Genomic DNA, 144,179 nt, shown 5'->3' on the forward strand with positions numbered 1-144,179 from the left:
ACATGAATACATTTTCAAACATGATTTAGAAAATGAGAATAATGTAGAAGAGCCAGTATTTCCTGACAAACAAGCTTTCTGCATACCTCACGGGCTTGACTATACCTGTAGAACACCAGAGTACAGTAGGTAACACTGAGAAAGTCTTTACCAGCAGCAAATGTATTAAAAATTATACATTTTTTTTTTGTCCCTATCTCAGTTAGAAAAATGAGTTTTCCAACCCTTCTCATTTTAAGTAGCCTACTCTTCTAGATTCTTGGTTACAAGGGACAAATTTGCTTTCAAAGATGTTGTTCATCGTATGTATGAGTATTACTGTGGCTGGTACAACTTGCCTATACATATTTATTGTTCAAAATTATCAGAATATCTCTATGTCTCATCTTCAAGTGATTGAAGAACTCACTGGACTTGTTATTTCAGCTTTGGTTTTGACTAAATGCATGCAGTAGCTCCTGGGATCTCACTGTCGCTCCATGACTTTTGCACTCTTCTTTACACTGAAGATATTCACACTTCTGAATTCAGACATGCTGTTTTCTCACAAAGGAAAAAAACTCTATTTCCTAAGATATGTCTGTGTGATGGCAAGGTGAAAGGAGCTAATGCAAAGATGCTGTAAGTCAGCTGTCAGTCTCACTGAGCACAGGTTTTCCTGGGGTAGTCAGCTGAGCACAATGCACTCCTGCTTGAGCTGCTGCTCCTCATCCATCCTTACTCTCCACACAGTTACCAATCTCTATCACCAAAGCTGGTAGATACAAAAGAAGAAGCTGCATGAGCTACCTTCAAGAAGACCCAGACAGCCTTGCACCCCTGGTCTGAGAAGGATTACGAGTGGCAGCACAAGCAGGGAATGAAAAAAGCAAAGGAAATGAAAAGCAGGCCATTTAACCAACTCCTTCCCAAGCAGGCAAAACAAAATGGGTGCCACGCAGCACAATGGACTTCCTACACACCCTGAACATTGTTCAGAACAGCACTGGTGATGTTGGAGATGAGGCCTCTTCCTGATTCCTTCTCTTCTTCAAGAATAAGTAAATGCCCTCCAACCACGTTATGGCCAAAGCCCAGAGTGGAGTAAGTGCTGCCTGCTAATGAGACTGTCTGGTCTGAAGTGAAGGCATATTTGAGGGACCTCAAAAAAAGAAGGTTTTGGGGTTTTTTGGTTTGGCTTTTCCCTTCCTCCCCCAAATATAAAAGCACAGTGGTTGCATTTATAACTAACAGACTGAGTTCTTCCTTCCAATAACACATGCCATCCATAATACCCACCCTCTACAGTCTCTAATCCAGAGTGATTCAGCATTGGCTGATGTAAATGGAATGGTTCTACTTTAAAGGAAAAAAAATTTTTGGCTGTCCGTTAAATGTCACAGGAAATCCATGGCATGTAGGAAAATAACTGTGTACAGTACTGTAGAGCCAGGAGTGTCTAACACATGTTGTATTTATTATAGTCTAAGCATAATAACAACATTTTAAATGAGCAGAAAGCAGGAAAAGCCTTATCTGCCTGTGAATGTGGAGGCATTATTATTACTGAACGACTTGTTCCCTCCTTCTGATTTCTGACATGTGCTCAGGCTGTGGTCTGTAATATTATCTTAGTGCTCTGATCCTGCACACATGTAGAAGGCCTCAGCATCAGGAAAATAGTTATCAGCAACTGATTTGTTCCTGTTTCCAGAACCAAGGTCATGTCTGAAACTCCTGGGAGAATCAGTCACTTCTGAAAGCAAGGAACTACAGCCCTGGCTCTTGTGACACATCCGTCCAAAGCTCTGTGTTGTTTTCAGATGTCAGCTCTGGCCCAGGGAGGGAAGCACAATGCAGCAGCTCTGGGGTCGCCTGAAATCAGGAGAAAGTTTTCTCAAGTCGGGATCTTACTACAGTGTCACCAGAAAAAAAAAAAAAAAAAGATGTTACTTAATATCTTTCTGTGCTTCCTTTCCTAAAACGTGTAGGAGATACTTCTTTATCTCACAAGGTGCCTGCCCCAGAAAGGCAGGAAGCTACATGCTTTCTATTAGGTGGAGCTTTTGAGCTTCCTGGGTAGTGAGACTTAATTTCAGTTAACTTGCTTTCAAGGGAGAGTGGCCTAATTGTTCCACAATAGACACATCTTGTGTTTTCTTAATTTATTTCTTTTTTAACCTGAAATGCTATGTGGGGAAAAAAAAAAAAAAAAAGAGATCTGCAACAGAGTCCTCAGTATCTTACTCACTTTCAGCAGGAGAAATCTTCGTAACTGACATTTACTGCCCAAATCTCAATTAAGTGTAACCTTTACAAGAAGCTAAACCCAGGGCGTTTCACAAAAAACAAATACTCTTCATTTTCTAAACATACAAATTAAAAAAAAAAAAAAAAAAGAAAAAAAACAGGGGGCACAGGGTTTTTAAAAGCTGTTGTGGAATCAATCAGAGGATGATTCAGGCAGGAGGGGACCTCAGGAAGTCCCTTGTCAAACCTCCTCCTCAGGGCTGGGTCAGCTCTGAGCTCAGTTTAACCCAGATGAGTTTGGAAAGCATCCGAAGGTGGAGATGGCACAATCTCTCTGGGCAATCTGTGCCTGCCTCCCTAGGTGACAAAAGAGTCTGTAAACCCACTCCAGTCCTCTCGTTCCATCCTGTCCCTGCCGTCTCACCCTCCAGCCGTGCACGGCAACGGAGACCATGGTCCCACCTGACCAATATCCCTTGCAGCCCGAGGGTGTTCTTTTATCCCTGCCATGGCTGCAGTTGTCACGCTCCTCCACCCTCCTCGCAGGGAGGTCTCCAGCATGATCCGTCCTGGAGCCCTCTGCTGAGCTCGCTCCAGCTTCTCCAAGTCCTTCCTGCCCTGGGGACCCAAACCTGGGGCCGTGTGTTACACTAGATGTGGTCTAGCGAGCGCCGAGTAGGGGAGGAACGACAACAACAAAAATAAATAAAAACAAAAGCTTTCTTTCAGCCTTCTCCGGCATGGGGGGGGCTGAGATTTTCCAAGCAGCGAGGCAGGGGCACTCAAATTACACAGGATTATAAGGGATTCCGTCCGGTCCTTGAGGACCCCATCTTGAAATCACACGTGGAGTGAAAATCGGGCTCCCACGGCGCTCGGCACCCTGCGGACACGGCCGCCCCCGCCCTGCGCGGTCCCTTATCCCTTCAGCGCCAGGCAGCGGCGGATGCACCCTCCCCGGGCGGGTCCCGGCCCCGGCCCCGCTGTGGGGGAGGCGGCGGGGCCGCCCCGGGGGCGCGGGCGGGCGGCGCTCGGCGCGGCCCTTCCCCCGGCCATGGCGGCGAGGGCGGGCCGGCGCCCGGAAGGGGAGCCGCCGCCACCGCCCGCCTGACTTCCCCGGCTGTCGGGCGGGGAGGGAGCAGGGGCAGGAGGGCGCCATGCTGCAGTTCTTGGTAAGGCTCCGCGGGGCGGCGGCGCCGCCGCCATTTCGCGGCGGGGCGGGGCGGGGCGAGGAGGGCGGCGGCGGGGCCGCTGCCCGGGCGGGGGAGGGAAGCGCTGTGTTCGGTCACCGTGTGTTCGGTCACCGTGGTGTGACCCGGCTCCGTGTCAGCCTGGCGGCCGCGCCCAATTTTAGCTTCCCGGCAGCGCAGCATCCTTGGGCGTTTTTCCTTCTCCTTCTCCTTCTCCTTTCCACCCGCCCCGGCCCCGCTGTTCGGTACCCGCCGTGCGCAGCCGGACCGGACCCCCTTGTTCTCGCAGAACTGCTCTGCAAATGGGAGTCCCTGCCTTGTTTTTCCTCCAAGCCGTGCCCTTAATTTGCCTTGGAGATTCAGCAGATTCTGCTTGCTCACGGTGATGCTCCGCTTTCTGCTCAAATTTCTTTGTGTAAGCATAATACCTCCCTCCTTTGGTGAGAGCAGGAGTGTAGGCCCTTTGCCATTTTGTGCACCCTTAAAAATTCATCGCCGGAGATGAGGATTTTTATATATAGAAGTTAGGGCAAGGGATCGTATTTCATTGCTGCCTTTCATTACACCCCCAGCAGAATTAATAGACCGAATGTTTTTTTTTATTTTTTTCATTTCAACACCCCTGATCCCCTAAACTCCTCTGGGTGCTTGAAGTTAGATGCCTGAAGTTAGACTGCTCTCATTCAATACTTGATCGATGCTGGTATTTACTGCCGGATGTGGAAATAAATTCCCTGACCAATAACGTTCTTGTTTGTGCTGTTGCAAAGCATGGAAACAGCTTCCTATTTTTCATTCTAGGGATGTGAGGGGTGCCCTAGGGTTTTAGTTGTGTTCTGATATGTCCCAGTAAATACAAACAATAAGTGATATTCTTTCATCTTTTGTTGGGGGAAGATAACTCAGCTGGCTCATAAGTTTCATACCAGACATTGATACAGAGGAAGAAGAGATGGCCTGTTGTAAGTTGGGAGAGCCTTGCCTGTTTTTTATAATGAATAAATAAGGCCTATTTCTTATCCCAACTTCATAATAACAAAGATGAAAGCCTCAGTCATTACTGTAGCTGTTTATAATCCCTCTCCACTCCAGTGAAAACAGTAAGGCTGAATATGGTTAGCCACTCTCAAAGTTTTTGTGTTTATCAACTCTACTGCTTGCTGCTAATGGTTTTTTGTTGCTAGATACAAATATGACTTCTTGATTAGTGTGTGAAAGTTAGAAAAAAGATATACTTATTCTGGGTTTTTTCCCTGCTTGGGTGTAAATTGGGTGTTTGACTCTTGCTCTCCCTTGTAAGGGCTGTAGCAGGGAGATAAAGGGATAATCTCACAAACCTTGTGTTTTTGCTGTCCAGAGTTAATCGTTAAAGAAGCATTTGCCAGTGATGCAACTTGAAATGCTTGGTAGAAATTGGAAGACCCTAAACTCTCATCAGCCCTGTTTGTATTCAACATGAACATTTTAATTGGCTATATGTTTTGCTTTCCATATAATTTAAGTCTGAGTAGTGAATTTTTTTCCCATTGCTTGAATTGTCAACTCTAAAAACAAATGTTACAGGTGGATTGCTCTTCAGTGCAGTGCTAGACTTTTCAAATAAGGAGACACTTAAAGGGAGTACTGATCTCAGAACTGTCTGTACTGGATAAGATTTATCTCACAACAGAATGAGACATATATTGGAAATGTTCTAGGGTAAAAGCCTAGAAAACTGCTGATAAACAAGGACCTGGTTTGTGTTTTCAAGTGGCTTCCCAGGCACTGCTAAGGATACAAGAAATTCTCCTCTGCTAGAGTGATGTTCTGCATTAAGAGGAATCAGAAGTCTTGTTTACATCAGTGCAGTATTTGTTAGTATCTCCTGGAGTACCTCTTTAGCTGATAATTGGAACTATAAGAGCATTTGATAACCAGCGCAGTATACACACACAAAAAAGACTCTACTTGTTCTTAAATTGTTAAAGCCAAGCTCCTTAAAAAGTAATAATAAACAAGGAATAAGACCAAAAATCTGTTTAAGAAAATACTGAGGTAACTTGCGGTCATAATTCATTTGGCACCTCTCAGCAAATTTTAGTTTTCTATAGATAGATTTTCACCAGTGATGTTTACAGAGTCTGAATCACTGAGAAGATGAGCTGTGCTCTATGCTGCTTCTGGCATGGAAAAAATGTCTGGTCAGTATGAGATGGCAAAGTTGTTTTGTGGACAGTGGGTTTATTTTTCTCAAAATAGTCTTAATTTGACAGCAGTGACCATGAGCAATAACAATTTTCTTAAATAGAACTGGCCTCAGCTGTCACAGGGAATGATTCGTTTGCTGACAGTGAACAAAAGCACAGTGTTAGTAGTGTCACGTTTCAAAACAGTTAAATGAGCTTTTGTAGTATAGGACATACTTATTTTGGAATGTAACAATAAAAAATGTAGGATATTGGTGAATGAAAATTTTATCACCTGTCTTTGAAGAGAGGAGTTTCACTGTGGAACTGTTCTTATGCTTGAGGATTTTCCTGAGCTGGCAAACAGGGTTTGGGCCAGAAACTGCTTCTCTTTTGCTTTTGCCCCTCTTCCCAGGTGCAATTTTATGGACAACCTTCATCAACTACAAGTTTGCATAGTTGTCAAAAGAAGTTGTGTTTCCAACCAACAGTATTTTCCTACCTCAGAGGAGCCCCTCAATCAGAGTGGATTTGGCTGTGAACTAAAGGCTTAGGATCAGAAGGGTCTGTCTGGAAGATGGGCAGCTGTTATTGCAGAAGAGAAGTAGCAGGTTTACACCAGTTTAAGTTGATGTACCCTTAGACCTTTTGAGACTGTGATCATTGTGCAATCAGAGCCTCTGTTCTGACCTTCAAGCTTGCGAACCTTTTTTTTGCTTTATACAAAGACATAACACAGTAATATATGTATGTCCTTTTCCAGCACTGAGCATCATTTTAGTGGGGTGTTGCTTTAGGCTTTCCCATCATGAACCAAAAGTTTTGTGGTATCTCCCCCATTTTTGTAGGAGGTAGTGCCTTTGTGGGTATGCAGAGAACCTTACAAAGGGGATCATAGCTTCATTCAAATAGTCTTAGAGATGTGTATTAAAAAACACAACTGTGCACAGTGTTTTGGAAATGATGGCAAGGTTTTCCTGGTGAGGGAGATGGGTAAAACTGGACCCCTCTGGATGAAAGATGAGAAATCAGGTAGGAGTGGAGTTGAAACTCTTTAATCTTTACATGACTTGCAATATTCCTTTCTCTTTATTTTAACCAAATATGCTTTTAATGAAAGAATGTTAACTCTTCTCCCTTTCTTCCTTTTTAGCTTGGTTTTACTCTTGGCAATGTGGTTGGGATGTATATTGCTCAGAACTATGATGTGAGTATCCGTGTATTCTCAGAGTTAAACCTATTCTGAACTGAAAATATAAGACTGTCTTCCCTCATTTGGAACTAAATCGGTTTTTATTTTGGGTTATTTTATTTAAACAGAATGCAGATCTTACTGACTTCAGTTACAAGAGCAACTCAAACTTTTTCAGGAAGAATTTCTTCACTGTAGTCAGGCTTGGGAACGGGCTGTCCAGAGAAGTGGTGGAACCACCATCCCTGGAGGTGTTCAAGAAATGACTGGGTGTGGCACTTAGCGCTTTGGTCTAGTTGACAAGGTGATGTTTGATCAAAGGTTGGACTTGGTGATTTTGGAGGTCTTTTCCAACCTTAATAGCAAAAAAAACAAAACAAAAAAGTGGAACCAAAACATTTACCTCTCTGGCATCTTCTCTGTGACATTGTAATTCTTAAAGCCTTTACTGCTGTTCAGGCATCTACATAGATAGAGAAAGGAGAAATGGAAAAGATTTAGCAATTGTTCATGGGTTTTACCTGCACTAAAATACTGGTTTCCTGACTCTGATAGCCTGTCTGTTTGTTAATTAAAAATCCTCAGAGTATGTGAAATGTCTGTCTTCTGTACCAATAGTGAAAATAAATTCTACCAGCTTTTTTTGAAAATTCAGCACCTGCTCCTACTTCAAAAAGTGTATTGGCCTGCAATCTATCTTTCCTTCTTTTTTCATGGTGAGAAAAGAAAGGGAATTTTCTTTCCTCAGTTCTCACAGTTAACAGAGTTTTCAGTGTGAAGGGGCAGAAGGTTTCAAGCTGAGTCTTCAATATATGCTTTTAAACTTCTGTAAAGTCAGCAGGATTCTTTGGAAGAGCAGCGCCACTTAGTTGACAGACTAGAGGAGTTAATAACATTTAACATTTCTTTTTTTTCTTTTTTTAATTCTTGTGCAATCTGTATTAGCCTAATAAAAAAAAATAAAAAAAAATCAAAACAAAAACGAGTTGTTGAGGCTCTGATGGCGTTTATCTTTTGCTTTCTTCTCATCTTCAGTATCGAAGTCATCTTGCTTAAAAAAGTTGATACATTTTGCTCCTTGTTTATGCACGTGATGTCTCCTGTCAGTCACTCCAGTGAGAGTACTAGTGAAAGGCTAGTGTTTCTTTCTAGTATGTGCTTTAAAGTGTTACGAAAATGTAGTCATAAGAATATGGATGTATCAATATGTATCATAAACATGGTATAGTGCTTTTCTGGCAGCACTAATAAAGTATTGCCACAAGAGGGGGACTCAGGCTTTTAGTTTGCAGGAAATGGTTCCCTGGGAATGTAACACTGACTTGCAGGATGAACATGGTAATTTTATTGGTGGTATTGAAGATGGCTTGTTTTTGATGACATCTGAGATAAACTTGTGCTAATTCTGCAGCTGTACACACGTGTGCTCAGTTGTAAGCACAGGGAGGTTGGGGTGACAGCTGTGGAGTTCTCTTGGTTTAGTTTAAATGTCAGGCTGGGCTCTTAATTTTTAAAAGGAAGGCAAGAGCAACTTATGTTACTGGTACTGTCAGCCTCAGATCATCCAATAGGAGAACTGCAGTCTGTTTGGATTAACTTCTGCTCTGTGGTCAGGTTACATATGAAGTAAAAGCCCTTGATTTTTTTTTTTTTTCACAACTACTTGTGGAAACTTGTCTTAAATTTAATTTTAATCAGCTAGCTTGTAAAATCCTGCATTGTCACTTCCCAGTTTTAGCTAGAGTCATGAGATAATCTATTCCTCGCCCTTAAAAGTTGCAGCTTTTTTTTTCAAGTTACCAAAATTTACTGTTGGATTATTTGATCAATTCTCTTATTTGCAAGAGAAAGCTGAAGTTTTGAAGCTTACAAGCAGTAAATTGAATTTTCATTCAAGTGTAAAACTGCAAAAGGTTGCCAATTTGCAATGCAGTAGAATTTTGTTCTACTGTGGGATTTTGTTCCCCATAGTGTGGGATTTTGTTTCCCACAAGACAAACCAGGAGTATTTCTTAATAAATTTCTTGAGAACATATTGATGCTCTTGAACATCTCTTTTCTCTCAGGTTGTGACCACTATAGTGCAATCTAATTTCCCCTTCAAAAGTCTGTGCATCAGTGTTTAAATCTGCTTGTTCTTGGCAGTACCTCCTCTCTCAGTGAGGAAACCAGACTGGTCTTACTAAATTTCCTGTACAGTGGTCTTTTTTCCTTTCTCCTGTTCCCATCACCACTGGCTGACTTCTAACCTTAACAACCTAAAATATTTCCTGAAGCCTCCTGTGAGGTGCTTTCATCTGCTTTTTGTTTGATATTGCTTTGATTTTAACCTCTGTGCAAGGCAACAGATACTGGAAGTATCTTCTAGAAACCATAGAATTTAGAAATCCTAGAATTTCTTGCTGTGTTTTTGGTATTGTCTTTCCTGATGAGACTTATGTAGCTCAGTATTTTGTTAATTTGTGTAGGTTTTGATGAGTGTTTTTTCTTTTGTCTTTAAAGATTCCTAACATTGCGAAGAAGCTTGAAGATTTTAAGAAGGATGTGGAGGCTAAGAAGAAACCTCCCAGTGACAAGTCCTGAAAGAGCAGTGTTCCCCAGGTCACCTCTGTGTGTGCATCAAGGATGCAATTTACCTTTCAGGCAAAAAGGGTCAAGTAGAGGGTTGGCATGGGAGGTTCCTCCACTCTTAGTCTCCTAGAACTGGAATGTCCTTCTTTTGAGAGAGCAGCCGTGAACTTTACCTGGGACTGATTTTCAAGGGTTTCAGAATTTCGATTTGCAGCTGATGTGTGACTGGATAAGTTTGTATTTTTCATTATTTCTTTTCCTAATATTTTGTAACCCATTTTTACCTGATCCAACTGGAGTTGTTAGCCCTGTTACTATGTGTACCTCACACTTTGTAGTGCCCTAGTCCTTAGAACTTCACAAAAGAAATTAAATGCATCTAGAAGGAACTTTCAGGTTTCTTGTCGTTTGTTGTGAGCAGCGGTACTTCACTGTCTTTAAGATCCAATTCCATTGTTGGAGATGCCAAACTTCATTTGTCAAGGTATGAATCTGTGGAAGGGGGGGAGCTCCTGCTTTTCCCCTTATGTTGAATGATCACTTCCAGCAGCACAGACTTTGTACAAACAGCTGATTTCAAAAAATGTAAAAGGCCTTCGACTCTGCTGCTCCTTCCTTCTCAGGGGGAGGGCTCCTTGTATTCTTTCCCTGCTCCAGAGTGGGTCTCGGTAAAAGGTCACAGATCTGGGTCACAGGTTATGGGTCATGTCAAAGGGAACAGACCCGGGTCATACTTTCAAGGAGTATTCTGTTATCCAGGTAAAGGAAACAGAACGCACCTTGCGTCTCAGTGCCAGGCTCCAGCACTTTCCTGGTGTAAGTGGTGCCAGTCTCATTTCCATGTGCTGTTGAGCTCTGGTCTGCATTGGAGCCCGTGGTGAGGGAAGAGTGCAGATCCCACATTCTATGCTAGTCCCAGGGCAGTCGTGGCTTAACCCCAGCTGGCAACTCAGCCCCACGCAGCTGCTGACTCGCTGCTGCCTGTGGGGTGGGGAGAGAATTGGAAGAGTAAAAGCGAGAAATCTCATGGGTTGAGACAAAGACAGCTCAACAGGTAAAGCAAAAGCCACATGCTAGTAAAGCAAAACAAGGAATTCATTCATCACTTCCCATTGGCAGGCAGATGTTCAGCTATGCCTGGAAAAGCAGGGCTCCAACACGTGTAATGGTGATGTGGGAAGACAAAACGCCATCACTTTGAACATCTCCCCCTTCCTTCTTCCACAGCTTTAGGTGCTGAGCATGTCACCGTGGAGTACCACTGGAGTCAGTTGGGAGCAGCTGTCCCAGCTGTGTCCCTTCCCAACTTCTTGTGCCCCTCCAGCCTCCTCAGACCCGGATGCTGGGGTGAGGTGAGATGCAGAAAAGGCCTCGACTCTGTGTAAGCTCTGCTTAGCAAGAACCAAGACATCCCTGAATTATCCACACTGTTCCCAGCACAAACCCAAAACACAGCCCCATACCAGCCAGCTATTGTGAAGAAGATTAACTCTGCCCCAGCCAACACCAGCACCAGCACACTCTCCACCCCTACAGGGCGGAGAACGCCAGGTGCCCACCAAAGCTGCTCTGTCACTCCTGTCTTCAGCTGGATAGGGGAAAGAATAGAAAGAGAGGTTCGTGGGTCAAGATGAGGACAGGGAAAGATCACTCATCAATTACTGTCACAGGCAAAACTAGCTTGACTTGGAGAAATTAATTGAGTTTATTACCAATCAAATCAGAGTAGGATAATGAAAAATAAAACTGTCTCTTAAAACACCTTCCCCCTACCCTCTCCTTCTTTCCTGAGTTCTCTACCTCCTGCCCCTGAGTGGTTTAGAGAGACAGCAAATGGCAGCTTTAGTCAGTTCATCACACATTTGACTTTAACTTACATTTCAAATGCACTGTTTCTTCCATTGTGTCTTGTTTCTTATACTGTCTCTTCCCCTTCTTTTCTTCCTGCTTGGTTGCTTGACGATGTCTCTGGATTGCTGTGGAGGATGGGAGAGAGAAGAACTATCTTCCATAAATGGTGGGCAGGTGGAGATCAGCAGTTATGCTGTGAATCCAAACCATTCCTTTTGTGTACTTAATGGTCCAGTTTGTGTGTAGTTGTTCTAAGTATGCTTTTTTTTACTGCTTCTTCGTGTGGAACAAGGGCCAGAGCTCAGTATTTCTCTCAGGTATGTCTGGTATTCTCATTAATTCCTCATTTGTGTGTATGGTCTTTAGCCCATTGCCTTAGGTTCTGTTGTCTACCATGTATTTTCTTAGGACTAGAACTAGTTATCTGCTGTCCCCATTATTGTTTGTCTGGTATGCTACTTTTCACCCACTGCAGCCACTAAAAACCCTGGTGTGTGAGAAAATACACATCTTACTGTAGCACTTCTGTTTGAAACCGTAACTTTGCACAAATTCTGTTGTAAATTCTGAATAAAAATTTGCAATAATTTGAATAGATGTGAATCTTATTAATGCAACAATCTGCCAAATAAAATTTATTTCATTTTTTCCTGTAAAATAGAAGAGTTCTATCAGCTCTGTGAGGTGGCTTAAATCGCTGAGTCCACTTGACAGTCTTTAGCAGGATATGAAGGACAAAGAAAAGTGCCAGAAAGACATCCTCCTTGCTTTTATTAGGAATACCTAGTGATAGGCTGGTATGGACAAGTAGGAGGAACAAGCATAGTGAATGACCTCTGTTAGTTCAGGCTCTTGATTAAAGCATACCTGGAGTGTTTCTCCATTAGTGTTTTAGTTAGGATAAAGATTGTGCCTTCTGAGTGAATTGTCCTTTTATCATGCTTTTGTTCTCATCACAGGAAATCTGTAGTGCACATGGACTGGATTCCTCTTAGAAGAGACTAAATCAGAAGATGTGCTTTGATCTCTAATGGGTGTTTAGTCCATTAGACAGGCCTGGAGACATTCAGAAGGAAAATATCCCAAGGTTTGGGCACTAACTGTTTTGCTCTATTAGTGGATCCAGTGGAGTGCACTGTTTGGTATAAACATAGCATGAAAGCTTTGAAGTACAGGACTCTCTATGTACCGATTGTAATTTTCAGGCTCGACCCCAAAGCCTTTAATTTGAATATATCTGAGTGGATTCCAAGTTCAAGAGTTCTCGCTAATCATTAAAGACAAATTTACAGAATACCATACATCAAACTTCTGCATCTTTTGCCAAAGTTTGGTGATGACAGAGTTCTTCCACAATGCAGTCATGCAACAGAGGAAAGTATTCCTCATGTAAGTATTCTCCTTAAGGAATATAAGTATATATAAAGAATATTTCACTTGCAATTTTCTATCCTTCCTTTCACCTCTTCCCTGAAACATGTAGCTCACATAAAAGCTTTCAGTCTTTGCAAAGAGTTATTTGACAAGTTTAAAAGCCACCTCAAGTCAGACAATCTTAGTAATGATGCTACCAACTCTCCCTCAAAAAACACTCAAAAAAACTCAAACAGAGAGAAGTGGTTTTACCAACTAGCATTAGCTATCAGAAACCTTGTAGTAGTAGTATGTGTTGAGATACCCAGAATGTGCTTGGTGAAGGCAGTTCACAAATAAAGTTCAGTGAGGTTTAGATTTACTGAAGTAGTACTGTACACTCTGGTTCTTGAGCAAGGTTTCCATTACCTTTCATAGACTTCAGATCTGACTGAAAGAATTTTCTCCCGTGCACAAAAGCTTTTCCGTAGAGTGAGATAGCACTGCACAGCTGTTCTGATGCTTTCATAGATAGGATGAACTTAGTTTCCCTAAACTTCCTCCCCACCCTCCCACATCTTTCTTTCCTATTCTTGAACAGACCGTTGAAAAATACTGACTCTAACCCATTTTTATTTCTTTGCTTACCATAAAAAATCATGTTACTGTTTAAAATTACATTATTTCTTTCCTCAAACATGCTTTATGTTCTTCCCTTTCTTTACATGAGAATGAGAAGGGAAATAATATTCAAAATGTCTGTATTTGTTGCCAAACAGGCCAGTGTTACTCTTAAAAGTGTAATTTGGAGCTCTTTTGAGCTGAGTATTCCAAGCAGATGTTAGGGTTTGTTTGTTTTTTTCCTATCATATTAGGAAGTGAATGAGCTACAGCTGTAACGCTGTAGAAACAATATATGCTCATTAATATTAAAGACAGGACTTCTGAAGTGTTTCACACTGTTTTCAACACTTTCCATTTTAGCTCAAGCTGGGTTTTTGTTGCCCACATAGTAAGCTGCAAATCCGCAAAACATTGTAACACAGTTCCTGTCAACTTTGCAACTACCATATAACATTTTACCTCACCTGAGGTTATCCTAGGTGATACTAAAGTTTATCTTTCAGAGGGCAGAGGGTATGCACAAATCATGACTGCTTTGATGCAGATCTTGCGTCTGGGGGCTCAGAGTGCTTTGGATGCAGTGGGTGTCATAGCAGGGTGCAAAGGATGGATGTGCTGTGAAGATAGGTAGGAGCAAGTTTCCCACTTAACATGGGTCCTGTGAATTTCTGCCCATTTCAAATGCCTGTGTGGATAGCTGAGATTGCCAGCTAAAATATACAGTCTTCCCTCCTTTGCTAAAAACAATTGTATTCATTTTTTTGTATTGATTCTTTCGAGACATGTCCTAGGAGCTGAAAGTTCAAGGCAAAATGGGAGGAAAGGAATATATGAGCTACTAACAGACTTTTAAAATATTTACTGTGGATTGAGACTATTGTCCTGTGATGGAAAATGCTGCCCTAAGGCTCCTCTAAGACCATCTTCCATTGAACACAGTAAAGGGTCAGTACTGAAAATATACAACACTCCAGGTAGCAAAGCTAATTATTAGCTTACTGGGTACCAGAATTCAAGTAAAGGTGGTGGATATACCTCACAAAACTTCAGTAACATGGGTGTTCAGTGGTTCTGTTTCATGCAGAACCACAGCCCCTTGTGCCCTGATGTGTGCTTCATCCCTGGTGAAACTAAAACATTGAAAAGAAAGAAATTGGAATTTTCAGTATTACTAAGGTGTTGATTTCATAAGCCTAGGTTATTGCAGAAATAAAATTGTGCATTGATATTTGTATGTAAAAATCAATATCAATATTCTGTAAGGGATGCAGAATTACTTTGAATATTAAGAAGTGATGGTGGATATGGGAGTGTGTATATTACTGATAAAATCCAGAGGAAGTTTCCTATACGATTCTATTTATTTTTGCCTCAGAGGGACAAAGAAAGAGATATACAATTTTATTTGTTAAACTTCTTGATGGTATATGTTAACATTTATTTTAAAAAGTCCCAAGCCAAGGTAATTTTTATTGAATTTGCACTGTCATAAAATAATTGTGGAGGTTATCTGCTTTTTTACCTGAAACATGCATTAATCACAGATGATCAATTTTATTTTCTTGAAAAATAAAACAAGTTTCATAAATTGCCTTCCAAAGTCAATTCTGGCTTGCCTTTAATACATCTGGAAAGTACCTAAATGCCTCAGTCCTGTAAACCACTGGCTCAAACCATAACTACACTAGTAACTTTCCTACCCCGTGAGCCCAAATGCTGAAGTGGAACATTCTGTTGGTTTTCTTTGTGAAAACAGGGATGCTGCAACATTTAGTTACACAGATTAGAGCCTTTCTCTGTCATCTTCACCTTTTGGGCCCAAAGATGCAATCTAAGGAATAAGATATTAATCAACATATATATTTTTTTAAAAAAAAACAATATAAGGGCCTGTTTTAAATTCTATTATTCACATTTTCTGCAATCCAGAGAGAACTGAACAGCCCATGTATAAGTATTAGGTACAGCTATCATGCTCTGCTTTTTTCTCTGAGAAATAAAACACTATCGGCTACAGAATGAATAATTCTTCTGTGTAAATCACCTCAATTTACTTCAGTTAAATTGTTCAGGTTTTATATTACTGTGAAAAAAAAATGTATGTAGCCTTAATAGAGTTCTAGTAAAAGGTAATATAAAAATATAAAAATAGCCTACTGCTACTAGTCAATGTGGTTCTACTTTTTGGACAGGAATCTTAAATTCTGGGCTGAAAGCAGAACTTTTGTTTTTAAGGCTCAATGTATGTGCTGAATCTTGAAAAATGAATCTTGAAAGCATCTGGAAATTGCTTAATTTGAAATCAGGCTTGCCTCCCTTCTTAAGAAAATACTTCTGCTTTGGTTATTGGTAGAGGCAAATTTGAAGTCAAGTGACAGTGCACTATAAATTACCTGTGAAAATTTCCCACTTCTTTGTCTGCTTGCCATTTATTATAATTAAAAAAAAAATAAATAAATAAAAGCCAAGCAGCAATCAGCAGCCATTGCTGTCACGCTATGACCTATGCAACTTGCCCAATCCTAAACTTCTTCACCTGCTGCTATGTATACTCATATGTCTAAGGGTGGCATCTGGGCATGCACTGACTGATCTGATATGGAAAAAAGGACCAATACAGCACACTGCCTTCCTGCAACTGCCTGATGGGACACGGCAGTGACAAGTGCCAGCAGCTGTGAACATGGAAATGTGCCAAGAGCACCAAAAGAGGAGAAACAGTCTGTTGGGGAAATTCATTGCCTGAGTCCACACCAAATTCTCTGCACCAATCCCGCGAGACACAAACTATGCCAGTGCCTCATGGAAATGTTTCTGAAGAAATATTGCTTGAGATGTGCAACACAGCACCAAGCAGTTTCCATTTACTACTGATATTGCTGTTATTACTGAAGAGTGTTGCAGGACACTCTGTTTGATTTGTGAGTAATTCCAGATCTCCCTAAAGCTGACTGGTGTGCCAGCTGCTCATCTCTTGCAAATGAGAATATCCTGTGTTCATATCCCCTGGGAAAGGTCTGGGATAGTGTGATGGGAGCTGAGCAGAGCCGAGAAATTAGTATTAGGAGGGTAGAAAGTGATTTGTTGCTGAGCAGTGAGGCAATTTGAAGGTGCTGGTGGATGAAGCGTGAAGTGAAAAGGATTAGAAGATGAGTGCACAGTAAAAGGTGCAGAGCAGCTAAAGCCTTAGGAAGAAAGCAAGCCAGGAAGAGTTTCTTGGCAGGGGGAGAAGGGTTGAAAGTAACTTTAGGCACTGTGAACAGAGAGATGTTCTGCTTGTTGTGTGTGGGGACAGGACTGCTGGTATTGCCCGAGCTGCTGAAGTGCTTGTTCACAGAGAAACATGCCCAGGTTGGTGAACAGGCATTGCACCCCTCTACCTCCTGTTCCAGTGGCTTCAGGGTGGAGCTTGTGCTGGGGGAGGCCAGAGTGCCTCTGCTTTGAGCTCTGTGTTGGGGTCTGTGTTGATCAGCCTCTTGCTGGGGATCAGGAAAATAACAAGGGAGTGGAGCTGAAGTGGTGGGGAGGATCCGGATCCCGGAGGCAGGTATAAGCTTTGTATGCTGGAGTGCAACAGAGCAGCAGGCTCAGGAGAGAGGGAACAAAGGAACTGGTGAGTTAAGAAGAGTTGAAAAAGTGAGGCCAAGGTTTTATTTCATGGATTAGGAGGGCATGGGGATGCACTGAGCCACTGATGCACAAGCCCCTTGCTTTTCAAAATGAAATGTACAGAATCTACTAGGAATAGCAGTTGTTTTGCTAACAGATGCTGCCTGCTGCTTTTGGTAGAAGGGCTAAGACATGCTTTTGTAATTTCCCCACTTTGCTCCCCCTCTGCCATCCTATGACCTCGTAGTGTATCTGTTTATTTCCAAGACAAGTCTGTGGGATCCCTCTGTTTTGACAGAAGCAGTAAACCAACACCTCTTGCTGTCTCAACACTACTTCCCTAAGGGCTTGGTGGGTTATGAGGGGAAATATATCCTATTTATATTCTCACGAAGCACTTGAATGTGCAGTAGTGAATAATTTATTTTATTGACATTTTATTTTTGCAGAATAGACATTCACACTATCAACTGGAGAGCTTAGATTATAAACGGAAAGCATAAACATTCATTAAAGTGTATGTCTGAAGAGTGTGATTACATGAGATCCAATCATCCTAATATAGAGCATAAATGTATTGACATTAAAGAAATTATGAAAACCAGGACATAATACATGAAATTTTCTGAATATCACAAGGATCCAGTCAGAAAAGCAGGGCATTCACTTTGCTGATGGTAAAGAGAGTGGGCTTTTGGTTTGGTAGTTATCTGCTCTATGTCAGATTTTCCTACATTTGAAGTTCTGTTCTCTGGGCTGGTAGAGAGCAGGTGGGCATGATGTTTAAGTGAATGCACGGGATGAGGAGATACACCAGCACCACTCCAGCCCTCTCCCTTCTTACTCATGGAGCAGCACCAAGTGCCATCTCGGATGAGACTGTCCTTTCTCTATCAGGGGAATTGTAACTGCATGTTGAAACAGCAGCCAAAGAGAGAGGAGAGCTGTGAGTGTCTTGGCCTGGTAAGGTTTTGCTGGTTATAGCTTTTCCTGCTGAAAGAACTCCCACTTCAACAATGATAAAAAAAGGCATTGAACAAAGCTTTCTGTTTCTGAAACTCTTCCTTTCAAAGCAGAGATTGCAAGTACTGCAATATTGGAAATTTATACTGGTGCTGTGGGAAAAAAAAAAAAATCTGCTTCTAAGGAGAATTCTCCTTCCTCTCTGGAGGTTTCTGTTATCCCTTTGAAGAGCTGTAGTTGGTAGTTGTATTTTGGTCCAGGTCATATGAGTTAGATGGGAAAATGGATTTTTACACCACAGTGATGGGTCACCTCAAAAGAAGAAGAATAATTTGCCTTTAAAGAAGTAGGCTTATAAAACCTTGTGTTTGGGAGTAAGGCCTCCCCTGCATTCACTGTAGAAGTCAATTGTAGGACTGAGTATCCCACTGCTGAGTACACCAGTGCATGTGTACTTGTCTTCCACTATTTGAGTCCTGTATACAAGTCCTGCATAATTGTTCTAAGGTATGAAAAAGCTGTAGGCAGATAATTCGAAGGAGGTGATTTTTTTTCCAAGTTATGGTATCCCAGGGAAAGCAACGACAGAGCAAAGCTAATCTCTCCTTTTAAGTCACACTGATTTTCAGAACTGAACAGTCTTTGCAGAAGACATCCCTGTGGATTTTCTTCATGGTTTTCCTATGGATCCCGGTTCTATGTTTACACAAGTTTTTTCTTTCTTTCATATGTGCAATGTAGGTTTAATATTTCGTCCCAACTCACTTTGGTCTTGCACTTTTTGTTTTTTCTTTTTTCCTTTTTTTTTTTTTAATTGAAGATTATGTTTGGCTAGTGATGTTACTGATCGCTGCCCATTCTGGAAAGGAATTCAGCTGGAAGAGTCTAATTCCCCAGGTGTTGATTGCCACCATGACAACAGCCAGGCCAATCAGATTTACACCCAGGCCAGCTTTCACCTGCAAAAGCAAAATGCATCAGAGCACAATGACAACTTAATCAAAACCAGTTAACATAGAAAAAAAAATCAGTAGGGTCTATACTGACATATCTAGTCTGGTAAGTTCTGATATCTAGAGCCAAAAAAACCCCCAATGAATACTATGTATCAGGGTATAGATTGTGGGAGTATTCAGGAGTGATAGTCTGAGATGGACTGTTGGAAAGTTCATTGGAAAACTGCTCAGTTTGTCACTTGAACTTCTCAATCAGATAATCAGAGTGGGGAGTTATACCACATGTAGCAAGGTGATACATGACTTACTGCGGAGCTATGTGATAATCATTTCTCCTGCTTTCTTTGCTTGTCTTAACAGGTCAATGCAATTTAGGATTGCATACTCCCAAAGCTCTTTAGACCATTACATTCATTAAAAAAATAAAGATGATAAACGCATGTATTCTACAGCAGATTTTTGGATGTATTTAACCTGCCCAGTTGCACTGGGCTCAGTTGCACTGCAGATCAATATTGTTTTATATTAGCACCAGTATAATTATTATTGTTGTTGGCTGGTGTTGAAGTTGCATGAAGCATGGGAGGATATACCCAGTCTCAAGACTCACCATATCTTTAATCTGGCAGTGCCCATAACTGAAGACAATGGCATTTGGAGGATTACCCACTGGCAGCATCACCGCAAATGAGATACACATGGTGACAGGAATCAGGGTGTATAAAGGGTTGATAAGCAGGGTTTCTGACTGAAAGAAGAGAGAAAGACAGGTGTTTCACCTAACCAATAAAAGCCCCTCCTGACAACTAGGATGAAGGGAACCTCTTTGCCAAGATTGTATGAATCTCATCTCCCTAGTTTCTAAACTTAAGTGTGAAACTATCTTTACTTGGTTGCTTTTCTTTTTTTTTAGAGAAATGCTGTAATTTGGAGCTGGTCATGGTCCAGGGATCTCTCTTGGAACATTTCACACTGAGACGGGATGGAATTTGCTACTAATAGGCAACCTTTGTTCTTCCACTTGCTCTCTGTGTCATTCAGTATTGTGTCTTATGGATCTAACACTTCAGTCTTCATCTAACATCAAGAACTTACTTCTTTCAGTTGCTGAATATACTGGGACTATTCTGTAAAGTCCTCCTGACTAGTGGTTAGAAAAACTAATTGTTCATGGCCCAAACTTGTGTGATGTGAAGGCAGTGATGATGGAAGGTTCTTTACAGTGGGCTGAAAGAATTTTTCTGCTGCTGCAGTCTTCAGCAGTGGTGAAACTTTTGCATTTTTGTTTACACTGATTTGGCCTAGTTTTATGTCAGAGGAAAAGGGAAGGGTATTTGCAAAGCCAACATCATTTCTGGGAGGGAAGTGTTCCTAGGTTACTTTTGCAATCAAAAAAGAGAGGCTGCCATAAGATGGCAGTTCAGACTACTATAAGTAGATTACTGGTATAAACTTTTCTTTAGGAGAGTCTCTTTCTGCATGGAGCAGAAGTAAATCTGAACTCCTAAGCCACACAAACATAATTACTTATTTTCATCTCACCATATCTTTATATTATCTCAGAGCTGTTCACATGCTTTGGAACAGTCTCCTAAACTTGTTCTGATATGGAAAGATGGTTAACGACCTGACTTCTTTGTAAGAAAAGCTTCACATTACATAAATGAAAAGAAATAAGATGGTTTTCTGTAACTGTTATTCCAGTATAAAATGAAATTAATGTCCCTTTCCTCTGCTTTTGTCAACAGTATCCAGACTTTTTTTGAACAAGACATTTAAAATAATCTTGATAAAAGTATCTCAAGTTTTATGTGAAATTCACCTATCTTGATTGCATCATCACCTTTTCTTGTGAACCCCTTAGTGCAGGAGCTAAGTTTTCACTTTTTCTGAGAGGTATTAAATAAATTCCTTGGTGCTAAAATATGCTTTTGGCTGCCCAAGTTTATTATTTTTCCTAATCCAAAGACTACAGGACAGTAGCTTGGGAACTGGGGCTGAGTTTCATGTGAAAAGAGTGTCGACACCCTGGCATCCTGAAACATTCCCACAAGCCTCTCAGGAACAACAGATTAAAATGTCGTTGTTTTTACTCACCATGCTGCATAAAATAGGCAGAAAGATGGTTATAGTTGCTGGATTACTAACAAACTCTGTTACCAGGGATACCAAAATGCAAGCCAGCAGGGTTACAGCCCAGTAGGGAAGGCTGCTCAGGGAGAGCATTTGACGTCCAATCCACGTAGAGAGGCCAGAGGTCTGGGGAAAGGACAGAGGCACAAGAATTGCTGAATACTTGGTATGTTTGTAAAACAGATTCTTCTCTTTGTCGCAGTTTACATCAGAGAATCCCTCCAACAAATAAACCAAGTTAAGGTCAATGCTTTCTGTATTTGCTTTTGTTCAGTAATCTGGATTTCACTTCAGCACCTAATAGATAGTAAGAAAGAGATACATCTGGCAGTTAATAACAATTAAAATGTACCAAGGCTGATCTTCTCTTTTTCTTTGGCATGTGAACTGGAGTATAGAAAATTGGTGGTGAAGGATTGCACATTCTGGGTAGAATTAATTTTGAAATTAATACGCATACTTGTAGTTGTTTACATGTAGGAGTCTATAGGAGAGTTAAATGTGTATTTATGAATTATACTCAGTGTAGATATAGTCAGGAGGACCTAAAGTATGATTTGTCCATTCAGCACTAGGAGCTTCACTCAGTTGCCTAAAGAGGAGCACCCAGTGAGAGCTGAGATGTTCCCCCTCTCTCTGGTTAGCTGCTAGTTGAGAAAGTGTGAGGTGTTCCTCAGATCCTGTGTCATGCCTGCTGGTCCTGCAGACATGACATGAATATCTAGATATTCTGAAGCACCTGAAATGGTGGATGCCTACACAAATGATTTGAGCTCTAACCAGCTTTTTGTTAGCTAGATATAAGCTGTCCACTAAGTGCAGGGAGTAGGCACTAGGTTAAATATAAACTTGGAATTATCCGCATCGTAAATCCAAACTAGGGAGCATGCAAAGGGATAAAAGTCCAGGCTGATGATTCTTTTAGGAAGGAGGATAAAAATCTAAATCAGTACCTTGCATCCAGCTGCTAAGGCATAACCTCCTCCAACCAACACTACAATCTCCCAGGGCATGGTCTTCTGGAAGTCCTTCCAGGTAATGATGGGATCCAGTGTATTAATGTCTGTTGACTTTTCACCGTCTCCTATATCAAATAAAGCAAATGTGTGACCAGTATTATACTGCCCTTTTTCTAAGATCTTGACATTTTTCACACTTGTAGGAATAATTGAATGTGCATGGGAGTTATCTTGAGAACTATCTGAGAGAAAGGCAAAGAAGCAGTGCATAGCCTATTTCTCTGATTAGCCTGGCCTCAGAAAACACAGCATATTAATTTCAAATGTCCCGACTTCCTCATCTACTCTGTTGATGTGAATAGTTATAAACCCTTGTGCTTCATTTCATAGATTTTTGAGGGACTGTGGGCTCTAGGCTCTATTGTACATATGTATGTACATATATCTGTAGACTACAAAGGTGGTGTTACAATGGAATTATATTATAAAAGAAGGGCTATGAAGTAGGTCATGAAGCCTGATAAAGTGCATTTATGTCCCTAGATTTTACCTGAGAACATTATTTTTTTAGATGCCTGCGTATTTTCTTGAAGGAGGAGTTAGAGTGTAATTTTTTTCCTAAAACCTGTATAATATATGAAAGTATAAAAGAATATATATTTATATACATTTGTAATGTCTACATAAGACACTAACAGACAATTCTATTTTCATAGAAAAATAGTGCTTCAGTGCTGCTGAAAACCTGGCACATCAAGCTGATCAATACCAGAATGCTACCCAAATGTGAATGTGAAATAACAATCATTATTATTATCAAGAAGACTATGAGAGAAGCGTTGGACAAAACTGGAACATTGTATGGCACCTTCTGACCTCTTTTATGTTTTATCTTATGGCATTATCAGTGATTTCTGATGTATAAGTGATGACCAATATTTTTACCAGGGCTTTATCTTCAGGTGATTTTGCATTATAGTTCTTTAATATAAAACTCCATCTAAACCGTTCCTAAAGCTCAGTCCTAAATTTTAATAATTCCACTAGCACAGAATAGGTGGCAATCTCAGATACAAAACTTGTTTGTCATCCTCTGAACGAGATAATATGCATTACAGCAAAGGAAAAGGAGATCTGACGTAGGAAGGGCTGATGTCAGAGGAGAAACTGAACCCTGACTTACCAATATAAAAGTCTCTTCTTAGAAATCTTTATAGAAAACATAAAGTGCCATTAAAGACACTGGAAAATCTACCAGCTTTCTTTCTTGCTGGATCCTCCTCACCTTTTTCCCTTTTTCCAAAACACGGCTTTTTTGCTGGAATCAGGAAAAGGAGAAAACCAAGAAATAGAGAGACAGTGGCATCAGTGCGGTAACCTTTCCTAGGAAGGAAACAGTGAGGTTATTATGAAAACACATTAACAGAAACATTTCTAAACAAGATACATAGCTCCAAGCAAATTTTTGCAGGTGCAGTTTCATTTCCACATCTGAAGTCATACTAACAGCCCACCAGAAAAATATGTCTGCATATCAAGGATACAAATTGGATTTTTTTCCCCATTTATTAAACTGACTCTTGTAGCCAACTTCAATTACTGCTCAACAATTTTTAACATTCAGGTGGGGAAAAGGAAAAAAATAAATTCCTTTTGGTTTACAAATCTATTAACTTGGAGCTGCAGAAAAATAGTGTTCTTACTAGAAGCAAGAAATACATTCTAGGGAAAAGTCAAATCCAAGTGATCTTTTAGAAATGGACTGTAGATGGATTTGAAATTAAATGTCTAAAATTCTTTCTGAAAAAGTATTTTGAGGAGTGCCTAACTCTAGTGAACTTCAGAAAATCTCAGTATTAGAAATTGGGTTTTTGTCAAAATTAGATTGGGAAGTTAATTTTATACAGTAAAAATATAAAGAAAATTTAAGTTCAAATCACTTGTTCTTTTGTATGCAATGTGTGTTATAGTAACTTTTAATGTAAATTGTTTCAATATTATTTAAAATAAAAGAAAAATTATTTACTTAGTCACCATTCTCTGTACTATTTAATTTCATGGAGGTTTTCTTGATAAGCACTTTTTGTCAAATATTTCAATTTTAATTATAGTTTAATCTATTCCAGTGAAACTTCTCTATGAATGCACTAAAATGTTTTAAGCTCAAAATCCAACCCTCTTATTCTTTTACACTTGAAATGTGTTTAATTTACTTCCTCTATTTAATTCACTCTGTATAGCACGAAAGGATACAATTTGCCCCATATGAACAGATGTAGTTTGAAAAGCAAGAATCCTAATTTTTGAATAAAGACTTCATTTTTCACCACCTTGTTAAAAGTGGCTGATGATGTCTTAAGGTCAAAAATTATTGTAGATAGTCAGAAGCAAAGCCATATTCCTGTGCAGCTGTTTAGGGAATTTTACTCACTTCTCAAAAAAAGATGACCATCCTGGTACAAAGCCAGGCTCACGAGTAAACCAAAGCAAGGTCATCAGGATGAAGAAGAATCCAGTCACCATCTCAGGATAGCTAGAAATAAAAGAAAAAAAAAAACAACAACAAACAAACTAGGAATTAAATCCAAGGTCTGTCTGAAAACCCAAGGACAAGTTCCAGAAGAAGTAGGAAAGCAGAAACTGGCTTCAAAAAAGGATAAAAAAAATATGGAAAATAGTAAGGAAGATTAGTTTGAATTAAATAATTCTAGATTTGGCTCCCAACTGGGAATCATTTAAACCCAGTAAAAAACAGGCTAAAAATATCCATCTATATTTGCAACTCCATCATTCATGGGCAAGACCTGGAGGAAAATATTTCTAAGTGCTTGTTTTGTATTTGCATTATTATCTGATTAAATGTGTTCACAAGGTAAAGCTCATATTAGCATTCCACTGTAAACACATTCTCTGCATTTTTTACAAGTGTAGAAAGCCTAAGAGCAAATGACAATGTAAATTAGCACAGATGGTGCACACAAGGTGGCTTGAGGATACTTGAGGTGACATGAGGATTTTTAATTTAGCATAGATTTAAATTAAGTATGATTTCATATTTAGGAACAGTCTGAACAATTGTCTGGTTTCAGAGTCGATGTATCCAGCCAGTTTACCTGCCAATATTTCATTTGAACAGCGCAGAAATGTTTTGGGAAGAAGGGATTTTATGATGGATTATCCCTTTTAAAAAATGAAACTCTTGTGAAATAATCTTTTCAAGAGACATTTCTTGCCATCATGCATAAAGATTACGGGCAGATGTGAGGGCTGGACAACTCATGGCATGGGGTAAAGCCTTTGCTGAACTTCTATGCACCAAAATAAGTATGTGCCCAAATTGAGAACAGGGGGTCCTTTAATGACTTAGTTCAAAAGCAGAGACAAACCTTGACTGAGATGGCCTTTAAATCCTGGTATAAACTTGAATCTTTCCTTTTATTTCCTTTTTCATCAGAAATAAATAAACTATTAAATATACCTATGCTTGTAACAAAGTCTTTGATTTTGGTTCATTTTTGCATTTAGCTCCTTTCCTGGAAGTAAAGAAAACTGGTTGATAGTTTTAGAATAAGCTACATGAGCCAAACGCAACATGGAGGGCAGTAATTAAGGATGGTTCTGCCTAGAGAGGCAAATTCCTGAGGAAGGCAGGTCTAGTTTACCTAACATTTCCCAGTTTCTTATATTCTTCTTGAATTCTTCTCTCTGACATTTCTTCCCGTTTGGTCTTCTTCTTTTTGCTCACAGAACAGGTCTCCTTAAAACTGAAGCACATTGCACAATAAAATTAGACAAGGGCATAAAGGGGCAAAAAAAAAAAAAAGTAATTAAAAAAAAGCAGCAATGAGGGTAAACTGAAAATTCTGGCACCAGAGATGGTTGGGAGTCAAGACTGAGGCAAGGCCTGATGCCAATGTGAAGGAAAATTATTGTATGTGATCTTTGATTATTCTGGTTTTAAGTTCTTCTGAGATTCAATTCTAGACATAGCTGGAAGGTCCCCAGAGGGCTCTGACTAATACTGGCTGGTATCACTGAGCCTTCTTGAGCCATGGCTGGACTCCCTTTGTGGAGGTTTCCTCGAAGAGCTGGTGGTGGCCAGATATTTCTGGTGCCAGAAACCTCCAAGCCATGGCTGATTTCTATCATCACATGGAAAGACTGTGACAGAGGCCAGCTATCAACAGAAATTTTTCACGGGGTAACTGTGCTTTCCAGTTGGATCAGGGGTATCCAACATATCTGGGGTCTGGTCTGGCTTTTGAGATCATATTTGACTTGAATATTCAGGATTCACAGTAAATAATGAGGGAAAGCTGTGCTTAGGATTCCATTGCCTTCCATGACCTGTGTGCTTCAGCTAGTACTAGCTGTTTCTAAACCAGGCACAGCCAGATAAGGATCATATTGCCTCTGCCACAGAGGCTAAGGCAGTCAGGCTGGTGTTTTGTCCTGGTAAAAAATGCCTGTGGTTCTGACAGAGACATAAAAACACAAGCACATTTCATAACTGGATATATTCATCCTGCTGTACATTTGTATGAATGTTAGTTTATTCAGCTTGCCTTCATCCTATAACAAAGCATGGACATTCCTAATCGAAATTAAGATGCTTGCAAGCTCACTTTAACACTGTCCTTTTATTCATTCCAATAGCATTACTTAGCTGTGCTTTGAGCCACAAATCTTTGGTCACACAGAGGTGTGTGGGGGTCTAAACCAGTCTAAAAGAAACAACAGCAGTAGGTACTTCAGTGTTTGAAGTACCATGGGAACACAACTTTTATAATTCTTTTAGATGCTTAATAGTTGCTTTTATAGTTCATGCTATTTTAATATCTTTTTTGGTACCCCACTAGAGACCCAAGCTGTAGCAGTGGCCAAATCATGGACTACAATCTCTCTCCACGTAGCTGGTTAAGGTCAGATGCTCAAAGGAATTTGCATAGCTCAAGCTCCAGACAGGCCCTGTCTGTTTAACAAAAAGACTTAACCAAGTTTTTTGTTTCACATGGGCACTTTTTTTAAGCTCAGTTATCAGTGCCCTGTACCTATAAGTACTTTAAATTTCCTTGCAAACCTTGCTGTTAGACTCCAGTAAAATCCATCAGCAGTAATGTGGTGACTGAAAGAGAAGAGCTGGTTTATAGTGGCCAGATCTATAGCAATGATTTTACCCTTAGCTCTGCTTTGTTGGTACAAATGGGTCCATTCTCTTTCACTTTTGACCTAGCCTAGATCTTTAAAAGCAAATCTGACATGTTTTTCCAGCTGGACCGAGTAAGATTGATAGCACTGAGCTTCCTAGGAAAATAACATGAAAATTACAGGAATTGATTAAACATTTATGCACAAGCATTAGGCAGCTGTTTCAACATGTTCCAAGTGTTTCCAGGCTTAGGAGGATGTGAAGGCACAGTATTGTAGCCCAGCTTCTAACATAATATGTTCTTTAATGAACTGCAGTGAATAGCAGTCAGAGATTAAGGAGGCTTGGAATCAACTAGTACTTCTCAAAAAGTCGATAATACTTCAGTCTCTGGTATTATTTAGAACAACATTAATCAGCATGAGGTCTTGGATGCAATGTGGAATTTCAATTATACTTTTTAAAAAAAAAAACTAAAGTAATTGAGGGTCATGTTAGGGCCTGTTTCTTCTCAGGATTAAAAAAAGGGGGGAGGACTATTATTAGCCTTTTAATTTGGAACTACAGGACTCAGGAGACTGACTGAAAGGGGCATGGAGCCATTCACCTCTAAATTACTTCTTAAATCTAGTCAAGGTCAGCAACAAGCAGAAGTCATTATCAATTTATTCATTGTCTTAGGTGAAATAGTTATGTCAGTTCAGTTTACTTTTAAGAGTAAACTAAATCAAATTAAGGTCACTTTAATTCTGAGTAAGTGTGTCTACATCACAATTTAATGCTGATTAACTAATCCACTTTACATGCACACACTTAGGCAATTTTCATTAACTTTGCTGAGTACCTCTGTAAAGACAATGTGTGGTACAAATGAACTTGATGAATGAGCCTTTTTCTTCTTCTGGGGCTGAGGGACTTATTAGTATTAAATGTTTTTGTCTCTTAGTCTGTGAGTCCTTTCCGCTTTAAAGAGAAACATATATGGAGTATATTTACATTTCATTTAAACTGGTCTTACATTAATTTCATTGATCTGGGGACAGATCTGAAAAGTAGCTTGCTCAATTGCAGTTGTTTTTCTATCCATCTTTTAAGCTGTGCTTTTCCAAAAGGACTCTTAACAAGATTTTTGGTCCACAAGGGAATCATCATCGTCATAAGAGTAAAAAAAAACCACCACCAGTTGAATGCTTAATAAGGATTTCTATCAGCAGTACCCAGGTACTTCACTCTCAAGCAGCAATACTCTACACTGCTGTCTAAGCAGCACAGCTAAGCAGTGAGATTTCCTCTTGTAATTGTTCTGTCAAGAAGAAGGAGATTGAGCCTTAAATTTTGTCATTTGCCAGTCAAAGCAACTTTATGAGATATGTTCTAGAGGAGCTGCAGGTGTCCCGCTTTCATAGTCCTTGCATCTTGAACAAACTTCACTCACTTGCAACCCAAGAACAGCCAATGCATCCAGAACCAAGTCAGCACCAACATGATGAGGGAGATGGGGAAACTGAACAAAAACCAGGTTCCAAAATTCACCACTTCAGCATTTGGGTATTGACTGTAGAGAAAAAAAGAGGATGTATAAGAAGTTAGAATACTAAAAGAATCTCTAATGTGCATAGTTACACTCACACATATACGTATTTATATTTGTCATGGCATGATAGAAAGATTCCATCAGTATGCATTTGCAACAGCTGCATTGCATATGCATAGTGAAAACAATTGCCAAAAAATGTCAACCTCCCCTGATCAACAGATGAGCCATAGAGCACTTCAAACCTTCAATACTAGATGGTCTGGATTGTCTAGTACAACTACCAGCAGTGAAATTCTGTCCCTACCTATGGTTTATATCAAAGCTCATTTCAGTGTTAGCAGTCTTTAGAATGATTACACGTGGAATCTCTTGTGTATGTCCCATCATGGACCACACAAATGGTGACTGCATTCTGCTGGGCTCTGACAAAGATGTTTGATGTGTGCATTTGATGCAACTGTCATAAAAGTAAGATATTTGGAAACTCTGTAAAATCCAAATCCTTGCATTAAGCATGACTTCTGAACTTTACTACCACCATTTCAGAGAGAGAAATGAAGGATATCATGCCAGTAGAGGCAGCAGCAGATGATCAGAATCAGGTCTGATCAGTCTCCTTGGATGCAGATTGGTCCATGGATAGAAGTACCACCAGACTTCTGACAGAAAAACATTCATGTTTCTGACATTGAAACATTCATGTCTTTGAGAGTCCTGGGCATATGATAAAGGAAATACTTAGATATTCAGAGAGCTGCTTCCCATCTTCTCTGAAGCAAATGCATAAGTCCAAATTTCTGAGTTGCTTTAGTTTTGCACTACATGTTGAGCAGCCCAAGTACCACTAGTGACACCTTTAGAATCACAGTAAGAACTCACTTTCTGAGAACCCAAAGAACAACTCAAAGCTGATTATACGACATTTCTTCTTTTGTGAGTATTTCTTTATCTTCCTTGCTATGTCTTCATGGCTTTAGTGTTTACTTTTCCAGAGTGCCTGCTGCCTTCATGATAATCAGTTTGTCAAATCAAAAGAAGTTGCAGGAAAAACTTACATGTTACCACATGCTGAGGGATTTTTATTTTGCATGGGAGAAAGACACGGATATGTGTTAAGTTAAACTCCCGCTTTCAAACATTAACCATTAGTAATAGCATTACAGTAGAGGAGGTAGCAAATTTTCCTTCAGAGAGACTTGAGGTTCCTTGAGGTATGGGGAAAGCCACAGAGATGATAATGGCTCACCCACCATTCTCAGAAAATCACAGTATCACTTACTTGTTGAAGTGCTCTAAGAATATGAGGCTGGTGGAGGTCCCAATGATGGTTGTCAGTCCTCCAATGGTTGCTGCGTAGGAAATGCTCAGTGAGAGGCACTTACAGACCATGTGGTCATGTCTGGTTTGATACCGGTACTTAGTAGTCAGGCCTAGATCCAAGGGCTCAGGAGGCAGGACCAGTATCTGAGTCTGGGAGGGGATACATTCAACAAAGATAGTAGATGATCAGAGCAGCAGCACAACTTGTGCTAATGCCATAATGATACAGATCCCAGAGAAACAACAGGTTTGTATAAGAGAAGGCAGGTTTTTCTTCACAAGGATTAAGTGGGATCAGACCTGGAAACATGTCCAGGGACCTGAAATTGCCTGGTCTATGGCAGAAATGTAGGACAAACAGTAATCGGACTTCTGGCTAAGGTTTGGGTCAACTCCAGCTCTGACTGGAATATCAGTGGGATACAAAAAGCCTTTAAATGCTGCAGGCATGGGATGCCAGCACTGCAGGAGTAGGAATCCATAATCCTTGAGGCTTATGAGGAGCCACCAGACAAAGGCTTGGTGAACTTTTTGCACTTACAAGCTCAGGGTTTCTAATTAGGAATGGAGTGCTAGGGATCTCAAAGGCATGAAAAAGGCTGAGTAATAAGAATGTGGAAGAAAAAGATGCCAAAAACGTTTTGCTCCAGAAAAAGCTGTCTCATCAGTGACAGGAAACTATGTTGGTAAATTAAGTTGTTGCACTGGGAAGGAAGGTACAGTACTTCAAGGCACTTCACATGCAAGCCAGGGCTGTAATTTAGGGATGAGGAAGAAGGCAGAAAGTGGTTCAGATAGATTTTTATTTTGGCTTATCTAGTAAAATCAGTCATGCTATAGGTTCATCCTCATCGCGAGGATAAAAATGACTAAAATCCTGTAGGTTAAGAGTGAAGTGAGTATATTAGTTAAAAATAACCATTGAATGCTTATTAATATGGGCGTAAGAGAAAATTAAATATCGGGACCAGTGCATTAGTCTCTTTTGGAAACATGCACTTAGATTCTTTTGAACTGTGAATGCAAATCCATGTGTTGATTTTAGTCTATTCATTCATGGACATCAATTTATGCCATTAAGATACTGATAAGACTAAGATACAAATTGGCATCCAAACAGCAATCTCTTCTTGGATCCACTCAAGAGAAGTAGAAATACTGTAATGGACTGATTTAATGAAGGATTTTGAGGGTGGATCTATTGGAAGACAAAAAGGAGGTGGATACTAAGACTACCTTACAAACTGGCTGAATAGATTAATGGTCCATTCCTGCTGCTGTTTTTGTTTTGAGTAGAATTTTATGTGTCAGGAATTGTTATTTTTGAGTTTGGCTATTTTCCAAGGAGGATTTGCAGAAACAAAGTGGATAGTACAGTCAAATAATAAGGGAAACTCGGGATCACATTACTGAATGTAAAGTTAAATTAATTGTCCCAGCTATTGGGGGAGAGTCTTCTGAACATATCTGTGCCTAGTAAGAACTAGCAAAGGGCCAAGCCAGGTCTGAGGAAAGATGATGGGAATGATTCCATGTAACACAATTTACAAGGAATAAATATGAAGCAGTGGGGAGCAGGAGACAGTCACATCAGGTCTAACACTTCCTTACCTGGGGTAGGTGCTGCCCATTGCTCTGAGAATTCATTGTTCCAATAGGGTTGGCTATCATATGCACACCATTCATACTCTGTAAGGAGACAAATACCTTTGGATTAGCCTTTCTTATGTTCCTTGGGGCACTTAGAAAAGAATTTATGATGCTTCCTAAAGGTCATGGTGAGTAGGCTTTGGAGAAAAAAAGAAATAATTCGAAACTACGACAACAAAATCCAACCCACTAAAAGATCAGCTGTAAATTCTACACTGGAAAAAAACCAAACCAAAACAAAAAAAGCCCCAAACCTTTTTTTATTTTAAAATGATCTTAAAGTCAGATTATAATGAGATTGGGTCTTCCTCTGTCATGTAGGAGAATCTAACAGGTTCCTTGCTAGAGGCTATGACTTTCTGATATATGTAGTCAGTTCTAGTAACTGAGATGTCTCAGCTGATAAAGTTAGAAACACCTGGACAATAAAAGATCATATCTGAATTTGTTAGAAAACATATGGAATTGTTAGTTTACTGACTGGATCTCAGGATCTCCAGCAGTAAGTACGACAAACTTACATTTTTATGTACTTATGTTGTTGTTGTTATGGAGCTAATGTTCCCCAACTTGATTAGTGCAAGCAGGCTGATAGGTAACATACAAAGCAGGACTTTCTGCAATATGTACTCTCTGCCAATAACCATCACTTATTTGAAATAAAGGAAACAGTAGTTTTTTTCAGAGCTGTGGGGATTCTGCTCTGATGGTTCCTGCATTAGAAGACAATGTAGCTCAGAAGATACTACCTATCACAATACCTTTGAGTGCATCAAGGAGCTGAAGTCAGTAGTAGTAGCACTAAAAACAAAGAAAGGAAAATATACTTTATAAATGCCTGTTCACCCAGCTCCTTCAAAAGGCACACATCATGGGTAGGAGGGGCAACCTCTGCAGGAGAACTAATGCCTATTTAATGGTGAATACCATTTATTAGAACCTCTTATGTGGTCTCTTGACCAGATAATATCAGTCATCATTATGTTTCACAGCTCTATCTCTAGCTGTGTAGCAATGGGGTTCCACCTCCATGCAAGAAAATATTTGTGTTCTTTGTAGTATATACCCCATTCTAGGAGAGGACTCCATTCACAGTGGAGTTAATCACCAGGCAACCCAGCACTACTGCTGTCTATTCTAGTCAAGTTCTTCCACTGCCAACTTTTCAGCACGTGGACCATGCAAACAACCCAGTGAACTTAATTCCAGAAGATGTGCTACTTCTCCTGCCAAATTTCAAGCTCTTTTTCAAGTAATACTGTTTTAACAATGGTTCTGTATGAACCATTGTATGTACTCTTCAACAGGGCTTAAAGGGATTAATGGCACAATGCCAAACTGAAAATTTGGTTCTATATTGTACAGAAAATGTGGCTGGGATATAAAAGAGATAACAGAGGGAATATTGGAGAACCCAATAGTCTCTAGAGTAATGAGATGAATATTTAGATCTTGCAAGTTAACTTAAATATTCAACCTATGCTGTTTGAATTATAATATTTATTTTAAAATAAATTAAAATTTAAAAGAAATTAAAATTAAAAGAAAGAAGAACTTGCTTCTCTTTTATTACAAACAGCTGTGAATAATATAGAAGGACCTCCAGAAGGGGCTGTGCAATTTATTCTCACACTTCATAAGAAGATGGTCCTCAGGCTTTAGCCTATAATACAGTCCTAGGACATTAGCTTTGTGTATTCCCTTGTGTATCTTGAACTGATGGTTAATTTGATAATTTGGCAAAGAAATTAGTCCATTGCTTGATTTACCCTTTTCATCTTACTAGATTCTACCTCAAATAGAGACCTGGTTGAAACTGTTAGTGTTTCAAACCTCCGAAGAAATTTGTCTATATTTAAAGAAATCTTTTACAACTTTTTGGAGAGGAGGGGTGTTTTTCTGTTGGTTCTCCCTCCTGCCATCCCCCCACCTCCCTCCCCTTCTGCTCTCATCTCTCTCTTAAATGAGGACAGTTCAGACTTTCTTCAGGAATGCTCTGTAAGTGATTTCACTCTGGATATGTCCTGTGGGCACTCCATATGTACTTGAATCCTCTTCATCACTGTTCATTAAGGGGAACAGAAATAAAAGTCTGTGGATAGCACTCTCTTACACAGCATAAACACAGACTTCAAAAGAGCTTTCAAATCCTGAGAAACATTTTCCTTCTCCCTAAAATGTTCATGGTGTTAAAAAAATTGATGAATACTGCAAAGCTTTAGTGAGATCCAGAGCATTACATTAATCCCATTTATCATGTAAGCTTTCCTTTTCAGTCACACGTGAAACATTCACTTGTAAGCTTCTGCTTGCCCTTCCTGGCTCTACTCCTGGGTTCCTCTCATTGCAACCTGTGTAGGGCTCAAATCTCCAGTCCTGATGTACAGGGTTCATTCTTACTCCTCATTGATGAAGATAAGCTCCAGTGAAGGTTGGCCATGCTTTTCGCTGAGACCTGCAACAAAGGAAGAGAAAGCAGCCCTTGGGGTAAGAACTGAGCTGAGCCCCTGGGTCACACCACTGGACCTGGAGGGGATGCTGCAAACAAAAGTTTGTCCGAGCTGTCTCCAATGCTCTCTTTATGCAGCATGTTATTATTTTGTGTTGTACTGATCATGTGCCTCTGGCAATTACAAGACTATCATGCCTACATATAATAGACAAGGTTGGATGAAATAATTTTTAGCCTGGAAACTGTAAACTGACAGAAAGATTTTTTTTTTTCTACCTAAATCCTTTCTTTCTGGGAAGGAATGAACAAAATGAACCTTAGAGCCCTTATCAGTTTTTTGTTTTGGGATTGTCAAAGAGCACACTTTTGGACCTCTTCTAAATTTCCTGAACTTTATTCTCATGAGTTTCCTTCCAACCCTGTAAAATCACATGACCTAAAAGTTTATGACACACAAGCTCCAGTAGATACCTTCATTCAGTATAAATAGTTTTGCAACTCCAATTCTTCCATCTCATCTTAAAACTTTCTTTCATTTCTTGAAAGGAATATCAGAGTACCAAAGGAAAGAGTACAGATCAGTATCTTTGACAGTATAAATCAGACAGATCTGACCTTGATAGAACTTGAATAATATGTATCAACAAGTCTGGTCACTGCTAACCAAATGAGCAAAGAATGACCAATATTGACAAATACCTATTGGCTTCTTTTCTTCAGTAATGGTGCTGCCTGCAGTACTGATGACCTCACACTCCTCCTCAGCATTCACTAGCTCCTGGAGCACTGCCTCCACAATTGGCATCACCATGGCTGTGGTGGATGTGTTGGAAAGCCACATGGAGAGCACCGTGGTGCAACACATAAAGCAAAGAAGCAACCTGGTGTGCAACACAGGGAAATCCAAAGAGTTAGAGGTGGCAGAAAGAGGATGGGAAGATTTGTAAGCTTTCAAGCTCTGAAAGGAAAGATGGATATGAAAATGAGCCCCAAACCAAGCTATTTTGTGCCCATGGATGGAAAAATGAGAGTTGTTTTGAGCTGCTGCTGCCAGGCTCAGATTATGCCAAAATCCAAAGTTCACTCACATGCCTGGCTTGGCTCCAGCCATCATGACCATGCGTAGGGCAATTCGCTTGTGGAGATTCCACTTTTCTACAGAAGCTGCCACACAAATCACACCCATGAGGAGTAAAGTTGTGTTCTTGAAATATTCAGCAGCCACCTGCATTGAGGGCCAGGGGGAAGCAGTCAGTTAAAAAAACAGTAACTGCCCTACACAGAAAGCACGCTGAATGAGAAGTAATGTGGTGTCGCACGTTTTTGCTCCCCAGAGGGTAAGAATGACAGGGAGCTGGAGAACATGAAGAATTCATAAGTCAAAATATTCTCTTTAATCTGTTTCATGTTGTGTTTATGAATAACAAGGCTCTATACTCAATTGTTTGTAGGCTTCTCAGTTTTGAAGAGATCAAGAGAAATGTTACTTTTTTGAGCAGGATGTTCAGTGCCTGCAGTTAATCTGTCATACTCAGCTAGGCTCACATGGAAACAACCACAGACAAAACTCTGCACTGAAGGCAGTTTATTCATGTGCTTCAACTGCTTTTTCATTCTGGAGCTATCGTTATCTATCTTGTTTATATTTATTCTGTCTTGTTCAACTTTTGGGTGAAATGTGGCATCCCCAGAACCTGCAGCTTCAGAAAAAGAGTCCTGTGGGACATGCTCTTTGAATGCAGCTGAGAAAGGTTTTTATATTGCTGTGATGATCCACAAATCCTGTACCAAAACTTTTCACGTTGGAAACCTATCTCCATTTTATCAGGAAAATATGGAAAAGTTTCCAGAAACAGAACTTCAATTTAAAGAGAGCAAGCTAAAACCATCAAAATGGGAGAAAATAAAAGTTACAAACAGGCACTTGTAGCCTAGCTAAATTTTTCATTTCATCCTGATGCAATCCTTCTTAAGCTGTTGCTGGAATATTTTTCCAAAAACATAATTTCTTCAGTTTAAAACTATTCTTCTAACCAAATGTAGGTGCCAGCATTTTAAAACAATTAAGATCAGAGGAAGCAGTAGTTTTTCCATTATCCTCAGTAATACTGACACTCCTCCATAAAAGTGCAAGAATGTCACTAATGTTATTCTATGAAATCTGAAACAAGTTATGTATTTAATTACATTTATTTAATAAATCCCCATAGTGACCTAAATAGACTTGGCCAACAGAGTTGTGTGCCAGAACTTTTAAATATCACTTTTTCTTCCACTGTTTTTTTTCTCATTAACTTTCTTTATTTTTCTGCTACCTTGTTATAAAAATATCTTGAGGTGAATGAAAGAAATCCATCAAGCCAGCAGAACAAAGAATCTCTTGTTCTCCTTTATTCCTTTCACAGGCATTTTGGAGAAACCAGTGAATGTTAATAGTCTTGTTAATACCCACGTACATATATATGACACTCATGTTCTTAAGTCCCTGTGAGTTATTTGTAGCTTAAAGTGCTAGGCAAGAGCCCTGGGTCAGTCACTCCAGAACAGTAAACTGGAAATACTGCAGCATCATCAGAGTTGTTTATTTTTTAAATACAAGGGTTTATTTCTGTTCCTAAAGCAAATAATATGTTCTCTGCAGTAGTTCCACTGTCATTTTATTTGATATTACACTGAATTTCTGTCAGGCTGCCATTAAATTTTCCTTTTCAATGTGCTTCCAAGTTTTTAATGAAAATGCCTAACTACTTTGCCTTTATGATAGGAAAAAAATTTTGAAACTACTGAATTGTGTTAGTATGGAAATGTATCTGATTGTATTATATCACTGGGAGAAATAAAACAGGTCATAAAATTTTTGGTTCATGCTTTTCTCTATCCATTTATTCGTGTTCCCAGTGCTATATTGTGACAGAAATTCAACAAATTTATGGTTGATATGTATTCTTCTGTGTCCTTATCTGTATTTCTAGTCCTTTCATCAAGTGTGAGGCTCCCTTACCCTCCCCAAAAAAGAGAGAGAAAAAAGCAGGGGAAAAAAAGTTGTAGATGAAATAAAATAAATTCTTGGCATATCATGAAAGAAAGTGACATTCAAGAAAACGCTCAGGTAAACACATTCAAAACTGATCATATAAACTTTTTTGTACAGCTACTCCTTTGCCTGAGAACTCATGGCTACAATGCAGCACTAGGTCACAGCTTTGAAAAAGGATTAAACATTCACCCAGACAACAAAATTATCTAGACTTTTACACTAAATGGTAACTATTTTTAGCATATGTAGCCTCTTGCCTTATATGTCTTCTATAATAAATGTAACTGGAAGGAAACTTCACAGTGTATCCCATACAGCTCTTTACATGGTTTTGAAGGTAGGATCTTTTAATGCAATGTGTTTTGGGAATTGTTGATGCTGCAGTAGCTGAAAGGATGGTCATCCTTCCTGTCTAATATAGTCTACATTATATCCTATATCTGTCTTCAGTGGAAGAAAGAGATGTTCAGACCAAGTTACACATTACAAGATGTACACTTCTTCCTCCCAGACCTCTAAGTCTTGCTACTGCACTAAGATTAGTCTTATTCAAATAATTAACTGAGAGTAAGAGCATCAGATAATAAAAAGTTTACAATGGTCTGACCTCACTGGACTTCATGACTCCAAAAAGTGGATACAGGAAAGCAGGAACTAAGGCTGCTGCACCAAGAGGTACTGCTTCAGAGACCCAGTATACGGCTGTCACGATCAGCACGTAGGCACATGAGGCTTCCTGCAGGGACAGAGCACAGAGGTTACATGTTACTGCCCCACCAGCAGCTGTGGAGGCTTTGTGAACTTGTTTGTAGGATTCATCAGACTGTAGGTGCCTGGATTTGAAAAAAAAATCAGAAAGGACTGTATTAGGACCTCCTAAAGTGTAGCTGTTTGAGTGTGACATCTAGATTACCATCTGAAAGATCAGTTTCAAAGGACGATGCTAATGAAAGTTTTCACACCTAAGCCAGGGCAAAACATTGTAATAAGCGTATGTATCAACAAAATAATGGTTCCAAGTGCATTTACAAATTTTTTTGATTTCCATAATCCAATATTTGCCAAGCATTCAACCATGACTCCTCAGATTGGACCTGTGGACATGTTATTTCTGCATGTTTTTCTCTCTAATACTGGACAAGGACAGGAACTGGTGGTTTTCAGGACCAGATGTGAACATTCACATTTGTGTGAATTTGTAGTTATTTTCGGAAATGTTCGGGAATTTATTTTTTTTTAAACAAGGTGCAAACATTTTTGTTAGCTGATTTTATTTGTTCAGGTAATTTACACAGACCCCCAGAAGAAGATCACAGACCTGCAGGCTTAGAGGCAATGGGTTAATGGAGCTATTCAAATAAATTTACTGCTGTCCAAGGTTCTGGTAGAAAAGTCATGACAACATCATGCTGAGCACTCATGGAGAGCTGGGATATGATGAAGAAAGGTGCTACCTGCTGAATATTTCTATAGAAAAACACAGCTAGCCCATTAAATTCTTCTGGTCCATTTCTTAACTAGATATGTCTTTATTTATGGCACTTATTTGAGTTCTCCTTAGGCTCAGTTTGCTATACTTAGAAATCCAGGGATATCTCCTGCTAATAATTACAGAAACTACTCTCAGGAAAAGGTTTTTCCTTTTGTTTTCTCAATTTTGATGCCAGCTCCTGTATTGGGATTAACCTGCTGTTCTACAGAACCTGGTAGGCCTGCACTGATTTACAACATCTATGAATCCATCTGTTCTTCATTATGCACTGGATGTTCCATATGAACTTATTGAATCATATGCATTCACAGCTCAAAAATGGCTATTGTTTAGAAAATTCACTCTTCACAAATGCTATTTGAGTGTCTTAAAATATAATTCCATTACTTTCATTTCCTGATTGGATGACCTCTAAATAAAGCAGCTTTCAAGAAGTCATACAAACAAGTCTCACACATCTTTGTGTAAATCAATGAGCATTCATTTTTTTTCAATCAGTTAACACACACTTCATTTTTTTTTCAGTCACTTTTGTGAACAAGGTGGGAAAGTGTAGTGAGATTATACAGGGATGTGGGTTCAGTGAAATCAATAGCTTATATTTAAATTCATGTTTATACATGTCACTTTTACATTATCTCTAACAAAGAGCCACAATCAGTTGTTTGTCTCTTTTTTTTAGTACATCTTATAGTAATAACAGGCAGAATGGAGACCAGAGAAAAGTATATATTGATTTGTACTATTTCCTTTATTTGCATAAGGATTTCAGCCAAGGTTACTCAGAAGCTTGTGTTTAAATTAGCTGCCAGATCTTGCTCTGATTCTTATTTTAGAAGAGTGTGACATTAAACAGTTGTAATTCATCTAAGCCAGGGTAAGTTTATATTGGATATTAGGGAAAATTTCTTCACTGGTTGAGTGGCCGAGCACTGGAATAGGTTGCTCAGGGAGGTGGTGGATCCACCATCCCTGAAACCTTTCAAAGAGTGTGTGGATGTGGCCCTTGGGAATATGGTTTAGGGGCAAACATGGCAGTGCTGAGTTAGTGGTTTAACTCAATGGCCTTAGAGGAATTTCCTGCCTTAATGATTCCATGATTCCACTAAGCAGGGCCGCCAAAATAACTGAAATAAGTTTATAAGAAAACAACTTCCTTGAAGCAGATAAACTCTAATTACTTTGGAGATTATAAAGGGTATCTGAAAGGCTATTGGAGAAATTTATCTCTGGATTGTTCCTTTATGGATGGATAAGTACTCTGAACTACACAGAAATGTGCATATTTGTTTCTCTTCCTTAACTACCCTAGAAGAGTGGTTTAGGCTTTAGCAATACAGGTTTGACTAGTCCTCTATGGTGAGGTCCTTCAGCAGTATATTACAAGAAAAGATTGTCTTGCAGTTGTACCTTCATTGCTTCCAAGAAAAAATTCTGAGAGAAGCTAGAGAAGGTTGGATTGGAATGGATGAGGTCAGAGGACTTTTGTTAATATTCATGGGTTATGATTATTTTATAAAATGGAATTGCTATGCTGTTCGAAACTCCAAAGTTTGGTCTTCAGTTTCTAGTAATTTCAAGTGGCCACTTAGTAAAAAAACCCAAAGAAATAATTTTGACTTAAAAATGGAAGTTTAACAAGTGAAATGATAGGCATTACAGATTTTTGGTAATCTCTACTAGGAAGACAAGATGAGTCATGGAGCTGATGGATGGGCTCATAAACATTAGCCAACTTGCTGCTTAGTCACCTTTAACTACATTATACCTCATGATTAATATTCCACAGAGAGCAGAGCATAGGATGATTTTTGTGACCTACTGACTATTTAATTTTTAAAATTTCTGCTGCAAAAACTACTGTCTTTGCGTGGGTTCTGTATGACATCCAGCAGTTGTCTAAGGAGAAAAATAACTTCTAATGAAAAAGCATTGATTTTTGTTTTAAAGAAGTGCACATTTAAGTTACAAGGAATATGTTTTCCAAAATGAATAAAATTAATTTTATCCTAACCTGAATCCAAACCATTTTCTCACTCCAAGAATATACTTCTCTTTAATTTCTCTTGTTATTTTCTGTTACTATTCTGTATTTGGCAAAAAAGGAGGCTGATAGTGAGGACAAAATAGGACAAAGGGAAATTGCATCTCTACCAAAACCTAACTGGGATGGGCACTGAGTCTTTGTGTTTCTTATACACAAGGTTGTAATCATTTTACAAAAATAAAACAACCTAAAATAAAGCTCATTTTTAAATGGTATAAAACTGTTTTACAAGTACTAGGAAAGCCAAGCTTGATAATCTCCACTAAAAACTTAATCGGCTTGTCTAGCAACTTTCTTTATTTATTTTCTCAGTGCTTTAAACCAGCTTGTTTCCAAGAGAAACCATATTAATCTCTTCTATTTAATTGAACTGAATCTATATATTTAATTAATGGTTACCAGAGCAACTAAGTACTAGACTGAAGTAGTGGCAGTGTAGTTTTAACTGTTTCACTGCTCTCACTTGTAGTTTTACAGCTGAAAATTACTGTTAAGCCCATCTCAGGGCTTGAAACAGGTAATAGGAAAATGTGATCGTTGGAGGGACTATCATCCAATTATCTACCTTCAGTCAGTACCTTAGGTGAAAAGAAAAGAGGAGCTGTAAGGAAGCCATGGCTAAAACATCCATACTAAGGGTCATGCATAAAACTTTCATATACTAAAATATACAAGGATCTCAGAGTGACTAAAAGGAAGAATAAACTCTGTGTTGGAAATTGGTCTACTTGAAAGTGTGCATTGCATATCTTGCATGCAGGCATGGTTTTTTCCTAAATGTATCAGACCTGAAAGGCATTTATGTGCATCCAAACTTGTGGTACAAGTTCAGCTATAGCTCTGGAAAGGGAAAAAGAATGCAAACAAATTTTCTCAAGTTTATTTTTTACCCAACCATTTTTTGTCACAAAATAATAGGAAACAAGCTGTGGACTTTATTCCCATTAGCCATATCTACAAACAGTTCTGAATCCTTGTGCTCACTTTGATCACTCTTGTCACTACACGTGTAATGCTCCTTTGACGTTTCCAGAGATGTGGTGATATCATCAAAGAAATTGCATGCTGATTCCCTGCAGAAATGCCAGTATAAGTGACCTGGTAATTCTGATCTCTATAAGAAAGACAGAAAACTAGTGTACTTCTCTGATAAATAAAAATATAAATAAGTGAGCAGGCATAAAATTTAATCATCAGGTTTAAGAAGTAAACAGCTACAGTGCCATATGGGCATGTCAGGGAGGATATCTTTTATGTCGCACTTCCAGTGACATGGGGGGAGATAAAGCCATTTTGTAAAACAAGACTCTGTGAAAGGGTGAGTCCTTCTGTTCTCTGAAGAAGACCACAATTGTCTGCCATTCATTGCCTCTCACGAGATAGAAGAGGTAAAAAACTACTACAAGAGAACAGCCAAGATACACATTGAAGTTCAGAGTAGGAAAACTCCAGGTGCAACATACAGTTCAGTGGTGTAGGAACATTTCCTTTTTATGAATTCTGCCTTTCTTTCAAAAAAAAATATTGCTGTTTTATTTTTGAAAACAGCCATATAATTTTTAATCCCATGCATTTTGACTTGATAAAACAGTAGTATGGCAAAATCCTCTGATACTGTAAGGAAGAATTAATCTTCAGCAGCATAGAAGACGGAATGGAAATTGCTGCACCATTTGGCCAGATTTATGTCTAGGACTATGTAGAAGGACAAGCTGCAGAATTTTTAATACATTGCAAATTTTGATAAGTTAAATATCACCATCTCCATAAGGTGGGAAATCATTGCTATTTTATTGCTTACAACAGCAGAGACGTGCATAGAGAGGAGTTCACTGTGCGGCCAAAGGTGTTCGGTAGGTCCAAAGCAGTGTCAGGAACACAGCTGAATTCATTCCCATTCTCTGATCTGTGTTTTTATTCCTGTTCTCTGGTCTGTGTGTTAACCACAGACTATTCCCTCCTTTGCATTGCTGTTTGTGTCTCTGAGCCAGCATTTATTAACCACCGTCAGAGCTGCAGAGATACCTACACCTGCTCTGGAGTAATCTGTGCCATGTAGGGTCCTACATGTCTGTCACTGTGTCCTAGCCCCTGCCTCACCTTTTTTTGTAAGAATTGCCATCTTACAAAACCACATTAAATTGAAAGTCCCTCCATGCATACTTATTATTTAAAAATTAAAGAGTTTTTTAATAAAGGAATACTATAAGTGCTCCTTTTAAAGACCTCTTCTGAAAGAAAATTTCATGGATATGTTTCTTCTGTCCCCCTCCTACATAGACATTATTTTAGAAAACGAAAAGATTTGACATTTTTGCTTTAAAGTATTGCTTTACTAGCTTTACCTGGCTCTTCAGCTCTGCTTGTGCACGACTCAAGGTAGCTCTGGTTCTTACTGTGATGACTTCTCAGTGACCCTCACAGTCCTTCAAATTTGAGTCTTAGATTTTTCTAAGCTCTATGCTTCCTTAGGTCTTTGACTTTGTTTTTGCACACTGCAAACTTATCCAGCAGTACTAACTGCTGCACTCAGAGGCTTTGCTAAAAAGAAAATTAAAAATGTACTTACACTGCTGGGGTATATGAGTGGCAGAGGAAGCAGCAGAAGTGGAATGAGAACAACAAGTAGGAGGTTTCTGGATCGGAGAATCTCCTTCATCACTGCCATACTCTTCTACTTTCTGGTGGCTTTCTTCTCCTTCAGATACTTTTCCGGTTCCTCAGATTCTCCGACTTCCACACCTTCACTTTTTCCAACTTTCAAGCCTCAGATGCTCCAGCTTCCACACTACTTCAACTTTCCTTCACCTGTGCCTGAATTTCCCCAAAAGGTCTCTCACTTCATTTCCTATCCCCATACAGTCACCTAAAATACCTTTCTTAATTTATTTATTCTTCAGTCTTTTGTTTTGAAAAGGTTTTCAATTAAAAAATATTCAGTTTATGTGGGGCTCACTAGCACATCCAAATTATTATCACACCGTAACATGCAGAGTTTTGCAAGTTGGAACATAGTGATCTTTTGACAATTTTTAGTTTTAATTCAGACTCACATTTGTAGCTGTGTTGTATCCTTATTCCCATGTTTTATAAAACTTTTTTCCATCATCTAGAGATGTGACTCCTGTTTTCATAAACCAGGCGGTATATGTTTTGAGCTGCTGCTTTTCCTTCTGTTTGATAGTCTGAATGCCTCAAATACAGTTTCTTTTCTACTGGAAAATTATTGAACCCAACAATTTATGGTTCAGTGCATAGAAGTAAATGTTCAGGTACTCCTTCTTTAAAAAAAAAAAAAAAAACAACCCCCAAAAAACCATCTGCAGCTCCTTCAGACTTTATTTCTTTGCTTCTGCTTTGTATCTACCTTTGCCCTACTTTTGCCCTGAGCTTGGAATTCAAAGGGCAGCAATTCCAGCACAGATTATACTTGATCTCAAGACAAAAATTTGTTAAAAAGCTACATGCAGCTCTAATGCACCAATGGGGACTGCAGAAGGTAGAAGTTGCTCCACCCATTGTCCAAAACCCAGTCAGAACATTTGAGAACATCAACAACCTCCTCATTCTGACATTCACACAAATATACAAAAAGACCTTTTCTAAGTTGCTGAACAGTTTGTTATTGTTTCAAGGTCCCAGTACTGATGATAAATAAATAAATAATCATTGTTTTCTAAACAATATCTTTTGTCTTCATGTTTCTTCCATGGCGATCCTGATTAATGTGCCCTAAGTAACCAAAGGATTCAAAATCAAATTGGAAATTTTTAGACTTTCCACTCTAGTCTTCTAGTGCAAAAACATTTCTCCAGCACTTCTGTAATTAATGCTTTTTATGGGGCCAAAAGTACCATAGATTTAGGGCTGAATCCATTGGCTGGTTACGTGCACAATCTGTAGACATCCCTCCATTTGATCTGGATCTTATAGAAAGCCACACATCTGGGAATTTCCATGCCCTCAAAAGGTGCTTGCCTACCCTCTCCCCACCCTCTCCTAGTCAACAACAAACTGAGCTCCCCAGACTGGATTGTAATGCCTCTGTGACCATGAATCCTGAAGAACTAGCAAAGGCAGACATGCAGAGGGGTTTGATGTGCAAGGTGAATTCTTCCTGAAATTAGTAATTGTATCTCAGACTGTGAAATGCTTCTATATGCCTTGAAACTTCCATCAAGCAACAGAACTTTGAGACCCTTCAGGCAAATTTAGCAACTAGTTCTGGAAGTAAAAATATAGTTAATGTGAAGACTTTGGGTTGGTCAATGCAGCCAGGGAATTAATATCTGTTTTATTGGGTGTTTCAGAGAGACAAAAAAAAATCTAAAATACTTAAAAAAATTAAAAGTAGTTTTATTTTAAACAAGAAAATCTAACCTTTATTTAACATTTTTATGATCTGTGAGGTCAAAAGGTGGATAAAAGGTGCCATTTAGGGGCAATGGTTTTCCAGCCTGTGAGGGAAGAATGGCCTATAAAGAAGATTCAATCTGAAGTGATAAGATGTAAAAGACTGGGAGCAGGCAACCTACTCCTGCTCCTTAAGGAATACTGAGGGCAGTATTCCAGAGTACTGCCCTAAGCCCAAAGAGCTGCCCTGAAGGCAGAGTGCTCCTTCCCACCAGAACTCTGGAAAAGGAGGCACTCTTGTTCCTATTTATTACCAACTCCTGCTCCACAGAGGGAAGGGCTGTTCCCTCTTCTCTACTCTACTGTTGCTGCCATGAAGAGTTTTCCATTCCAAGGTAAACAATTAATCAAGCTGAAGTTGCTAAATAGTAAATCTGTAGCTGAAATCAATACAATGCAAAAACAAGTATTTTATGTAGAATGTTTTTATTATTACATTGAGAGTCTCTGTTAAATTAACCTGGGCAGTCCAAGCACATTCCCAAGGAATAAATCTTTTTCTTACATTACACACAGTAAAGGGAGAGGGGAAATAAACTCATAAAACCTTTATTTTCTATTGAGGAGATAAAGGGTTTCGGTTACCAATTTGTAAGGTACAGTAACCTTACTATGTATGCCATAGGGAATTATAAGATAGTAAAAATTATCTGTAATTCTTTTCTATGGAATATTGTATGATGAGTAAACTCTGACTGCTAGACAGTCCTTTTGTGGGGTGAGGAGAGTGGCTGGGTGTGGTCAATTAATATTTTATTTAGTTCTCTTTCTTATTTTTGCAGACTTGGAGTAATTGGCTGTAAGGGATTTATAAATTGCCCTGTTTCCAGGCTCTTCTGGCAAGTGGTGCTTCAGGGAGCCAAGAAGCAGAGCTGGAAAAGCAGTAGCCATTTCCCCTCCATGTGTTTATAAAGCATGGTGGGGGAAGAAAACACAGATCATCAGTGTTAAAGCTCAGGGCTTAAAGGGCATGAGGACTGTAGTGCAAGTCTGCTTTGTGAGAGCCAGGCTGTGTGTGCAAGCAGAGAAGATGGAGACATTCGTGGCCCATAGTTTTATGATTGAGGTTTTTGGTTTCCTTTGCCATATGCCAGACAGACTTTGAAGACAGCCAACAAAATTCTTCAGGTATAAAAGTGCCCCTACACATATGTGAGTCTTAATGCAGACGTGCACAACCATACACACAAATACAGAAACTCCTGGGAGAAACAAGAGTGACTCTGTCTTTTAAAAGCCCTTTGTCCAGCTGCTAATGCCATGGCCAGACTGCCCCTAAGGCTGCTGTGGTTCCACATTCCCACATGTGATTGCCAAACCCAGAGTGCTCTGACTGCTTGTGCTGTTTGCTGTTTGCTGCAACAAGGTGGTGCTGGATAGATATTTTTCGGCTCCAGTCCTTGAAGTACGCCTGTTAAGGGACACGGTAGAATTAATTCTGTTTGCTCAAGTGATGCAAAAGCAGCTAAACACGATTCAGAACTCGGGCTGGAATCTTCAGGTCTCTTCTACAGCCTCAGGGATTTGTGATTTGGGCCTGTATTCTTAAAACATTTTGCCAGTAGAGAGATAGAGAAGGATGGTATGAAAGGATGAAATAAATGTTTAGCGGTTTTCCCATGGTCTGGAAGTAGAAGCATCATTAATTTCAATAGAAAAACAGAGTTTGTATCACTTCTGCACAAAAATTAGGGGATTTGATTTAGAAGAGTTTGGATTTTTGATATCTAGCCATCTGTCTGACAACATATATATTATTTTTCTATTTTCTGTCCATGATATGTTGAGAGCTTATTAAAATCAGTTGCACTATTTCTACAATTTTTGCTTTTGCTGCTCCCAAACTCATAATTCACACCACTGAATTGATAAATAGCATTTCTACTAAGTGGTCAGATGCAATTTTTCCCTGACTGAACAATTTAGGATTCTTCTACATACTCAGCACTTATGTGCACACACATGCATGAACATACACAGAAATACACACACACACACATACTCAAATGAATATACAATTTACTATTAAACAAAACCCAAAACTGAGCCACAGTGCTAAATTCAGCACCAGATATGTTTCAATGCACCTTCCTCCCTTGCCTCAGTGGGATTCTGAAACATGGGTTTAGATGACCTACGTTCAAGTGACAGAACCAGGAAAATGTGTCATTTATTAAATTAAACAGGGTCTTTGTCTTACCTTTGATTCCACCGTGAACAAATATATATTCCTTTCAAGAAAAAAAAAAACAAGTAGCAGAAGCAAAGCCATGTGCAAATAATGAAAGAATAATTGCTGGCTGTTTGGGAGGGGAGCTCTAGGAAGCAGGGAATACGTTCAGAGGCTTTGTTTGCTGCTGGTGTTCACAATGTCCTTTGTCTTCTGCAAATGTTATTGCAATTAAAAACTGGCTCAGCCAAATGAAGTGAATCAGAGAGTGCTTATTTACAAGAACATTTGGAATTAATAATATACGGCATAATTTCTGAAGCCTGACAGTTATGAAACCTCTTCTTTTTACAGAGGGCCTTTGCATCTATTTAAAGTTTTCCTTTACTGGCCAGTCAAAACATGAACTTGTCTCCCTAGCTAGGAAAGCAATACTCTCCAGCACTTACAGATAGGGATGTGAGCATAAGCACCGTATACTTAGATATTGTTTTTGGAAATCTAAAGGATGAAGCAAGGGTTTGTCTGGGTGTACCCCAGACTCATGTCTTTGCTTGTCCCAAAATATGCCTCCAAGCCAGCACAAAAATTGAATTCTCAGGACTGGACATTTTGCACCATTTAAAATGGAACTGTAAGGTGGATTCCACAAGAGGGAGCTAGAAAACAAATAATCTTTCACAAAGCGGGCTATTAAACTCTTTACAGAATAAAGTGGTGGACGTGCTACATGTGTCCATTATCAAACAAAAGAGGTGGCTGAGTTGCTGTTGCATCTAGTCTCCCACTATGATGGCTGTTTGTTGTATGGGAACATCAAGTCGTGCTTCAGGGCTTTGTAAAGACTGACAAAGGATTGAGCCCAAACGTCTTTCTGGTGTCCCTGGGACTGAGCAGCTCTGTAGGCTGTGTAGACCATGGTCAGCACTGTCCTTTCAAAGTCTTCTTTCTTGAGGACCCTTGGGTAGGAAGACAGCATGCTACTCAGCCTGCGGATCTCTGTGATGCTCTTGGGGATAATCTCGTTGCAGATGGTGTCAAACTCAGCAGCCTTCCTCAGTGAAGCGAGCTCCTCATCTTTGATGGAGATCCTCTGACCTTTGTCAATGTCAAGCTCAGCTAAAAGAAACTGGTACAAAATCAGAACACAGAAAGCTATTTATTTTCTCCAAGAAACTCTAGGTAGAGTAAATGTGCATTAACAACATGTCCTTAGGTCTTTAATTTATGTCAAATGGAGACAATTGCACTGGTTGGAGGTGGGGCAGACTGTAAAATGTCTATGTGAAAACTGGACTCTTGTGTTACCTACCTAGGAGAATTAGAGATAGCCTATGGGGAAAAGGAAAGAGGAAAAGGAAAAAGCAGGTCCTCTTCTGTTGACCAAAACAGGCAAGGGTTGCTACTGGCACCATGCCTAGTTCTGTGTGAGAAAGCACATCAGTAGCTTCCCAGCCCATCTCCCCTGTTTGGACATCCAATCCCAGTTTCTGAGGGTGTGGGATAGACAGATTTGACCCATGCACCTTCTTCAGGTGGGCCACTTTCCCTTAGCTAACCATATGACCAGACTGTCATTTACAGATTGCAGTCCCCACTGCTGCCAAAGGGGGGACCTGAATTGTTTCGAAGTGAAAACAGTCATGCCCTTGGGATTACTTTGCAATTACTGATACTTGTAGCCTTAAAAATTTGGGACTGAGACCTAGACCAAAGAATTTAAATGTGCTGTGTTTTTAATATGCAACTGTTCTGGAAGAAAGTACATTTCAGTGGAAAGCCTTTTGCTCTGGTTGTCACTTTGCCTGTTGGTGAGCTAGAAATCAAATTTGAGGTACAGCAGGTAACTGCTGCCTGCTTAAATGCTCAAAGAACTGAGATTGTCACATATGTATACGTCTGTTCTCTCCCTTCTGGTGATCTATCACACAGTCAGCAATGGGTTCACTTCTGGGACGAGTAAAAGTGACATGAAGACAAGAAAATGGATAACCCCAGTATGGAAAGTAACCCCAGTGTGGAAAGTAACTCCGGTCTTGGTTAAGGCTTAAGGTACCATCTGCTCCCACATACTGAACCTCATAAAGCAGGACCACATCTTCCAGTGAGTTTTGTAACACTGGGTTAAGGAAGGCAGCTGAGGACCTCTTGACTCGCTGAGCAGCTGGGAAAAGCATAGCTGGAAAATAATAATAGAAAAGAGACGTTCCATAAGGTGCCAAACACTGAAAAGAGGAAGCACTTTTCAATAGGAGTCAACCAAAGAACTGCCTGTTGCAAAGACTTGCTGTACAATATGACTTCTCACTGTAAATAAAATGCATGGCATGGACTGCTTTGACTCTAACCTACTAGAGACAGAGCTTAGCTGTTTGTCCTATATCTATATGGTGTCTAACACAGAATGGTTTATTATCCAAACCTGAGACTCTGAGTTGCAGCCTCAGTGGTGAAAGGAATAATGATAACTACAACATAAACATTATCTGAAATACATGTCCTTTTCCTGGATGTGCAAGGGGAAATCAATACTGACACTCAACAAAGCCTATTTTCTTCAGTCCATTCTCCTTCTGAGACCCTACATTGCTCTGAGTTTCAATTGTCTAAGAGTTGTCCTTCCTTATTTAATAGAGAAAGCTCCACCAGAGAATGATCACCTCATCTGTCCTGGACATTTAAATTTGGAAGGAGTGATTCACCCAGATATCTGCATCTATTTACTGAACCTGTTACCAGCTTAGACAAGACAGCTACATTCAATAAGGTGAATCCCAGTTTATTATGACTTTAATACTTCACAGTGTTCTATTGTTAGAAAAAACAATCTGCTATGATCAGATGTTTATTCACCATTGTGAAGTGTACTACAGCTACTGTCTTGGGGAAATGAGAGAGTAAACATATGTATAGTCCCTGAAATCAGCACCCCAGTGAAGTACAGCATTTGTGGAATCAATCACCTGTATAGCCCGGAGCATAGAAAATATCTGACGCTACATTAGGGATGACCTAAATTGAGTTGCTAACCAGGTTGCTAACCATGTAACCAGGTGCTGTTAAAAGGTCTAAGTTCCTTCCTTTCAGAGCAGAGGGGGGAAACTCTGTTTTGTTTCATGCTATGTGTATATTATTCAGATGTTGATGTTTAGGTAATCATAATTTGAATTTGTCCAATTTTTTCTAATGCTTAGGAATAGGAAGGGTTTTTTTCAAATCTGTGCTTGTGTGACTATTGGTATGTTTCCCCATAAACTTCACATCTCCACTTTAACTCTTGTTTACCAATAGATAAATTTGGAAGCCAGTGTAAGAAACAAGGAAAGAAAACTCCCACCTTTTCAAACACATTATGATTCTCTCTTCAAAAATTAGATTTCTACCATTATGAGTAACATCTAATAGAACATGCAGCTTCCTTTGAATTTCTGAAAAGTTTCACACCCCCCCCTTCCTCTACCAGCTTTTTTTCCACTAAATATTTTTACTGGATCAATTTAGTTCTGTTTCACCACAGTTCTTGTGATGGATTTTGCATGCTGCCTGTAGAAAGCCTGAACATCATTTAAAACTCTCTCTGCCGGGCATGAAAAAGAAAGCTGGAGCAACTGTAATTATTTTATGGAGAGGTTGTCCCTGCTCTCTGACTACATGGTTTGTCAGACAATTTGCCTCTTTGGTTACCCAAGCAGATCACAAATATGCAGTTCCTTCTAGACTCTGCATTTTGATAGGACGCCTACAGAGCTAGCTGCTTCCTATTCAATCCATGTGAGTTTAGCTTAAAACTTATTTATGATAACTGAATAGTACTTGCAGGGTATGTGACTAAAAGCCTGAAGGAATGAATGCACCAGGAGAAAGAACAGAGACATAAAGGACTCGATCTCTGCAGTATCCTTTCCCCAGCCAGCAGGATGCCTTTAGCATCCAAGAACCTCGTCTGACCCAGCCGAGGAAGGGGTGGGTTTGGGAAAGGTCACAAGCTGCCTGCAGGCTCTGCTCTGTGAGAGTGTTTGCCTGACTGGCCACTGGGGCTATGCCCACTTGCTGCTGCTGCTCCATCTCTGATGTTTACCCCTCTTGCTCAGAGCTCAGAGCTTTGTTGGAGCTGCTCCATCTTTTGCTCTTGACAGTTCATGAATGCAACTGAGTGCATGTGAAGCACTTGAAACTTCAAGCACTAATTGCTGAGTAATTAAAACTTTTATTACTGGGCAATTAAAACTCTAATTACTAAGCAGCTGGAAGAAATACAGTCCATAATGATGACTATTCATTTTCATCTCTTTTAGATGCCCTTCCAGTGAAAACAGACTCAGAGCACAGAGTACCTCTACATATGCAGATGGTTTACATCTCAAATATCCTCTGAGCCTTGGCAAAAGTTTGGCATCTTTCTTCGGTGCTGTTGTGCTTATTGTCATCACATTGGTTGCTTTTAAATTGCAGTCCAAGCACAGATTCCCATGTGGAATTCCACATGGAGCTGAGCTGGGAGTCATTAGATTCAGCCCATCATCACTCACCCAGAAAAGCCTCAGTGAAGGACTCCCACAAAAACAAATGCCATATTATCAATTTAGTATTGGCCTACTTGCTGAATCACAGGTAGTGCCTTAGAAAGCAGCAGGGTCTTCCTACCCTGCTGTCCCCAGGATAACATGGATTAGGTTAGGAGATTCAAAGGGACAAGAGTTTGAGCTTCTCTATTGTGAGAAAGGACTCTGTATGCATATCAGAATCATGCCTAGGGACCAGGCTAGCACTGATTCCCTCTTCTCATTATCTTGTTCCCAAAACATATTAAACTTTGTTACAGTTCTTAGAGACTCCGCTCAGAAAGTCTTTCAGAACTCATTTATATTTGTCATGGTAATTTAATTTTCCTGATCTGCATTTTATTTCAGACCTACCCTCTCTCTCTCTTCCTCCACAGGAATCCTTCCGCCATCACCCCCTCCACAGTCGTCTCCATGAATTCATGAGTTCCTCAAAGACTGCATGAACATTTAGAGCAAGCACTCTCTGATTTTCATGATACTGACTTAACACAAATGTTAGTTAAGCACAAAAGCTGAGAAATAGAAAGATTTGCAGTCAGTTTCTGGATTTAGTGATTGCAAATTCCATTTGAGACGTTTCTGCTGACTTTTACTTTTTCTTGCATTTATTTCCATCTCTGACATGAGTTGTCTGGGCAGCATCAAAGAACAGCAGGGGAGTATTACTGTATTTACCAAATATTTACTATTTTCTTCCCCAAGGGAGTTCCCTGTGACACTATCAAACAATTATTTCATAGGAAGATGCAGAGCAATGTATCATTTTATGTTGATGTTGCAGCCATTTGTTTCAATGGCAGTAGTCATGAACATCTAAGCAGCAGAGATCCCTAATTAATATTGATAGAGAAAGCCCAACCCAGTGATCTCTGAAGTCAGTGGAGAGTCTCCTATTGATTTATTGTTTATACTTCTCTTACAAATGTGTCAAGACATCTCCAATGCAGATGCTTCTGTCAGGGCTGATCAGTCATGTAACAAAAAGCTTACGATTCGCAGATATGAGGTAGGAAAAGTAAGGTTTTGATTATCCTTACTGAAAATATTTTCTATTCTATATCTGTGTACTGCCAGGCTCATTGTCTTCTAAATCCCTTTTCACTGGGGCCTTGAGAGTTGCCCTTGATCTGACCTCCCTTGCTGCCCAGCTGAGGGCTGGAGGTGGATGAGAGAGTGAAGTGTGCCTGAGGGCAACCACCAACTCCGAGCCTACCTGCCTGACCTGGAATGGCCTCACCCTGTGCCCTGGAGTGCAGCACTGCCTCTGCCTGAAGATGGCGGGCAGCCTACAAGTCTAGTCCTAAGGGTAGCTAAAAGTACCTGTCAAAATATGGCTCAGAAGTTCCTATTTTCTGAACCGCTTACTGCAGGAGCCTGTCCAGTCTCCTACAACTCTGTTGACTCAATTCCACTCTCCCTCAGGACTATCTATGTTTTTAAACAAAAGCTCTAGCCATGTTTCCCAACTTGTTGACTTGCTTCTAACTATTAAGCTAATGCATCTGTATGGTTTAAATATAATATCACCTTTGAGGCTGACAGTAGCTTTATTTTAGAGGTGTTTTCATCTTTCTTAAGAACTCTGCCAGAATTTTCTGTATGTCATTAGCCATGTGGTAAATATTTGTGATCCTCTCCCAGGTTTTCCTTGCAGTTTCATTGCTGAGGGTACAGATGTTTAGTTTTGCTTTCCAGTTCATGCACCTGCTCATGATTTCCCAGTTGCTGCCTGTGATGTGTTTGCTCAATAAGTACAGAGCATAGCTGCAGGAGTGCTCAGTTATTTGTGCATTGTCAATGCCCTTTTCGTCCCCTGTGAAAAGGTACTAAGCCTTTGAAAAAGTATGAAGGGTGAATTGGGCCCCACGCAGACCATTGCTCCAAACCTCATACAGCTCCCTGGGGCTCTCAGACATGAACACAGCTTAACTGGGGTTATGACTCAGCAAGAATTTTTTTGATTGCCATCATGGGCATGGAAAAGGGCTATCTCATTGCTTCAGAGGGAGCCCTTTCAGGAAGGACAGAAGGAGCAGAGGAACAAGGACTTGTGGACCAAAACTTCTGATTCCCTGCAACCAAAAAATGAGAGTCCATTGTAGGCATAGGGAAGGGCAGTGGTCCAGTTGGAGTTGTCCTATAAGCCAAATTCAGTCAGCAGGCTGCAGTTGCAGCTCATGTCTTAGATTACCAGGCATGAAAATAACTTCTTTGGTCATCACTGGTTTTCTGGGACCAGTCCCCTTTTTCTGGGAGTGCAAGAAGGGAGTGGCTGCACAAACAGCAGAAGTTCCTGTTCAGTGATGGACCTAAAAAGGATCAGTGATCTCTGAAACTCCTTTATGTGTTCTCCAGCAGTTGTTACAGGAATTAAGAGGGGTCTGCAAAACCATGTCCTCATAGACCACCACAACTGACTTTTTACTACAAGCTCCCAACCATCCCTTAGAAGTGAGAAACTGCTACAAGCTTAGCAGTATATCCAGCTTGGCCCATCACAGCAAAAGTTTTCCTTTCCCACCCAAACCTTTTGAAGACAGGACTCCTTGACCTCAATAGAAAGAAGTTAGTGAATCCAAAATTATAATAAAAGCAAGTTCTCCCTGTTTGGCTTTATCTTACTGGTAAAGCAGGGAATAAAATTGTTTACTTTCAATGCTGTGAGTGCATTTATGCATGAAAACAAATATGCATACTCACCCTAAATGAAAGGAAAACATAAACTTTAAAGGTTATTGTTCATGAAGGCATGGTAAGACATGTAAAATATTTTAGTATAAATTCATTGTCTATTGTTTTGTTCTGCCCTATAACAAGCCCAGAAAAACAGCATTTGAATTAGGCTCTAGTGGTGTGATTTTTTTTCCCTAGCCCAAACATCACATGTCTAGAAAAGTATATATAAAACATCCGTGACCATGCTTACCCTTTTTTTTTTTTTCTGTGCTGGCTTCTACAAAAGTTAAAAAATCCATCTCCTGGGCCATATGCACAACAGTTTTAAGTTTGATGCTAGTCAGCCTAGAGCATATCCTGGTTCTACTCATGAGCTGAAAATTTTCCTTGTGTCACGACATTTTTCTCTAATCTGCCTGGAATTTGCACTAAAAAGACATTTGCTGATAACTTGGTGACAGATTTTCTCACTAGCACTGACTTCTTTGAAAGATGAAGATGATTCTTCAACGTGAATTCAAGTTTTTGCCAAGGAAAACAAACTCAGCACTCTCCACAAAGCGATTGTATAGGTATACACAGCAGCCATTATAATTAATGCCATGCAAAAATTATGAGTGATCTAGGCTGACTGAAGCTATTTTCCTGCAGAAACTGCTGGGCAGTTCCTAGAAGTCATTGTTTGTTTGGATCTTAGGGCAAATGCCTGAAATGCTCACAAAGGGATTCTTTACTGTGTGGGTGACCGTGCACTGGAACGGATTGCTTAGAGAGGTTGTGGAATCTCCCTCACTGGAGATATTTAAGAACCTTCTGGATGCAAATCTGTGCAATGTGTTCTCAGAAGACCATTCTTGAGCAGGGAAGTTGGATCAGCTGACCCACTGTGGTCCCTTCCCCTTCCAAACTGACCCACTCTGTGATTTTGTGATTCTATAACACTGTACAGGAAGCATTGTTTGGAACTCTCCTTGACCATGCACCACAGAAGAGAAGAGGGCATGAGTGTCATAATTTGCATACACCTGACAAAATCTTTTGTTTCATGTTCTTCTTCAATAATCTTGCTTCTGAGGGCTTACATACAGACCAGAAGTGTATTTTATACATGGAGAGTTTTATTTCTGTCAGATGACTCTTTGGTGAGTCCATGCTGAGTTGCTTCATTGGTAGAGTAACAACTCACTCTCCCCCATTTACTGTTGCAGGCTAACTGTGAAAGACCTGTCCTTACCATTCTGCAGTGGTACCAAAAGCATCACTTTCTCCAGGGTGAAGGGATGTTGACCTGTGAGAGGTGTGTGGTGGGCAGTGAAAGTAGTAATGTAGATCACAAAAAGGACCATATTATGAAATGATAATGTGTTTTATGCATTTTACTTGCCCTGCACTTGCCTCATCCCAGGAGGGTGCATCTTCACCATCTGCAATGTGTTTATACTGTCCTGGCCTGCCACTGTTGCCAGGGCAGAACCAGGTTTTGCTCTTCTGTATCATTAGAAATGATTGAACACTTTGCCCTAGCACAGGGGAAACTGGAAGAGTGGGAAGCTGGAGGAAAAATAATAGGAATAAATAGGAGAAACACACACAAAAGGGCAAGGAAAAGTACTGCAGTGCGATAGCCCGGCATCTGAAACTCGGATCTGGAATTGCGGTTACTCACGTAAGTCGCTCCCATGACAACAAGTGCAATGCAAAGCCTTGTGCATTCCAACTTTAATACATTTAAATCTCCATTATTGGGAGATTAAATCCCAATGCCCCTTAGGAAAACAAAGCAGTGAGATGGAGAAAATGTTTTAATTACAAACCAACATGAACAAGCGCATGTTTAAAAGTAGCTACCAAGAGAGTTTGCCCCTTTTTACTTTCAGCTTCCTATCCTTGCTATCTTAGCTCCTAAGATTAAACCTAATAGTGACAATGGCCTCTCTTTATTCCTAACTGCTGGCTAAAAGTGACTATAGATATTAACCTCTTCTTAAGTTATTAAAAAAATGTTTAAAAGAAAAGTAAAGCTCTGCCTTGAAAATCTAAGCTTTGTCAATAAGGATGCAGGAAGTAGATCTCCCTATAAAAGCTGGCAACAGGCAATACTGTTCTTAGAAAAAAAAAAACAGCTTTAAACACCTAGAATTAATAGCATATTGTATTCAATTCCATAGTGCAATATATAATCCGTTTTTTCAAACTTAGTTTTTACTAATTTCTCTCTTTTTTAAGAAATACACATATTCTGAAAGAGTGTCTCAGTCACATAAAACAGGACCCACTCCAACATACATTTCTGACTTCACAAATGTCCTGAGATCTGTGAGATTAGATTAAAGTGCAACAGAGTTTCCATATAAAAAACTAGAGTGGTAATAACTTTTCTAGCTACTTAGCACAAGTGGAAATGTAAAGGTGTATTAGAAAGACCAAAAACTCCTTATGTTTACAGAAATGGATATTACTAGAGATGAAAATGGTGTATCTGAGACCGTGTTTATGAGAGGCAGAGGGTATTTTCATTTATGATTTAAGTAAAATGGTTTCAAAGATATTACTAGCATCAACTAACTAAAATGGTCTGAGAATTTATTCCCTCATATAGAATTTCCATTATGCAGCATTTTCACCTGTTTCCAGCTTGGAGCAATATGTACTGTGTTATTTATTCTTCCCTTGGTCATAAGGAGGGGTCTCGACCTGGAATTATTTATGCATATAAAAAAAATGTTCCAGTTAGCCAGGAGAGGCCTTTAACATGCTGGAGTAAAGCTGCTGCAGAAGGTGTGGAAAGAAAAAAATGCACATAGACAAACTGAAGGAAAGAAGGAGTAAGTGAAATATATTGTTGTCCTTCAGTTTGCTGCCACATTAGCACAAACTGGGGATAGACTATGACGAAAACTGCATGAGTGAAAGGCAGCAATAAAAAAAGGAAATATCAACTCTGTTCCACAGATTTAACACATAGGCTATAAATAATTTTGGTAACACAGTAAATTTCAGGCAGAGTTGGGAAATGGACCGGTGTTTTATATCCCTGTCTTCATTGCAGAGCCACCTCTCCTTCCCTGTCTGTGCTGCTCACAACAGCCCTTACACAAGGTGAAGGCACAAAGCAGTCTTAATTAGACGCATTTGAAATTTTTTTGTACAAGTGAACAAGTGAAGGGATATAACGGTGATCCAATCTACTTCCATTTCTCTCAGGAAGCAGCAGAGAAGGGAGTGAGTGAGTGAAGGAAGGCAAACAGCGGTGTGCTTGTGTTGTGGTTCTGAGCTGTGGGAAAGGACCCTAGGAGCTGAGTGAAGCGGATGACTCTACTGTTGAACAAGGGAGCAAGAGCAATGAAAATCTGAGCTCTGCTTCGTTGGAAAAGACAGAGCTACAGCAGCTCCGAGAGGTTTCTGCATCATGCTATTGCTGCTCTGAAAGGAAAGTCCTTCAAAACCAAATCACTCTCTCCAGTACTCTGCCCTTTCTATATTAGCAACACAGATCCCAAAGGAGCAGGCTTGGGCCTTGCACCATCTCCAAGGTACATATTTCCTCAGAGCTTAGTCACTGAGCACAGAAAAGAGGTGTCCAGTAGTTAAGAATGGTTGTGTTTCCTGGCAGGCAGAGGTGACTGCATAGCTAGGGTTTTGCTGAGTCTGACCTAATCACAGCTGTAGCTGCAAGGGGCAGTCCAGCACGCCTGCCTGCAGGGAGGCTTTCCCTCCTTCCCTTTGTGCTGACTTGCTTTGTGTGGCCACACAGTCAGCTAAGCCAGGAATCTGTCTGGTCACTAATACAGGGAAAAAGCAAACCAAAAAAAGAGTGATAGATTTTAGCAGCCTCATTCCACATCACATCTGCGAGGCCAGCAGCACTTCTACATGTGAGAAACTCACAGTGCAAGTGCAGTCTAACTGTTCTTAGCATATCTGGTGATGATTCCAGTTCTCGGATGACATAAGGATAAAAATCAGCCACGGTTAGGAAAAGCAGACGACCCTCCTCCTGCCTACACATCCTTTATCTAACCACCAGGCTCAAAAGCTCCCTTCTGTGCATGACCACCTCAGCTAGGGTAGTCATTGCTTCTGCTAGCAGTGAGGGTCATCTGCAGGACACTAGCTGTCAAACACCTCTTTCCCTTCTGTGATTACATCTCACTGAACTTTTACCTGAGTACATTCAACTGGCACAAAGAATATGTAAAATTTATTCCCAGACTGGGTGGTGAGAAAGGAATCAAAGATCTAGTTTGAACACACCTATCAGGGAGCAGTAAGAAATTTATTTCATTATCACATGACAGCTCAGAAATGATGGGGACCCATTCCCTTATGCCATCTGTGAATGCTTTCAATTAGCAAGTTAACTTAAGTGTCTGATGGTGCATTTAGGAGTAGCCACTGAACTGATAGCTGACTATTATTATTTTGCTCATATATGAACTGCTCACCCACATGAAACATGAAACACAATGAAACCCACACATATGAAACAACAAGCTATTCCTCATACTCACTATATATGAACATCACAGCTCAAAACTAAGGAGGAATAAACATTATAATGACCATTTCTTTTCCCTTCCCTTCTAGAAACAACCAGAATGTCTTCCCTTTTTCTTCAAATCCCCATCCAAGTTGACATAAACTGTTAGGAAGTGAATATATAAATCCCAGTTTTATTCTTCCTCTCCTCTGGGATTTCACTTGTTCTTCAAAAGCAAGGAAACCCCAGCTGCATTTCCAGCTGTTCAGAGTTCCAAATGTCAGTGCACCCACAGGTGGTTTTCTTAATAACATGAATATGTGCTAGATGAGAAAGTATATAAATCTGCCTTACCCAGTAAACAAAAAGTATAGGGATACTTGGTCCTTTTTGCGAGGAAATGTGTTACTTTTGGAGGCAATATCTTTTCAAAACATTTTATGATTTCTAGCAGTTATGATAAAGACAAAAAGTCTGAGAAAGTGACTGAGAGCTGAAGATGGATTCAGATATGTCTCTGAACTGGGCTGGTACAGTTGCTTTGCCACCTGAGCAGAACATGAAGGGTGGAAAGTTTTCCATCCCTGAGTGATAATCAGGGGAACCACATGTTTCTCCTGGAGAGGTGAAGGAAGATCAGCATGAGAAGGCATGTGTTCTGTCAAGAAAATACTTGCATGAATGTCTGGGCCTTATTATGGTAATTTCTACATCTCTATGAAAATAATACTAAAATATTAATGGAACTCAAATATAATCATCCACAGAACCTAATCAGTGGATTTCAATGTGTGCAGGTGCAATGATGGGTCAAGACAAGTCTTTGTGATATTGCCATAAACACAGCAAAGAAATATGAAGGATGAATAGTAAAATGGATTATATTTATAACTGCCTTCCCCGCTCCACACACACATGTATGGGATTTTCATTTTACAAAACAGACATTTTTCCACTGTTCATTATTATTTCATAGTCTTCTAAAACCTGACTATTCCTAGATCTTTCAGGTTTCACAGTCTGCTGAAATAAAACTGAGACTGACGTACAACTGGATTCACCATTAAATGCAGAAAGCCTTGCCAAAACTTTTAATGTCACAAATTGCTAAAGGCTGCTGTAGGTGAGGTCCTCAGATGACCTGAGCTGGTACCACCAGCCCTGTGATGCTGCTCTGCAGGCAGCCAGGTCACAGAGAGTCCTGTGTTGTGAAAGCAGCACACTTGGGACCACAGGAAGAGAAGAAAGTTAGATTCAGGGTTACAGAAATCTTACAGCTAACAAAATAACCCAAATATCCTGTTTTCTGCGATCTGAAGGCCACAAAATGCCGACAGTTGCTTCTGAAACTGATGGAAATTTAAAACTCAACCTCTTTCACTGCTGCAGTTCCTGCCTCTACAGGTGCCATCTCTCAGTGGCTCCCAGCCTAAGAGGATCCTGCCAATTTGTCCCATGTATTTGATTCCGTGCTCTTCTTCCTTAACATACCTTCTCTTCTTCTGGAGTCGTTTGAGCTGAACTTGTGAAACAGAATTTGGCTTATGGGAAAATAGTCTAAGTAAATGTTTAAGGAAAAAATGTTAATGACCTCATGCCCTAAATCTAGGAAGAATAGATTTGGAGATAGGGAGGAAGGCTTGATTTACAGTGAAATCCTCTAGCATGCTGTTGAATGAAACCAGCTGGGGAGTTCATTCTTTGATTTAACTCCTCTTTGCATGAGGATTGCTAAAGAAGATGCTGTTACTGTGAAAAAGCATTTTAGATAAGATGCTGTGATAGTCATTGTAAATTTTATCCTGGTTTTTTTCTAGATTTGAGCTTTCATCTTACTAATCCAAACACTCTGAAGTTTGCATACTGAAATGGGCTTATTTAGAAAAGTTTTTGCCAGCATGGATTATCAGTATAGGCTGCTAGTGAAAAATTTTTTGGTCAGCCTGATGTCTGTTGTGCCTACAGAAGCACTCCTTGCAAAAACTGGACTTCATCATGTGAAAATTCTGCATGACAGATCTTCCTCAGCTTGTTAGTGATGATGATATCCCAGGTAAGCTTATAGAAATCACCTGGTTATGAATGTTGTTGATATTCATCTTACATCATCCTCATATGACTTCCTTTTGTCATATTGGGGTAATCATTATCTGAGATACTGGAACACACTTATACAATAAGCTAATCATTTTTAGGAGTAGATTGATGTTTAACACAGCCACAAAGTAAGGCAAGGGACTAGTTATCTCCCAATTTATACTTCTAAATGCTAAGTAATCTTTACGTTCTGTTTTGACCTCTGAGTGCTGAGGATTAAGGATGAAGCAGAATGTAAACTAGCTTGTCATGGCTGAGTTCCTTGGATTAGTAGCTGCTAACCATTGCATTGGCTTACAGAGACAGGCTGGTGTGAGTGCTCTAATTTGTTGCGAGAGGGACACAGAAGGTGATTTATATCTTTGTCTAAATAATGCATGGACTACTTTGTCAGCAAAAGCACCCAAGGGAAAATGCACTGGGCTTTGAAAACAGGTAAGTGAACTCACAATATGTTCAAGTAGTTGCTCCCAACTGAATTCCCAAGCTGAATTGCAATGAGAAGGACTCAAAGAGATGGGGGTGCTGTGGTCCAGCCTGGGGTTCAGCAGCATTCATATACAGAAGCATCAGGGGTGATAAATTTGCTTCTCTGACAGTTTACATCTTTGTTGGCAGCATGAGTTCAATCAGGAGGGAAAAGCTCCTGGGAGACATCATAGATAGGTGTGAAAAGCCAGCTGGACATGATACACATTTCTATCTTTGAATATGTAAATAGAAAGGGAGGGCTATGGAGTATTTAAGACATGTGACGAGTTGGTTCCATTTACCTCACTGCCAAATCTGTGCAAGTAGAAACTGAGCTCTTTGCCTTGGTGGTGCTATTTTGCTTAAGAGTCCCCATATGTTCCTTTGGAGAATATAAGTGCACGTTGTTCAGCTTTGATGTTCACTTTGGCTGGACCACACTGGCTGTGAACAGCATGCCCAGAGATTAAGGTTGACATAATTGGGTGTGTGCTGGATGGATGATCTATGGCACATGCAGTTAGTCATTCAGGGTTTGAAGGGCATCCAGAAATTCACAGCAAATGACCAGCAGCCTGCTCTCTAAATACAATTTATGGTTAGCAAAGGAGTGCCTTCTAGGGAAATACAGTTTCTTATGGTATCCCTTACACCTAACTATATACCAGGCAGACTCTAAAAAATGAGCTGGAGCCCACAGCATTTCCCTGCTGTGAATGTGGGAACTACAGCACCACGGCAAGACTGGTCCACAGTCTGTGTGAACAGCCAGTTTGTGACTGCCCTGTCTTTCTCCCAATACTAAACATGTCAATCCTGCTCTCTGCATTCCTGAAGGATTTCCTCCTTCCTCAGAATGCAGCATTGCCCAAGCCTCAGCCAAGTGGCTGCTGCTTTCCCTCTGTGCAGTAGGACTGGCTTTAGGGAGAGAAGGGGCACAGTGAGGGACAGTGACCTGGTACTGTAAGGCAGGAAGGTTAGATAACACAGCTAAAAACCCCAAGCCTGGGTCTGAAAGCAGGTTTTGGCTGGTTTTGATGGCTGACAGAGGACACCTGATATCTGTAGTCTGTTCATCAAAACTGAGATCCTCTGAGCTGAGCTCGGACACCTTCTTGCCCATCCATTTCACCCTGACATCCCGTGTGTAAACAGGACCACTGCGTCATCCTCCTGCTGGAGAGCCCAACACAGCAGTCACACACTATGTGGCCCTCTGCCACTTGGGCCTAACTGTGTCTGTTTGTATCTGATTTTTGTTGCTTGTATCTAATTCCTGTTATCGATAAGCCCAGTGTGGAAAAATCTTTGGATGCTTTTCTATCCTTGTATCTTTGTTAGGACACAACCAAGTTTTACATTTGCTAAGTACATGGAAAGGTAGGTTAGCCCCTTTTGAGCTCTGTTTATTGAAAACCCTGGTGGTAGAAAGCAACAGAACAAGCAGTGTATACATTTATATCAATAGATTGATTACCTTCCAAAACTTTCTGCCAAATTGACATGGCAGTCCAGAAAACCAGAAGTTGCTGCAACTATGACAAATGAATGGTTTCACTCAACACATGCTGTACTATATTAAACACAAGTAGTGTCTAACTGGAAATGGAGTTTGTTCAGTGCCAAGCCATGAATAATTGCAGCAAATAAAAAATGAAGAATGCCTTAAGTGTCATTTATTTTAAGAGGGGGCTTAAGACACAAACAGTTCCTTCAGACATAAAATCTGTGTTTAATAAATAAATTTAATAAACACTTACTTCGTATTTCTTCAGAGCCAGGCATAAACAAAAATGTAATGTCGTGGCTGTGAGCATTATGAAAAACAGGGAGGAAACTGAGGGCTTTCAGAACTCATTCCATTCCTCCAGGGACTGATAGGGAGAAACAGGGACTTGTGCAGCCGTGGCACTGTTTACTATGATTGATGTAAATAGGAAATGCTGCAGCTCCACAGTCCTGTAAAACAGTAAGTTTCTTGCAGCTTCCATGGAATAAAACAGGCTGCTTCTTGGGCAGTGGCAAGAGTCTTTTTGCATACCCACACAGTTTAAAAGATCAAAGGGAGGGGAGGAGTGGGAAAGTAAAGAAATCTTGACATACTGATGATTCAGTAGCAGTAGCTTTAACTCTATAATGTGACTGGAGGTGAATTGCCCAGGCTACTGTCTCTCAGTATCCTGGTGGGCTGAGAGGCTGGTGGGGACCAGAAGCAAACTCAAGTCCTGCTTATGTGAGAAAAAGGCAATGGCAGATCCAAAGAAAAGCATCCATTCCATGAGCCTGAGAGGCAGATGAAGACAGCTGTGACAGATGGACATCTGCTGAAGGGTGGGTTCAAATGGGGATGCATATCATGCCGACAAGGGAGCAAATGCTACTCCAATCTAGAAAGCATGTGTGGTTTAATATTTCCCATTCACATTTATCACATTTTCTCTCTCTCTACACTTCCTTTCTCTTCCTTTTTCCTGTCATTCATACTACTTTCTTCCATTGGCCATTTTTACCTCCAGCTTTCTCTCTATCATTTCTCAGTATCTCTGTCTTTTGCCTTTGCCTCTGTCTCCCTCTTTGTGGCTCAAATTATCCCTCCTAGATTAGAAAGTCTGTATTCTTCCCAAGACAGAGAAGAGATTAGAAGCATCCACTCCTTTTGTGGCATGCCACTACCTGCCAAATAGATGGAGATCAAATCCTGATGTTCTGGCTTGGAGCAGATATCCACATCCAGTTCAGTGCAGTTTATTCTCTTTGCAATTAGGCAAAACCTAACTGAAATGTTCTCCTTCCCTAATGCCATGCCAGGTGGTGGATGGGTCTGCAGACATCACAGAAGGCTTTTGGTTATCCAATATGAGACTGCAGCACATTGCCCCTCCGCTGTCCCATTTCTTCCCAAATAACCTCTGACCTTTGAACAACTTATTTTTCCCTTTCTCAGCAACTTTTTTTCAGCTATCCACCTGGCTCCTCCTGAGCAGAGAGAGACTCAGTGGTTTGGAGCCTGGCTCCTGGCTGGTGACCTGTTTCCCTGTGGCCTGGGAGGAATTTCCAGAGGAGGAGCGGTATGCGTGCCGTTCTCAGGGGAACTGGGAGACTGCCAAACCTAACCAGCAAACTGGGCCAGGAAAGGCCCCACATACTCTTTCACCACAGGAAAGGAATGTTTGTGGAAACTGGGAGTACTGGAGCTTATTTAACTCTGCTTCTCTCCTCACATTCTTCTTAGTCTCAAGCCCAGCACTGAGCTCATGCAGCCACAAGCATTGTGATAGATAGACAAGGGTAGACAGGTTATTGCTGCAGCCTGGAGCATCTCAGGAAGGATAAAAGGAATTATTGGCTGAGCGTTGGTCACTAAGTAGGTAAGATAGTCCCACAACTTGTGGCACAGAGTTGGGCTAGTTTAATGTCTCTGAATGAGCAAATATGCTGTGGGGGATATATCACAGAGCAGCCATAGCAAAGCCAAATTGAACGGGATTTTGGTATAATGAGAGACACAGGGACTATAGAGACATACAGGATCCCTTCCTTGGCTTTGTTTCCTTCCAGTAGGTGAAAAAATCCCACAGATGATGGTCTCCTTGGGGATTTTTGTTTGTGTTAAATAACAAGTGTTACTTGCAGCATATCCTCAAGCTACTTTTTCTTTTCATGATGCTTTGATATATCTTTCCCTCTGCTTCCCTGTATCAGTTATCTATATAGACAACCTGCATCAGCTTCACCTGTGCCAGTGCCATTTTGCTGAAAAAACCTTTAGCCAACAAATAACTTGTTTGGGCTGAAAGATTTTAACAATCGGGGTCACTGCAGGAAACCAAATTCCAGATAATGAATGAGATTGTGGCCTCACTCCTGAGGGCAGAAAAGCTCTCTTTGACTTTTGCCATGCTGGTTTGCACATTTAAGTGTTTCTAAAGTTAAAGGAAGGAACAGGCTGGTTTGCCCACTTCAAACCAAGACACTCTCACAGCTCCCCGTTTTGCTGCAGGCAGGTCCATGAACCCAGCTGCCTCCTCTTCAGTTTGGATGGACTCAGCTCCCCTCAGCAGAGCCACCAGGGTGCAGAGGGAGAGTTTCACAGAGCCTCAGTTCAAACTGGGTGCAAACTGCACCTGAGGGCAAGCACCAGTGTTTGCCTCCAGCACCCTATGCTGGCCCTATGGGTCCTGCCCTGCCTTGAACCTGAGCACAGGCACTGCGTGCAAAGTTAATTGCTGCAACACTCAGTGTTTTACCTCAGCAATTTACATCTTGCCTGCCACTATTTGGGTAATCAGAGCCTCTGCAGGCTGATGATGTTCATTAAGACCTGCTGACTTTCCTTTCAATTAGATTGTACTATTCAGTGCTTCTGACAGGATTTCTTTCTGCCTGAGAAGTCATTACACTCCTGCTGAATTTGGCACAATCTACTCTGAGACAAGCACTTTATGCTTCAGAAACAGAATTTAAAAAAAGAAAAAATAATCACAAGTATTAACAATACACAGGACTACATGCACACAGTCATCCTGAAGAGATCTGGGGCAAGTGATTGAATTACTCCATGCCTCACAATTGAAAAGGGATGTTAACATTTCCTCTCCTTAATTACACTGAAATTACACTGAAAGTTCTTTGGAGAAGGAAAGATTATTTTTTGTTCTGTGTGTTTGCATAATGCCAGGTACTACTGAGGTCTCTAGGCCCAGCAGTATAAGACAATCAGGAGGGGACTCAGTCTGTGAATGAGTACATGAGTTATTTCTTTCATCACAGAGCTGCTTTGCCTTTGGAAGAAAACACTGGCTGCTCAGCATGCACTAACAGCAGTGAGGCAGCTGTTAAAGGAAAGGTGAAGGAAGCTATTTCCATGTGAAAGTGTAAGGAGGGATTTGAACGGCAGGAGGTGCTTCTGAGCTGGACTATAGCCGGGACATGAGGACCTTTGTGAAAACTAATCCAGATTCCATGACAGTTCAATACCTGGGACTGAGGTAAATAGATGTGACATTACAGTATGCAGGAATTCTAAACAAAAATTACCAAAGTTGCAGCAAATGTCTTACTGACTTGCCAGTCCTCAGTACTGGGATGGAACTGGGATCACTGAGAAGTTTCTACTGGCATTACTTTCAGCAAATAATTCTCATTTAGCCTGGTACATATCAAAGAATCTTCCTCTTGTTGCTTACCCAGATTTCCTCAAAATTGTCTAGTTCCTCTCTCTTTTTAAATTTTGATTCTGCCAACCAGTTTATGACTGTATGAGCTGTAAGCTTTAGCCATTTTTTCGCTGCTTCCTGTGGTGAATAAAGTCTCAGAATCACTTAGATCCTTCCTTCCTAACAGCATGACTGCTTTTATAGAGTACAATATCCACCTATGATCTAAACTAAAGTGTGGAAACTTCCGTAATCTATTCTCCCTCTGATCTCATCACAGTTTAGCATCATTGCCCTAGGAGAGACTAGAAACTTTGATTTATTTTTTTTAGGCATCCTTTGTATGTCTTTCAGGTACCCACTGTGAATTCTGATTCAGGGATCATCCTCCATGCAGGTTAAATTAATTAATCCTGCCCCTAAAGGAGTATTTGAGGAATCAGGACATGCTAGAAAGGACTTTGATTACAGTTGCATCCCTACCCTCTTGGATATTTATCCTACAGAGATTAAATCCATTCAGAGACTATTATATTCCAGCTACCTTTTGCAACACCAAGCAGCTTTACTAGGCACTAATAACTAACCTATTTTCAGGCCTTTCTTCAGTCTTTTCTCTGCTCTTCCTCCAATATCACTCTTTTTGATAGTTCCAGACTGACACCACAGCTGATGCCCAAGGCACCTGCCACAGGGAATGGAAAGTCTCTGTCTGTGCTGCACAAGTCATAGGGCAGACACATCAGAGTCAGAAGCAGTATGATCATATCACTGTGGCACTTGGTCCAACCAGGTGATCCCCACTGAAAGGAAGAGCTCATTCCCTTTGGTATATGCCATGCATATGGCTATCATCCTGCTGGTACACCAGCTAGAATCCCTGCACTACCCTGAGATGTGCATGACAGGCAGCTTGCCTCAGTTCTGGGTCTGTCATCTCTGCTCCACACACCATTGTGCCATGGAGATAACTTAGTTGCCTCCTTAGCTCATTAATTCTAAAATATTTTCCATACTTTCTTGAAAACATATTTCTTCTAATTTTTTAAAAGGCAGAAAATATTCTTCTAATGCCTCCTTCCTACTACTTACAGCATAGGAAGGTTTGGTTTTTATGGATCTAATTTTAGGTCTGTGACTTAAAATTATGCTCATCTCTTACACAACCCTTTGCAAAAGAATTTAGGAAGTAAAAGCATAGGTATATAATTTGTCTTCTTCAAGTCATCCAGATGCAAAACTAATTCCTCTGAATTTCAATCCCAGTCAGCCCTTCAGGAAGTACCTTCCTTTCTTTACAATTACAGTTGAGATACTTGGTGCAGTAATAATTTGCATCAGAGGACTCCAGCCTGCAAACCTGCATTCCCAGGAACTGGAATAACTTAATGGAACAGACTCGGGATGTGTGGGAAAAATCCTTGCTGCTGCTCAATCAATCATTTTGCAGCTTCAGTGAGGTCATTGGAATGGACCCAATAAGCAGGGAAGTTGGGGCAGTTAAGGCAATTTTCCAAGTGATCACGTGAGAGCCAGAGAAAAGGGAAATATTGTGTTTTCTCCATAAGAAGTAACATTCTTTACACAGCCAGGCTTAGACAGAGTTGGCTCTGTTTCATACCATTTCACATCTTTCACTTGCACTACATATTTTAAGAATTGGATAACAATGACTTTAAAGGAAGTTGAATAGATGTTGCATTTGAAAAAGTTCTGGTAGCTGGTCCAGCTGGTGTAACTTTGTTTTACACTTGGATCAGACCTCTGGAAACCTTGTCATGTTCTAAATAAGCCCAGACCATAACCTGGTATACTTAGGGACTGCTGGGCACATATGTGTATGTGTGTTTGATTATTTGTGTTGCAATTACATGCTGAGTTCAGCCCACATTTCCTTTGCTCATGCTGTCCAAGCCAAAAATGTGTTACTGTCAGTGGTGGAATCCCAGAAGCTGCTTGAGCAGGGAGTGCCTGGCTGTAAGGATGCAATATGAGATGTAGTGGGGAAGAGAGGCAAATAAGATGGAAAGCTGTGGGGATGCAGTGCACGCCCTAAACTCCAAGGCACTCAATCTTTGCACACACAGCAAAGATCAGCAATCTGGTACACAGCAGATGATCACAGAGATTAGAATATACTAAACACTGCTTCCTTATAAAAATACCATCTGACTTTTTAGGAACAGCCAGTCTCTCTTTCTCTTCTACATAGTCTTCCCTCTCCTGGTACCAGAGAGCTGCCAGCCCGCGGTAGCAAAGCCCACAGGCAGAAGCAGTGGGCAAAAGTTGCTCATGTAGTAGCTGCTCCATCATACTCTCAAACTAAGTTACCAGACCAAATATTAAAAATTTCCACCGTTGCGGGTAAATTAAGGCGGATGGACCATCTGTTCTTCCAAGTAACTCCTTCTGCAGAAATCCTTTAAGGAGAACAAACTGTTCCCCCTGGTGCTATGGAACAGCCATTTGACTTTCACCAGCCACTAGAGACTGGGTAGAAAATAATCCATAAAGATCTGGATGGGACTGTAATTCTGTTTTTGAGGTCTGGAAGGAACAGCATAGACACTCCTCAGAAACGTGAAACCTTTTCTCACTGATGGGTGAAAAGCGTTTTACTTGCTTATTATGTGTTTTTCAACAACTCTGTTTCTGGCCTCCACTGAAGGGTCCACTTACCCTTGCAGCTGTTTCTCCACAACCATAAGAAATCTGCATCTTCACTCCCTGAGTAACCACATAGCAAGCACGCTACTGTTCGTGTGCCATTTATTAGAATCAGGCAGCCCTTACAGCAAATAAACTACAGCCAGCTGAGACAAAATGTGCTAATAAGGATTACCTTAAAGTTTCTCCTCAGGGAACAAACAATTCTTATAATGCTCATAAAGCTAAGTTCTACTCTCCAATGGACTGGTACTTGTCAAAGAAGTTTGATGAAAGCAACTGGGTGGGAAGCAGTGACATTGTCTCTGGTTACCACAGCTGCATGTGTGGATTTGGTTTTGGTTTTGTTTTGGGTTTTTTTATTTGTTTATTTTTGTTGTCAAAAAAACAAGATTTGTTTCTTTTTTTCTCCAGCAAAAACATCTCTTAAGATCTGGAATTCTTATTTGGAACCTTAAGAAATTAATATGACCTCACCTCTGCCATTGCATAGGGAATAACACAGTAGAAATCTAATATTACCTTTTCTCCCTAGACAGGTGCTTCATAAAACACAAAAGGCTATTTCTATACAGCTAAGACTGCAAGAGGCTCAAGGAAACTTGAGATGATGACAAGAAAATTATTTCATCATCGCTCCAGATCTTTTCTTTTTTATTCTGAACATGTCCATCCCAGACACCAGGCTTTGCCTGTGACTTCTGGACCAATGTCCACAGTTCAATCTAGACAGGCTGAGGAGTGTGTGAGATTTTTAATGCAAATGGCTGAAGGAATAAATAAAAGAAAAAAAAAAGAAAGACAATAATAAAGCATTCTCTGTTTTCCTGCCAGAAATGTCGGGGGGGGTTTTCCATTCATTGATGCTTCTAAGCAAAGAGAAAAAGGGAGGTGGCAGTCTGGAGTTCCCAGTCACTGGTCAGCACAAGTATGTTCATATTTTCTTTTGTCTGACTTTTTCTTAAGCCAAAGCTTAAATGATTGGACTGGGGATCCAAAGCTCCCTCGGTACCTCCTAGTGAAAAAACAGTTAAAGCTAGACCTTGTTGTATCCAATATTGACTGTTCATTTCTATTGCAAACAATGACTGTTGGCAATCACAGCAAGACTCTATCTATTGTTTTGTAAACAATTTGGACTACTAGTCAGTATGAAGATGATACACAGATCTGTCTTTCATTTCCGTCAGTCCAGATGTTGATCGGCCTTTGCTTTTTCATTGCAAAACTCAGATCAGGAGTTGGATAAGACTTAAACGACAGAGGTTTAACCTAAACAAGACTCAGTTGCCCTTTGTAGAGGGAGGGAAGAGCTCTAAGTGTGTGGAAGGGTGTGTTGTATCTCAGTACTCAGATTTTATCTTAGGTTTCTAAGCAATTCAAAAATTAGGACAGTGTTTTGGCCCTCTCTAAATATTGCACATTAGGTTGGGATTGGTTGGGCTGACACATAGATAGTTCAGGGGAGTGGAGGTTCTCTGAAGGAGTCATGCCCCTAAAACATCTTTAGAGCTGAATAGTCCCAGTAGCTGTGGAAAAGAAATTTGGTTTCCTCCTCAGCAAATATCTGCATACAATATTTTTGAAAACTGAACTCCTTATCACAACAGGGAATGAATTTTCTCAGTCCTCTGAAGTCTCCAAAAACAAGCTCCAGAGCTTCCAGCTTGAAAACAATCTTCTTTCCCAAAAGGCAAAATAGAGTTCTGATGTTTTTCTTTAAATATTCATGGTGATTAAAATTGGACTTTAATAGTTGCATGGATTCCTCTTAGGGTTGTGATGTTGTTGTTTAATTAAAATAAATGTGTTAGCAAAAGTGAAGGACATCCTTAAATTGCACAGTGATTATTCCATGAAAATAACCCCCTTTTTTTTTTTCTATTTCTTAGGTAAGGTGACATCATTCTTCCAAAAGGTAGGGTTGTGGAGTTTTTTAATCTATACAGATCTAGTTCTGATTTCCTCACCTTTTTATGTGTCATCCCTGGAACACAAACTCTTACCTACAGAATTAAGGGATCTTATGATGAAAATTTGGGTTATTTCCTCTATTACACAGGAAGAGAAAAGTAAGGTGCATGAAGCTATAATGATTCATGAAGTATCATCCAAGAAGCTGGTGGAAAAGCTGAGGAAAGAACCCACCATTGTGAGTCCCAGGTCATTGCTCTGTCAGTGAGCTCCTACTAACTGCAAGGAACAATTAATTAATTCATATAACCTGAGCAGAATTGTGTAGCTCTTCATGAATTCACTCAGCCATTCTCTCTCTCACAAAATCAAAATCAAACCCAAATAGCAGACTAGAAAGGTACCAGCTGCAACGAGGAAGACGGGGAAGATTGGAGTGGGGAGGGGAGAATCTGAATGCTCTATTTTTTTAGCACACTCTGGTGCCTTTAAATATCTGTGAATCTCAACATCAGAAGCAAAGAAATCTTCTGGGAGGTGTTTCCTTTCTCCAGTTCCAGCAGCTACTGAACACATGCCAAATACCAGAGGAGAGAATAAAACCAAAAAAGGGAAAGGACATCATCACTAGCTTTTAAGCAAGCATCTTCTATGCAATCCAATAGTCCCAAAACATTCCATATGTTACTGTCACACACACTGGAATACAAATATGTCACAACTATATATTGTCATATTGTCAGCTGAAGCCTGATAACACATGAAGTGGCTTTCCTTATGTTGTGTGTGCTAGTCTGTCAGAATAGGGTAACAGGCATTCCCAGGCACCTTACACAATCTAGACATTCATGTCTTTACTGTTACCAGGTATCTGCCTGCTAGAGCAGAAGATTATGCCACCTGTCACTGCAAAGGCTTTTACTTTAAGGTTTCATTTATTAATTTTTGTTAATGCAGGAGAAAAATGAGAAGGAAGACAGAAAGGAAAACGTGCAAGAATGTAATTTTCGTTCTTGGGATGTTTTATTATAATAGAATACATATATAATTTTAACTTTTTGCTCTTATTCATGTGTATTTTTTTATTTATCTATATAATTTTTAACTGACCTGTTTAATGGAGAAAAAGAATACCAGAGCTGGGAGGGACAAATTGTATATATATATATACTATATATATATATATATATATATAACTATATCTGTATATGTCTGTATATATATATACAGATATAATGCAGCATAATTTCAGACCAAAGCTACAAAGTCAAATTTTTATCTTAAATAGTTTTACATGTTTAAATCTTACCTCTGCTCCATCTGTGGGTCACAGTGGCATGAGCACTGTAATAGAACAGCAGCAGCAGCAAAGTCTTCCAAAGCATCCTTCTCTTTAAAATACGTGTGTCTATCTGTATAGCAGCTTTTCAATTTCCCACCTCCTTTCTTTTCAGGAATAAATAATGGCTTTTCCTTTCCCCCTCCCCCTTTGAAGAAGAACCTGTCTGTTCTTCTGAGTACAGCTGAAGTCAGTGTGCAGCTCCTTTCCCAAACCAAGTCTCCTCGGGATCAGGAAACTTACTTTCACAGACAGACTTTGTTTTTATCCACATCTGGAATGACTCATAGTGCATGTGAGTTTGCTGGCAGCTGGGTGAATAAATATCATTACATTTTTGTAGTTGAGTTTCATTTGCTATATGGGCCAGTTGGAATTTATTTTTGTCCAAAAAACAGCCACAAGTACCTTCATTAAAAGACACTCTTGAATTCTAGCTCTGTAGCTACTCCTCTGTAACACAGGGGCTATATGCTAACCCCTGTCTAAGGCGAATCCCTCCTCTGGAATGATGTACAGCTGCCTTTGGATGCTTAAGTCAGGGAGTGGGGCATGTGCTCTGCAAGAACATTTTGCTACTGTGATTCATATAATCACTCCTTTATTAAGAACATATCATGCCGCGCTTAGACTTCAGTTCTTGCAAGACAAGCTCTGGCCTTTTCCTCCATTTGGCCAGTGCAGAGAACAGGAAGGTCCAAATCCTTAACTGGCTCTCTTCAATGGTACTAAGAGGAACATTTAACTATCCTCAGGACAATCTCCAGTAGCCAGGCTGAATGTGGAGGGGGTGATGCTGAAAAAAAAAGGCTACTGGTAGACATCTCCTTGCTGATGCTGATGCCAAGGAAGACAACGCTGGCAGAGTTTATCCCATACTGACTCAGTATGGAGGAAGCTGCAGATATGTGCTCTACCTGGCACAGCTTCAGCAGCAGCATCAGGGAGTGCTGTGTGGGAATATAGCACCAGGATAACAACAGGTTGCTGTGTGTTGGAACAAACCAATGAAAAGTAGGAATATAGGGACTATTTACACAACCAAGGGATAGGGAATACTGCATTGGTACCTAAAAGTGATACATCTAGTTCTCTTCTTTTGTAGGTGAGAGTAAGCCAGGAACAAATCCACAGACAGCCATGAATCTACACTGGTGTAAAACTGCCACATAAGAAAGGAGGCTCCAGCTCAGAAGGTATAAATAGAAGGATTAAGGGAAAGGATCAGGAGCTGGAAAGACAGAGGGCACTGTGGCTCAGGATTAATGTGCACTGGCAGGACAGCATGGAGAAAATCTGTTCAGCTCCTGTATGCCTCATGCCAACATCTGGCCTTAGCCTCAGTCCCCTCATTCTTCCCTGTCCCAGCTGAAACACCAGCTGTAAAGGAAGGAGGAGGGTCAAATAAGGTTGTCTTGCTGAAGGCAACTCCACTTCTTTTCCTACATGTACAGATTTTCCTACTCTCAAACTGCCTCAGGTTACTCCCACATGAACAGCACATGAACGTAAGACAGTATTTTACGTGCCAAGGAGATGACAAAAGGTGCAATTCAAGTAGAGGGTGGCTAACCAGTTCTCTCTATATATACTCTTGTTAACATAACATATTAGGGATGGGTCTGAATGCAGGGTTAAAGCCAGGTGTGGGCTCACTCGTGTATCTGCCCAGAAATTAAGGATGTGTATACATACATATGAGAGTCAAATTCTCCCTATTAAAAAGGCCTCCAGAGGAAGCCAGGAAATAAATCTTTCAAGTACGCTCAAGCCACTTCAACTGTATAGCTTCTATTCATCTCATGACTATATTTTATTAGATAGTTGCTCAGTTTCAGCTCAAGGCAGTTTCTGTCTATGCTGGAGGTTTGAATCACTGCAACTGTAATGAGTGCTGAAGCAGGGTAGAAATCCTTACTATTTATAAATATTAAACATTTCCTACGTTGCTTTGGAAGTATCAGTCAAAGGAGCTTTACAGTGAAGAACTCATCCTGAAGATGTATCCAGAAGGAGAGGGTACCATGCTGCTGAAGTGAGGAGGCTGAAGGCTGGTCTGCCAGCTGGTCGATATTCAGGTCTTAAATCAGTGTAGTGCTTTACTGTGACTTAACTGACACATGCATGTTAAAGGTGAGTGTTTATGTTTTACCAAGTCTCATAAATTTAGGTGTTGGAGCTGCAAGTCCTCCAGTGCTCCCAGTACCTGTGAGACCTCTCAGGCACAGGAAAGGTGTGACTGCTGCCTCTGGCAGGCTGTTTGAGGTGAAAATAGACATTTATGCAACTCTCAATGGAGCAGCTTTTCCATTTGATTCTCATCCTGATGCTGTCAGTGACTTTCTGTATACTGCTACTCCCACACAGTCTTTATAAGGAACCTGGAAATAGGGCAGAGTGGAAAGAAGTGCATGAAGACCAAACCCGGAAGTGCCAGTTGGGGTTTTTTTTGCAGCCCAGGCAGGGTGAGAGAAGGACCAAAACTGTCTTCCTTCTCATCACAGATGCTGTCATGGTGAAAGGACAACTTCAGCAGGCTGGATAGGTAGAAATCCTGTATTTCCCAGGGGATGCTCTGGAGTGACCAGTGCATCAGGTGAGGTGCCCTTTGTGAGGTGAGGTGCTACTTTTTTAGTAGCTCATTGTGTGAAATAACATAAACTAAAAAGAGAATGGTAGGAGAAACAAGGCACTGTGTGATCCAAGATCAGAAGCCTGTGGAACTTTCAAGAAAAATAATCTTTTTCACTGGGGAATACCAGCTCACGACATCAGTTCAGCTGTGGCTTTGATAATCTACCAAACCCAAGGCAGGGTTGCAGTCTGACCTGACACCTCAGTCACTGTGAGAGTCCCTTGCAAATATTCTATTAAACAGGTAGATTTTTTTTTAGACTTACCCTGTTTCAGTTGGCAAACAGAGTGTGTGTGGGAAATTCCTCTGAACAAGAAACTCTGCTCTGCAGCCAGAGCCCTGCCCTGCACCATAGGCATTGCAGCATCTGCCTGCTAGTGCCAGCACAGTGGAACAATATGCCTGACACAGACATTGATCTCCTTCCCAACATAGAGATGCATAAATGGAGACATACACAAAAAGTGACTCATTCACTGAATGAACTGATGGCAGGGCTAAGGGTAGACACCAAGAGCTGATCCATTCCTCTGCCCAGAACGTGATGTGATACTGCAAGAGCTCATACAGCATCAGTGCCTTCTAGCAAAAAGAGAAGGTAGCTTCCACAAGAGGCCAAGAAATACCCTCATACCTAGGAACACAGAGAGGAAAAGAAATAGCTGTGCACAAGCTCCTAGAAGAAGAAAAGAAGTTCCTTTGAAACTAGACTACTGGCATTTCAGCCGCAAAGTCCACAATTTGAATGCCAAATCTCACCAAGCCTCAGAGCAGCCCCAGCCAGGATGAACCTTACATAGCCATATGTGCAATGGAATTGGAAGTTGGAAGGGACCTTGAGGCACCTTTTATTTGTCCTTGTGCCTCAGAGTTCCCTTGCTCCTTCACCCAGCTGCCTGAGCTCACATTCACAAGAGCGCTTAGATGCTGAGCTGATACTTAACAGGTTTACATTTAAATAACTGAAATTTAAATTCTGCACATGCAGCTTTGCAGATATCTGAATCCCTTGTGTGCCTAAGCTTCCCCTGTGAGGCTCCTTAAATGCTTGTATCACTGTATCTATGTTGAAAATATTGAGCTGCTCACATCCTATTTCATATTTCAAACAAAATATCGAGACTTGCCTTAATACTTACAAAAACATATAACTGGAAATGCTCCTTCTCAAGTCCCATGTTGCACACTTCAGGTTTTTTCCACATATTCAGGAAGCAGATGGGACACATATTTTACTATGTGACTTGTTTGCTTGAGAAGTCATCTGCTTTATAAGGTGTCCTGGCTCATACCCTTTCTCAGCCCAAGGAGATGAGAATACATACCGTAAGAGATAGTCTAAGACCTGAGTTACAGGATCTTCTGGGATGGAGTTTTTCAACTCTGTTTCTGAATCTGTTACTATCTAGGGGAGGTAATTAAATATTCATTGTGGCAGAGAGAAGGAATATGAGGATGACTCTTGCCATGATCACAGCACTCACACATAAGATGCAGGTCTTACTACCTACCCATCTTTTTTTACTTGGAAGCAGTATACTTTCCATTCATATTTCATTAATCACCAAGATCATATAAAAGATGAAAGCTCAAGTTGCCTCAAGTAGAAGAGGTATTTGAATCCAGGTTCTTGGTTCCTAGTTGAGTATGATATCTAAGAAGAGCTTCCTCTCCTGCTTTATATAAAAAAAAATCAGGAGAGGACTCATGTTTACAATGAAAACCCGAGCAGAGACAAATTAACTCCCACTAGCTTTAAGCTTTAAAGAGACACAAAATTTAATATGCCCTTTTCTCCTTGATATTTCCCCTTGACTAGCTTAGATAGTCTCTGTGTTTGAGCTCGGATTATGTGAATCATTCTCAGAAATCAGGCTGTCTCCCCAGGCACTGTACAGAGAGCCCAGATACTGAAACAGAGGCTGTGAACATAACTCAGAATGAAGTTAAGCATGTTCACATTTTAAGCCCAGCAATGCTGAACTAGAGTCTTTCCTATGCCAAGATTTCATAAAAATTACGTGCTAGTAAGGCCGCTTTGGTCAAATGTGTGTTAGACTACATAGAAATTAAGGATGCCACTTTTTCCCAAAAAAATTTTCAAGACAACATGCAAGGGCTTTTTTTTGTTCAGTCAAGGTGCTGCTGCCTACAACAATCTGCAGAGGAAGGAGCACGGAGATGCAGTCAGTAGGCAGCAGGAGCTACCGCAGGAAAGTCAGTGATGGGAGGCTGATTTCTTTCTCTTGCTGCAACTTATAAAATACAGACTGTTAATTTTCCTTGTGGCTTCTAGGGCACTTGCTGATGTAAATCACTACAGCTTCACCTCCCTTAGAGAATGTCTGCCGATTTGCACCAGCTTATAAGCATGTAGACCCTGCTGGGTAATGCAGCACGACCCTTTTGGATAATTTAACTTTCCAAAGATTCCCTCAGTTCTGCTTTGTTACGACCTGTTGGCTGCTGTAAGCTCCAGTGGCACAAAGCCAATGTAAACACCAAGGCCATGACTTGCAGTAAAGCAACAGAAATTGCTATTAGCAGTGCTACTGTAAAACGAAGTCTGAAATGAAGCAGACAAGAAATATCTGTCACAAATCACTGCTAATATCATAAAGCAAGGTCAGCTATGCAGAGCATTTCCTGCTTTTCAGTCTGGAAAGCCAGTAATGACAGCATTGAACATTCACAGAGGGAGTTTTATGATTAAATCCTTAGAACTGCAGAAAAAAAAAGTCTCTTCAGTAAATATTATGAATTGTTAAATCCAAACCAAAACAAAACCAGAGCTTAATAATACAAAATCAAGAAAAACTGATTCCACCTCTGAAGCAGATAGAAACACCAAATGCTAAACATAAGCTCATCACCACAAGTCATTATCAAGAATAACCAGATCAGATCTTTCTACAGATTTTAAGTTTTAATTTAGAGTATAAACGGAGGTTCATCAGCTTGTTGAAATTGGGGATGAAATTGTTCTGGGGTTAAGAGAGAGGTACAACCTTTGGCTAATAATTATAAAATTAAAATATTAGATGGATTTTTTTGGTGATAATGTTAGAGGTGGGGTGTAGTGCAGTGGCATTATGTGAAGACTCAAATAGGAGTGGGATGAGATTGGATCATGTAAAGAGGATGACAGAGGAGGGGTGGGGATAAGAATGAGCACCAGAGGCAGGTGAGGTTGTGACATCAGCATACAAACATAGGAGCTGAACAGAGCCAGGCTCTTTTGTAAAAGACCTGAGATAAAACCTGAGTCAATGGGAAGTGCAATGTGAAAGATTCCTGTTTTGAAAACTTCCATCTACTGCTTCTGCCAGTTAACACATTGACATTCCCACTTGTTTGCTCCAGTGTAGCACTGGTGAGACTCTTCAGAGGAGTGTGGGTGACTTAACACAGGAGTGTTATGAGAGGACAACTCAACCCATTCCCTCCAGATACAGAAGAAGAAGGGTCATACAGCTCTTCCTTTCTTCTTGGGCATCCATGTGAGCAAAGCAATCAGAGGTGCAACAGATGGCCTGCAAAGAAAAGCCTGAACCTTCAGATACTAAACATTGCCCCCTGCAGAAATGAGCATTCCCTGCCCCATCAAGCTTTTCTACACTGAGGATTCACAAACCAATTGTATTTCTCCTGCAAAATTAAATCTTGGTAGTTCCTAGTTGCCTAAATAAGCCACTTAAGCCACGTTGCAGGTATGTAGGATGCAGGGAGTCAAAACATCCTTAAAAGAATGGAGGTCTGGTGTGTGCCTGACACCTCAGATACACTGAGAATGTGCAGATCTTCAGAAATGTAAGACTTACTTTTCCATGCTATCAGTATACTTGGCTGACAGACCTTCAGAGAACCAATTTATCATTTTCTGAAGCAGCAAAGTTTTAAAATATGAGAAAAACTTTGTGGCAAAGGTCTTCAAGAGTAATTCAGGGACCCTTCCATTTCTTTCTTAGTGTGATGAAGGCAAACATTTGCTTCAGGAAAAAGGCAAACTTTGAGTAAAACATTGACTTTTTTCCTGCCTAGTTTCACTGTGTGCGGAAAAGGAAGGACAATGCTGCCTTTGTTCCTCATCTGTTTATCTCTTTAGGCTCTAAAATCTTTTGGCCAGAGACTGTCTCTGCCATACTAAGCACACATGAGCCTTCACCTCTGCTGAAGCCCTCAGGTGCTTTAGGTGTCCAATCAACCCACCATACTGTGCCTGTGATTGTAGTGAGCCACAGAGAGGAAGGAAGAGATGAAAGAATTCTATTCATACAGGTCACATCCTGAATCATTCCTGACTGACATAGCCAACCGGGATATTTAGCACATGGCTTTGTTTAGCAGCCTTAGGAGATGAAAAAAGTGAACACCTCCTTCAAATTAAATTGAAGACACCTGTTTCAGTTGTAGGGAGATGTGAGGACACACAGGAGCAACAGCAGATATTAGCTACTCACTTCTCCAGGACTTTCTTTGGCTCCATTTAGTGAAACAGCAACTTGATCATAATGATAAGAGCTGAGACACAGAGTTTTAACTGACAGCACAGAAAATAACACAGAAGTTGGAAAGGAAAAGGAGGTCAGAGCCAATTAAATCTCCTAGGCTGCACAGACTAAAGTAACAATCAATAATCTGAACACGTTAAGTGTTGGATAGTTGTTCAAAACACATTTTTTCAGACCTATGAACCAGGATTTTTCTTGATAAAGAGCTGTAAAGTGAATAGCATCTTAAAGCCTTAGACTGTATCTTAGGCTTCAGGAGAAGGGACAGCTCATTGATTTAACAACTCAGCCTTATAGCTAAAATCTGTCCTGGGTGGCAGATTTGATCAAGGATAAAGGAGCAAAGGTGAGTGTAAAGCACAGGTAATACCTTGGGTTTAAAAGAGCTCTCACAACTGCTTTAAATCACTGCAGCTTTCAAAAGACTCTCTTCCAAGCTCTCTCTTTCTTCCCTCTCTCTCTGCTCAGGCTCACAGGGCATCCTCTTGCCTTGTGTGTACATAGGTGGTGAGGCAGAGGTAGATTCAAAGCTCCCAGCTATCCTGCTGGGCTCCAGGAGCTGCCTGTTGCTGGGGCATGTCCTCATCCCCAGGTGGCTGCAGCCACCCAGTGCCACGTAGCTTGACAACATAAAATGCTACAATGTGGTGACAAAACTGTCAGAGGGCCTTTATAAAACTGCTTTCAACAGTGCCAGCTTCCTAAAAATACCCCAAATAAACCAAAACAAACAGATTGTGTGAGTGAATAACAGACGCAAAACAGAGTTCCTTCTCTTCCAGAAAAATAATGGATGCATACAGCAGGCAATTCCCTTGCTGGAGAGGTCCACAACCCCTGAAGTTAATGTATATTCCAGCTAATGGGAATTGTAATCATTGGCATCAGGCCCACATTTAGCTCAGTACCAGCCCTTGCACAAGGGAGGCATTCAGAAGCAGCTCACATCCAAGGGCAGGAGAAATGAGCTGCCAATTGTGTCAGACATGTTGCCTCGGGGGGGAAATTGGGCTTTTACTGCTGCTGCCTGATACATTTCCCTGATACCTTCCAGAACAGGCTGCTTCTGCTCTGCCTAGCACCCAGAAACCAACCAAATTAATAGGATAGTGTTCTTATTATCTGCCAAGATTTCTTGATTGTGTATGGCGTGGTGCAGGGGTGACAACACAACCAAATACCTTTCTTGTTGCTGAGAAGGGTGTGGGATGGTTCCTCACTTTCTCCCTTCCTCAGCTTGGCACAAAAGCCTGAAAGCAGATATAATGGAAAACACAGCAAATTCTCACCCCCTTTTTTTCCCTTGAAGAACTATACATATAGGCCTATCTGCCTGTCTGTATGTAATCAAATGGAGGCAGACACTGCACTGCTTAGAGCAGCTCCCTCAGGGAGAGAAGTTGTCTTTCATACCTGCAAAGCCCAGTGGTACAGAATCTATTGCACTGCAGCAACCTTACCTCTCTGATGGCTGGACTTGTCATTCATCAGGGGTTGTATCAGCTTCTCCCTGTGTCCTGGGCTGTGCTATCAAGTGCCAAGAGACGAAGAGAACACTCTAATTAGCTCAACTTGCACCAAACCTCCAGTGAAGTAATGGTACTGCCTGCACTGAGACCTAGATCCTATCTGTGAGCTCAACAATTCCCTGTTGCTAAGTTACTTTAATTCAGTGGGGCTTGAACCATCACTGTTCCCAACTCTTTCTGTTGTACACATTAGCAAAAACCTGCCATGGAGGCCAGACTGACTCTGTTTCTTTTATGTCAACTGTGGCTAAAACAAGAAAAGTGTTTACAGATAACATAGGCATACTGCAGGAAGGAGAGAAAAAGTACTGTCTCCCTTTTATAACCAGTAAAATCAACGAGATTCAGGTAAATCTAGAGGTGACAGGGAACTGTATGGTTAGTATGTTTCTTCTTGGAAAACACCAATTAAATGAAACCGAAATTTTTTAAGGTAGTGGAAAATGTGTGTACTATTTCTGGCAGGAAATATTCCTAAACCCCAGAGGGAACTGTTGGTCAAATTTGAGAGAGCATTCAGTCCTCAGTGAATGTATGAAATCTTTACAGTGCATTGCTACAAGGTATGGAAAGCTTGGATTCAAGTCCTTGTAACTCCCACATTTGAGAGAAGAACCTTATCTGTCTATTGCCTATATGCAGAGAGAGTCCTTCAGGCTTCTCCATTGTAAGCACTCCATTTCCTTCAAACAAATCATATTAGTGGAGACAGGGATCCCAGCTTGGCTCCTCCATGAGAATATTATAAACCTAGTGAACAACTTCCTCACTCTTCTTCTTAATGAGTAACTACTTACAGAAAGTGAAACCACTTTAACAAAAGGAAACTCTCTTTCTGTGAAAGATGTTAAATTTGTCTTAACATTTTTGACAGTGTTAAATCTTTTGCAGGGCAGGAAACCTGGTTTCCACTCTGCATTAATTATGCCCCTGTAACAGGAGATATGACAAGCAGAACTAGGCTTAATATACCTCATTAAGTGAGGTCTGGGTTCCAGAATCGAAACCAATAATGGCTTGGATTTAGTACTTTTATTTGATCTCACAAAGCTTGAAAGGATTATGCAAACAGTTGAAGAAATGGCTTCAGTTTGTCTTCCTCTGCAGCCAAATTATGTCCAGGCTCCACAGAATGCAGTGTAGTTTTATCTACAGATACAGGTTTTATGACTATCGTCTTTGGAGACACATGAAAATGCCTAGTGCAAAACAAGATGCCTATCTGTCTGTCTCTCTTTCATACACCTGTGTTCACACAAATGTGACATCCTGTCTTTTAATCAGGCTTCAGATACTAGGTTTCCTTGAGCAGAATTTATATCTCTAATAATGTGGATCTGAAAAGGGTTGGATCGGTATCGCTGTCCAGAGTGTAGGAAAGACAAATGCATCTGGCCTCAGGCTGCAGGCTGAGTGCCATCAACAGAGTCACAGGAAGGTATGATGGGAGGTGGGCAGAACCACACCAGACCCATCCTGCTGTTTGCACTAGGTCCCCACTTGCAGGAGCCCACAATATGACAGCTGTGCAACTCCACTGGCATTGTGGGATTGACATAATGCAGCAGACACTGAAAAGCTCTTACAGTGCCCTCATGCAGGAATTAGGTGGTCAGGAGAGCATGCAGGATGCATAATGGGAGATACCTACTCCACTGGTGCAGTGCTGTAGGGCAGAAAAAAAAAAAGTACAGGAGAAAAAATGTGAAAGAGTTAAAATCCTGACAAATGCATATGCAATTGTAGCATGGAAGAAAAGGTTTGAGCCAAACTGCAGAGCATGGCTGGAGATGAGAAAAAAAATACAGAAAATCCATTTTAGCAGAGTTTTTTGAGGATTTAGCTACAACATGACTCAGGAGCTTTATAGGCTCAGGATACTGGGCATTTCCACCGATTTTTACGGAAAGCTCATTTACTGAGGCACTTATTGTGCCGTCAACATCCCTATCCCTCCTCAATGCCAGAAGCCTGTGCTCCATGTTGGGGGATGAGGACAGGTTCCCCAGCCAGCATGGCTTCATTCACTCCTGTAGCCTTATTACAGCTCTGGGCCCCTAACTGGTCTCTCCTCCTGGCCATTTTGCTGGTCAGGCTGGTGCAACTGGGAACTGCTTGGCTTCACTGGCCTGGAGCTGGTTCCCCTCATGCCTTGTGTTAAAAGGGGTGCAAGGCTGGTTTGGTATGGAAAGCATGTGTGGCAAATTTTATCTGAAAACAGTTTGGCACAGCTACAGTGACAACACTCTTGTGCAGTGTGTGCTAGCAGGTTGTTAAGGAACCAAAGAAGACCTGAAAAAAAAGAGTGGGAAAAAAAGCCCAGACAAAATCCTCTTGCGACTACCTCTATGCCCCAGTGCTCTCTAAATGTAGATCTATGTCACTATTAAGGTCAGTATTAGATAACCTCCTTTTGTGACCTGGATAATTTCTTGATCATTAAACTAAAACCACAGGACCAGATGAGTGGAATGTTTCAAAATTATGTACATTTCACCTCCAAAAGGTCTCTTCTGCCTCCTCACACAATGCCAGCTGTTGACAGCACAACTGAGGGAAACCAAACTTGACTCTGTGCTTTTAAGAGCTGGATCTAATGATTATGCCACATTTTAGTTAAAATGGGAGAATAATGGAAGGAGACAGATTAAGCTGAAACGGATTCTGGCAACTATGAAAAAGAGATTAAATGTAAATGTTAACAAACTGAGGAAGAAGGAAAAAAAGGAAATTTAACATAATCCCTTATGAAATTCTAAAATAAAGATGGTTGATCCCTTCTCTTCCTCTCTCTCTCTCTTTCAGCCACTATCTTCCTTTCTTATTTTTGTTTTGACAGTAAGCCTAATGGAAAACACCAACAGCTGAGCTAAGTTGTTGAAACATTGGACAGCAAAGGGAAAAGATGAAGACAGCTTTGCAGATTTTGCAGGTTACTGCCTCTGTGACAATAACCTCTTTTATTCCCTCCACCCCCTCCCTCTGGGGATGTGCATGACCTGCTGTCTTTAGTTGGAAAGCAGAAAGACACTGAGCAGATAAATGGGTTCAAGCATGTGTCCCAGGGAGATAATAGCTCTGACGTTACTCTAATTTTTGCCTAATAAACTAGGGCTTGGTCCTGAAACTCTCTCAAGCAAGGGGCCCGTACATATTTCAGGAGTCCCATTTTAATCACAGAATAATATTTGCAACAGAGCTGCTAGGTCTTTATGGATAGCTGAATGGGGAAGAACTTTATGTTTGGTGTTTGACAGCCAGAAAGGAGGTAGAACATTCAGATGCTGAAGCAGAGGCTGCTTCCCTCAGTGTAACCCAGTGACCCCCTAGCATCCACAAATTAGGGAGGATTTACATTTTCTCCAGCAGCTACCTGTTCTTATCTCTCTCTACCTCCCTGTCCCACAGTCTCCTCCTGGTATCACCTTCTGGGGTTGAGGGAATGGTCAGAGCAGAGGTAAGGTGGGAACCAAGCACTGCATGCCAGCTTTGTGGCTTTGCAGTTTACCTGTGGTGGTTTATTCTGCCTCCTTCTTTGCCCTAATGCTCTCCTTAGTTTACTTCTGACTATAATAAGTGCCATCTCTCTGTGGCTGCCTGTGGCTTGCTAAATAGTCTGCTGAGGCATTACTGAATTCCAGGAGAGTAGAGGAGACATACATGCCAAAACCTTCCCGAAGTTGTCTCTTTCTCCCATGTGTACACACACCACCAGAAAAGAAGCAGCTGACCCCATTGGCACAAAAAGGTAACCAGAATGTCCACGACCCCACCCAAGACTATTGAAGTAATTAGGAAGACGCCCAAAGGGCTATTTGTCAGGCTCATAACAAGCACATACTTTTAAAATTAGTTTCCATCACTGTGACAGGGAAAGGAGAAATGTGTTTTATATTGCTTATGGCTGTGTCTTAGCCTGAATCTTCGCTTCACAATTAAAGCACGATCCTATGTGGAGCAGCCTCTGACCTGGATTAGCAGATTTCCATGCCTGGATGTCATACTATGGGGTCTGCCTGGGATTGGGCTGGCATCCCCTCTCCTTGCTGTGAGGGGACAGAGCAAGACATCTGAGAGCAGGACATCTCGCGGCCCTTAGGCCCTTTCCCAGCAGTTCATGTTCCACTCCATCCAAAGGGCAGAATAACTTTCCTGAAATCAGATGGGAAAGTGCTCTAGAGCACCCCCTGTAAGAGACATGGAGTTGGGACCACGGGTGGTGGTGAGGGGCGCTGACACCTGCAGCAGACTAACATGGAATTGCACACTCAAGAGCCAAAGCCAACCACCCAATGTTTTCTGTGTCCTGGTACACCACAGCCCACTGGGGTATACAACAGTGGAAGAAGAGGTGTAATCTTTCAGCAGCACAAACAGCCTGTACTGCAGAAACAAGTTCTTTGTAGAAGCTCTCTGTGCACAGGTGCTCTGTAGTCTCAGTAACACCTGGAAAGGGACACACATGGCATGTGCTCCCACTGCTACCACAGTAGGTTGTCTGGGAGACCACAGAAAGAAGTTCCATGGTGATTTGGAGGCCCCTTTTTTTAAATGAGGAAAGTTGTGTTTAATCAAGGAAAAAATCACACTTCTTCCTCCCACACAGAAATTAATTTTCCAGGTTCTCAAACTTGGCATGAAAGCTATGAATCCTATTTAAATGGACTGTTTGTTCTTAACAAGGAAGCATTACATAGATTGTTATTGTTTTTGAAGAAGCTGTTTGTGGTGAGAAAATGAGACACCATGAATGTTTGGTGTCTGTGCTAGCTAGGAAGGTATGTTGTTGTTTGTTGCATGCTTGTTGCATTTCGTTTAAATTGTCTGAGAAAACTTATGTCATATTCTTAAGAGCTTTCTGACCACTAGCCTGGGCCTGGAGCTGTTTTTGTATTTAAGACGCCTCGTCCCACAGTTGCACAAATGCAAAGAATTTGTGTTTTCTGAAAGGCAAATTTCAGTGTATGACTGATTGCAAGACTAAAATTCTGCCTATAGGGTAAGAGCCCTTCTAAGAGTATCTGTAAATATGTGAGGGCTACATATAATCAAATGAACAAAAATATTTGCTGAGTACAGAGCAGTATTTGGAGAAGCACTGGAAAAGATTAAGAAATAAGAAATTAAAGTGTACTGTGAAAAAATTTGTAAAAACACATCTCAAATTGCGTGGTAGAAAGAAATTAATGTAACTCAAGTGAGCAAGCACCGTGCTAGGATTGTTTTTGTTGTATGCCTCACTATGATGGATGGCTGCAACCAAGAGAGGGTGAAATGCTACCTTAGTGCCACCCTTCAGTAGCTGCTTCTGTGATTTTGGGACTGACCTTGGTCAGTGGAGTCCTGAATCTGGTGACACTGGAGGAGGAGGAGACCTCACACAGGAACCCACCACTTTTGCAATCTCTTCCTCTCCCTCCTAGGATTTTGCTGCCTGTATCCAAGGAATGATATGGGGCATTGGACCTTGCCCACAGGTGGGCAGAGCTCCCAGCTGGCCCTGGGGACTGCCTGGTGGCTGTGGGGCTGTGACCTCTCCTGTCTCCACCAACCCAAAGTAGGGCTAAGAGCCACGAAGCACAGCACAGCTTAGTTTGGTCAGTGAAATCTCTGCTCTGACAGAACGAGGTCTGCTTTCCAGTTATCCAAAGATGGAGGAAAAAGTAATGACCATTTCATCCTTTTTTTTTTTTTTTTTTAATTTTCAAATCCTGATGAAATTGAAGAAATAAGTTGGACTTCAAATTTAGAGCACAGATAGAGCCAAGGTTCATGTTTCGTTTGAAAGCTGCATTTCCCACCTTCTGATGGTGCCACACTTTAAGACTTCCCTAAAGTTTGTTTCAGTTTTTGTACCAAGACTTTTCTAGCTTCTTCTTGAAATAGGAGAAACAAGTTTTGGTTCTCCTGTTTCAAAGCTTAAGTGAGCTTAGAGGCATCAGTTTGAATCCATGAGAGAAAAAAGAGAAAATTAGAAAATTGATTTGAATTATCATTTTGAATACTATCATAAACATGCTTTCTCAAAACAAGAAAAAACTTTTTAAAAAGTATTTCCAAAAAAATAACATAATTAAAATGGGAAATTGGTATTAAGTACTTTGTCATGAAACATGATCCGTATTCTGGACACTTGAAGCACAAAAAATCTGTTCTGCTAAAATTGCTGATTCGTATGGTTTGTTTTCTAAACATTTAAAGGAAACAAGAATTTACATTCCTTGTGGTTGGATGAAAACAGAAAAAAACAATGTAGATTCGGATACAGATGAGATTTTTTAAGGCTTTTGAGGCCTAAATCTGTTCTGAAATAAAAGTAAATAGTAGTCATAATCTAAAAAATAGCTAGAAAAGCAAGTAATTACAAAGAAAACGGAACTTTAAATAATACTGAAGTGCTTCTATTTGTAATTGTCTACTATTGCATTTCCAGCTGGCTCATGGTGCTTTGCAGTTGGACCAAACATCCTTATTGCTACACTGCTACATATTTTAGGATGCCCTCCACACTGCCATGCAACCAGGTATTATGTGTGCAAAATAGTGTGAGTGTCAGTGTGTGAGCACTGCTGACACAGCCACACATTACTGCTCCCCTGTTCCCCACTGCTCCCTGTTCCCCTCCACAGATGCTGAACAATCTACTGAGTGGCAGGAGAAGACGTATTTGGGTCAGGACCAGAAGTAAAAGTGCTACAAGGGTCATGTCCATGCTTGGAATTCAACCATTTTATCAAACATCAAAAGGAACTGTGCAAGTCGTACAATCTGAGCCTATAGCAAAGCACCAGTCAGAAATTTGTATGCAATCATTTCCATGTTTGCTCTAATGAGCAAATATGTGGTTGAATTACACCTTTGGGAAACTGTCTCATCTCGGTAAATTATGCAAAGTTATGGTGAATTTGCCAAGTCTTTTCTAAATTTGTTCCAAAATTCACTGTCCTCATTGTTACAGCTGCCCTATACACCCTCCAGGTAAACAGAAGTTCCTGACAAAATGAAGTGGCATTAAAGCATCTCTTCACTATGAGAGTGGTGAGACACTGGAACACGTTTCTCGGAGAAGCTGTGGATGCCTCATCCCTGGAAGTGTTCAAGGCCAGGTTGGATGGGTCTTTGAGAAACATGGTCTACTGGGAGGTGCCCCTGCCTGTGGCAAGGACTAGATGATATCTAAAGTCCCTTCCAAACCAATGCATTCCATGATTCTATGATTCTAAAGATAACAGGAATACATCATCTACCACAATATCTCTGACACCCTATGGGTGTCAGTCTGAAATGAAGGATTAAAGAGATCACCAGTACACAGAGCACCATCATATGAGCAAATGGGCTCAGGTGAAGTACCCTTCAGAGTGGTACAGTGAAAGAATGTACTCAATACCACAAAACCTGCTGAGTTCACAGGAATTCATAGGCACTCTGTGCCTTTGGACCTGCAACTGCATTTGGATAATCCCTTACACCAGCTTTTTACTGGTTTTGTGGCTGTGCAAAGCAAACCAGGCTTTAACCACAATGACTGTACTTTCAGACAGTGCAGCTGAGATTAATTTATCTCATAAAACTGTGTCTCATTATCAAGATGGCAGTCTTTTAATCTGAAGCCACATAGGAAAGAACAAAATGATAAACAATTGCACACTTCTTTAAAAAGAGCATTCTTATTTTTGCCCATTATCTTTAATGCAAGATTGCTAAGGGTTTCCAGAAAACAGACGTCTAAATGAAGACTCCTAGGACTGTTCCAGGAAGAAACTGTTATGGGGTTTGTCTTAATGACAAGCTCCTGTAGGCAAGCAAAAGGCTGAATTTGTGTAGATTTATTACGTAATGAAGCTGTCAAGTATTTTAATGTTTCCTTTGACTGCTGACTCAAATACTGGCAAGTTAAGCTTAGAAATGGTTCAGTAGAGAAATGGCAGCAAGCATTGCACTTGGTGCTTTTCTACCTTCCACATGCACTGTTGTAATTTGTAAATGTCTTATGTTTAATCCCTCAGGTTCATTAACTGATTTATAATTAGGTAGTATACACCCAAAAAGCCTGCATTTTTTTTTTACTTACGGCATTTAAATTATTAGCACCGTTTAGGCAGATAATTGACCATGTGTTTCTGGCATACTGGGACTTCCATGGCAATTTAGTCTGTGTTTTGACTCAAGTAAAAAGTTTATCTAGAAGATGAAAAATTTGCTAAGGAAACACGGTAGCCATTTATCCTTGGTGAAGAAGATGTACATTTAGCACAGATAAACTGTACTGATGTTACCTATCAAGTTGGGGGAATAGTTATTTCATGGTGATCAAGACTCTGGGCTGGGGCTGTAGACATGACTTCAGACATGTTACCCTGCCTTTAATACACGTTATCCTGGGACACTTTGTCAAGACAGGATGAATAGAGCCACATGGTAGAATACCACCTCAGCATGAAGATTTGCAGGTATGCAAGAGCATGGGAAAAGTCGATAGGTAAAGGAAGGACATGATTCACTATTGATCTACATCATAAGAGTCATGGTGAAGCTACACTATTAGTGCCTTTGAGGCTGAAAAAAACTTTGCAAGAAGCAGTAAACCCATCTGTGTATGGTTCACTTCTGAGCTAGGAAAAAGGGACATTGTGTTGGTGAGAGAAGAGCTTTTGTTATGATAGGCTGAAAACTGAGCCTTATATAATTCTTTCCATTCTTAATTCATTCTTCTGGGTGAGTACTGGAATTCTGATGCAGTTCCTAGTATAAGAAACATCATTTACCCGCCAAAGAATGGTGAAGAGAAATCTTAACATGTAGGGGTTTGTTACATTCTTTGGTCTAACAGCAAGGGAGTTTGTGTCAGGATCCAGAGGCTCATCCCAGCATGGAAGAGCTTAACTGGCCAGCATCCCAGGGGAGAATATTGGTTTGAATCAAATGGCATCCCTAATGGATGAGTAACACCATGTATAACTTCACTTTCTTTCCAAGGTGTTTTTTGTTCTTCCCTTTAATAAAGCCTTCAGCAACAGGTGTTTCTTGGTTCCAGCTCCAAAATTACATCTGAGACGCCTAATGCTTTCCCCCAAACCACAAACTGCCAATGTCTCGTGTTTTCCTGAGAATGCAGCTTCCCTTAATGTGAAAATAAAACAAAAGCAATTCACACCACCTCTGCAGTCTTCATGGCAGTATAAAGCAGCCAGAAACACTAGCCTTTGATCAACACAAACCAGAAATCCCCAATTTAGATGGTTTGAAAGAAAATCATAAAATACACATTGAACCATCTACTGTTCTGCCTCAGCAGAAGTAGCCAGCAAGTAGAGAGAAGTGGTTATTTTGTCCTCAGTACCAGTGGGGCCACATCTAACCTGTGTCTAATTTCAAGGCATGCTGGTACAAGAGAAAGCAGTGAACTGGAAAGAATCCAGAGGAGGGTCAAAGGGCTGAAGGACATATAAGTAAAGGTTGAAGAAACTGGGCTTGTTCACCTTGCAGAAGAAAAACCCAAAGGGGGACCTAGAGAAACCAAAATTAGTCTTCCCTCCACCTAGGGGGAGTCTATGGGGAAGATGGACTCAACCTCATAGAGATGCTCAGGGGAGTCCACAAAGCAGCCATGGACTGAAGCAAGGGAAATTCTGGTAGGAAACAAGGAAAGATTTTCTCCTCGAGGTTTGTGCAGTACTGGAAGAGGTGCCCAGAAAAGCTGGGAAGTCTCCATCTGTGGAGAAACTTAAAACTTAACTAGACAAGGCTTCAAAGCTTGGACTTAATTTTGAAGGTATCCCTGTTTTGAGAAAGACATTAGATTAGATGGTCTCCCAAAGTCCCTTCTAGCCTGAATTTTAGTATGATTCTATGACCTCATAGAACTGTGTGGGGAGACCCAACTCAGAGCACCTAAACTGTCAGATTACACATCATACATTCTTCTGACTTTTTAGCTGTTGATGTAGTTGGTAAAGCTTTTGATTGTACATACTTTTGTAATTGTAGAGGAATTGCATGAGCTCAAAGAAGAACAAACAAATACATTTCCTAGATAAATAGTTCCTGCATGGAAAGATATACTCATCAAGATACCCCTAGAATGGCTAATTATTCACATTGTGTTTCTGAGAAGAAACGTGGGAAACATGGCATCTGGGAATAGCCCAAACACAGGAAATCTTATGAGCTATTTAAAGGCATTCTTTTCATGAGAGTGCATGACAGCACTCATAAGTCCAATAGCAAGCATGGAAGTTTTTAATAATTTTTAACAGAGTAAATTAGTTGCTTTTAATTACAGTCATTCCCAGGCTAACTGCACCATGTGGAAATACTCTATGACAGCAAACCTTCACTATTCTTTCCAACCACTTAACAGATGTGCTATTTTACAGCACAAAATGGCCTTGGTGTCTCATGTCAAGGGTGGCTGCTTTTTAGCAACAGCAGTAATTGCTCAACACAGGGGTGAAGAGCATTTTCAGAGTGCTCAGGCTGTAATAGAACTAGGTTATGATAATGCTTCAAGTGTGGACCCTCTTAAGGGGTATCTCAGATGCTGAAGAATTGGATGGAAATCTGGGATGTAATAGGCAGTATCATGAGGCCACTTTTCCATATAATCCTTCTGTATTTCAAGATTATTTTTGCTGCCTTCCACATACTCTCATATTGATAGCCAACCATCTCTTTTATGGCGATGTAAAAGAAACTAAGAATGTTCCTGTCACTGCCTCAGTTCATAACCTGGCATTGAGGTGATTTATTTCTTTTTAAATCAGAGGACTTGCTTGTTTTCATATGAACCTTGAATCACAGCAGGGTTAAATATTTCCTGTGTTGTAACCCCAGCCATAAATTACACAGTATGAAAAGCTGTGTCAGTCCAAGAGTTCACTCGAGGATGAAATGGGGGGAGCAATGACTCACATTTCCACTGCTTCGGAGTCAGTGACCTTGTTCCCCTTCTTCTGCCCCTTCTGATGCTTACTGGACCCTTTGCTGAGTCAAATGAGGTCTCTGGTCCTCTGTCACCAGAGCCACCTCTGGCACCCAGTGTGGCATGGGGATGTGAGTCTACAGCTGAGATTTGGGGTGAAGTTTAGGAGGCAGGGGGAGGAAAAGGACAGTTTTCCATCTCAGTGATAGAATCATCTTAAGCCTTAAGTGTAATTTTATCCTCAAACACACTCTTATTTTAGCCTGTAAGCCATTTGCTGAAAAACATCTTACTGCTTTTTGAAGCGATTCAAGTCCCCAGGCAATGCCATCTTAAAGAAGTATCTTAGTGGGCAAATTTTGCTGACACAAACTCCACAACAAATTTAGAAAAAAACACAGATGCACTGTGGCAAATAATCTGAAAATTCCTTTCCTGTCACAGGGAGGTGGCTATTTGTCTTTCGCTAGTGTAGTATCTTCTCTAATTCTCCCTCCTCTCTGTCATTTCATGGAAAGCAGCTACCCCAGGACTGCTGTTTTCATATTTGATGTGGTAGAATGAAAAAATGAAAAAACATCTCTTTTTGTTTGACTGCTTTGTTTTGTAAAATACTTCCTTTCTTCCCCCTTCTTTTAAGGTTCATCTGTATTCCAGGTCTGTTTCTGCTCCCAGATGGTACATTTCACAGGCATGGTTTACTGATCATTTTAAAAAGCCTTTTATTAAAGTCAAAATAAAACAGGGGAAAAAAAGATTAATACAGAAAGAGCATAAATAAAAGATTTATTTTTCCTTAAACATAGATGCTATTGAAAGGAATAGTGATGGTGAACATGGTAGTAAATGTTCTCAGGAGGAAAGGTCAATGACAGCAATATCAAATTCTCATAAAACTGTTGTTTCACTAAATGAAGCAATGAAATGAAAGAAGATATTAATATCTGCTATGTGCTGTTAAGTATCTGTAAGACCTGTTGCAACAATGATACTGGGCACTTCTTTTTGCGATCTTGAAGTGGTTATCATGTTTACTTGTTCTACTTGTCCTCTTCAAATAGAACTGAAAATAAGAGTGGTATAAAGTTGGAAATAAATGTGTTTATACAGGTCCTTGTTTACAAGTAACTATATAAACATACACATGATGCTATTCTGCAATTACCTTTTGACTTTTATCCCGGGAAGTCCGAACTTTTACATGAAACTAAATATAGCACCTGTATTTCGTGCATGGAAGAACTGAAGTAAGTAATTTATTTTATACATATAGAAGTAATTAACTGAATTAATTGTAACATAAATTGCTATATTGCTATATCACAGAATCATTATAGGTTGAGGTTGAAGAGACCTCTGCAGATCATCTGGTCCAACCCTCCTGTAAAAGCAGGTGTCTACACAGGTTTTGAATATCTCTAGAAAAGGCAACTCCATAGCCTCTCAGGGCAGCCTGTTTCAGTGCTCAGTCACCTGCAGAGTAAAGCAGCTTTTCCTCATATTTAGATGGAGCTTCCTGTGTTTCAGTTGGTGCCTGTTGTCCCTTGCCCTGTCATAGACACCACTGAACAGAGTCTGGCCTCATCATCATGACATTCACCCTTAGGATATTTGTGTGCATGAATTACTATATATGTAAGTAGTTATTTATTAAGTAGTTATTTATTAGGTCATAATCAGTGTCTTGTTGCCTGACACAGATAAATACCCTGAAACTAATGGGCTGGACAAGCTTCATTGCACCATCATCTCTTAGAGAGCTCATCTTTGCTGCAATACTCATTTGCGCTGAACCTCAGGAGGGAATCTGAGCCCAGAGGGGCTTTTTCCTAGGACTTTGTTACCTGCTTCAGGATAAGAGCTGTCATTCAAGTGCTCCTGATACCCACACTGGTGATTAAGTTACAAAATCTCATAAAGCAGTGAACCTAGTCCCTCTTTTAATTGAAACACTGTTATTTTCCTTGCTGCATTTTCCTGGGTGATCACTCCCACTCGAGCTAAGTAATTTCATGGGAAGCTAATTACAGAGCACTGGCTCCACCTGTTACAGAGTAAACAAACCCTGAAAGTCCAGTGTGTGGATAAAAAAATGCTGGACAGACACTTGAACCAGAACTTAACAAGATTACTTTTGTGAGCAAATCAACCATGGAATCCTAGAATGGTTTGGGTTCAAAGGGACCTTAAAGATCATCTAGTTCAAAGCAACACCTATCACCAGACCAGGTTGCTTAAAGCCTTATCAAGCCTGGCCTTGAACTGCAATATATAGTGATACAATTTAATAGTATGTACATGTACACGTAGGGGAGGGATGGAGAACAGAGCAACTCTTGCAAGATTTGATTTTTTCCATAGAGTTGTAAATGCAGTTTAACATAAAAATGTTCTCATTTTCACATCCTGAATAGAATACTTCTATGCCTCACAATGAAACAGTACGTGATGTTTTACATAAGAATAGTTTCTGGGATGGCATGAGTGACAGAAGCTCTGACTTAAGCACAGCCACCCTCTAAACAGGGAAATAATTGCAGTCAACAGGTTGATGTGTTTTATTTATGAAAGCAAATATATCTGCTTTTACCATGATAAACATGGAACAACCTGAGTGTGACAATTTTGAATACTGTGCATCGGTTTTGGTTGGTACAGTTATAAAAGACTGAAAGACTTTTGTGAGAATATGCCATTCTGCCTTAATAGAGGATGGGAAAGGCATAAGCTGGGAAAATGTGGTGCTATGGAAAAGTTCCCTCTGAGCAACTTGGCTGTGGCAGTGTGTGTGGATAATTGCAGGATGAGTCTATTTTCAGGTACCAAACTACAGTGAGACATCTGCTCTGCCAGGACTGAAATCAGTCAGCAAAAAGGGCTGTGAAGCTGGAGAATCTGTTTGAGAGGGTGAAGAGGGCACAGGATATGCAGTGGTCTGTTGTGACCCAAAGGTAGCCTGAAGGAGCTGTGCTCTCCAAAAAGCAGGAAATTGCAAGTCCTGGAGTATCAGCTAAGCATATAGTTTGTGGAAGCCATTTACCTTCTGAAAATCCCTCTCAGTGCTGTTGGAGGGAAGAGAAATGCATTGCTCATCCTGTGCTGGACCTGCTGAGATAACTGCACCTGATGGTACAAGGACTGCAATGCACAGACCCCTCTGAGAGCAAAAGACAATTGTGGTGCCTCCCCTCCACACAAGGTCATTTAAAGGAGGTGATGGCTAAGAGGGGTGAGCTGGGCAGGCCAGAGATAGCCTGCCCAGTGTCCCGGTTACATTGCACTAATCTCTTTAAATCCTGAAACAATGGGCTTGTATTTAAATTGCAGGCTCCTTAGCAGAGGATTATTCTTTGTCACATTTTCCCTTCCTATTGTTGGGACTTCACATGACCACAAAAGAACCCCTCCCACCTGCAGCATAAAATTACTGAACTGCAGCAGAGCAGGAGGGCTTAGCTCGCTCTGCTCCTCAAGAAGCCGTGTTAACAGGATTTAATGTGCCACTTCCAAGGACCCCTCTCCCAAGAGTTCCTCATTCTGAAAGTGTCACACTGGGTGCCAGGTACAGCTCTGTTGCAGGACAGTAGCTCCATCCTTCCCGGGAAGCACGTAGGGTGTCTCTCCACACTTCTCCCAGGAACAGCAGCAACAGTGGGGTTTCATATAGCAGGGCAATAAATCAGGCCAGGAGCCCCAAACCTCTCTGCCAGGCACGGATTAGGCTGGAAATTAATATTTGAACCTTACATCTGCTTCCTCTTAAAAACAAAGAACCAAAAAATCCCCAACCCACACACATTTCTAAGCAGCCTGCCTTGTGAGTGCTCACTGATAACAAGCCTTGCTCCTTTCTTTATAGCACCTCACCAACAATTACCAAGACCCCCCCCCAGCTTCCCCTCACTGCTACAACTACTCATTACCAAGTCTGTGTAAGTCTGTAAATAATGTGAAAGATCTGAGTTCTCTGAGGTAGGTGTTTTTCATTCTTTCTACCTGCTGAGATCAGAACACTAGAGACTTGATATTAAATGTGGATTACTAACCTGGCCGTAGCTCAAAAAGTAACAATATAAAGAGGCCTAACCATTAAATAGGTATTGGCTTATTAACTGCCTCAGTTAGAATTGTTATAAATAAAGACTAAAAGATATGAAAGTACTTTTAATAAGGTTTTCAAAAATAGCAGTTGCTCAGTGACACTAAGCCATGATAAAATAAACAACTTCACCTCCTCAAGAACTAAATCAAAACCAATAAATAATTAATTGTAAACCCAATAAAAATATGCTTGCTAACATGTAATAAATAAACCCTCAAAGCAAGGACTACTGATTTATTGCATGTCAAAGAGCAACACTTCTGGGAAGAGTCAGATCTGTTGTGTATAATTTGGGCACTTATTGTAGGACTGGGTGCAAACCCCATCGTGTCCCAGGCACAACAGCAGTGCAGTGACACAGGCAGATCGATGGTATGTGCCCCTCACCTCAAAGGGGCAGAAAAGCATTGCCCTGGCTCACCTAGCAAAATACTGAAGGGTGGGAATCATGATTTTAATCTGTTAAAAGAAAAATTCTGGAGTTAGGAACTGGAGACTCATCTCTTCTTGCTGAAGGCTTATATTTTCACACTGTTCCTAAGGTAAATTTGATGAGATAGTTATTCCGTTATAAAGTAACCAAAAGGATTCAGCATTCCCTCTTTTTAGGCAGGAAATCCATTTTTTCCTCAGTTGATTCGCCTTCCCCTTTAACTCAGTGGAGGAATTATGTTTGCTGTCTTTTTCTAGTCCTGGGATAGTTCAGTTAGTCCAAGCAAAATCACACCTCCATCAGAAAAAACTGACTAAACCTCCTGTGCAGTATGTACCTTAACACCTACTTGTTAGGAAGCTCTGTTGGAGCTTCTTCAAACAGGTAATAGATTATCAGGCCACAAGTTCTGGACTTATGTAATTTTCACTTCACAATTCTACATTCTTTTTCAGACTTGGACCTTTAAAATCATCTGTTCTTGTTCCCAACCAATAGAAGGCAAAAATTTATTTTTGGTCTTCCTCTGTGTGTTTACATATCTAAATAAGTTAAGAAGTTCAGCCTGAAGTAATGTAAACAGTTTACTCGTTCTCGTTTATCACACAACTCATGACTGTCTCAGTTTTTGATCCTGCGGGGTGAGCACACGGCACATTGGCATTGCAACTGAAGTTCAGGGATTACACATGTGAAAACATTGAAGAACACTTACAAGATCAAGACACTTGATTCAGGTTGAGAAGATATAATGTCATCTCTGAACAAAATAATCTTTATCATTGCTTGTGATGGGAACAAAGGCTGTGGAAACAGAAAAATGAAATTTGGGAGCATCCACTTTCACTGGGTGATGAGAGAAAGAGGGAGAGTGTTCTACCATCATCTTTAATCATCTTGTAGGGCCTTATAGGGAAACAATAGCAACACTGCTGTGCACCCTTTTTTAGTTTCCTCTACTCATCTATAGATGGATTTGGCTCAAAGAACCAGCATGTGGAAGAAGCATGGATCCAGATTAAGAAAAGTGTAATCAGCAAACAAAAAAATTGGAGAATATAAAGGAAATACTATAATCTACGGTGTCTGAGGATGTCTGGGGAATGGCACAGAATGGCACTAAAGAGCACAGAGGTTTAACTGTGAATAAGTGGAGCCACAGAAGTGTCCATTGACACATAAACCCAGCACAGATTTTTCAGCACAAATTCTACATAACATTCAGTCTCTGGAAATACACCGGCCCTGAGCTTGCTTGCTTTGCAGAGGGAAATAAATGCTGTGAAAAGTTTCAGTGATCATGATAGCAATATTTGGCAAGGCTAAATTCTCAAGACAGTCTGGGAAACTCCAGCCAACAAAAATACTGTGGGCTATTTCTTAAAAATGATGTGGTTTAAAGGACAGAGACAGAAAACTGCCTGTGCAATTCATCCATAACACAGCCTCTAGCACCAACGAGATCCAGGTTCAGAAAACAGATGCCGTCACCACTGCAGAACAGGGAAAAGCTTTCTTACACAATGTACTGGGGCTTGTGAAAACTTCTAGGAGCTGAAGTAAGGTCACCTTTTCTTTCTTTCTGGAAGTTAATAAAAGCTATGAAAAATTGCCAGCCAGGGTTTTGGAGTTTGGATTTAAAACCTCCGGGAACTGGTTTTAAACCATGTGATAACTTCTTTCCTTCATCTGCTGGGGGTTGCTTTAGGCTCATAATGGCCTAAGGCAATTAGTAAAACACCTTTACCCACTCTCTGGGACCTTCATGGCTCCCTTGCATTGCGAGCATGGGCTATGAGGACAGTCTCGTATCCTCCCTCCTCCACCTTCCTGCATGGCTGTGCAAGGATGGAAACACAGTCAATCCCATGTAAAACAGCTGCAGTTGTTTTGTTTTGTTTTAAACTACCTGGTATTCAAGCAGAACTTGTCACTAGAAAGAGTATAGGGGAGTTCTCCTAGGGAGATGGGGCTGGGAGAAGAGACGGTCTGCCTTACAAGACAGCTTGTTAAAAATCATATGACTGGAAGTTTCCATGGCTCTGGAGGAAAGGAAGCAATAAATCCAGCTGAAAGTCAGAAAAGGCAAGTATAAGCAGAGTTATATGTCAATTCTTTTTTGGAGTCTGGGCTAGACTGAAAAACTAAAGAAAAATCATCGAAATAATGTAATATGTGGTTTTGTCAGCAACATTTTGTGTATTCTAGATATTTGAAAGAAGTGATTTTGTTATAAAAAGATATGAGACTAAAACCGTGTCCCAAGCTTTGGAAAATTAAAATTGGATCAAATTTAGTGGTTTGGCACCGTCTCAAGTTGAATAGCTTGGACTGGGAAAGGGGCCAGCAGAACGTCATAGCCAGGAGAAACAAAGAACAAGAGGTATGCGGTGTAGCCATTGCACATCAGCTAGTGGCCCATAACAGCTTATGCTAAGGGGAAGAAGTATGGGTTCTCAACCTGTAAATATCCTTTTTCCTCCAAAGACCTTTCTGTCTCCTCCACATCACTTGTCAAGGCTCCCTAAGTTCAGTGAATGATCACAATGTCCTGTTCTAGTCAGACACTACAGGAATTAAAAATGTTCCTTAGTCCAAACTCACATGTAAGTTATATTTTCAGAAAGGTCAAAAGCAACAGGGAGGAATTTAAAGTAAATATAGAAGAATGTTATTGCAATTTTTTTTTATCACACAAGTTAGTCCATGCATATAAAAGAAACCAAAAAACCAGCATACAATCAAACATCTGTGCTGAATTGACAGAGGCCTGTCAGCAGTGGGAATATGTAGTTGCTGCTGGCCTGATTAGGTTTTTATTCAAATACATTCCTATTTCCTTGCTAGAGTTGATGCTGTCATCAAAGGAAGCCCCAAGTAGTAAAGCTAAAAGCCTGAGCCTCCCCAGGTGAAGCTCACCAATCTATGATGTGATCAGGATAGGTTTGCATAATCCACCTTTACATGCAAAAAAGCCTATTGCAGCACCATGCTGAAGTTGACTCCTTGCTAATTCTCTCTCTCTTCTGAGTATCAGGGCCAGATCCCAACTTTGAGGCTCATTTTCCCTTCTATGTGCTTTAACAAATCCCTGTTGCACTTTGCTGCAAGGAACTTGTTCCAGCTGTTGCATTCTCCTGCACCAGCAAAATCAACAGCCTTCATGGTTACCCTGAGTATTAAGGCTGCAGGTGTTGATCAACACTGGCCCTGCTCTTTCTGCATGCCAGCCAGTGGGTAAGCCTGCATGCCACAAGGCAGGGTGTTGGACCACGGCTTTGGTTAAATTGAGAGGAGAGTGTGATTGACGTTTGTCATTCTCCGTTCTTCCTAGCAATCCCAGGCAAAGGAGATGCTCTGAAAAACAAAACAAACAAAAAAAATTCAGAGCTATCTCTGCATGAGTCAGTCTGGGGAGAGTATTACTGTGGCTACTCAGCACTCTGTCCAGGCTGACTTTGTTGAGTGCTGCATCAGCAAACACACACCGATGTTTACACAAGCAACAGTTTGGCACAATCAGGACAGATCAATAGGGTGAAGAATACACTGCTGGGGGCATAACCATACTATGTGCAGTTTTACTTTGGACTAGATATAATGTCATGGTTTAACCCCAGCTAGCAACTAAGTACCACACAACCTCTCGCTCAGTCCCCTTTGGTGGGCTGGGGCAGAAAGCTGGAAGAGTAAAAGTGAGAAAACTCATGTATTGAGGCAAAGGCAGTCTAATAGGTAAAACAAAAGCTGTGCAAGCAAGCAAACCAAAACAAGGAATTCATTCACCACTTCCATGGGTAGGGAAGTGTTTAGCCATCCACAGGACAACAGTGCTCCATCCCGTGTAACAGTTATGTGGGAAGGCAAATGCCATCGTTCTGAATGTCTCTCCCCTTCCTTCTTCTTCTCCCTAGTTTTTATTCTGAACATCCCTTGGGTCAGTTGGGATCAGCTGTCCCAGCTGTGTCCCCTCTAAAATTCTTGTGCATCTCCAGCCCACTTACTGATGCGTTGGTGTGAGAGGCAGAAAAGTCCTTGACTCTGTATAAACTCTGCTCAGTGGTACCCAAACCATCCCTGAATTATCAACACTATTTCCATCACAAATCCAAAACACAGCCCCACACCAGCTTGTGTCCTGAATCAAACATCCCTAATGTGAATATGGCCACAGCAAAGTCCTGATTAAATCTGCCAAACTTCAACCAGTGAACAGAAATCCGTAACTTCTCTCTGGAGCCCCTCTCTCTTCATTGTCTTCCAGGAAACAGAATGCAATCAAACTCCATACTTCAGCATCTTAGCTTAAAGTTCAGTGGTGTGAGTGTTGACCCCGCTCCATGGGCCTACTCTCACTTAAAATAGGTTCTGCTAACATTCACATGATCTTGCTGGTTTGTTTGTTTTGATGCTTGACCTTCACCTTTTTTTGTATTGTCCTTATTCTTAATGTAAAAATAACAAACTAAAATAACAAAATAAAAATAACAGACAAAAAATTATCTCCCTGCTAATATTGAACTTTTATATCTGAAGGGACTGTTATAATAACAAGACAAGCTTTCCAAGCAGCAAAACCCAAAAGATTTCAGATTTCCTTTTTTGTTGCTTATTAATACTTCCGACAGTCTTTTATTTTTATTTTTTTAATATCCTTTTTCCTTCCACTGTCTAGCATCTCTCAGTCATTTTTAAATTTAAAGCATGTGTGTCCCAAATATGATTTTATGGCAATGCATCTTGTCCTAACCTGTGTTCTTCTTTGTTTGTTTTCATCTTTTGTATTGAAGTCACTGGAATTTTCTTCCATATTTTGCATTATTTAAATGGCTATGGGAAAGCAGTGCAGCTAATAAGACACATCGGACACTTTTTCCTATCAAAGAGTAAGCCCAGCTGTGAAGCTTGAGCAGCTTGAGCAGCTTGGGCTGTACAGAGCTCATTAACCTCATACATTAGAAGCAGTGTGCCACAATTATTGAAGCAGCTGTGAGCAGAGGAGCTAAAAGGTGGCTTTGAGCTCTCTCCACAGGACCAGGGCCATGGGCAGGCTCCAACAGTGGAGAAAACACTCGCTCCAGGCTCTGGGGAGGAAAAGGATACAGCACAGCCCTCTTCTCCTACAGATTTGTACTACCTGTTCTTTTCTGTGGTAGTGGACAATTTCCCCCACCTTTGTCCTCTGAGTCCATGCCCTGACCCCACAGCTGCACGTCACTTTTCTCTCATCTTCTCTGCCTCATGGTGCCTCTCGCAGCAGGATTCCTGAGCAACAGCAGCCCAGTAATACTCATGTCCAAATGTCTGTTTGAACAGCTTCACTCTTCCAAACTATATAAATAATCCAAGGATGTGCTGTAGAGCATTTGATCTCTGACCAAGCTATTAGTTGCTATTATCTAGATTTCGTTTTGTAGTGATAATATAACTGAATTCTCTTGGATATGAAGTCTCGTGGGCTTGCTCTTTACCAAGAACCAGAGACTGATGCCCTGGTGACACAAGTTTTCTTCTGCAAGTTCTAATATTCTTTTTTTTCCCCCTTAATTTTCATTTGTGTCTCTTCTGATCAACATGCATATCCTTTTCTTAAAAAGCTCCCATATTAGTATGGTATTAGTTAGCTGGGCTGTGCTGTTTTACTTCGGGTAAGAGTTAGCCAGCTGTGGCTGGGAAAAATCTGCCAGACTGGCAGTTTTCAGTAATAAATCTCCTGGCTGAATGTATCTTCTCAATCACAGAACTACAAAGCCCACATAAGTCTTTAGATCAGAAAGTTGAAGTTGTCTATTGAAAGTTTTGGTCCTTCAGTGTTCAGGCTGGGGACTTGCCTTTGTATGGTGACCTCCTGAATATTCTCTCAGACATCTGATCATGCAGGCACCTGCCCTTCATTTTGCACAATGTATGTGAAGGTATGGTTTGATATTTTCCACATTTTCCCACAAGATGGCACAATATTCTTATGAACAGTGCATGCTAAAATACGGAAAGCTTTCTGCGTATGACAGTAACACAAGAAATGAAATGAACACACTCTATAGAAGTCTGAAGTTGCTTTATTTTACTCATAATTAGTTGATTTACTCTGACCATTTATCTCGGAGAATTTTGCCTTCTCTCTTAATTTCTTGTTCTCTTCCCATTGCTTCCTCTCCCAGTCCTCAAAGGTCCTGTGTCCATGCCTTGACAAGGTGACCTTCCCACAGGCTGGAACTTCACTGTGTGATTCTTAAGGGACAACTTTTGGGAACTGTGCCTTTTTTGACTTCATGTCCACTTCATCTTGCAGGTAAAGGACAAACCATTTCTGGTGTTCAATGAGGTTAATGCTTTGAGGTCCATGCTGAGCATAGGGAGAAGAGCAGAGACAAGTCTGTTTATCATAAAAAAGATGTTTAGAAAACCTGGAGTTATTTTCTGTTTGGGTTAGTTTTTTGTGTGAGTTTTGGTGGGGTTTTTTTGGTTGCTGTTTTTTTGTTTGGGTTTTTTTTGTGGTGGGGGGTGAGGTGGGGTTTTTCTGGTGCAAGATGTGCCATCAGTTTTTCCTTGTTTTGCATCTGTGGTGACACACTTTTCATACTTCAGACGTCCTGACAAAGTTGTTGCAATCTTCACAGGAAGGCATTGGAATCCAATATTTTTAACAATGATCTATCTACAGTTTGGTGACAGAATTAGAATTTTTTTTTTGAGATATGTTCAACTTTGAACAAAAATAAATTTGAAATTACTTCTAATTTCTGTTATGAAGCATTCCTTGGAGTTGTTTCTTTCTGAGTTAGTACTCCAAACCACCCCATGAACAAAACTTGTGATATATCATCATGGGTAAAGTTTTGGACTGGGTGACATACCTTAGATGTCCTAGGGGTTGTGGTCAAGGAAGAAAATCTGCAGTGTGAAGTGCCTGCCTCAGTTTAGTTTTAAAAAATTTCAAAAATTAGCATTTTGCTATGACATGAAAATGTCTACATAAATTTCAGACGGTTTTTCCTTTTGGAATGGGAGAAAAATAGTCAGAATATTTCATAGCATAGTGAGCCTTTGACACAGTTTTGGCCAAGTTATTAACCAAAGTCATTCACATTGAGTAGCCCTGTCACAGAAAACACAGAACCCTGCAATAGCATCAACATTCAAGAGAGCGAGATGTTACATCTCCCAGTGCCTCTACTCACATAAACAGTTTATTCCATTTTTCCTCGCCTTTAGTCTCAAGAAAAACCTAATTTTCCCTGAAAAAAAGAAAAGAGAATCAATTACATCAAGTGAGAAGGAATTTTCTTAGGTCTTTAAGGATATTTTAATATTTAAAAAACAGTCTTAAGATGTTTAGGTGGAGAGTTGGTTTGGTCACCTTCTTTAGTTTTTGTGTGCAGTGGATGTGGCCAAGCAGCATGCCTCAACCTCTTTTGCCTGCATAGCTCTGTCGCTATATTGTGTAATTAAACATAATGCAAGGCATGCTTCTACTGTACACACTCCTCATATCCTGGACCTATGTCTCTGTTTTTAATATGTGGCAAATAGCACTACAATTTCATTCTGTTATTCAGAGAAAATAAAGACAGAGCTCACTGATATCAATTTTGTAGAAATAATAAGAAAATAAGCTGCTAGCCTACCTTATTAACTTAGCCAAAATATTTTTCATCATATGCTTGCAGAAGCATAAACACATCAATAAGCCTATTTGATTGTGACATAGGATTATAGTTATCAAATCAGGTGGAAAGAGAGAGAGAAAGACAGAGGGAGTTAATGTTTCAGCACCCTACCCAGTGCCTAAGTATTTGAGTCAATAAGATCAGTAGCGGGAGGAGAAGGACCTGGGAGAAGCAGGTAGCTAATCAACTACTCTCCTGTTGTCTGTAAGTCTTTTTTTTTCCCTCAGACCTAATAACAGGCACTGAAAAGCAGGTTCACCATTAGTGCTTTCCTTTTTTTCTTGCACACCATGAACTTTTTTTCTCTTCCTTAAAGTTTGCTATGGATTTTTTCTGGAAAACACATGCTGACCTGCTGCAAAAAGTTTCACTGTTAGAGACTCAGCACTGCTCCTCTTTGGGTAGGAATGTCCCATTCCTGTGCCTCTGTCATGCCATTGCATCCCTTCTCCCAGGCAGAATGACTGTAGGACATAATCGTCTATTCAGAAATGTGTTCTATTTGAACCCTTCAAATCCTATTATGTTGGAATTCACATGACTTATTTCTCATGCTCTATTACAGGCCAAGCTTCTTTATCCCACCCTGTATTTCCTCTAGATCAGTGCAGCTTCATCTCAAAGCAAGTGACAAGCCAGAGACCTGCAGCACCACTGGCAGAGGTATGTTCATTTTGAATTGACTTGAAACAAAATTTCAACTGAGTTCAATAAAACAAACATTCTAATTTGGGAACATCAACACTGTTTATTTCAGTCAAAAATGTTAGAAAAAAATATGTCAAGTTTCCAAGATATTATTTAAAAAAGAAAATGATAACATATCATCAATTCTTTTGGAATGGAAATTGTGATTCATAGTCTTAGTCTGCCCAAACTGGGCCCTGTCGCCCCCACCTCATTGGCAAGGACAACCACAGACCCTGAAGCAACTCTGGACTGGCTTGTGCCCAAGCTGTTGAAGACAAGCAGTTCACAGCCTCCTGGCAGAGAGCACACCAGCTATGTGCATGCTGTCTGAGCTTTGGTGTACATGGCCCCTCTTTTTGGGGCCCCTGTTGGCCTGGTTTGCATATAAGTTTTCAATCCTGGGTCCAGAGTGATGAAAGGGTGGTGATGCAGCCAGCAGTGAGTTCTCTTCACAGCTAAAGGTGTGTCGTGTATCCTCTTTTATGACAGGGCATATGTGAGGCATTTCTACAGAGAGAGGCTGGAGGAGGAAACCAAACTTGTTCTGAAGCAAATGATCCTGCGAGTTGCATCCTGCCCTTCTGCTGAAGGAAATAATTTGACCCTGTCCACCAGGGAGTGAACAAGCTTGTATGCAACATGGAAAAGCAGAGGACAAGGATTCTGTCCTTGTCCTTGTCTGTCCCAAGAGACTCTTATTCAGAGCCAGGTATTTGAAACTGGTCTTCTGAGGTCATAGACCTCAAATTCCTTCCTTTTTCCAGTCATGGCAAGATGGAGAGATCTGGGGATGAGAGAAAGTCCATCTGAAACTTCTTTTAGCTATGAGGGTTTTTTTTAAAAAAGGACATTCAGAAGGTGTTTTGACTCCTGTACATATCATTTCAGGAATACTTTCATGCCTCACCTACTGTTTCTATCTCACCCTCTCACTAGACCTAAGAGAGAGAGGCTTGCCAATAAACAGTCACATGTTATGAAAAACAGAGAAAAGGGCATATGAAGTTATGGCCACACATTTTCCTCTCTGAATAATGAAATGAAAATAAAGAATGGGATATAAATTTTAATACAGGCATCAGTGAAACAGTTTATGACCTCCTGCTGTGCATCTGTGGCAAGGTCATGTGGATTAGTAGTGCATTGGGTTTCCATGGCAGAGTTTTCGTAGCAAGGGGGACTACAGGGGTGGCTTCTTTGAGGAGCTGCTAGAACTTTCCTCTATGTTTGAAAGAGCCAGTGCCAGCCAGCTCCAAGACAGACCCACCACTGGCCAAGGCTGAGCCCTTCAGCAACAGTGGTGGCATTTCTAGGATAACACACAAAGAAAGGAGGGGGAGAAATCCTGCACAAATGCAGCGAAGAAAGGAGTGAGATACATGAGAGGAACAACTTCTGCAAACACTGGGGTCAGTGAAGAAGGAGGGGAAGAAGGTGCTCCAAGAGTAGAAGCAGATTTCCCTACAGGCTGTGATCCTTATGTTAACCCACGAGCCTTTCATTATATTCCCCCACCCATGTACATTTGAGGAGGGGATAATGGCTTTGGTGGGCACCTGGCATACAGACAGGGTCGACCCATCACAACTAGTTACCTTTCTGCTACTACATGATTTTTCCCAGCAAGCCCTTGAGAAGGACAGTGGCTGTTGAAAAGATAAGACGCAATTTTTAAGACAGAATTTAAGAGAGGTTGTTGGGTTTGGGGCTTTTTTATGTCACCTTAAACAATCTTTCCTCCCTGTTCTTCTTCATTCTAATCACTTGGGATTTAAATGTATTCAAGTCATGGAGAGATAAAAGAATGAATGTGATTGCAATGTTGTGTCTCCCGTGTCTCAAGCACAAGCAGCGAGTTTCCTCCTGAGCAAGGTTATTCTTTTCAGGGTGGGGAAGGATAAGGAAAAATTTGATTTTCTTTCATGAGGGACTTGTGAGGCACATTGAAAGACCCTGTGTTGCATAACCCCTGTACTCCAGTGTTGCACACAATGCTAGCCCTTGTCATTTCCTCATGCTGCTGCACTGCAGTCTCCTTTCACATTTCCTTCTGCACCTACCCAAGTCCAAGGAAAGAAAGACTGTGTAGGACACAGATGACACTACAGGAGGGCCAGCAGCAAGACTAGACTTTGCAGTAGGCAGCACTCATTGCTGTGAAGAAACACACTTTTCTGTAGCATCTTTTCCCTCATTACTTGTGAACCCTGGGCCATCCAGGGTGACTTTGAGAGGCAGCCCCTCAGCCCCACCCAAAAGGCTGTGTCAGCTCACTGGGCTGGTTCCCACCAGGACTAGGAGCAAATCACTGATTCCAGCTTCACTGGGAGGGAGAAGCCATGGGATAAAAGAGCCAAAGAGTTCCAGAGGAGGGGTAACCACTAACATCTGTCCTCAGGGATGCCAAACATAGAGTCGTAGGTTTTCATCCTACACAGCGTAGTTGGGTTCAGGGGCTTCAATTCTTGCAGCCATCAATTGTATCTATGACATTGGACCTGGTAATTTCCCTGCAGCTGGGGGAAGCCAACCTCCAGATCACCCTGCTGCTTTTAATAACACAATAAGGAAGTCCCCTTGTGGTAGGATTTTAGAGACAAAATGCTTAAACTCAAAGAAGAGTGATCAGCTTCTTGACCTCAGGCCAGTCTGCAGGATGGAAAATTAGGTCTATGCTATCTGAAAGGCACTTAATGAAGCAACTAGACTTTGCCAAGCTTGGGAAATAAGGCAGTCCCAAGTGAAGGTCCTGGAGCATGAATGATGCATTGGCACTGTCAATTTGGTAGAGCATCCAGAGTACTAAATTAAATACATTTGAGGCAGAAAAGAGTATGAAACCCTATTTCAGAGAGTGCAAAACATCGTCTAATGTGGTGACTAAATTAATGACTTCATTTTACAACTGGGAAGACCTCACTGGATAACCTCATTTTATCTGAGTTTTCCAGAGCAGGCACCGTTCACTCAGACAAATTATTTGTAGGCATACTTGGGCAATGCTGAAGCAAAAGATGAATGGATGCAGTGGATGGGTGATAGCACAGGAACCCTGGTCCCAAGGGAGGAGCTCTGGTTCCATGATATCACCTTCAAGGCAAATCAAAAGTCATTGTAGCACTGAAACGTTGATCCACATTTAGAGTACTATATTACATCATTGATAGTTGCTAAATATGATTAATGCTATGTTGATCTTGAAGGAAAGTGTGTTGGTACCTTCAAGAAATTTTTGCAAAAGCCAATTGTGCTCAGCTGACTTGCCTAAAGTTGATATTATATGAAATTTATTATTTGGCATTTGGATACTGAGTGAAACAAACCACACCCAAGTGACATTTTGATTTTTCCAGTGTGTGACTCCAACTTTGTGAAGAAGACTAAAATTGTGTCAGATAGTAACTGTGTCATCCCTTTTTGACATTGTCGTGAATAATAATGGCTAAACAACTTTGTATTGGGCATACAAAACAGCACTTTCAGATTTGCAGAGAGAATAGATTGCCTAAAGATGGTAATTTAGTAAGGTAAATTTGGATCTCAACTAAAGGGCACTCAAGCAATGTAAATGATAATACTTGTCTCTGTGGATTTTACCTTTAAAGAGTACATATCTCTGATTTTTCTTTCCCTCTATAGACTGAGGAATATGCATTGCCATATAGCTTCTTATTGTTCCCATCAGATGTTTACTCTGAGAACTGCTCTAACCAGGATTATAGTGAAACTAAATTAAATTTACATTCAAGAATACATTATATCTGTTGGTTTTTGTTGGCTTTTTATCAAGTTACCTTTCTAGAACCAAGCCAGCCAAAAAGAAAGAAAAAAAAAAAGGGTGGGGGAGTTAGTTTACCTACAAATACTTTGCATTGAAACATCCCTAATGTAGTAATCTAGACCTCAGCCCAAATGCTAATCCAGACTTGTACTGTCCCAGTGGGGAAACTTTAGCAATATTACAGAAACTATGGTGAAAATCTCATCAAAGTGGGAATATCTCGTGTGCTGAAAAAGGTAGAGTGCTCTGGGCTTTTAAATTATTGCTCTTTATGCTTTTTTATGTTAGAAATATACAGATAATGCAGCAATGTGTCTCTCTCTGCTGCTGTAAGGTGGGATAGGAAAATCTATCAGTGTCCTACCTTCAAATTTCTCATTTCTGAAACTCAGGTCAGTTCTGTGTCTGTGGATGAACCCCTTTCATTTTCATGACTAATAATGGTAAAAATATGTATTTCTCTTTCATGGTAATTTTAAAATTTTGAGCATACAAAATTACATACAAAAAGAAATACATCATGATATTTCCTCTGGAAAAGGAAACATCTTTTAAATTCCAGAGAAAAATAATAATGGTTTTTGTTTGTTTTGAAATGGAATTGAAGTCAAGCCCTGTGCGCTCTTGCAGAGCACACACTAGAGCAAAGAGACTGGCTACTGCAGTTTGCCTTTGACATCCTTCTTGAAAAGTCAAGGTTTAACCTCCAGGACTGTATTTTTCCTGTCCTGTTCCCTTGATGAGGCTTTGTACCACTTACTTCCCTCTACCAATATGGTCAAAGATTACTGATGGCAATGTTAGTAGGAGATAATTAGCAGTGTTTGAGTTTGGGTGGGGTTTTTTTTGTTTATGCCTTGCTAAGGATTTTTTCTTCCGATGATTGTTTTAAATTTGATAATTGTGCATTTCCTGATTCACTTAAAAAAATAAAAGAAGCTAAAGTGGGTTTTTCTGATGTTTTTCTTTTGATTTGTTTGTTTGTTTGTTTTTCTTTGTTTTGTTTTTTTAATTTACATAAGCATGTAGCCCTAGACACTCCCTTAAAATCAGTAAGCTGAAAGAAGGACAAGTAAGGTAGAAAAGGAAATAATTAAATAATCCAGAGAGATGGATAGCAAGGCATAGTGAAGGCCTTAAGTTACATTTATTTTGGGCAGTTATGACTAACCCTGTGCTGAGTAACAGGATAGGAGAGAAAACAGGATTTCTCCTGGCTCTGTGGTGTTGACAGGCAACACTTACACGTCTTGGAGATGTATAATCTGGAACTGAAAGTCAGAATTTTCAAGGATATACTTAGAACTGAGCAATTACTCCCAGGGGAAATGCCTGACTCCTCATTGCTTATTATATACTTGCTCAGCTCCCACCTTTCCTTGTGCAAAATCAGTGATTTTATTCTGTATTATAATTGCAATATATCCTTGATTTAATCAGCAATCATATGTGTTACACAAGGACAATGACAATTTCAAAGGTGTTGAGTATTTTAGTCTGATCTGGCAAAATCATTAAGTGGAGTCATTACCTCCAGCATGGACACCATTTCCATGAAAGAAGCATGTTGCTTCTGCACATGAAACATTTGGTCTTTTGGAGTCAGAAACAGCCTTCAGAAAAGAGTGCCAGGGAAGCAAATAGAAGGGGAAGAGAGTGGGAAGTAAGTGCAGTGCCTGGGAGCACTGTATGAAAGAGCAGTCACTGCAGGTTCAGGAATTAGGGAGGCCATCTACCACCAAGTGATGGCTTGATCACTCTCTAGCATATACAGCTTGCTCTATGGTTTTGGAAAGCGTGGATTATTTGTGCAGTTTCTGATCTGCTTCCCAGAAAGCTTGTTGCAAATCTGGACATTAAGAATAGACATGTGCTCTTGATGCTCTGGGGTGCTGGAGACATCCTCCTGAGGGTGGCAGGTATGGCATGGGAGTACAAACCTGTGCCCTTAGGGAGGTGTCACTGGAGGCCATCTGGCATCCTGTGGAGCCTCAAATGGCAACATGTGTAGGCAACTGAATTGCATCTGTTGTCACAGCAGATAGTGAAAGCACTGCATCCTGCTAGGTGGTCCTGGATGCTCAGTCAGTATAAATATTTACTCATTAATGTTAATCTAGGTAAGAAAATCTGCATTTGAAGAATTCGAGATTCACATCTTCACAGTGTGTGGGCTGACAGGACACTTTGCTGACTGCCAGCAGGTTATATTAAGATCTTTTTAAAGGAGGGGTTTCCTGTTTCTGCATGCTTTGAGCAATTCTGGTGGATAATCCAGAGGAAATCAAGAAGAATAACCTCTAACTTTGCTTTTGACCTACTGAATGGCTTCAGATAAGTCTAGAAAGAGAATGGAAGGTCTTATTTTTCAGGAGGAAGGAGAAGAAAACAAAGCCCAGACAACCTTCTAATCTGGTCTGTGGGAAGCAGCATGAGATAAAAGTTAAGGTGAAGATAAGTCAATGTATAATTACTGCAGAAATTAGTAGGTTGGCTTAAACTACATTTTTCCCTACCATCAACATTCATCTGCTAATAGAAATGGTATCTGCAGACAACTGATTTTACATAACTTAAATATCTCATAGGAAAAATATTTTTGTCCCTGATGAAAATGATGTAAAAATGCATAAAATCTGTTGAGACTAGAAATACTTCTACAAGAAAATTTGCTAGGTAGACTACTTGCAGAAAGAAAGCACTGGAAGAAGTCTGGCGTGATCTGAAACTATTTTTCACCATTTGACATGATTTGAAATTATTTAAGGGTGCTGTGAAACGATTACTCAAAGCTCTCCATCTCGGCCCGACTGTAAAGTACAAGCTCTGCATTGGTGGAGACAAACTAGTGAACTGCAAGGAAGTACAAGCAGAAGCAGAAGCTGGGATGAGGACCTGCAGCAAAGTGACAGTGGGAAAATCAAATGCAAGTTACTTGACATGTTGTTATTCACAAAGATAAGGATTTCTGACTCTGAGTGATGTCTCCCTGCAGAGCCACAAATGAGAATGAATAGCTTCAGTGAGATCTCAGTCAGTGTAGCAGAGGAGGTTCCCATGTCATGGAGCTGAGATTTTGTGGGTGAAATCACAGAACTAGGACTACAAAAGCAAAGGAAGAGTTTTTCTGTACATTTCTGGAGTATTTCATTGTATAACCTTTATGCTTCCACTACCAAAAGGAGATAGGATCCAACCTGGCTCTTGTCAGTATGCATTAAAAATAATTTGTTTCTAACCTCTGCTACTGTCCTGACTAAAAAATGAGTGACAGACTGACTGACAGAGGAGAAAAAGTGCACAGGACTTTGAGCTGCAGCAATCATTACTGCATCAATATTAACTGAAGATGGTACTGGCAGCTCTGAGAAACACAGAGAAAATTGTGAACAGGTTGACATAGATATGAATTGTGCCACAGATCTAGCAAAACTCCTAAAGGTACACACAGATGAGCCACAGACCAATGCACAGTTACTTAAAGGCAGTAGAACTGAGAACAATTGGCAGACACAGCTCAGCATATCCAAGTCATTATGGCAATTTTACAAAGTGGGCTTAAATTAGAAGAGAAGGATGTACAATCAAAACTCTGTCTTTCTCTGTTTCTTACTTTTGGGAGGTGAAAGAGTACTGCCTTATTGCACTTCCCATTTCCAAGCCTGCTTAAGGAAACTCCCTCTTTTACAAGGAGTGAAGACCATGAGTGCATTTTAACACAAAAGGGGTATCTCACTGTTAGGTACAATACCTGCTCCTTGAAGAAGAGTAGTCAGGAGATGCTAATTCATTTCTCAGTCACACATTTCAGTCCAGCAATGTGTCCAGTCATCCTACTCTGCAGTAAACAAAACCAGAGTCTGCTGGATTGAGCAGCTGCAGAGAAATCCAGACAGCCTTGTGCATGCAGTGATACTCTCTGCCATAGTCTGTGCTGCACTGGGTTGGTCTGCTGGGATGCAGCCTGAGTGGATTTCTGCAGAATTTATCTTGTGAGTCAGTTGTACAATGAGAGGCCTCTGCATGTTAAACAGTTTTAAGGAGTTCAAAACTCTGTTATTTTAATGCTTCTTTCACTTTTTTTTTCTTTTCACCTCCAGTTTGTAGCAGGGCCCAGGGTCCAAAAAAATGCATGTCAGAGGAGTGGGACAGCAGGTGGAGGGAAATCTGGAGGGACAGTCAGACTCTCTATAAAGAGATTGGAAGTGTTTGGTCAGGGGGCTGGATGACTGGAACAATATGGTAAGGTCAGCAAGTAGGCACATGAGATCTAAAGGAAGAGCAGCTCAAGATTCATCCTGGGCATTGGAGGGCAGGAAGATGAGAAGCTCCAGGAGACTTCCAACTTGCCTTTGCCTTTACTCATTCTTTTCTCCACCCTGAAAGTTCCCAACTTCCCAGAAGCAAAATGCTTGCATGGGACCAATGGGAAGAGGGAATTGGTGGAAAGAGCTACTTGTACTCATGTCTCCCCTCTGTCTTCTAAGTGGAACAGAATCAGGGAGGCCCTAAGAAAGTAGGAGGAGAGAACCATTAACTTCTTTGATAGGTGTATCTCCTAGACTAGGACAGAGAGAACTCATAAGCACCTTTAATTGCTCCAAGAGAGAAGCACAGTGGAGGCTTGTTCTTTCCAAAGTTGTCCATGCTGAGTTGCTGGTTTTTTCCCTAACAGAAAAAAAAAGTGTTGCTCATTGTCAGTGTTGTTCATTGTTGCTGGTACAAAGGCTCTTCTCAGAGCTCTGGCAGCTTTTGCAACATTATCACAATTTTTCATGTAACTGGTGTTTGGTTGCATAAGGTAGAACTGTCAGAGCTATAGTAGGAACAGGGAAGTTTTTAAAGCACAGTTTTCTGGCATGTGGGCTCTTTTGACCTCCTTTACAAAGTGTAGTCTTAACTAACGGGGTTTTTCTGGTTCTAGATAGAATGGTCTAAGGCACCACAAGGCTGGAGATTATGAGATGTTGTGAAGGATCACACAAGGACTCCTATTCCATTTCAGAGTAATATCAGGTAGATTCTTAGCAAGGACAAGCCATAACCCAAATGACTCTGCAGTGAATTAGATTAGAGACAGACCTTCTTTGTGAAGGAGGAGGAAACTTCATGTTGAGATTATACAGGTGGAGTCACAGCTCTGCAGCTACTCCTAAAATGACTGTTATCACACCCCACCACATACCCTACCCAGACAATAAAGCAACTGCAAATTACCACTCTGTGCTCCTCACATGATGGAATGATGCTCAGAACTCACCTTCACTGGCCACCACATACCACTGACTTTGCCCAAAAAAGGGGCTTCCTCTCTTAGAAGAGAGATTTCTAAATTAACCTAAGTATTAGAAAATCCTTAGAAATACTGACAGGTGTCTGTCATATTTAAGAAATAAAATGCATCTTGCCAGGCTTTTGGAAGTGCTCAAATATGTACATTTGATTTTTAGAAAAGTAAAGGAAGAACATTTCATTTAGAACTGAATGTGTAGGCTGGTACCCAAGAGCTGAGAAATAAATCATTGTATTATTGTTGTCATTCTCTTTAGACACAAAAAGTTCAGCGTGTAAGCTGTATTTTAAAAGTTAACAAATTTTCATATAGAAATATAAGGTAAGAAGTTTAAACAATTTTAACACAAAGAACTGTATAGAAAGAAGTACTATTATTAAAAGCATTATTGAGGGAAAATTTATCCCTGCCCCAGAAATAGCTTCTGGGAAAATATATTCATCTCCTCTGGAAGCACAAATATGGAACCTCTTTTACAATAGTCAGTGGTGTTTATCACCACTTTAGTGATGAAAAATCACCTTAAATTCTGAATGATCCATTTCTTGTGCCTGTTTGTTGTATCAGTCTGACATAATTACACTTGCAGAGTGATGAAAACATGAGTTTGTGGAGTTATTGTCTTTGAAGTAATCCCTATTTACCCTGGGATATAAAATTTGAATTGCATCCTTTTTGACACACACAACCTCACCCGTAATAAGAGACTCTGCAATCACAAGGGAGTAAATAAATCTGGTCATAATGGTTAGGCAGAGAAACCAAGCCTCCAACTTCAGCTTCGTGGTTCATCTTCGTTTCTCAAAACCATTTGAAATAGAGAAAAAGGTGTCAAGTTAACAACATAGAAGCTCTCGAACCTTCAAGTCAAAAGAAGCTACAAACTAATTTAAGTGGCCTTGTAACTTCCCTTCCAGCCTCGCCTAACTTTGCCTAGCCTATCCCAAGACAGTAAGAGTTGGGTTTCCTGATACTGCAGGTTTTGTGACTACACTAGGACAGTAGCATAAGAAAGAACAAAAGTTATAAAAACAAAGCTGTGTGCAATAATGGGAGACATTTTTTTTAAACGAAACACTTAATAGGGCCAGTTGAGTGATGGAATTATAGCCAGCACAGTTTCTTGCAAGTGTTTACTTTTGACAAGTGTTTTTGTGAAGACAAATTGTGTCAAGCAGCACATTCAGCCCACATACTTGTCTATTCCCTGAGGATATGAGGGCTGGCCTTGATATCCAAATGAGGTCAGGGGAAAATTTCCATCTCTCTGCACTATCTTGCTGCTTTTAAGAAATGAAGAAGAGAAAAGGAGACACCATAGGGCTCCCAACAGCTGGGGACTGTGTGGCTTTGACTTTGACCAGCAAAGGTCTGATGAGCAGAATTGAAGAGCCCTCTGTGTGTAGCCTGGGGTTTCTGGCTGGTGCTGATGGAGCTGGTTTGCCAGAAACCTCCCTGCAAGTCGAGGAACACACAGAGCGAAATTAAAGACGGCCAGAACAGACTCCGAGCTTTCAGCAGTAATATGAGATTGCCAAGGACATAGCTCTGGATGACACACCTAGGATTATTTTAGCAAATGAGTGTTTCCAATGCAATGTGGATGCACACAAAGATGCAGCAGCCTCAAGAAAAACAACGTGCTTCATGTATAGCGTTATGGATAAGATTGGTACTGTTGCAACTGCGCACTGTATAGCTGCATAAGACACAATGCAAACTATTGTGTATTGCTTATAAAACAGCTTAAACTTCATAATCAATGAGAAACACTTTTCCTATTTTCGTTCTAACATAATTTGCATTGTCATAGAGTACTGAGGCCCCAATCAGAAAAGTGACCAGACTACACCAGGCACTGAACAATCCAGGGATTGTTACAATGCAACGTTCATAATAGCTCTTCCTTGAGTTCAATTTTATGTGCAGTGAAATGTTATAATTAGGACATAGCACCTAGCAAATAAACCTGTGTTTAGAGAAAACAGCCTAAATGTATTTTCATCAAATGTACAGGAAGCAATAGACTACTCTTAAAACTTGCCTCACAAAAAGGAGACACCAGCTAAATGACTCTATTGTCTGTGTAATGAAGCTGTCCAATACATTCTTTGGGATAATAAACAAGCACTCTCGAGTGTGAATCATAACACATTCTTATGTGCAATAATACAGGGACAGCTGAACTAAAAAATGGTTCAGACACTGAAGTATTTGTCCTTCCCAGCTTCTTCACTTGTTCTGGAAATCAGTTTAGAGATTGCTTGATTTTCCTGGGCTACAGGCAGGTTGCATGCTTTCCCTCTGCTGTTTGTTTGGCTCGTTTTTAGTGACCTCTTTTTGCATTTCCTTTCTCTTTCTTCAGCACCTCCAGGGCTGCTGGGATAGAGGGAGGGAAATTGCATCCTGAGACATTTCTTAGCAAGGAGGGGCCATGTGCTGGAATTTAGGTTGGATGGGTACATGCAGAAGTTGCTCCTCTGTGCGTGGGTTGCTATTTTTCTTTCTTTATGATAGCCAAACTATTTTAATCTTTTTCAATAGTAATGATGTGTGCAAGGAATGATTTTGTTTATTGAAGCAGTTAGACCATAATTGCAAGGAGAGGGTAAAGGAAATGGCTTTTTCATATAGTTCTTGATATAATTTCTATGGTAATAATACTCAGATTGTTATGTTTGACAAGGAGGAAAAAAACCACAAGCAGGGCAGGAAAGGTAGCTAAGGAGAGTGATGAAAGCAAAATGCCTGGCTTAGTCTGAGAGGATGGGAATAGGTAAGACAGAAACTGCAGGCCTACCTGATTTCTTCCCTGGATACCTGACATGAGAAGCAGTGCTGGCTACAGCCCAGTTTATAGGACCATTTCACAGTCTGACTTCAAGCCAAAAAAGCCTGTTGGGTTTCTGTGTTCCATTTGGTTTGCTGCCACAAAGAAAGAATACAGCAGCCAGCAAACATCCAGCAACTGTTGACCTCCTCTTCTGCAGCAGCAGTAAGATGTTTTATGGATGCATCAGCAGGTGAGGGCTTTTTGGCATAAATGTAGAGAGCTACTAGAACTATGGAATAATATCTTTTGCTGTTTTGTCACACAAGCATATTTGGAGGCATATGGGGGACATGACCTGGATATTCCCATGTCTGTGATCTATTAATTTATGCAACACCTGCTGAAGTGAAGGGTGGGATTAATTTTGCTTGGGTCTAAATGCTTGCCATGTAGTCACTCTGGACTCTTTTTATGCTTGCTGGACAGAAATTGATATTTTCAGCAGGCAGATAGTCTTGATCTCCTTAAGTGTCCCCTTGAGTTTAAGTGAATTAGTCAGTGTCTTTTTCTCTCTCTCAACCTCACAGGGTGGTTAGATAAAGAGCCCAGATATAAGTGCCTATGCTGTAAATAACTTAAATGAAATCCCACAAAAGATGTCTGGGCCTGATAGAAACATGATGCATCGATAAGGATTACTCCTGCAGTCATTGGCAGCACTGTCTCCCCTGCTTCTAGGTGGAATGGTTACAAGTAGTACTTTGCAGAAAGACTTTTCTTGGATCCTAGCAACAACAGCTACCAAAATAAAAGCTGGAGTTTAACGAGCAATGCCTTCTAATTGCTAGAATAATAATAAAAAGAAAAAAGTATCTTGGCTTGCTAAGCTTCTCAAATCTTTTTTCTTTTTCCCCGCAACAAGCCTTTATTTAGATCTGCTGTCATCATGAAGTCAAAATATCAGCGTTCTTCTCTGCAGAGCTTAAGACACATTTAAAGGAGGAAAACAAACCTAAAACTCATACTCAGAATATAGCTAAATCTCTTGTTTCAGCTTGTTTTTATATCTTTTGTGGAGCGGGAGCATGGAGAGAGCAGTTGTGCTGAACTCACATACAACTTCCATGCAAGAGACCAGGTTACCACCTCAAAGAGATACTATCCCAGTGTCAGAGTTCCATCTTTGAGGGGCTCCTCACTTCCTTTTGATTGCAAATGTACTTCAAAAGCGTTTCAGCACTCTTTCTCCCCTTGTAACTTCCCTAATCATAAGGTTTTGTGGTCTTTTAGGAAGCTGCCAGTATCCAAGGCAAGAGTAATGAGGTATCTTCATGTTTATTTGAGAGTGAATCTCTTGCGAATAAAGGAGGATATCTGAATGTCAGGTGTCATATGTTGTTCTAATTCATTTTCACAAATGAATTCACTAATTTCAGTTATAAGATTATATTATAAGATTTTCAAACTATGCATCACAAGAGTTTTCTTCCATCACCAGCAGTTCCTGGTTGCAGATCAGAAGGGCTTTATATTGCCAACATGTGATGTGTTAGTGTACACTGCTCTTCTGGATTCATTATATCACACTTGAAAGGGCCAAATTCTGCATTAGTCAATTTGTAAAAACGCACACATTCCGCTCAGGCTTTAAAAAGTGACTGAGAAAATGAAGTCCCATAATGTCCAGAATGTAATTTCATACTGTATCCATCTGCAAAGTTTTTTCCCCTTTCCCTGAGGTGCAGAGAAGATCTACACAAGTATAAAAATCACTGTTTCTACTTCAGCCTTTCAATTGCTTGTTTTTGTCCACCTCACAAATGGTGTCAATGAGGTCACCTATGTTTGATCTTTAGAGGGAATTCATGTCCTTATCTGCATCCTACACTTGACTAGAAGTGTAGACCTTCTCATCAGGCTGGAAATTATTAATGCAGTAGAGCATCCTCTTCTTGATATCAAGGAAAAAAATGTCAGTGCCAGCAATTGCTGATTAAGTTTAGCAAAGTGAGGAAAGAAGATTAAGAAGATTGAGCTTTGTCACCTTTTGCTTTTTGGTTCAAGTCTTCAATGAATGAAAAATCATCCATGCCTGATTAGAATTCCTGTCTGTCAGAAGGTATTTCAAAGAGACAGGAACTTCTGCCTGGCTCAGGCTGAGGTAAGTGTGGAAAATTCACCTCTCCTTACAGCCAGTTCAGCAAAGACAAATGAACATTGATGAGATTGGAAGATTATTGGTCCAGAGAAAGTCAGTGAGAAACTTTCCCTGGAGTTTAACTGCAGTCAAGGATTCTTAAGGATGTTGTGGGTTTTGACTGCTATTTCTCTACTACATTCCATGAATAACACATGAAAATGGTAGAGATAAAGCTTTCATTGAGAATGGCTAGAAGTCCAGGCTTTGTTTTATTTAATTTGATTTTGCCATTACTAGGCACAGAAGCCCCAGTTATTTCATTCAGAAAATAGCCACACATTTTCTGAGGAGTGTGAAAAGTCAAGCAGATCCCTAAAAGAAATAAATTTTATGAAGAGAGGGGAAAAATATCAACAATATTAAGTCTGCAAAAGTCAAGCTCATTTCTCATCATCAGTGCTATAGCAGTAAATCTCAGAACAACATTTCTAGGGCAAATATGATATATGGGAAGAGTGGGAATGGAAGCCAACCTATCTGAGATATTCTTCATGGTACTCGAGGGATTTAATAGTAAATTGCACAGCACAAGAGACTGTTGCTATTATGTTACTCTACTTTAATTTTGTTAGGTATTGACTGATTGCGGAGTCAGTTTACTGCCCCAGAAGAGCAGAGGAATTGGAAAAAAAGAGGCAGCACTCTGCTTTTCTTGAAAGAGAGACCATTTTCCATCTGTAGGTTCTAGAAAGGTGAACAACCAAAGAAAAAGAGAAACTTGAAAAGAGCAAGACAACATCTCAGTTCAAGTTCCTTCTTTAACTTGTTAGTTATTTGTACAGTTTTACTTACAGCAATTGCAAAGTAGTCAGACCAAACTTCAGAGAATAAACTATAAAGTATTTCTTTTGTACTTCTTAACCTGACTTAAAAGTGCCGCAGTATCTCACAAGCCATACGTGTGCATGTGAATACCACGTATAAAAAATTAAGTGGTAAATAGGTATTTCAGTGACCTGAGCCAGATACTTTTTCCAAGCAAGCCTCTAGCTCTGGTGACACCATGGTGGCTACTTCAATGTGTCCCTATATCTCTCGTCTTAGATGAGGTGTTGGTGTGATTCCTTTTCATTAAACAGGAAAAAGTAGCCGTGTGTCCTGGGGCAGAAGAAGCAGCGGTGAAGGAAGGAAAGATTTTGAGTGCTGCTCGTATTCATGAACTACTGATTCCATAAAAGTCCCCTGGAAGGTATGTGCTGGGATTATTATTATTGTTGCCATGTTTCTTATTTTAGCCTGGAGCATCTCCCTGTGCTCCTGTAACCTGCAAACAGAGCAGAGGTGGGAGCATCCGGCTACTTCTGCTGACAGTCAAAGCCTGTTTGACCAGCACTAGGGACAAGTGATGTGAACCAAGCAGGAATAACCTCTGAGCAGTTTTGAAACCAGACTTGGACAAACAATTCTGGGAACTAAAACTCTGGAGAAATAACTCCTTTTGTTTTATTGATTTCTTTCTCCTATTCCCCTGCTTGTTGCACTTTACATCAGTTTCTCTTCTCTGTGTGTATTATATTTCCACTGTTCACAGATACATAACTCAGGCAACCAGCTAGAATGAGTCATACTTCATCATTTGCCATGTCCAAATGGCTGAATCCATCCGTCATTAAACAACAGTTATGAAACAGGAGAGCTTCATGAACGTTACCATAAGCAAACACATATACACAGGCCTTAAAAAGAAATTTTCTTTCTTGGTAACACAAAAAAGGAAGAACTTCCTACTGCACTGTAGGAATCTCTGCCTTTGGAAGCTCATGAGGTCAAAGGTACATGCAGATTGCAGAAACAATGAGACAAATTCACAAAAGAATATTCTATCAGCCTTTCCCCATTCCTTCTCTCTACCTTGGCAGGAATGTTAGATTTCACTCTGAGAAGTCAAAAAGACTTCCTTTTAGAGAACAACAAAAAAAGACCAGCAATTCTTCTCCTGAATGGCTCTCTACACTCAGCTGTCTGTGGAAGGATCTGCAACCCTTCACTAGATTGCAATTATATTACCTGCTGCTTTGAAAGAGACACAGTATATTTAAATCTAGACCCAAACTTCTGAACAGTATCTTTGAAAGTAATGACAAAAATTAATAGTGTGGCAGTGCATGTCCTTTACAGAAGTTTTGTAGTTCTTTGGAGTCCATTTTTCCCAAATGACCTGTTCATCTGCTTTGAGCTAAGAATGTGTACAAGATGTGGCAGGGTGGTGGTCTGATGGGAATGCTGATCTCCCAGAGCAGAACCCTTTTTTTTTCCTTTGAGCTAACAAGAATATTTGTGTCTGCCTGTCTCCATGACTCATGCAGTGATTGTAAGTTATTGCCCTCTGAGGGCCAGAGGCTACCAGCGCTCATGTGTTTTATTGCATGTGGTATCTCACTTGCAGTGCCTGGAAAGCTTTCTCACATAAATAGCTCTGTTGACAAAGGTCCCATTTTGGGATTCTACATTGGTTTCAATGAGATATTTCATACTTTAAGTTCAATGTTTGCTTCAGCACCTAGTAAAACAAAATTTAAAGAGAGAAAGCCTATCTTCTCTATCATCACTTTGTGGTTGATTCCACTCCTCCACTGGTCCTCATGCCCCTCGAGATGCTATCTCACCAGTGTTATCAATATACTTCCTGGATTTCTGTGCTGGTGGTATGAACTCTCCAACATGTGCAGGTAGCAGAATGGTGAAGTGAAAAGGAAGCAGAGCAGACAGAGACTTCAAAGCTCAATCATTTCCTTGTTTTTCTATTCTAGCAAATGACTGGTTTCAGAGGCTGTTTCTGTAAGGCAGAAAAGGAGCCAGCATAGCTGGTTGTGGTTGTGCTTGGTTCACCCACATCAGCAGGAAATACACACATATCAGGCAATACACCTTAATATTCTTTTTCTGACAGAGTCTGGTAGCAGACTTTTAGAGTTAAACCAAGACCAACACTAAAGAAAGTTTTGTGTCTAAAGCCTTCTTGCTCAAAATTGGCCCATTGGGACTGGGTTTAAAACCTGTGGTTTTAGTAAACCTCTGGTGCTTACTCATGGAATGAGCTTCTGGGAGCTACTTCCATGAACTCCATGCACTCTGATTTACCCCACTTTGATAAAGCCTGTCCAGTTGTGAGTTGAGAACAAGAGTGTAGAAATGGACAAGTTTTATTTACCTGTGAACCAGTCCAGATAGAGCTAAGTTTTAGCTCTCTGTTTTGGAGAGCTGGGTTGTCTGGTCTCAGTTAGTCATAAATGACCATCTGTGGGGAGGGAAAAGTGGCTCTCCTAGAATATGTCTCATCCTGTGACAGCAACCCAAACAGCTGAGGGGCATCACTTCACAAATACATGCCTGGTCCTTTGTACACTATGAAGAGTCCCAGACTGACTGGAGCAGCTGTCCAAGAGTTAAACAGCAGGGGGAACGGGAGATTAACTTCTCCTCAAGCAGTGGGTAAAATGAGACACTAAGTGACTACTAAAGAAAACATTTTCACTGATAATTTCATGTACTTATAATTATTTTCCTGGCAGTTCTTTGCCTTTCTAATCCTCTCCTGCAGTGCTGAAAAGCATTTGATCTGCTATTTAGATTAGGAGTTTGGTATATATGCAAAGTGAATACGATGTAAATCAGCATAGGATGTTTTTCCAGATGAATAACCCTATGTAAATGTAAGGCATTAATATAATTTTTGCTAAATCAGATTATTTATGTGGTAAATCATCTTGGACCCTACAATTTTATTTTAAAGACTAAGAAACCCCACAACTTTTAAGATGATTTTTTTGTTTGATTCCACTTCTTTCAGCAGTAAGTTTCATTTTAAAGAATCATATGAAGAAATTTCTAGTTTGAGCCCATCCAGCTGTACGTTCCTTGTCATGCAAAGTTTTATGCAAGAGTAAAACAATTTTCCATTACTGCTACACTTGTACTTAGCTTTACTTCTGGTACAAACTCTAAAGCAAATGCCAAGCAATTTGTTGGGATGACCCAAACAACACAAATGAATCTTAAGTGGATGTTCTTTATAAGCTGTTAACAGCATCTATCCATTCTTCATTTCAGAAATTATATAGGTAAAACATTTTATATGCTTAGGAAGCTTTTAATATGCCTATCCAACATGTATAGGGAATGAAAAAATCAGTAAATTTAGAATAGGAAAAAAAATAAAAAATGAAAACCTAACTTAGTTAACATTTTAAATATTTAAAGGATTTTTTTCTTTCCAATGATTTTATATTCCACAGATAATGATTTTTTAAAAAAAAAAGAAAAGGAACAGATTTCCTTGGAGCTTCTGGCAACTCCATCATGAATTAAAACATAAATTGAATCTCTGAACACTTCTGTGTTGCCAGCCAAATAAATAGGTAGTGCAGCAGGATGCAACACCTGCAGATGTATTCTCCCAAGTCTGTGGCTTTCTTCCACAGAACAGACATCGTGAAATTGCTTCTACAGGGGTCCCACAAAACTCCTGCCTTCCCAGCTCCCTTGCCTGTTGAAGAGTTGCCAAGAGTTTTCACTCCACACCACAACGGAGGCTCAGACTACTGCTGGGGGCAGGTTTGCACCGGTTTTGCCAGGGTAAAAGTAGTGTGAGCCACTACAAATAGCAAGGCAGAAAGAGTCTTCACCTCCCCACTGTACCACTTGTTATATGGGCACACAAGAAGGCAAGATTTATTGAACTACCACAAAAATGACAGACGTTTATCTAACTCAGATGTGTTATTAAAAGCTATTGGTAACAGGCACACCACAACAACCAGACAAGTTATCCCCATGTTTTGCTATACTTTTAGTAACATTTCTTAGCAACGCATTTTGCCAGAAGATTTATCACCATCTTTCTCAGTGTAATTAAAGTTAAATTTAAACAGTCTTGTTAAAACATCCCACTCATTCTCAGGAAACATAATTTCATTTCCCTTTTACCACTTCTGGAAAATTTTAACTTTACTTTGGCAAGGCAGGATGGAGATAAAGGATGCTCTAATGGGTTCCTCTATGGTCTTTTTTTCCTTGTTTGGAAAAGGTTTACCTTACAAAGTGCCAGAAGAGGTTGGCTGCCACTCCAAGTTATTAGTTTCAGTTATTTACTGGTAAATGTAGAGTGGGGTTTTTTATTATTATTTTTAATATTTTCTTCACAAAATACCTCAACTATTGTTTAAATTAAAAAATTAAGTCATATACTCCTAGAGAACAGAAGCTTTAGAAAGAGGTTAGTGTCTCTAGCAGAAATCTGCATCCAGCATTAGCACAGATACCCAGAAACCTCAGAAACAGAACACTGGCAATAAACACGCTCACTGCAAACCCTGAACTGACTACCTGGCCTTTGTGCCTCTGAAAGCAGTTCCTACAACCCCAGACACACATATAGTGCTTATTAATTAGGTGGAAAATTACCTGTCTTTCTAGGGGACTTGTAGGCAGGGCATTGGATGATTACGTCCTTATTGCTTCCTAACTGGTTTCTGAGTATCTTCCACCTGGAACCCAGAGGGTAGCCACCCCCTGCCCCACGGCCTTGCTGGGGAGGATGTATTGGTTCACTGGTACAATTTTCTACCTGAGTAGTAGAACTAGAAGAGCATTAAGGTGGTGCTTGGGTAAGAAGGTGCATTTAGCGCAGGCTCTGACATCACTGTACTTTATGAGATCCATTCAAATGAATGAATGAATGAATACCTTAAAGTAATAATCTTGTTTTATATCTGCTTTTATATCACACATCTTCTATAACTCATGAACTTGTCCCTATAACAAGCCTATATTTGACTTTATAACTGTATAACCCTGTAAATTTGGCTTTTTAAAGGGAGATGGAAGACAATAATCAACACAAAACAGATAATTTCAAGGACAGCATGATCCCACTCTCTGACTATGATGTTTTGTAGAGGCAATAGGTGAAGCAATGCCTTCTTTCAGGCTGTAATTCAGAAAGAATTACCTAAGCATGTCTGAGAGCAGTGCACTTTGTTTCCCTTTAAAAATTCCTTTGTAATTAAATACATTATTATTTTAAGCATCCACTTCTTGCATTGGGAAAGTTGTTGATTCCCACTGCAGGGACAAGGAGGAAGGTAAAGAAGAGATGGGAACTCAAAGAAAAATGTTGCCTGACGGGATCTGTGTTGGCCAATAAAGTAATTAACAGCACAGCTCTTTGCAACCAGTTGGAACTGGTTTGCAGTGACCCCTGCAATCAGAAGCATAGACAAGGAAGGTAGGAAAGGGAGAGAAACTAGATGTTTTCAGCTGTCAGAGGAAAATAAATTGGTTGGCTCTACCCCTTTACACTAACTTGTCAGGTAGGCACAGCTTGTGCTCCCCAGCCAGCCATGCAGGCTGCAGGAAAACGTGATTTAGGGACTTTCCATTTTCCCTCATCAAAATCTTAATCTTCTGAATAACACATTTGTTGCAAAAGCCACAAGAAGGGAACAGAGAAAACAGCTGGTTAGAGACCCAGGCTGTTGGAAACCACCTGCTTGACAATGTACATATACACATACTTCCTCATTTTTATTCAGTATGTGAAAAAACATTAATTGACACTGGAACTATAGTCTGATACATCTTATGATTAGTCTCCTGGGTTGAAAGGGTAAGGAAGGTAACTCATTCTTTATCACTGAACCTATTGATTAAATTTTGCATTCTGACCAGGAAAATTTGGTTGAAACAGTAAAGTTTCTGGGATTTAACCTTAATTGGAGCAACCAAATGACAGTAACCAGTGGAAACCACAATTCTTTACAGAATCCTGGTAGGAACTTTGCTTGAGCTAGGATCAAGCTAATATACCAGCGTGGTGTTTGCCATACTGACAGCAAAGAGCTGACCTCTGTAGACGTAGAATTAGTGGAAAAGGAAACATTTCATGGCACCAGAAACACAGAACAAGCACAGAAGCAGTATCCTGTTCATTTAATTAAACCCTTATAAAGATCACTTTTCAGTAGGAAAGCAAAGCTTTCCATGGCACGGCAAGAACTGAGTGGGTTTGGAGAGATCAAAGGTGAGGGTGGTAACCAGTTGTGATAGCTGGCAGTGTGAGGTGGGTATACACTTTTTACTGGGAACTGAACTAAAACTGACGTTGCCTTGAGTGCATCACGGAATGAACCACAGATTCAAAATGATGAAACTTTGTGTCATCATTTGTAAAATTGTCTGAACATGGTATAAGTCCTAGAGCTGTTTTTTTGAATTTGAACATCTCTGCCCTCAACTGAAAGAGACTTGAAGAGGAAGAGAACTCTTATAGCAAGGTGTTTGGTCTTCTGGATTAATTATTTCCACCTTGAGGTTCATACTAACTTTGTTCTCTTTGCTACTCTTTCTACCAATCCTGCTAAACAGAAAAAATACCCAATACAGTGAAAAATCCAATCCTTTCCACTGTGTACTCTAAGCATATGACAATCATGTCTAGAGACAGCTATGAGACCTGGAATATCTGAACTCAGAATATGCTTAGAGGGAGAGAGAGAGGAATTTATCTGTCCTCACTAGTGAGCAAAAGGAGGTGAAAAAAGAGGGGATGCTGACTGTGGCTTGAAAAGTGTGGATTTTTTCTGCCCTCCAGAAATCAAAGCCCAAACCTTTTGTTCAGTTGTTCTTTTCCTGTTCCAGTGAAGATGTGAAGAAAGATAATAAAAACATAAGCTGGCAAATAATTCATAAAAACACTTCTAGTCCAAGAAATATAACTGATAGAGTTTTAAGATTTAAAAAAAAAAAAGAGAGAGAGAAAATTGTGGTAGTATAATCTGATCCCTACTGTCACTCTCTCCTGTAACAGTTTATGCTGAGGCTGAAGCAAGTACATAATTGCAAAAATGTCTGCAACCTTGATTTAAATATTTCTGGTTTACAGGGTATCCACTCCAATCAACAAATAACTTATTTCAATGACCAATCATTCTCACTGTTAAAATTACTATGTTATCACTATCCTGAACTTGTCTAGATTTAACTCCCAGATATTGATTCTTATTACATCTCCATCCATAAACTGAGGAGTGCTATTCTCATCAAACCCTGGTTTCCACAGTGAAATCTTAATATATGACTTGGCATCATGTTTGGTGATATTTGGAGATTTCTGCAATACTGTTACAATAATGTTGGCTGATATTCATTATGTTCCTGACTGGAAGAAATCTAAGAGATAAATGAGTGAGTAAGCAGTTTCTGGAAGTGAGTATGAACCAAACCTCAAGAATGTTCCAAGGAAAAAAGAAGTGAAATGATGATAATTAACTAACAAATCAAAGTGACATTCCAGTTTAGCTTTATCAGAACAAAATAACCGATGCTCTGAGGCTGCCTATGACTCTGTGTACCCACCATCAATCTAAGAAGAAAGGTGCCTAACAGCCTCAGGAACAGGGGCTCAAAGCAAGGCTTCTGGGGTACAAGACTCCTTGCTCTGAAGGTGGCTGTCCAGGGAATGTGTCCTGCCTTCACTGACATGCTGAATATCTGGATAGCTGACCACTCACAGCACCTGACTTAGGTTAGAGGCAGTAATGAAGCAGCTCCTGTTCTGCTTTCAGAATTGAATAAAACAAAGGATTGTCTGTGCAAGTGCAAGAAAAGGGCTTTGAGTTACATTAAAAAGGCTGAAAGGGAATGGAAGCTGGTAAATGTTCAGCACTTTTCATGTCATGTAGCCTTGTTGTATATCTAAATAAACGTTTAGGGTCCAAATTTCAGATGAACTTAAAAAATATAAATTATTAGGGAGGTAATACAATGGGCAGGTCATGAACTATCTTTTGTAACCATTCCACAAAGTGAAATCTTAATAAAAAAGCAGACCACTATATTAAACTTCTGTCTATATTGTGTTAGATATTGCAGGTCAGGAAAAAAATCCCATGGCAGGGCAGAGTTTGGAACTAGATGATCTTTATGGTCCCTTCCAACACAAACCATTCTGTGATTCTATGATGAAAAGAAACAGTTGAAAATGTGATCAAAGTGTAAGTCAACACTTACTGTTATAGAATAAATAAATAAAAAAAAAACAACAAAACAAAACAAACCAGAAAAGATGCAGTGGCCTGACTCATGCCTGTTAGGGGTGAGACAGAGCAAACAACAACCCATAGTGGATTTGGATACTGGCTTCTATTTAAAACCCAACTGATTACTTCATGTGCTCATACTCTACCACTAGCACTATCTTCCCTAGGTCTTAACTTCCCTCCCCAGATGGGAGATTCCCCCTGGCTTGGGAAGATCAGGCTACAAGTCAGGATGATTCCTGCTGCTCAGCTGCTTGCAGATATCAGTCTGCAGTCTTACCAGCCAAGGTTTCTGGGCATTCCTAGCATATACCTTTATTTATCTCCACCATTTCAAAGTTCTTCCTTCATCTGGGCTGCCTACACACACACATACACACACAAACATATGCACAATTATCTGCTGCCAATAAAAAAAATTCACAGTGATATTTTTTTCACTTATCACAATGAGTGTGTATTAAATTTTTGTAATTAGACATTTTGCTAAGCTACAAAAAACCTCTGAGATTTTCAGAAGCATCTAATGGCCCTAAAACTGTCCATGAATTTCCTACAATGGAGACATTCTTTACCAGAAAGAACTGCCTCAACTTAACAAATCAATACTGGATGACTTGAAACAAATTGAGAAACTGAACTAGAGAAAAACTACCCAGATCAAATGATATTTATTCAAGAGTTTAAAACATTTCAGCTATGGAACTGCCATAACATGTGATCTATATCTGAGCACCGACAAAGTGCCAGTGGAATGAAAGATGGCAGTATGGCACCAACCTTAAACAAGGGTTCCCTGCCACTGGTGAAATCCACAGAAAAAATTCCCAAGCAAAGAAAAGAATGAATAGTAAATATGATATATGTATCAACATTCATTCTGTTCAGGGAAGACATCCGTGTCATCCATCATATGGACACAATCAATGCTCAGGTAATAAGTTTGCCATCTTCCAAAAAAGGTGGCAACAGTGCTCTTTATTGAAAGCTCTTCAGCCCTCTCAGTTTGGAAGAAAAGATTCCCTCAAGGACTGACAATAGCTTAAAAAGTAGGAAAGGGAGCACTGAACTAAATACAGTCAGTTTTCACTGGAAGGCAGTGGAAAGGCAGTTGTCCTGATCCTCCTAGCTTAGGTGGGGGAATCTGTATTCTTTAACAAATAAATAAATGACATGCAAAAGGCTAAAAAGTGACATGACAAAGTTTTCAGATGATACAACAATTTCTGGACATTGAGATTTAGTGTGGCATACAGCTCTGGCTACTGTGAACTGCTGCAGAAGGATTGCATGAAGTTGATTGTCTGAGCAATAAGATGGACAATAAAACTTAAGAACAATGACTGTAAAGTAATGCACATGTATAGAAACTAAAACAAAACCCCACAACCCCTATACAGAATTTTTCATAAGTTATAAATGAGCTATTTTCATTCAAAAAAGAGCTCTCCCACCCACTGTACATGCTTCTCTGGGAAGACTGGCTGGATTTTCCAGTAGGTGTCAAACAGGCAAAAATAGATGGCTTAGCCAAATAAATGTCTCGCTGCTGACACAACTTGGAAGCCTTACTCCCCCCTACTCCCCCCTTCTTAGTTCTTTCCTTCAATCCTATCCAGCCTTCCCTGCTCTTTCCTCCCACATCCACTGATCCCAAGTGCATGACCCTCCGTCTGGCTCGGTGACCTACTGATCATGAGGCAAGCCAGCTCGGCTCACCAAAGACAAAAGCACTTCTTTTTGTTATTATTTAAGTGACCTTTCAGCCATTTCAGTGAATTGGCTTACTGTGTGTCTGGACAAGCACAGGCAATCTGGGGTTTATGAAGCCAGGAGCTGGGGGCGCAGAAGCTGAAAAAAAAAGGGCAGGACCTTTCTCTCTTGGCAGCAACAAGCTCTTATCTTGGCTCAAGCTGTATTACGAAATCATAAGCTGGTGCTCATTTCTAAGTATCTGCTACTGGCCCTGGACAGTAAATTACCTAAATTAATCTTTATTCCGATCCTACACTGAAATACTTATATTCAATGATTCAGCCTTGGAAAGCAACATGGATAGTTAACTTCAAGTAGTGTAGATAATTCTGTGACCACTGTCCCAGAACTTCAAAAGCCTTCTCCCATTAAGTCATCATTAAGGTAATAGATCTCCCAGATCTTCTCCCTGTTTAACAAATCATGAGGAAATTTAACTACAGAAATCTATTATAAACTTTATATATTTTGAGTCTCATGATTCTTTCTGTGTTTTTAAGTGGAATATATCCATCTTTATTGTATTTTTTTTTCTGAGCACAGAAATAAACATATTGCTATATCCCCAGCAGAAATGTTATAGCTGAATTCGTACTGATATTTTGGAAAATACTTCACCACTATTGTGAAGTCCCATGTGTTGCAAAACTTGTCAAAGAATGAAATGCTTTAGGGATTAATTATATGCTTTGAGTCATACTTTCATAAAGCTACCACAAAATGGCATCTAAGGATTAAGGATAAGCATACTGAACAAAACAAGAAGAAACTTTATGTATTGCTTGCTAGTATAGCTTGGAATAGTACAGGACAAAGCCATTTTGTGTCACACTTCTCTTCCAGCACCATGGCTGTATCCAGGTTAAGTGCAAATACAGCAAGGCCTATATATTTTTTTTTATTAACAGGAGGCCAGTGAAGTCAGGATGCCTGCCTGGCTTAGATGGGAAGGTGCTGGTATTTAAATGAGCATTACAATCCACTGCAGTAACCCTTAGGGAAAATAACAGCCATAGGCAGCTAACAGATTGGTTAAATATTCTTCACCTTCTGCTCTAAGTGGAACTATGAAAGTGCATTAGTATAAACATTTGCATTTAGCATATTACATCATCTTGGGAAAATGATCAAGAATATATACAAATCCAAGCAAAAATTTTTTTCTTCTAGCTTATAGTGAGAAAAACATATGATCCTGTACTCTGCTTCTCAAACATTCTCATGAAGCCCAGGCAGCCAGCTTGTGAAGCAATGACAAATTGCTGTTAGAAAACATGAGGAAGGGAGGGAGGGAGGGAGGAAGAGAGGGAGCTCACGAACAGTACCTGGTGCTCATGGCTGGAGCTGAGAGGGTGCAACTCTGCCCTGGCTCCCACCTTCTGTTTGACTTTGGGCAGAGTGCTGCCTTTCTCTGGCCTCTGTTTTCTCTCCTGTTTTCTGTTTCCCTTCAATATGTAAGGCAAATGATCAAAAGTGAAGAAGTTAAGTGGAAAGATTCCTCTGCAAGTCCATGTGGGAATTTAGTTCCATGTATCCAAAAAGTGAATTTTAGGTCAAGGTTTCACAACCAGGCACTACCTAGGGTAAACCTAGCCTAAAAGTGACTTTTCAAAGAAAACAGTTTGCATAGCCATGTAGCACTGCTTAAGAGAGGTAACTGATTTAAATCTCAATTTGCAGCTAATTCTCAATTTAACGAGATTTCACAAATTAGGACTATAAAAAAGGGCATCTTTGTAGTCTGGTAGTTCAGCATATGGATGCTGGGGGAAGGAAAGCTATTTTGCATGTCTCTAAGAGCTGATACCAGAAGCTGACAGTTATGAAACATGTGTCTAAAGAGAGCAGAAGCTGTTTGTCTGATGGTGACTTGTGTGGGGAGCAGGGGGAATATCCAGAAGTGAGTAGGAGGACTCAATGCCTGGCTTCAGCACTGAGATATCACAACTGATGTGAAGCAGGAGTGATCAAAGGCCAACACCAGAAAACAGTTAGAGAGAAAGTGTTGCCTGCTGATATAGAAAACATTTCTTCTTCTCTCTCAACATCTTAAAGAACATAAAATGACCATTATTTTCTTTCCTGTGGAAGACTGGAGGGAAAGAATGATCCTCTGTGTGTTTTTCGATAGCAGTGTTGTTGTAGCTTTGACGGCCAGAGAAAGTGAAGCTTGGAGCTAACATCTGTCATCAGAGCAGATATAAAATATTTTCCAAGCACAGAGTCACCTGCAGGGTCTCAGAACCTGAAAGCACATCTGATTTTGCCGACTATATCAACAAGTCTGGTAAAAGATGTTGCCTCTCCTTACGATCTTGCTTTCCTGAAAATACTGTTCCATAGTTTTCTACTATAACAAGTTACAACACAATTAAATTGTAGAAAACGTGAGGCCTGGGGAAGTTCCTGAACTTCTACTGAGTACAACAAGAGAAAGAGAATAACTGCTGAAAGAGAATAACTTTTCCCTTAGAAATGTTTAAGTAACACATCTTTTAGAGCTTCGGTCCCTCATCTATCACCGGATTCAGTGGATGTGACCCGAGTTTGACAGAAAGCATAGCTTTGCTTAATACAAAGCAGACAAGAATGTCAGAAGCAAATGTATTTTGAAATGAAATGAGAAACTCCAGTCACTGCTACATCAAGCACTCCTTTTGGGTGTCAGTAGAGTTATGGCAGTTTGTCATATAAATATGATTCTTCTCATTTTTCCAGATAATACTTTACAAAACTAGTTCAAGAATACAGTGATTAATACTAACAGCAGTCATTACAATTATTCTGTGAAAGCAGCCACACATCATTTACCACTCTGGTTCAATGAAGTGACTTCCCATTGAGGCAGGGAGAATAATGACTGAGATCAGAAAGCAAACTGAGGACACTAGCAAGCCAAGAAGGGGAACAAAAAAATTAGAAGGGAAAAAAAAAAGTTAAGAAATGAATAATTAGTAAAAACACAATCAAAAACAGTTTGCCAGTTTTATTGCTTGCTAATCCCTTTTCTTTCCAACCAGTGCAAGAGGCCACACGATACGTCAGTGTAGATGTATTGCACTCAGGAGTATGTTTATTCTCTTGATCACAGCCCTTTCTCATTGTTGAAATTCATGTTATGAAGTTGGCTCTGACAAACCTTTGATAAAAACCTCCCTAAGCAAGTACAATGTGATAAAAACCCCAAATCCAATTCTCCTCTATGACTGATTTTCCTTTAACCTCTGTCATCTTTGCAGGAGATATCGGAGTGGCGCAAGTTACTTGCTAATCTAAAGCACCTTCTGAAAGCAGATTCTAAAACTTGGCTTTTCAAAATAGTCCTAATCTCTGAAGACTGCTATCAAAAACTGCAGTAAAACAACCATCCATTCTCAGCTCTTGTCACAGTAACTCATGAAGATACATAGCCATGCTGACGTGTTGAAAGCAAGTCAGATTTCAAAGGCAGCCATCTGCATACATAACTTGCCCTGTTTTCACTGTCTGAAATTAAGCCTACTTCTATTTTCTTAGCTGTTTCGTGTGTGTGCCCATGTGTGGCTTGTAATAGCACTTGCTTGAAATGGGCACAGAAGAGATCTCAAGCACAAGGCTGGAATAATGCCCAAGCATACCCACCCCTTTTGCTCCAAAAGGCAAACTTCTTAACAGTGTGGTCATTGCCAGGAAAAGGTCATATTTTAGGACTTGGTATTTTTTGTACATTAAAATAAAGAGATTTATAAGCTTTTATATCCTGATTTCATCCAGTTTCTGTTCCCTTTCTAAAATTTTGTGGTTTACCCTTTAAATCTAATCCTTCATGATCTTCATGATCTTCATGAAGATCTCCAAATCCCTCTTTTAAAGACATAGGGATAGGTGAAAGAGTTACCAAAAATAATGGCAAAACAATGCTGGTGTTCTGTGTCAGGAAGAGGCTGCTGCTGCCATCATCTTAAGGGGCAAGTCACATTGTATTTTTGGTAAGAGAAGGAACCACAACTGTCACAGCGTGACTGCACCAATTTCAAAGCAAGCCAAAAGTTGAATCATTATAATTTAGTCCCACGAGAAAATGCTTTTCAGAATCACCCTCACTGTGCACAAAACCCAGATGTCCTATGTTCCTTCCCTGAAAAAAATACAAGTGGTCTGTTATTAGTAAAGGGCAGCAGCAGCCTCTAACAAGAGTGGGAGAGGAGCACTGGCAGGACTAGAGAGGCAGTGTCTGTAGCTGAACACTTTTGCTAGCTCATCAGTGAGCCTGGCCAGGACTTGCACAGCTTTTGGGACTAGCAGCCTGAAGGGACAAGCTCCATAAAGTTACAACAACAAAGCTGTTCTGTGCTTATTTGAGCAAAATTCTTCCTCTGAGGCAGAGCCTGAGAGCTCCCCGAGGAAAACTTATTTACATATTTGAGTGATACATCACTCAGTTATGTGAACATTTCTCAGGACTGTAAATCCCATAGCTAGTCTAAATCTGTGATCTTGCTGTGTTTTTTTATCTTCTTCGCAGTTACAGGCGGAGAAAAATTCAGATAAACCCTTTTAAAAGTGACTCCTTTTTTTATAGCTGAAGAAGAAACAGTAGCAAGATGAGCTATAAGTTTTCATCCAGCTGGTGGTGAAGTTTGTGACTGTTTTTAGCTCTTGGACCACAGACCATAGGCTTTGGAAACTTGCAGTCCCACACAACTCCCTCTTTGAATATTGAAGAAAGAAACTTGTTCTTTCTTCTAGCTAACCAGGATGTTTTGGGTCATTGCAGCAGTGCAAGTCTATGAGACAGCTCAAATCTAGTTGAGTAGGGATTTGGGGAATCAACTGAGATACTTTTAATATCAAGTGGTATGGAATGGAAAGCCAATGTATCCATTAAAGCATAGGACTCAGATGTTATAGGAAAGGTCTCTGGACATCTGTGTGATACATACCATATGTTGCATCGGAGTGGGGGACTGCTATGTATGTATGGGATTTATAGGAGAGGAATTGCGTGGAATAACAGAACAGTCGTGGGAGTTTATTAGCAGCAATATCCTGCAGAAATGCACTTCTGGAAAAAGGATAGGACCAAGCTCTTCCCCCGCTCCCAACCTTTGCAGGAGCAAAGTTTAACAAAATTGTCTTTTTGTTTGTGTGACTAAAATGAAAACCTGGACAGCTGTGATTCGGATGCTGGCTCAAGAGATGTGGTTCACAAACATGAGTGCTGTGGTCCTCAGTGCTGCAACAGCACAGAGCATCTGGCCACAGCAAGAGCAAGCAATAATACTTCACAACATAACAAGACTGCACCAGCTGCTGCCCTGTGCACAGGAAAGGTTTTAGGCTGGAGTCCTTTAGGTGGAAACCTTCAGTAGCTCCAAAATGCTGAAGGAGTTGCACAGACACTTCGTGGGCCTGTACAAACACTTCTGTGGACCTTGCTGAAAGTGCTTTCCTATGGAAGTAGATTTCTTCTTGTACTTCAGAACAAACACAGAGGACAAGGAGCCCTACACAAAGCCATTAACATTCAGTGCTGGGCCCTACTGCTGCTCTGGAGTTCACAGGGGAAGATCATGCACCCTTCATATTGCTGATGACTTGTTTTCCACAGGGATACTGCTGCTGATAAATTACTCATACCAAACCCCTACACTGTATCTCTCTGCTCTAGGGCTCCTTCTCTCTCCATAAATGTGCAGCCCCTGGGACACAGGGCCAGAGAGCTGAGGGAATGATCAGATTACTGCAAGGAGGGGGAGAACAGGTGGAATTGTAAACAGCAGCAGGCACAGAGAGGAGGCAGAAAGTTGTGAGCAAGTAGCTTTTGTTTCCACCTAGCAGCATGGTTAAGTTATTCTGCCAAGATCAAAATCACAGCTAAGGTGGAGTGTGTCACAGGGAATCCATTATTACTGGAGAAAAGAGGAATTGGCACCAGCTGCCTGCAAGCACTTCTGTGAGGGAATCAAGAGTTGGCTGATGACAGACTTCACCTGGTGACCTGACTGGAGAGAGGGACAGAGAACACCAAAGGCAGTGCAGAGCCAGCAGTGCAAAGCTGTGAGGCCAAGAGGAGTGTGCTTTGTCCAGGACCCTCCTCAGGCACACAACTGGAGTCTTCTTAGATTTGGTTCCCCTCCCTGGCCTGCCTGGCTGCATTTCTGTCCTCCATTTGCACAGAAAGAACAGCAGGTGTTAAGCAAGGAAGAAGTAGTTATCCCTGGAGAAGGAAATCAAACAGAGACATATGAGGAGCAGGCCTGAAAAAAATGAAGAGAAAAGAATGAAGGAGATAAAGAGACCAAGAGGAAAGGGTGGGGGAAGGAATAAAACCACTTCAAAATCCAAAGTATCTGATGATCTAGAAAGAGGGTACATTGCCTTCTGTCTGCACATACCCAGCTCTCCCCTGAGAGGTACTGCGAGATAAGTCCCAGCTCTGTCCTTGGCACTTTGTTGTGCTCTGTGTCATCTGCTACCTGGAGATGGCCCCTGGCCGTTCTCTCATGTGGCTTTGTTTGCCTGGTTAGGCTGCAAATTTTGAGGTGCAAGGACAGCCAGGCTCTCATTCTGTTCATGCACCTGGCAACAGTCGTGGTCCCTCTGCCTCCGTGTGAGCCCCCAGGAGCTGCTGTAACCACGTCAGCGTATGTGTTGCATTGAATGTTCTGGTTCCCTTTAGCTGCAGCAGCAAATCCAGCAGCTGCAGCAGTGGGATATTGCTGAGGCTGAGGATCCTCTCAAGCTGTTAATATCAAAGCAGAGAAGAAAACATGTTTAGGGGTAAGTGAACTTTCATCTTCACAAGTTCTTAGCAGAGAAGGAAGGAAGAATAAACAAGCAGATCAGCAGCAACCGAAGTGGATAAGGCACTGAGATCTTCTGTGGACGTGCAGAGCTGCGCCCAGAAAACTGTTTGGAGTGCAAAAAAGTAACTTTGTGATGCTCCCAGAGCAGATCTGTGAAGTAGGTGCCAACACAGTAGCTCTCTGTAATTCTTTTCTTTAAGGCACAGTAATGAGGAGGTCATCATCATTATTCCCAGTTTACAGATGAGGAAGCTGAGGCAGAAGGAGGAGAGATGAATGGGCCAAATATACAGCCTGATCCACCTCACTCAAGCTGCTTCCATTCTCTCATGCAAACAAAACAGAGCCTCCTGCTGTCCAGGGGTAGGCACACACAACCCAAACTACTCCTAGTTGGTTCATCAGCAACAAACACTGCAATGTCATCAGTACTGCTAATCTGGTTTGAAAGTTATGGTTGGAAGGGGTGAGTAAAATGTTTTCTAAAATCAACTGTGTGCACTAAGAAAGAAAAAAAAAAAAGGATCTGCTACACAGAAATTTCCAAGCAGGTCATGCACCAGAAACAGAGCTAATGCTTCTACATCAACTGAGAAGGGGCAGAGTACAAATCCTGCTAAGATATAGTTTTGCTATGATATTTAATTTAACAATTTCAAAGATAAATGGAAGGTAAAATGTTTTCACAGAGCCCATGGTTTTATCCTGCAGCAATGCTATGACTCTAGCAATTTTCAAGCATGCTCTGTTCTCCCTGAAGAGTAGTGGCTTAGTGATGGAGATTTTAGAGATAGAGAGCTGTTTGTTGCAAACTGTTCTTTCACCAGATTCTGGGCTGCTCTCTGTTGTACTGGGTGTTTGGTTTCACTTACCCCTTATCAGAAAAGCACTAGATTTCATAAACAGGATCAGAGCTTTCAAAAATAGTACTCTTAATTTTTTTTTTCTGGTATGCAAGCTGAAAAATACAGACATATTTCTGACTTGTAGTGCAAGTCAGATGATTCAGAACTGGAGACAGACTTTAATTAGAACGTTTAACCTTCAAAATGCCATTAATGTCATATCGTTGCCCTAGGATATTTTCCAGAATGTCATGTGTTTTTGAAGTTACATGTGTATATATATATATATATATATATATATATATATATATATGTACTTTATTTTCTTAGAAGGGGTTCACAATCTGCATATTGTATATACACCAGAAAAAGCATTCATTAGTGAAGATGCATATGCTGAAAATGAGTTGAAAATAAGGATGTCACTGCTAGGGCTCCACCGCTTAAAGTCAAGCTGGAAGAGGAATATCAGTTTCCATGCAAAGCCACCGGTGCAGCAGAGGATGTCTTATGTGAAAGGGCTCTGGGAAGCAGCAGCAGTGCTAAGTGTTGGAGAAGCAAAGACGTTGCCTCTTCTAAAACCTGTCATTCTAAATTGCAATGGTTTTAATGCCTGTAACAGATCCTGCAGTCAGGCCAGGAATGAACAACCTACTCACTGTTTACATCCCCTGAAGGTGCAAGTGCAAACAACTCATTTCAAAGTGGTTTGCACCTAAAAACACATAACCTTGCATCACAATATTACATCCCCAACACTGCTCCACAGAGAGACATTGTGATATCGGCACGATGATTCTGGTGTCCCTCCAGGGAGGTGCTGAATCCACTTTTTAGGAAAACAAAGGGAGAGGTAATTGCACAATATGCAAAGGCTTTTGTAATTTTCTTTAAAGGCTGAAGAATCCTCAGGGGCTTTTCAAAGCAGAGAGGCAATGGTCAAAGGCATTTGAAATGCACAGAGGTACCAGGGAAGAATTGGAAATGAACTAACAGTAGCTATAGGTCAGTGAAGGTTGCAACAGGGAAAAAAAAAAAAAAAAGGAAAACTAGATAATTATCCTTTTCTTTCTTTCCTAATTAACCCTTGTTTTCAGTTTCTGCCTAGCTTTCCAGTCCTAAGGGAGAATGTGTTTGCAAGACAGATGCCAGATGATCCAGTTCAAGGTGTCTCATCACTTCTGAAGCAGAAGCAAATTACCTGAGCTTGAGAATAAGCTGGCAACTACAACAAAATCTGCTGTCACTTGGTATTTTTAGATCATGAAAATGAGATATGTGGCCACAAAGGAAACCCCACCTGCACGCTTCGATTCTGGGGCTGAGGACGCTTTTTTTTTTTTCTATCTTAAAGGGCATCACTCCCCTGTGTAAGGCAATTTTGACAGGCTTTAGAAAGTCAAGCTGCCCTCTGCAAGCCTGTGCAAACTCTCTATTGAGTAATACTGAAACTTAAGTTTAGAAGCTAGCTTTCACTGGTCTTTACAAAAGATGACCCGTAGAACTGTGCTTTTCTATTCTTTTTAAATTATATTTTCCCTCTTTCCTTTAAATGGTCATATCTAGTAAAATCATGGAGTTTTTAATTTACGTGGAAAAGAAATTATTGTCTGGCATTTCCTAAAAAACGTAAAATTTTTCTCCAGAAAAAGTAACAAGGGGATGTGATTCATAATTTACCAAATCTGTGTTAGGGAGAAACCAGCTGCCCTGCAGGAAAAGGAGCAGTCGTAGTTTGATCCAATCCCCACTAATTCCAGACAGTGCCTAAAATCTTCCAGCACCACCAGAGGTAGATTCTGAATCAGGAGGAAAAGGGATTTTCGTGTTGCCCCCCAGCCCCTGACTTCATACCATGGAAATAATTCTTGCCTGTCAGAGAACATAATAAAGAATAGCGTGAAGCAAACGATGCTACGAGCATTTTAAAACTGTCTACTTCTCAATCAGTCCTCCCAGCCAAAGCCTCCTGGAAAAATTTACATTTCTTTCCCATAGCTCAGACACACGTTCTACAGAGCGGGAAGAATGATGGGAAAATTAAATCCACACATTAGACTAAAGTGCTTCCTTGCTCAAGGAAGACGTGTTACATCCACAGCAGAGGAAGAACAAGCAATTGATCACTGTGTGTCACAGGACAGGATAGAGCTGCTGAATTAGTATTGAGCTGGAGTGTTCCTTCTGTTAGGAAGCAAAGCTGCATTTCACAGACGTCATTTATAATGAAAGACAAGATTTGTATTCATCTGCAGGTTAGATCTTTAATGAGATTCCCTTTGCTGGCCTATAAGTCACAATGAAGTGACTAGAGCTCTCCAGCAGCCAGTATATTAGCTCCCCAGCCACGGACCTTCCAAACAAAATGTCCAGCAAAGCACCCTTTTGCTTTTCCTTATCATCACATATTCACTCGGGATATAGCACCTACTGTCACCCACAGAGCCATGAAAAGTGTGAAACTGCTGTGTGTGGCCAAAAAGAGCTGCTGCAGAGCCAGGATGCTGTCAGAGGGTCTGTGTCTTTGAAAAGTGCTTTGTTTGCCTGAAACCTTCGCTAGAGAAATAAATGGTCCTACTCAAAATACTGTCCAAGGGAAGGCCTTTCCTGAGACAAAGGCCCTCTTTGCAAGGAAGAATTTGTTGCAAAATGAAATGAGTTAAAGAAAAAATAAAAGGCAAAAAATCCCAACCCTGAGCTAGATCATTTGTCTGTGGTTGTATGACCTAGTATAGGACTTTGTGTTAGAGAACTGCTAGTTTTTCTAGTGCTCCAGACAGAGAATTTTAGGCAAAACTACAAATTAATGCAACAAGAAGCTGAATTCAAATTGTATCTTATCTTTCCTAATTTTTGAGCGATTAAACAGTGTTCCTTAATGCTGTGTTTAGGGCCTCTGATTGATGAATACAGGTTCTGTTTCTAACCCATATTTAGCCTGCAGCCACTTTAATAATAGCACTTAAGTAATTCACTGCACACCTGCACGAATGCTTCACATGATCTATTTTGGAGATGTCACCCAGAGTCACACAGTTCAGCCTTTGCAACAGCCCCAGTGTTGGCCATCAGGAGCCAACAGTGTTGCTTGGCATCCTCCTCAAAAAGTCAGGAGTTTTCACCGGCTCAGATGCTGAGCAGATTTATAGTCTCCTCAATCTGTCACATAAGCACCAATGTCTGACCAAAGAAGGGAGTAGGACCTGACAACTTGGGGCAGGAAAAGGAGCAGAATTATTTGAGCCCTAAAGAAGACCATTTTAAGGTTTCACCAAACAAAGCTCTGCCTCTTTACATTTCAGTCTTTCCTGGTATACCCTGAAGCTTCTTGGTGTGACTCACAGACAAGGACTGCCAGTTACCTAGCAAAGCAAGGAGACAGAAAAATTAAACGGGTTAATTTTTAATTTATTTTTTTTTTGCCATAGTGGTTTTCTAACTCCAGTGCTGCTTGTTGATAGCTCTGGCTGAAATAAGGAGTACTGAAATACATACAAAATAAGCTACACTATTTCTAGCCACATCAAAAGTACTTGGAAACCAAAGCTTACCATGCAACACTGTTCTCAGTAAGTTTGGATGAAGATTAAAAGCAGATTTAGCTTTTGGGAACCCTACTAAAATGAAATTTCTAAACTTATCAAGGTTTACTCGTTGTCAGATACTCTACTCAAACCATGTCAGTGGTGAAAATTAATGAAAAGATAAGCCAGGGTTCACCTTGCATAGAATAATACATAGCACTGCAAATATACAAATTCCTCTCCAGATCAAAATATGACTTGCTTTAAAAGTAAGTGACTTCACATGGTTTGATTCTGGGGGCTGTCCTGTGCAGGGCCAGGAACTGGACTTTGATGATCCTAGTGGATCTCTTCCACCTCGGGGTATTCTGTGATTCTGTAAGTCATTAACGGAGTCCACATAATTTTTTCACTCATGTAACAGACTCATAGAAATAAAGTAAAATCTTGAAGTCAAGTTTTGTTTTCCTTATTTTGCTACTGTTGGGTATGAGATCACTTAGACACTTTGGGAAGTAATCAAGACTTCTTTCACCTACAGAAATAAAAAAAATATTTAATAATTAATTCTCTAATAATTAGGGAGATAAAAAAATAACAATGATAACAACATCTTTTTCAATACTGCATCTTTCTAAAAGCAAGAAATCCTAAAGCTGTGAGGTATTCTAAGGTTTTCTCTAGCGTTTCTCCCCTCTCCACTTGTTTCTTTTAATCTTAGCTATGTCAAAAATATCCATTTCATCAGGCAGGACAGTTTACCTTTCCCTAAAGCCTGTTAACCAAGTAAGCCTTTTATCTTTGAGGTATAGGAAGTCCCTTCTTCAATTTCAGTATTATTTGATGTCTTTTAGTGCCCCCACAGAGGCCTTCTGCAAAGGCAAACTAAATCTGTCCAAGACAATGGGAAGCAAAAAACCTGGGATAAACAAGGTGCCTGTGGTACCTTTGAACTTTTCTGTGTGTTTTTTTTAAAAGAGCTCTCTAAAACTGAAAAAGGCAAATCTCATAGTAGCTGAAACAGAAAGCTTTCACTTCAGAGCCATAAGATATTTAACATTTCAGCATTAACTATTTATTTGGAGGGTTTATGGATCAGTTCAATAAATGATGAAACAAATTCTCAAGATACCAAACCAAGAATACTAGAAGGAAACATTCTCTTACATAGATGAACTACAGACTTACAAATTTGCTGCTGAAGGCCAAAATACTCTTACCTCACTGAATGCTGTATGTGTATATCTAGGGTCTCATAACCATTTTTCCCAGGTTCTGGGAAATGGGTTTCCCACTTATCCCTTTTCCTTTCCTTTTTTCCCCCTATCTCTCCACTGATCCTCATCTTCTTTGTCAGTCTCAGTATGAAAAAATCTGTAGTAAAAATGACACCAAGTGCTAGATGATTGAGATTATTCACTGATTATTCAGATCATACTATAGGTGGCATGGAACTTGTACACTAAAACCCTGCTTTTATCACATCAAGAGATTACAGTTGTCATAGGTAAGTACAGCATAGAAGATCATTTTTCTAGAAAGAAATCTGATAGCAATGATGATGTTAGGTGTTGAAACAAGTGTTTTATGTGTTATCAATTGACAAGCAAGGTGAGAAGATGCTTAAATTAAGTACAGTTGAAAGTCCTGCAGAGGCAAAGCTTTATCCTGTTTCTAGGCATTCCTAGAGCTGTAATTATTTGTTTTTCTTTTTTTAAACTTAATAAAAAATCTAGTAAATACAGAAGAAAAGGTGTGGATTTGCTTGCAGCACAATAAAGTTTAGAAGTAGCTGATATTTTGTTGCAAGTACAGGAGAAATGACCTTTCTGATTATTCACAGCTCATCTTTTTCTCCCTAATAATGTAGGAATAGCTCAAGGAAGCCACTTTTATGGTTGATGTGTTTACACATGTTGGAGTCCCTTGAGGTTATGATATTTATTTGTAAGCATGGTTGCTCTTCTTTTTAAATTGTCTCATTATTTAAGGAAAAAAATTATCCAGAAGCCTCCTGGACTGCTTGTACCCCATTGTCTTATGTCACCAGCAGATAGTGGGGTGGTTGAAGTCTGCCATGAGGACCTAGGTCTCAATCATAAGGCTTCTTCCAATTACCTGAAGAAGGCCTCACCTACTTCTTCCTGATCAGATGGGCTGCAGCAAACACACACCACAACACTGCTTGTGCTGATCTCTGATGCTGACCCATAAGCTCTTGACTGGCTCATCACCCCCTGTAGCAAGCTGTGTCCATTCCTGCTGCTCTCTCACCTAAAAGGCCACTCCCCAGCTCACCATGCTGGTCTGTCCTTCCTAAAAAGCCAGTACCCATCCATTGCAGCACATCCCTGTGACCCCAGTGAGATCATAGCTCTGCATCTACTCACAAACATGTAGTTCCTCATGTGCTTCCCATGCTGCCTAGAATTCCTTTGGAGTTACTGGGTTTAACTCCAACACTAAGATCTTTGCAGCCCCAGTCTCTGTGTTGTTGTATATTTGCTCTTCTGCTAGGAGTACCTGGACAAATTAAACTGAAACAGAGGGGCCCAATGCACCTTTCCATGCACCAGTGCAATGGTCACAGAATGGTTGCAGTTACAGAAATTACAGTTGCATACCTGTTCCAACTGAACTGTTTGCCAGAGTTTGTTTTTTTTTTTCCAAATTGGACATCAGAAAGAATTTCTTCACTGAAAAGGTTGCCAGGCATTGGAATGGACTGCCTAGGGAAGCAGTGGAGTCACCATCACTGGAAGTGGCACTTAGTGCTGTGGTTTAGGTGACAAAGAGGTGTTCTGTCAAGAAAGGGTTGAGCTTAATGTTCTCGGAGATCTTTTCCAGCCTTAATGATTCTATGAAATAGTTGCCTTTGCAAGCTTCTTCTGTCTTTTTTTTTGTTTCCTTTTGCATTTCTATGTGTGTCTTGAACGTGACCTTTGAAAAGGTACTGTATAACCCCTTAGACAAACCACTGGTCTAACTAAAGAATTAGGGGGGTGACTGCTGCCAGTCAACACACTGTGGTTTGCCAAAGCCCTGTTCAATGGCTGAGCTATAAAAACAGAGTACAGGAGGGGCCCTGCCACTTGCAAAGTGCCATTTAAAGTAATTGTTATGATTGTTTCACCTGTAAAATGGACAACCTAGATTAAAACTGGAAGTATATATTTGATTGACTCACCAAGCACGACTTGCAACATGGCAGCCCTTTTACAAGTTATTGCTTTTCAGCTGTAGCAGTAGGATTGTTCTCCA

At 40.4% G+C, this 144,179-nt stretch overlaps 3 protein-coding genes and 1 long non-coding RNA gene across 4 annotated transcripts; 1 reads left to right on the forward strand and 3 right to left on the reverse strand.

Annotated features, from left to right (window-relative positions):
• Positions 1-1,432: 1,432 nt before the first annotated feature.
• On the reverse strand, positions 1,433-3,224 carry LOC135414205 (uncharacterized). Its single transcript, XR_010430624.1, has 2 exons — positions 2,692-3,224; positions 1,433-1,854 (listed from the first exon to the last, which is right to left on the reverse strand). It is a non-coding gene; the product is annotated as an uncharacterized LOC135414205 (long non-coding RNA).
• Positions 3,225-3,270: 46 nt separating this feature from the next.
• STMP1 (short transmembrane mitochondrial protein 1) lies at positions 3,271-9,736 on the forward strand. The gene is made up of 3 exons (XM_064654691.1): positions 3,271-3,401; positions 6,738-6,791; positions 9,279-9,736. Exons 1-3 carry the CDS (start codon positions 3,387-3,389, stop codon positions 9,357-9,359), a joined length of 150 nt encoding a protein of 49 aa, XP_064510761.1. The 5' UTR covers positions 3,271-3,386; the 3' UTR covers positions 9,360-9,736.
• A 7,453-nt stretch (positions 9,737-17,189) lies between these two features.
• SLC13A4 (solute carrier family 13 member 4) lies at positions 17,190-43,949 on the reverse strand. Its single transcript, XM_064654690.1, has 16 exons — positions 43,049-43,949; positions 37,548-37,676; positions 34,992-35,128; positions 34,603-34,784; positions 33,852-33,906; positions 32,213-32,252; positions 31,413-31,490; positions 29,761-29,951; positions 28,380-28,499; positions 25,458-25,559; positions 24,227-24,328; positions 23,081-23,178; positions 21,790-21,920; positions 20,801-20,962; positions 19,314-19,451; positions 17,190-18,706 (listed from the first exon to the last, which is right to left on the reverse strand). The coding sequence occupies exons 1-16, from the start codon at positions 43,145-43,147 to the stop codon at positions 18,569-18,571; spliced, it is 1,902 nt and encodes a 633-aa protein (XP_064510760.1). The 5' UTR covers positions 43,148-43,949; the 3' UTR covers positions 17,190-18,568.
• A 1,352-nt stretch (positions 43,950-45,301) lies between these two features.
• Positions 45,302-72,698, reverse strand: FAM180A (family with sequence similarity 180 member A). Its single transcript, XM_064654692.1, has 3 exons — positions 72,398-72,698; positions 49,141-49,241; positions 45,302-48,191 (listed from the first exon to the last, which is right to left on the reverse strand). Exons 1-3 carry the CDS (start codon positions 72,471-72,473, stop codon positions 47,850-47,852), a joined length of 519 nt encoding a protein of 172 aa, XP_064510762.1. The 5' UTR covers positions 72,474-72,698; the 3' UTR covers positions 45,302-47,849.
• Between the last annotated feature and the right edge of the window lie 71,481 nt (positions 72,699-144,179).

This window comes from Pseudopipra pipra, chromosome 5, assembly GCF_036250125.1.
Source record: "Pseudopipra pipra isolate bDixPip1 chromosome 5, bDixPip1.hap1, whole genome shotgun sequence".
NCBI classification, from domain to species: Eukaryota; Metazoa; Chordata; class Aves; order Passeriformes; family Pipridae; genus Pseudopipra; species Pseudopipra pipra.

Coding starts and splice junctions, on each gene's coding strand:
- STMP1 (XM_064654691.1), top strand. Junction 6,792..9,278: donor ATATTGCTCAGAACTATGAT/GTGAGTATCCGT, acceptor TTGTCTTTAAAG/ATTCCTAACATTGCGAAGAA.
- SLC13A4 (XM_064654690.1), bottom strand. CDS start 43,147: ATGGCAGTGATGAAGGAGATTCTCCGATCCAGAAACCTCCTACTTGTT. Junction 35,129..37,547: donor GAGTCATGAAGTCCAGTGAG/GTCAGACCATTG, acceptor CCCTCAATGCAG/GTGGCTGCTGAATATTTCAA. Junction 28,500..29,760: donor TTCTTAGAGCACTTCAACAA/GTAAGTGATACT, acceptor TTTTCTCTACAG/TCAATACCCAAATGCTGAAG.
- FAM180A (XM_064654692.1), bottom strand. CDS start 72,473: ATGCTTTGGAAGACTTTGCTGCTGCTGCTGTTCTATTACAGTGCTCAT. Junction 49,242..72,397: donor GACCCACAGATGGAGCAGAG/GTAAGATTTAAA, acceptor ATTATTTTCCAG/CTATGCTTTTCCCAGCTGCT. Junction 48,192..49,140: donor ATGTGGTCCTGCTTTATGAG/GTTCAGTATGTG, acceptor ATTTTGTACCAG/TTTCTTTTAGCTGAGCTTGA.